Source organism: Sciurus carolinensis, chromosome 1, assembly GCF_902686445.1.
Source record: "Sciurus carolinensis chromosome 1, mSciCar1.2, whole genome shotgun sequence".
NCBI lineage: Eukaryota > Metazoa > Chordata > Mammalia > Rodentia > Sciuridae > Sciurus > Sciurus carolinensis.
This window is the reverse complement of record NC_062213.1, coordinates 106,920,545-107,064,723: the sequence shown is the minus strand read 5'-3', so window position 1 is coordinate 107,064,723 and position 144,179 is coordinate 106,920,545. Positions and strand designations below refer to the sequence as shown.

The 144,179-nt window shown below is 37.3% G+C and overlaps 4 protein-coding genes, 1 non-coding gene and 1 pseudogene across 13 annotated transcripts in view; 1 reads left to right on the top strand and 5 right to left on the bottom strand.

The window, feature by feature from the left end:
• The window catches only part of Dennd2c (DENN domain containing 2C), a 75,665-nt gene extending 16,863 nt beyond the window's left edge, over window positions 1-58,802 (bottom strand). For 2 of the 3 annotated variants that reach the window (XM_047517570.1, XM_047517588.1), the window contains exons 1-9: window positions 58,712-58,802; window positions 20,663-21,679; window positions 19,530-19,666; window positions 19,028-19,140; window positions 18,025-18,195; window positions 14,948-15,044; window positions 8,909-8,953; window positions 6,604-6,791; window positions 2,099-2,208 (exon numbers count right to left, since the gene is read on the bottom strand). In XM_047517570.1, the coding sequence (XP_047373526.1) occupies window positions 2,099-2,208; window positions 6,604-6,791; window positions 8,909-8,953; window positions 14,948-15,044; window positions 18,025-18,195; window positions 19,028-19,140; window positions 19,530-19,666; window positions 20,663-21,492 (1,691 nt within the window). In that variant the 5' untranslated portion in view covers window positions 21,493-21,679; window positions 58,712-58,802. Of the gene's footprint in view, window positions 1-2,098; window positions 2,209-6,603; window positions 6,792-8,908; window positions 8,954-14,947; window positions 15,045-18,024; window positions 18,196-19,027; window positions 19,141-19,529; window positions 19,667-20,662; window positions 21,680-55,519; window positions 55,541-58,711 lie in introns of those variants that run through there. The other variant, XM_047517579.1, reaches the window with a different exon arrangement.
• On the top strand, window positions 41,477-44,816 carry LOC124990264 (centromere protein U-like; annotated as a pseudogene).
• LOC124968223 (U6 spliceosomal RNA) lies at window positions 46,232-46,338 on the bottom strand. The gene has a single exon (XR_007105650.1). It is a non-coding gene; the product is annotated as a U6 spliceosomal RNA (small nuclear RNA).
• Window positions 58,803-61,297: 2,495 nt separating the features above from the next.
• Window positions 61,298-83,774, bottom strand: Ampd1 (adenosine monophosphate deaminase 1). Of its 5 annotated transcripts, none has more exons than XM_047530138.1 (16): window positions 83,670-83,774; window positions 81,959-81,970; window positions 77,885-78,065; window positions 76,425-76,590; window positions 73,741-73,906; window positions 69,933-70,152; window positions 68,883-69,012; window positions 67,311-67,505; window positions 66,931-67,062; window positions 66,059-66,222; window positions 64,557-64,683; window positions 64,210-64,373; window positions 63,232-63,352; window positions 62,390-62,563; window positions 62,079-62,189; window positions 61,298-61,488 (listed from the first exon to the last, which is right to left on the bottom strand). In XM_047530138.1, the coding sequence occupies exons 1-16, from the start codon at window positions 83,689-83,691 to the stop codon at window positions 61,321-61,323; spliced, it is 2,253 nt and encodes a 750-aa protein (XP_047386094.1). In that variant the 5' UTR covers window positions 83,692-83,774; the 3' UTR covers window positions 61,298-61,320. The 5 variants fall into 5 exon arrangements, with proteins under 5 accessions (XP_047386094.1, XP_047386079.1, XP_047386091.1 ...); XM_047530123.1 differs by having other exon boundaries at window positions 81,959-81,967; window positions 83,670-83,745; XM_047530135.1 differs by lacking the exon at window positions 81,959-81,970 and having other exon boundaries at window positions 83,670-83,706.
• An 11,066-nt stretch (window positions 83,775-94,840) lies between these two features.
• Window positions 94,841-105,427, bottom strand: Nras (NRAS proto-oncogene, GTPase). The gene is made up of 7 exons (XM_047521702.1): window positions 105,310-105,427; window positions 104,705-104,832; window positions 102,594-102,772; window positions 99,852-100,011; window positions 99,160-99,283; window positions 98,524-98,565; window positions 94,841-98,422 (listed from the first exon to the last, which is right to left on the bottom strand). The coding sequence occupies exons 2-5, from the start codon at window positions 104,813-104,815 to the stop codon at window positions 99,164-99,166; spliced, it is 570 nt and encodes a 189-aa protein (XP_047377658.1). The 5' UTR covers window positions 104,816-104,832; window positions 105,310-105,427; the 3' UTR covers window positions 94,841-98,422; window positions 98,524-98,565; window positions 99,160-99,163.
• A 139-nt stretch (window positions 105,428-105,566) lies between these two features.
• On the bottom strand, window positions 105,567-143,363 carry Csde1 (cold shock domain containing E1). 3 transcript variants are annotated; one of them, XM_047550095.1, is made up of 21 exons: window positions 143,230-143,363; window positions 134,049-134,435; window positions 128,342-128,487; window positions 126,573-126,771; window positions 125,621-125,730; window positions 125,128-125,220; window positions 124,417-124,514; window positions 121,330-121,411; window positions 120,886-121,014; window positions 120,648-120,773; window positions 119,797-120,009; window positions 117,545-117,685; window positions 117,293-117,457; window positions 114,963-115,070; window positions 114,142-114,314; window positions 113,469-113,581; window positions 112,080-112,199; window positions 109,572-109,750; window positions 108,481-108,644; window positions 107,357-107,489; window positions 105,567-106,885 (listed from the first exon to the last, which is right to left on the bottom strand). In XM_047550095.1, exons 3-21 carry the CDS (start codon window positions 128,477-128,479, stop codon window positions 106,838-106,840), a joined length of 2,532 nt encoding a protein of 843 aa, XP_047406051.1. In that variant the 5' UTR covers window positions 128,480-128,487; window positions 134,049-134,435; window positions 143,230-143,363; the 3' UTR covers window positions 105,567-106,837. The 3 variants fall into 3 exon arrangements, with proteins under 3 accessions (XP_047406051.1, XP_047406058.1, XP_047406069.1); XM_047550102.1 differs by lacking the exon at window positions 125,128-125,220; XM_047550113.1 differs by lacking the exon at window positions 128,342-128,487.
• Between the last annotated feature and the right edge of the window lie 816 nt (window positions 143,364-144,179).

Here is a 144,179-nt window from a genome sequence, read left to right as displayed (position 1 = left end):
AAGATTATATCATTAATACATAAAAATTAATAGGAGGGGCTGGGGCTATAGCTCAATGGCAGAACAGTTGCCTAGCATGTGTGAGGCACTGGGTTTTGATCCTTAACACCACATAAAAATAAATAAAATAATTATTAAAAATTAATAGGAAAAATACCAATTCCTCATTAGAAACATGGGTAAAAGATATACATAGATAATTAAAAAAAAAAAAAAAAAAAAGACCCGGGCTGGAGAGATAGTTCAGTTGGTAGAGTGCTTTCCTCTCAAGCACAAAGCCCTGGGTTCAATCCCCAGCACTGCTTAAAAAAAAAAAAAAAAAAAAAAAAAAAGACCCAACGATGCCCAAGAAAGAAACTCATTAATAATCAAGAGACCCACATTTAAATAATGATATGTATATATATATGTATATATATATATATATATATATTTATTTATTTATTTATTTACATATGGCCAAAAATGAAGATTGGAAAGGAATATGCAAGAATATTTATAGCAATTATTTCTGAGTAACCAGATTGACAGTGATTTCTAATTTCTTCTTTTTATTTGCTCTTCCACATTTTCCAAATATTCTGGAATAAACATCTTAACCTATGGGGGAAAGCCAGACCAATATAAAAGAAACTGCTTATGTGGTTAATAAATAGGAAGGGCTGGGGCTATGGACAACACAAGAGCACCAGAATTTATAGCTGAGAGATGGAGATCAGGCTATGAGAGGGAAGCCAAGTCTGAAAGCAGGGCAGGGCCACTTAGGTAACAGCTGAGACTATTATCCAGCAAGCGTGTGACAAGGCTCACTTAAGCATTTCAACCTAAAGAGCATTGTTAATAATTACAGTGTTCTTTTGTTTTATTTTTTAAATCTTTTTTAAAAAAATTATATTCCTTTTTTAGTTGTAGATGGACACAATACCTTTATTTTATTTGTTTATTTATTTTCATGTGGTGCTGAGGATCAAACCCCATGCCTCACATGTGCCAGGTGAGCACTCTACCACTGAGCCACAACCCCCACCCTGTTTTTGTTTTTTGATATGAGATCTCACTGTGTTGTCCAGGCCACTCTCAAACTCCAGGGTTCAAGCAATTCTGCCTCAGCTTCCCAAGTATCTGGGACTATAGTTGCACACCACCACACCTGACATAATAATTATAATTCTGAATAAGGCAGTTATATCTATTTATAAGCAGAATTCAGAGAAGATAATGATTTATTAATTAAAAATGAAATTTCTGCCAGGCATATTGCAAATGCCTGTAATCCTAGTGACAGGAGGCTGAGGTAGGGGAATTGCAAATTTGAGGCCAGTCTTGGCTGTTTAATGAGACCCTATCTCAAAAAAAAGGGATGTAGCTCAGTGATACAACACACCAGGGTTCAATCCCCAGTACTGCCAAACAACCAAACAAAAACATGCAATTCCCTCTTTAATTCTTCCCTTCTCAATTCACCCACACCTCACAAAGTGTAGCCTCCCTCAATACAAATTCCACAGGGGGAATGGTATAATCTATGCTGTGGTTTTTTTTATCCACTTGAAGGAGAAACATGATGAGGACATTGCCCTTTTTTATCTCTGTTTTTAGGACTAGAGTCCCAAACACCAAGTCTTTTTTTCATTTTCTGTGCACTTTGGGCCTTTTCTTATTGTATGTAAGGTAGAATTATTTTTTTCAGCAAAACCAACAAACTGAAGAGACTCCCAAACTTGTCTTCCCTTTGACCCTGAAATTATAGTTTTTCTTTTTTTTTTTAAACTTTTAAAAAATATTTTTAGTTGCAGAAGGACACAATACCTTTATTTTATTTATTTATTTTTATGTGGAGCTGAGGATCAAACCCAGTGCCTCACACGTGCTAGCAATCGCTCTACCACTGAGCCACAACCCCAGCCCCTTTTCCTTTTTCTTTTTCAAGTTCCACATAGGAAATGTTCTAATTCTGTTTCTTCCTTCCCTCCCACTGTATCCTAGGTCTGCCACAATGTTCACAGTGCTTTACCCCTAGTTCTACCCATTTCTCAAATATTCTGGTTCTATTGTAGCAGTCCCAACAAACAGAAACCAGATAAAGTAGCCCATTCACCTCTTTAATTCTGAGGTTGGCACCCAGTCCTTCGAATCAGGAAAACAAAATTTTGGGATAACTTTGAGCCTCTCTTCAGTGTCTTTGGATTGCTTATAGCTGTGATCACCCTGAAAAAGATAACAACATAGGTAACATTATTCTATGAAAGTAGAGACTAGAAATAAAATCTCAGCCTGGTCTCAGGAAAAGAGATGTCTGATAAGCTGAGCAAATGTCTCAGTGTGGTTTTGTGTTTAACAAAACAGGAAGGCCAAGACTGAAAATCACGGAAGATGCACTGAGAACAGTTACTAAGAATAAAGAATCCTATTTTTACACAGAAATGGTCCTTGTGGAGATCCTATAATCTAGTGTAAAGAAGATGGTTGCAAATAGTTTCTTATCTAGAGGCAGACTCTTAATTCAGGATTCACACACTAGTAGAAATCCAGTATTTTAATGAGTCATGGGACAGAAGATAAATAAAAATTCATTCTATAATATTACTAATAGCAAAAACCTAGTCACAAGAAATTCTCTGATCAATAATCAAGGATGCTTTGAGAAGGCAAATGAATGTTATTTAGAAAAATACTATTTTTAGAATCCATCCCATCTATAATCATTTCCCTTAGTATATAATCTTTGCTACATAATTACTGGTTTGCAACTTCCTGTAAAATTTTACCATGGAAGAGTCTTGTGTAAAAGTGGCATTGCATTTTAAAAGACAGTCTAAATTTAGTTAAACCAAAAGACATTTAGAAATTAGTACTACCTGTCCTCTATAAAAATAAACACATAAGTCTAATTACCACATTGCTTTCAGATAATTAATATTAAGCTCTTAAAAACAGAAAAACATCAGGGCTGGGGATGGAGCTCAGTGGTAAAGCACTTGCTTAGCATGTTCGAGACTCTGAGTTCTATCTCCAGCACCAAAAAATGAAGGAAGAAAGAAGGAACTAACAAAAATTTAGTTGTAGCATAGTCTTTAATTTTTATCGTTAAAATATAAAAATACTTTCCACAATCATTATCATCCAAGGTTTTCCACAACAGAATCCAAAAGGGGTTTGATAAGGATCAGGTCTTTCCCCCCATAACTGATGAGTGCCTAAGGCAAAAAGATGATAAGTGACTGACTTAGAGACATTCCTGAATCATTGCCAGAATTAACTGTGTCCTTATCTGGTTGAGTTTATTAATTCAGACTTAGCTTTCCCTTTCCAGTTGTAAGGCTAATTGAAACCAGGAAACAAAAATTAAGCTCCTCTTAGTGCAAACTTGATTACTCAAACTATCTAGATAACATTATTTTAGACTAGATATTATTGTACATTTTACTGAACAATGCTATAACACTGTGCTTTCAGGCTACATGGAGGAATTTAATGAGTAATTAAACTTAGATTTATTTACTGTAGGGATGTTGTTGAGGGCATTTTAAAAACGAGAACACATGCCAGAAATGATTCTTAGATTCCAGTACAGTTGTGTTTCACTAACTTTTTTAGCAAAACACATAAGTCAGGGTTATAAGTCTAAAGTCCCAAAGTGGCTCAGCAGATAAATAAGAAGTGGTGCAAGCAATAAGCTAGAAAGTGAGTAAATGTCCTTTTTAAAGGGATAACTTTTTTTTGTTTGTTTGTTTTTGTAAGAGGGATTGAATCTGGAGCACTTAACCACTGAGTCACATCCTGAGTCCTTTTTTACTTTTTATTTTGAGACAGGGTCTCACTAAGTTGCTTAGGGCCTTGCTAAGTTGCTGAAGCTGACTTTGAACTTGTGATCCTCCTGCTTCAGCCTCCTGAGCTTACAGGCACCAGCCACTGTGCCCCACTCAGGAATAACTTCTTATTAGGGGAGCTAGCTATATAATTTGCAGAGCATAGTGCAAAATGAAAATGTGGGGCTTCTATTCAAAAAGTGGGAAAAATAAAATATAAAATTTAAAAAAATAAAATATAAAACCTTTTTCTTTCTTCTGGGGTCTTATAACCTGGAATGTGGTTTTTATTTGCTATTTAATATCACTTTCCCTTGGGCTCAAGGATCCTGGGGGACAAGTATACAGACCCACAGGTGCCCAAGGCCTAGGTCTACAATCTAGTACAAGTATTCCACCAGCTGCTGTGTTTCCTCCCTGGCCGCAGCAGAACTAAGACTCTGTGTCCCAGCTATGTATCTAACTAGGTATCCCAGCTAGTTAAGCCTGGTATCTTCCCTTACCATGGGGCCACCGTTTTAACCAAAGGCAGTTGGGTAATCCAGGGGTTAGAGTCTCCACACTGGGATAAGCCTGGTACTTGGATGCTTGATACTTGCCACACCTGGAAAGGCTTGCCTCCATCAAGTCACCCACTGAAGACATGTGGCGATATCAGCTCAAGGCAGGGCAGGAAAGGCTACCCCCATGCTGTGCCTAGAGATGCTGCAGAGGAATGCTTGCCTGAGCCCACCCTTCCCCATGCCTGTGCCCAAGTCCCTGCCACGGACAGAAGATGGCAGCAATTACACTATGGGGATGGAACTGAAGTCAGACAGCACCCAGTGAACCAGGACAACTAGGGAACTCATCCCAGAAGGGCAATAGAAGGTGAGACCAAGGAACTGAAGCTTTAAGATTCTGGCACAAGTTGGAAACAGTGGCAAACACTTGTAATCAAGGCTACTCAGGAGGCTAAGGCAGGAGGATCAAAGTTTGAGGCCAGCATGGGATACTTGGTAAGAAACTATCTCAAAAGTAAAAAATATAAATGGCTGGGGATGTAGCTCAGTGATAGAAGGGCCTTGGGTTCAATCCACAGTACCTCAAAAAAAAAAAAAAAAAGTCTTTGAAACAAGTCTGTCTGCTTCAATTAATAATAAACACAAATTCAAAGATAAAATTATTAAGCACTTCAAGATGGTGACTACAGAGCATTAAATCCCACTCATAGGGCTCTCCTGAGTGAGGGGCCTTACAGTACTACACTGGCCCATGAAGCCTCGCTCTTTATTCAGTTTCAGTCAATTCCTGCCACTTTGGAATGCAGGCTTAGGGTTACTACTCTTTCCAGTTTCTCCCAAGGCAGAAATACAGATTTGTATGTAAAATTTGATTTTTGGGGGGTGGGTGAGAGGGTTCTTGAGATTGCAGCTAGGGCCTCAAGCATGAGTTATATCTCCAGCCCCTGAAATCTGATTTTTTTTTTTTTAAGGTACTAGAGATTAAACTGAGGTTCTCTCACATGCTAGGCAAATGCTCTACCACTGTCCTATGCACCCAATCCTTTTTATTTTATTTTGAAACAGTTTCTTGCTACGTTGTCCAAGATGGCCTCAAATTTGCCATTCTCCTACTTCAGCCTCCTGAGTAGCTGGGCCACTGCATCCAACTGAAATATGATTTTTAAACACCTGCAACAAAAGTTTTTTTTTTTTTTTTTTAATCGTTGTTATTATTGGGGATTGAACCCAGGGGTGCTTAACCACTAAGACACATCCCTGGCGCTTTTTAATTTGAGACATGGTCTCGCTAAGTTGCTTAGGGTGTTGCTAAGTTGCTGAAGCTGGCTTTGAACTTGTGAACCTCCTGCCTCAGCCTCTGGAGTCACTGGGATTACAAGCATGCACCATTGTGCTCAGCCACAAGTTACTGATGTTATTTTTAGAAAAATACTAAAGAAACCACAAAGAAAGAAAAGAAAAGAAAGGAAAAGAAAAAGAGAAAAGAAGAAAAGAAAGGAAGAAAAGAAAGGAAGGAAACACATATGCATGGGTCAATTTTCTCCTTGGCTCAAAAGGCTCTGTGAGAGCAGAGACTAAGAACACCCCTTCCGGTTGCACTCCCATCATCTAATCCTGGCAAACAGCAGGCACAATATTTAATTAAATGAATGAATGGTTTTTTTAAAAAGGTAGAGGGAACCAAATAATAGAGTTAATAACAGCTATCATATATTTAGTACATACTTTGTATCAGGAACTGCACTAAGCACTTTACATATATTATCTCATTAAATTCTTACTAATGATGGATAACATTTATATAGAGGCCATTGTATGTCAGACACTGTTCTAAGTGCCTTACATAAATCAGCTCATTTAAAACTTACTACAGCTCAAAGGGGTAGATATCATTATGATTATGCCTGCTTTACGAATGAAGGAACCAAGGTATGGAACGGTCAAGTAACTGCTCAAAGGCACTGTGCTAATAGATGGCAAGTAGAGTTGACTCAGAGACCAAGCTATAAAGCCTCTCATTAGGGGTAAGAAAATTGAAACTTTGTAACCTGCTAAAGATTACTAAATGGGGAAGCTAAAAATAAAAATCTAATTTGGAGAATGAGCTAACTCCCCCCCAATTCCCATGTGGTTGTAGTTTATGCCTGGTGAAAGATATCATCAAAGTGGCTTACCAGATCCTACAAGTATGACAAAAACTGGTGGAGATAACAATAAGCAAGAAGAGAGGAAACAAATACACACGGCACACAGGAACTTTCCTGAATGCTTCTTGGCCTCCTTGTGCCTACCTTGCTGGGGAACTGCTGTATGACCTGGGGAATGTAGCTTACTCCTGAGGCCTTCTTCTGTAGAGACACCACCACGAAGAGTTCAAACAGCTGCTGCTCCTGCAGTTCAATAAGATCCCGCTCCAAGGTCTGGTAGTGAGGATTCCTCTTGGAAGACTGCTGCAGTTGTGCTAAGCGTTTGTGGCGATCTGCGATGAAATCACGGAGCAAGCGTTTTCCCTTGAGGCCCTCTAGTCCCAAGGTCATGACCCATGCAAGGACCAACTTCACAGGGTCACTGCTGCATGCACACTAACACACACATACCTATTAGGACTATGACACACTCAGGGGAAAAGTGCAGACTCTCACAAGAGCCCAGGGACCCCACCCTCCACTTTCTGCCAGCAGAGAGAATGACATTTCATGTCCCAACTGATAATGCTATGTATGTCCAACAGCACACCGGAACACATGGAAAACAACAGATGCCACTGCTGGGGATGCCAGGAAATCAGGGGGGGCGGGGAACACCTAATAAAAACCCAGTCTGACAGAGCACAGCGCGGAAGGGATTAGTCTGATAAAACTGAAACCAGTTATTTTCACATTAAAGAAATGTCCTTTTCCCTTCTCTCCTTGGTACATATTACTAATGATGGGTCTGTTTTTATGTCAATAAATGGTGCTAAATTCAAGAGGAAAACAATGAAGTGGAAGAAGACATCCATATTAAAAAGCTATTCTGCAAAAGAATGAAATTTTGAAGGCATACTATTTATATGGCAAATAAATAGTACATACCACCCCAACTGGATAGAATCAATCTTTTATTCTCATTTATCTCTGAATTTTTAATAATTTGGGTGGTACACTTGCAGATAAAGAGTCTATACACTCTAGAAATTTGTTTTTGTTTCATTCTGAGCCACTGATCACAGGACTCATTCTCTGACTAGCTGTTCTTGTCTTTTTGAGATGTGATGCATACTTTCCTAAAAGAGGTTATGCTGTACAGTCCCAGAAAACCAAGGGCTGAATGTTCTTTCTGATACGTGTATGGTAACACACAATAAAGGGATGGAGGGAGAATAGAAGTTCACTGGATCAGACGAAAGGGAATGAAAGGAAGGGAGGGAGGATGGGAATAGGAAAAACAGTGGAATGAATCAGACATAACTTTCCTATGTTCATACATGAATACATGACCAGTGTAACTCCACATCATGTACAACCACAAGAATGGGAAGTTATACTCCATGTATGTATATATCAAAATACACTCTACTGTCGTGTATAGCTAAAATGAACAAATAAAAATTAAAAAATAAATTTAAAAAGATTAGGAAAAAAAGAAGTTACACTGTAGACTAAAATATCAAAAACATTTAAAAAGTACAACTAGGAATGGCTCCCTAGAATTATCCAGTATATTTAGTGTTCTAGGTAAAGCTTTCTGTACCCCAAAGGGTTGAGTTCAAGTCAAGGCCAATTTTAGGTCCTGTTTCTCATTAGCAACAGCACTAAATTAGTCATCCTTACACATCAAGGTTGAACCTGATGATGCTTTAAGTTTCATCTTCAGTCAGGTTATAGAATGAAACACCTGAAGCAATTCAGGCCAGTAGAAGGAGCATAAGACTATTAATCATAAGATTAGAGTATCAGACTTGGAACTACCCTATAACTCTGCTTTGATAATTTACATCTCCTCTTCTATGCCTCAGTCTCAGGTAGTTAAACAGGAAGTAAATAACTTGCTTTGACAGTTTGTTAGATGAATACAGAGCACCATGAAGTGCTCGAACAAACAGAGCCAGAAATGCATCCTGCATTCTGTACTCTAACATAAACAGTATAATAATTTGGAATATAAGTGCCAATGGAAACAGATAAATGTTTCCTTTCTCAATGTCAGAGGTATTAAAGTCACTTAGTAATTGTACTTGAGTTACTATGAACAAATCAGATATATAACACTAGGTATTTGTCTCAGCAGGTGACTCACAAACTCTGTTTTGGCTGCCATGAAACTACTGTAGATATGTCTGGACATGCAGCTCTCTGCTGCTCCCCTAAGAATATTCCATCCTAAGAACCATGTTGGTTTGCTTCACTCCACTACAGGAGATTGCTAATGCTGTAAAACACCTGATGGCCTACTATTTAGTCCTCCAAATTGCAACAGGTTCTAAAAATGAAGAAATAACCTACAAAATGAAACCTCATGTGGAGAAAATCACGCTTAATCACAAAGGCAGGTGGTGCCACTCCACCCATAACCAGAATCCTCACAAGAGAGGGAGCACCCCACTGACTCACTCACTCTTTGGCAGATATTCAGCATCACTTTCATTCCCACTGGTTTCACCTGAAAAGAGAGGAAGAGTCTGAATTTGCATTGTACAATAGTAGGAAGTACATAAGAATGAGAACAATATAAAACCTCCTAGAGACCTGGATTTAGGAATAAAGATGTTGAACCTTTCTTCAAACCACTTAGTTATGTCACGTTAGGGCAGGTTGTCAAAAGAGAAACAGTAAAGCTGGGTTTAGTGGTGCCCACCTGTAATCCCAGCAACTGGGGAGGCTAAGGTAGGAGGATCAGAAGTTTGAGGTCAGCCTCAGCAACTTAGTGAGACCCTGTCTCAAAATTTAAAATTTAAAAAAGGACTGGGGATGTAGCTCTGTGGCAAAGTCCCTGGGTTCAAATCTCAATACCAAAAAAAGAAAGAAAGAAAGAAAAAGAGAGAATACAGTGGAGAATATAGTAGTTCCCCCTTATCTGCAGGGGATATGTTCCAAGTTCCCCAGAGGATGTCTGAAACTGTGGATAGTATTGAATCCTATATATTGTTTTTTTTTCCTTGTACATACATATCTACGAGAAAATTTAATTTATAAATTAGGCATAGTAAGAAATTAACATAACTAATATCAAAAAGAGATCATAGCAATATACTATAATAAAAGTTGTGTAAATATGGTCTCTTCCTCTCCAAAAAATTTTATTGTACTACATTTAAACTTCCTGTGATGACCTAAGATGATACAATGTCTATGTGATGAGATGAAGTGCAGTGAATGAGGTAGGCACTGTGATGTATCATTAGGCTACCACGTAAGGATTACTTAACATAAGCACTGTGATACAAGGACAGTTGATCTGATAACCCAGAGGCTACTAATTGACTAACAGAAGGGTAGTGTACCCAGAATAGGGAGCTGGACAAACGGATGATTCACCTTGTGGGCCTGTAGGAGACGGACAGCTTGAGATTTCACCAGCTACTCAGAATGGTGCTCAATTTAAAACTCGTGGATATTTTTTTCCTAGAATTTTCCATTTAATATTTTCAAACCTCAATTGACCAATGGTAAGTGAAGCTGTAGAAAATGACCCACAGATAAGAAGGGAGTATCTTAAAAGGCTCAGAGAAGAAACTGCTCTATTACATCTTCCCATACTTTGTCTCACTCCTCTGCTCCCCTCCTATCTCTAATTCTGGGCACTGACCACCTTTCCGACCAGTTTTTCATTGTTATGGTGTTGGTAGTGTTGGTGGTTTTTTGGTGGTAGGGATTAAACCTAGGTGTGCTTTTACATTGAGCCCCATCCTCAGCTCTTTTATTTTTTATTTTGAGACAGGATCTCACTAAGTGGCTTAGGGTCTTGCTAAATTGCTGAGGCTGGCCTCAAAACTTGTGATCCTCCTGAATTACTGGATTTACAGGCTTTTGCTACCTCACTTGGTCCTTCTGACTAGTTTTAAGAAGTTTAGTTCAGAGTGGATTCTATTTTCACATTCAAATCCTTGTTTGTATATCACAGATGAAGTATTGAAGGGAGGACAATACTATGCTGCCTAAACAAACAAAAAAACTCAATCAATTATGAATTTAGAATAACAAGAAAATGTGTGAGAGTTCTGAGAGATTGCCAAGTATATTTATGAAGTAATATTCTACCTTTTCTATGATGCCTTTAACAACTTCTAGCCTATACAGATCTTTCCTTTACTCTAAATTTTTACAGTACTCATCCTGCTTTGAACTATTCTTATTTTTCCCAATCACATATTATGTATTTTGAGGATAAGGAGCTATGCTGCTTTCACAAGAAGTGTTCTTTGGTTTTTTGGTTTAGTTTTTCCTTCCTCCCTCCCTCTCTCCCCTCTCTCTCTCTCTCTCTCTCCCTCTCTCTCTTTTTCTTTCTTTCTTTTTACTAGGGATTGAACCCAGGGATGTTTAACCACTCAGTCACATTCCCCAGCCCTTTTTTATAATTAAAAAAAAAAATTTTTTTTTTTTTTAAATTTTGAGACAGGATCTCCCTAAGTTGCTTAGGGCCTTGTTAAATTTCTGAGGCTGGCTTGGAATCTGTGATCCTCCTGCCTCAGCCTCCTGAGACCCTGGGATTATAGGTGTAGTTTTGTTTAGTTTCTGTTTTTTTTTTTTCTCTTAGTGCTGGAATTGAATGCAAGATTTCATGCATGCTAAGCATGAGGTCTACCACTGAGCTACATCCCCAACAAACAAGGCAGCGTTTTGTACCACAATTCAAGGCACACAGACAACTTACCAAAGGGAGGGGGAAAAATGTTTAAAGGGGCTGGGGATGTAGCTCAGTGGTAGAGCACTTGCCTTGTATATGTGAGCCCTTGGTTTGATTCCAAAACTTGCAGGGGGTTGGGCTGGGGGAATGAAAATGTAATGTATAAAGCTGCTCCCCCACCCATCAGGTGCAGCCATTTTCCCTGCCTCCCAACCACTTGTCAGTCTGTGAACATCCTGGCTAGCTATTGGTTCATCAGTCAGCTTGCAAGTATCCTTCTCCGTTATTGGTCCCCTGTTAGCCCGGTGGAATTCAACTGTTTACTATAGCTTCCCCGCCATCTTTTCCCATTCTTCTGTCTGTCCTCCTCGCTTTTCTCTATCCTCCTGGCTTTCACACTCTAGCACGCGCCCTTTCCGTTTCCTTTCTCTTTCCCTCTCATTTTCTCTCTTACCCTGCAGGGAGACACTCTGCTTAATAAACTCCCTTATGTGATTTCCCGTGTCCGGCGTGGTTCCGTGGAAATTCCCTTACAGAAAACATTTCTAGATTAAGTTTGAAAAGCTAAAGCAAAATAAGAAAAATGCAAAGAAAGGGAAAATCTTTAAATGCATTAGGAAAAACAAAGCTTAGGAATCAGAAAAAATATGCAAGTTTGAGTATATAAAATTGTAAAACTTCTATGTAATAAAAAACTCATTAGTAAACTCAAAAGTTGAGCAATCAACTGAAAAAATGTTTATAAACAGTGCAAATATAAAGCTAAGTTGTTACAAATCAAGAAGAAAAAGAATGCACAACAGAAAAAGACATAAGGGATAGGAATGGGTAATTTATAGAAAAAGATTTATAAACAATTGATAAACAAGAAAACTGCCCAAATTTGAAATGAAAAAAAGTAAATTAAAACAACAACTAAAACACAAAATTTCAAGCATTTTATTAATCAAAAAATGAAATTTTTACTTAATCAACTTAAACAGTTTTGGTGAAGATTATGGGAAAAGAGGCATATTCAAACACTATTCACAAAAACATAAGACCTTACAATTTGTTTGTGTGACAATCTAGCAACAGCAATAAAAATTTTAGATCCATATGGTTCTTTGACCAAGTAAGTCCACTACTAGGAACTTATTTTAAGATATATTCCTACAAATATAAAAAAGTATAAGAAAAAGGATGCACATTGCAAAGTGTTTGAAAACACACATATGTTGAGTATTTATATTAAGTAAAATGTTAGAAACAACGAAAATATATACCAGTTAAATAAAATTTTTTCTTTTTTTCATGGTGCTGGATATCAAACTGAGGGCCTCACCGAGTTATAACCCCAGACCCAGTAAAATTATTTTCTATCTATACAGTAAAATACAGTACAACTATGAGGATCTCTGTGTTGATACTGAAAGAGCTCTGGAATACACTAACTTTTTGAAAAAAGGAAGTCATCACTCAGTTGGTAGAGTGCTTGCCTTGCAAGTACAAGGCCCTGGGTTCATTCCGAGCACTGCGGGGCGGGGGGTTGGGGGGAAGGCATACAAAGTCTGAACACTGTAAGACTATTTGTGCAGAAAAGGTATTTGTATCCTTAGCACCAGGTACCTCTTAGGAGCTTATAAAGTTTCTCAAAAGAAAGAAGGGAGAGGGAGATAAGGCAACACAGCTGGAAAAGATCTTATAAGAGATCATTTAAGTGGGTTCAATATACTGATGTCTGTGGGCTTGGCTGACGTCATTCCAAAGCAGAGAGCGAAGGTTAAGGGGATTATAAGCTGATAGGGAAATCTATATCAAAATCTGTAGGGATCAAAAAAGTACCAGGCTTTCCCTTTATATCTGTGACTTGGACACACAAAATTACAATGACAGAATTGAAGAAGGGCAATAAGTCATTTTGTAACACTAGAAAATTGAATGTTAAGAAATGTTTAGGTTGGAATGTATTGAGTAAACCCTAGCATGTACTGACAGAGTAGGCATATGTAATTACCTATTTCTATAGGCATTGTTCACACGCAGACAAAAGATTAAGGAGGAAAATGAAAATTTGAGAACTGTGACGATGAAGCCAGGGGATCCTCAGGTGTGAGAAAAACTCCTCCAGTCCCCTGAAGGAGCTGGAGTTGGTCACAGACGCTGGGTAAATACCTTTTTTCCCTAAACTATACAAAGGCAAAACAAACTTTTAGGGAAGGGTTATAATGTACGGATTGCTCTTTTTTATTTTTTATTTTTTGATGCTAGAAGTTGTAAATTCAGGCTACTGAATAATTTATTTCTTCTTTTCAACAATGATATAGACTAAAAAAAAAAAAAAAAGATTCGACTCTTCAAATTTTTCTTAAGCTAGGCGTGGAGGCACACATCTATAGTCCCAGCTACTTTGGGAGGTGAGACAGGAAGGTCACTTGAGCCCTGAAGTTTGAGGCCAGCCTAAAATGAATCCCCCATCTGAAAACAAAATTTGTCTTAGAGTAAATTTATTAAACTCCTAATCCATAGGGATAAAGCACACAAATACAATAAGGGAAAATGATAATGTTTTACAAGCACTCGGCCTGGCCCCTAGGTTCTTGATATTTTACATAATTTGCAATTTATAATTTATTTCTTTATTTATAAAAGAGGAACAATAATATGTACAACAGGGTTATTTAGAAAACTAAAAATGCATGGGAAGAGATTCAATACCATATCTGACAAGAATTTTTATTTTGTACATCTAGTTCTGAATTAAATAAAAAAATCTTTGATAATATTCTTATTGAGAATAATGAAATACATGGAGAAGAGGTAGTCAAACTGCTAAAAGTCAAGGTTTATAAACAAAATTTGAGAGTAACTGTTGGTAATAGAAAAGAATTAGAGTTTGTGGAGCCGTGGTTCTTGATTCAAATCTATGCTTCCTTCTCTGGCTCTGCTTCTTTGTAAAATTAAGATGGATAGTCCCCAACACCTAATGTTAAGGGTAAAGTCTGTAAAGAAACTATTACCTCATCCCATAAATGGTAACTATTATTAAAAAGCAACCAAAAGTATTTCTTCCCCAGAGAAGACTGAAACATGTTTTAATAAATGCCTTTGAAAATATAAAAACTCACATTAAAAATGATAACCAGTTGATTTTGTTTTTTTGTGGGTTTTTTTTAGAGGGTGGGGGGGCAGAACCAGGGATTGAATTCAGGGGTACTCCACCACTGAGCCATATCCCCAGCCCTATTTTGTATTTTATTTAGGGACAGGGTTTCACTGAGTTGCTTAGTGCCATGCCGTTGCTGAGGCTGGCTTTGAACTCGTGATCTTCCTGTCTCAGCCTCCTGAGCTGCTGGGATTACAGGTGTGTGCCACCACGCCCAGTTCAAAGTTCTTAATGAAGGCAACATAAGTCTTATCTAGGCATCTGCAGGATAAAACTACTGAATTTATGCAAAGACCACAAAGTGAGTTTCACATACATTCAATCTATATATACACAATGTTTTCATTTCTGTATTAGTTCTGTATTGATAAGTGACTATAAGTCAAAGGTCTACAAAATAATTATTTCAAACTGCCTGTGAAAGTTACATTGCTCTAAGGTTTTTTTTCTCATTTATTTATTCACGCAATACTTACTGCTTGGTGCAGAATTAAATAGAAGGGATTTGAAAAAACTCCCTTATTCTAAAGAAGTTTATAATTCAGTTGGATATAAAGGAAAGTAAACCAAAAATCATAATACACATCAAACACTAAATCATATAATGATTCTTCCCTCTTACAACACTGACAGCTACAGACAGCTGAAACAAATATAATTCTTACCTTTTGAAGGAGGTATATCCTTTCCAGAGTAAGGGTGTAACTTTACCCTCTTCTTCCCTCTCTTAGATTCAAATATGTCATCTATTTTCAATACAAACTTAAAAAAAAAAAAAAAAAGATTAGAAAAACACAAGTTAAAACTAACATGGGGCTGGGGTTGTGGCTCACTGGTAAAGCACTTGCCTGGCATGTGTGAGACACTGGGTTTGATCCTCAGCACCACATAAAAAAATAAAAAATACAGGTACTGTGTCCATCTACAACTAAAAAATATTTTTTAAAAAGCTAACACCTATGAGGTTTGCATATTAATTATCAGTGATTCTCATTTAGAGGAGGATCCATTTTATAAACACCTTTACATTTTCCAATTTTGAATCTAAAATGATCTTCAGTTAGATGATACACTATTCTAAAGCCAAGTCCATATATCAGTCAAGGAAGTAGAAGAGGATATCTCCTTTCCAGAAGAGCCCAGCACAGGCCTCTTGAGGAAGATTCCTTGAAATCATACCTACAGAGTTTTCGTCAAAGGTACTCTTTGCTACTGGGAGTACTAATATTACAATTTATTTTAGAAATGTGTCATAAAAATTGAGAGACTCTCAACGTTTTTAATTTGTTATATAACTGCTTCTCTCTATTTAATATGCATTAGTAAGAATTCTTTTGTGTGTGTGGTGTGCTGGAGATTGAACCCAGGGCCTTGTGCAAGCTAGGTATGTGGTCTATCACTATGCTATATCACCAGCTAATCAGAACTCCTTCTTTGCTGCTGGGAAAGGGGGTCGGGGGGGGGTGAGAAAAAGAGAGAGAGAGAGAGAGACATACTTGGGTTTTAAAAACAAAGAATGAAAGTCAATCAACAGACACTTAAACTGAGGCATTGATTAGCTCACAAACTGATTATATTCCGAACGTTTAAGTACTAATCTTGATTTAATATTTTTAATGCCTAGAATTACAATTATTAAGAACATTAGATGATAATTACAAAGTTGTTTGAGAAAAATGCTCTACTTTCCCCCTTGTCTTTGTTTCTCCAGCAATTCTGGCAATTAAAAGGCAGTGAATCAACCCAGCGCAAAGAAAAAACATATGAGAAACATGTACTTCCAATGTGCAGATTATTCCCACATTTCTGGATGAGTTGCTTCTCTTAAAAGATTTTTATAGCTGCCGTTCAAGTGAAAAATCGCCTGTTTTTAAATAATACTATTACAAAATACAAGAGAAGCCAAAATAAAAAGATATCATTACAGGTTCCAGCAAAAATGTATGGGAGTAAACATGTTTTGGGGACATACCGAGACCAAAAATGGCATAATTAATAGTGTGCATACAAAAAGTATAATCTAAAATATACTCAAATATTACAGAGGAAAGGAAGCTAGTGTTCTAGAAATATGAGATAAAGGAATAAAATTTTGGTTATAAACAAGTAACAGGCACCTATATTTGCCTTCTGGTTGCAGGAAATACTGAAGAATATTCTAAGAAATGATAGAAACCATGCTACTGTACATACGTGACACAAACAATATCTAGCAAACAGATCCGCAGGGCCCCCACAGCAGGGAAAGAAAGGAAGGGTGGGGAAGAGGCAGAGGGACTTGATCAGTGATTTTCAAACTGTGAAAGCAGTTTGCTTTCCAGGGATAGCAGGAGTCATCAGAGGGGAAATAAATGAAAACAGCTTTTCTCATGGAATGTTGTTCCTGAAGATATTCCAAAACCAAACTGCCTATGTGACATCCTAAAAGGATTTAATTCAAGGCAGGTCACAGGTAGAATACGAATAGCCTATTTTGGCCTGACAGTCAAGAATTCATCACCATTTTTTTTCTCCCCATTTCTCCAAAAACCTCAGGAAAATTCTAGTGAAGGAAGAGTTGGATCATATCAGCCATCAACAGACAAAGAATAGGCTTTGAGTACTTGAGATTTGCAGTACATAAAATGCTGAGAAATGAAATTGAAAGCAATGCAAAATTTTCTGTGGTGTCATTTAACTCTACACTACACAATCACTACCAAGATTTAGGGATCGTAACTACAGTCCCTTAGGTGTTTATATTCTTTCCCTTATGAACCATGTTCTGTTGTTTCTGGGCCACGTGGGAGGCTGCTTTGTTGTTCCAGCATGATCTACCAGGGAGAGAGCTACTGCAGGATGTCTGGCAGTTCCTTAAACTTCTGATTTTTAAAGATTCGGGAAGGCAGGAAACAGATCAGAAGAATTAAAGTAATTGCAGAACAGAGTATTTCCCAAGGAACCAATCGGCAGACACTAAGTCAAGAAACAGCTGTGACTTGTTTAAAATCAGGTAAAAAAACTGTGTGCCAAATGAATACATGCAGCTAATTCAGACTGGATTAAGGAAAGGAATAATATTTAAATGATCTGATTCTTCATTAGTGAATATTATCTGCATAGAATTTGGTCAATCCTGAAAAAACCTTAAATGATCGAATGAGGTAACATAGAGCATTTAAAAATATATGCCTGTAATCTCTTATGTGTCTCTTCTAAAAGAAAATATGTCTTGAAGTAACCTCAATTTTATATGGGTTGCAATAGCTCGAGCTGAGATGATGTATAGACTTAATTGCCTTTTCTCCTTTAAGGGAGAAGTAAGTCATTTAGTCAGTATGACTGCTGACAATTTTTAGTCCCAAGTAACCATTCAATTTCTTTTGTTTTTCTTCTATGAATGGAAATTTTTGTCCCAAATGATGGCATAGCTTCCCATTACTGAAAAATTGGTAAATTCAGGCACAAAACTGAACTAACTTTAGAAAATGAGTGAGGACAACACTGAAACCAGCTTGACAGAATGTCCTTTGGTAAGAGATTCTGGTGCTTCCTTGAAACAGGCAGCTGATTTTAACTAGAGCTAAAGTAATTGAAGGAAGCCCTCCATGTAATTTGGGTTTTCCAAATCCATAGGGAAACCCTGGTAAAAGTCACTCATGCACTTCTCTTGCATGAGCAAAGAGTCTAAAACTTATTTATTCTCATTTATGGAATGTCAAAGTAAGATATGAAGAAGGGGTATACTGGAGCCTTCACTCACCCTTGGAAGATTTCTCCTTTTCCTGTTAGCAACTTCTCCAGCTCGGAAAAGTTTCCATTCAGTTAAAGTGACAGGCAAAGTGGTATCCTTTGTGAGCTTTGATCGTAAATAAGCTTGGGAGTTCTTCAGCTCCATAGTCTTCCGGTGAAGGATTTGTGGCTTGGGAGGAAGCTGAAAAAGGAGAAGATGTACTGGTAAAGATAAGATCATCTGGGTAATGCCTATATTTTCATGTAAAGGCAAAGCTATCCCCAAAATGTATATATCTTTCCTCTAAAATAAGGACAACATAATTTCTTCCTCATTACTGGCAAAATGGTTTCTCAGGTTTCTAATGCAGTATTTCTCCTATTCCACTGTAAGCAAATTTCCAGAGAACAACAGCTTTTAGTTTTCACAGCTTTTTAGTTTTTCATGGGGTCTCAAATGCTTTCAGGCGTCACACAGTTAATTTAGGTCACAGGCCAATGTGAGATTAATAGGGAGTTGTTAGAAAGGACAGTGAGCTGAGAAGTTTGTAAATGCACTCATATTCTTGTTGGGTTTTGCTTCTTTGGGTTTTTTGTTTGTTTGATTCCTCTGGTACTAGGGTTTGAACCTAGAGATGCTCTACCACTGAGCTATATCCCCAGTCCTTTTTATTTTTTTTTAATTTCGAGACAGGGTTTGGCTAAATTGTCGAGGCTGGCCTCAAACTCGTGATCCCCCTGCCACAGCCTCTTGAGTAGCTGGGATTACAGGTGTGCGCCACCATACCAGCATATTCAATTTTTTTGAAGGGCTAAAATAGTAACAACCAAACCAAGAAGGCAAAGGGAAAAAAAAAAAAAATCTGTATACTTCGGGAAAAAACAAACAAAACAAAACAAAACAAAACAAAAAAAGACCACCACCACCACCAAAAAAATCTGTCAGTGCCTCTTAGTTCTTTGAAACCAGTTAACCATCTTAACATCTTAACTTAAATGAGAGTCTAATGTTTTCTGTGATTCTCTACTTGTACCTTGGGTACTCTGAAAGCACTTTTAGTGGGTGGTAGTTTCCATGCTGAAGGGGATCTCCACATGGGTAAAGGATGCACTGGTATATCTTCATATGGGTTTTCTTTGGTGGGATCTTGAAAAACAATGAAAAAATTTCTTAGAAGAACATAATTAAGTGGAAACACAGTGACTACAGCTAGCAAAAGAAAATACAAATAAAAGAGACGCAGTCTCAAGATCAATGGCATTTTAGTTTAAAACCACTTGTGTGGGTGTTCAACCAAACTAAAAGAATTCTCAAAATACTATACTATAAATATTTATTTCTGAACTGAACAGTTCATTACACTAGATATAAAACTCATTCAAGAATAAAACAATTTATACACTAAAGGTTTCCATATTACAAAGACAAACCCAGAATGAGGTATGTTGGATTGTAAAAGAAAATATCATCCTACAATTAAGGGCATCACCAAATACATGCTTATTAAATTTAATTGCAAAGTTGTGGACACCTACATATGATATCCTCATAGATATTATCCTCAGACTGTGTGTAATAAAGTGCTGAACCAGAATTTCTTCCAAGTTCTTCATGAATCTTCTGTGAGTTCCGATTTCGAAAGTGCTGAATATCCTCAAATTCAAAGGATTTCCTTAAGGAAGGAGATAAATTTTAAAGTCATATCTTTCAAAATTCTTATCTTCTTTAAACTGGCACAGGTAGGCAGAAATTGATAAGTAAAGAATTTGTGTGCAAAATTACAAAGGTGTTTTTTATCAGAGATCTAAGAATAATAAACTAGGCTGGTGCCCTCTGCACATGAGAAAATTGGAGGATTTTAACCAATCACATTCATGATCTTCTTTTATTAAGTTCACTCCCTAATTAAATGTGGGGCTAAGGCTAGCACGCCCTAAATGAAGTACAAGAATGTATTTGCTTCCCTACAATTCTTTTGTCTCCTCCACGCCCCCACCTTTTTTTTTTTTTTTTTTTTTTTTTTTTTGCTGTACTAGAAATCTAACCAAGGGCTTCCTGCACTACCACTGAGCTATACCTACTATCCTCCCTACAAATTCTCTCTCACTCTCTCTTTGGCAGTACTAGGAAGTTTAACGTAGGGCCTCATACATGCTAGTCAAGTGCTTTACCACTGAGCTATACCCTCAGCTTTTTAATTTTATTTTGGGACAGGGTCTTGCTAAATTGTCCAGGCTGGCCTCTAACTTATGATCCTCCTGCCTCAGCCTTCTTCTTTTTTTTTTTTTTTTTTTTTTTTGCGGTGCTAGGGATCGAACCCAGGGCCTTGTGCTTGTAAGGCAAGCACTCTACCGACTGAGCTATCTCCCCAGCCCACCTCAGCCTTCTGAGTGGCTGCGATTACAGGCATATGCCACCTAATCCTACAAATTCTTAAAGATACAAATTGGAAGGTTCCCTGATGCTCTTATGTTAGCAGATTGTCTTAGATATTATCTATATTTCTACTTTTCCCTTTTATTTTCCTTTCATGTTAATCAACACTGTATGTAGAAATGAGTGCTATAACCTAAGCTGGGAAATGAAAATTGGCTTAAAAGGAAAAAGAAGCTCAATAATTCTGTAAGGAAAATACTTACAAATTGTTTTCTATAAGCCAAAAACATACCTTTTAGATCTCCCTCTGATTTTTCCACCATATTTCTTTGGTTCAGGTTCCTGAGAAGAAGCCAAAGAAGATTCTGCACAAGAATTATTTTCACAGTATTTTTTGTCACAGTTTCTTTCTTTACATGGCGTAACACCAGATTCAGATAAATATCTGAATGTCCTACGAGGTTTTGGCAAAGGATTTATAGAAGGTCCACATTCTTGCCCCTCAGGTTCAGAGTAAATATTTTCTAAGCTCTTGGTTATTCCATATGAACTATCCAGAACTCTGAAATTCAGTTCTTTTTCTGAAGAGTCACAATGTTTTAAAGCCAAATTAAAGACTTTATCTGGGGGAAGTGCTTCTATTTTCTTCCACAATATCTGTGAGGTATAGAAATTTCCTGGAGGTAATGAAGTCTCTGGATCCAAAACAACTTCTTTCCAGTTTTCAATCTGTTTGACCCTAGAACATACCCAATTGGATTCCGATTCATTTTTAAAGTAGCGTGTGTCATCATATTCATGATTCTCATGAATTTCAGCCCCATTTTGATTGTGGCTTTTGGCATTTTCATTCAGATCTAAACCTACATTTTGAAAGGTGGTTAGACCTAACTGTTTGCTTTGGCCTTCAGGAATAGGACTTTTCTTAGGAAGAATTTGTTGGTGACAGTTATTATATCTCACTCCAAAGTCTTTGGGATGCCACTGGGCTGAATTAGCTATACCGTTAGTCCTTCCTTCCCACTGAGAAATCTTTTGTTTTATGTTTTTGCAATGGCTTCTTGACAGTGTCTGAACAGCAGAACGAGAAAAACCAACATCCATGTTCCCAGTTGGGTGCATGACAAGTGATGAATCTTACAAAGCTTCCATTACAAGTAAATGTGAAACACTGTATTCCTTATACTGTCAAAATCAAGATGATTCCAATATTTTTCTTTCATGTTGCACTTGGAAAAGTCTCTTTAAAAAGAACAATTTTGATCACTGTTCTTCACTGAAAATGGTTACAATTCTATCTTGAATATTCCTATTAAGATGAGACAAGAATGTGTTAACACAGTTTTATAATTTCCTGATTTAAACTTCATTAAAACATTGCCCACCTATCTCTAAATAATTCATTTACATAACATATGTAAAAATGTGCCTGTAATTCAGCTTCATGAAGGTATTTCAAATATGGTGACCTAACACTGAGAAAACATTACTTGTGGTATTTCTTAAGTTGGTCAATTTTAATAATTGACTGTATTTAATTTCCTGAACTTAAGCAGAATGAGGTTTTATAAGAGATTACACAGAGGTATACAATACTATTTTATAATAAATCAATCCATTATGAAACCTTCTTTTAATGAAAAAGGATGAATGGACGGACTATTATAAAAAGCATACATATACAGAGATACATCAAAGAACCAAAAAGTGTATGTACACATCCAGAGCAAGAGCCAATTAGTTTACAAACACACCAAATAACTAATTTCTTCGCCCTTCCTTACACTGATAGATAACCGGTCCGTCATACGTACTTACTTCAACTTTACCATTAGCAGCACAGGATCCCCTACACACAATGCTAAAGTGAATCCAAGGTGCCCACGAACTATCATTGTCTTAAAATATAATAACCTATTTTGTCACTGACTGAACTTCCCATCTCTGCCACCACACCCTTGAATGAAATCAGCAAAAATACTTACAGTCACTGTCATATTCCTTCCTTGTGTAAAGAGGTTTCACTCAGTCAGGCCCATAAACTGTTTCCTCAAATGTAAAACTTGGCAGAAAACTTTTCCTATCAACTGCACAAAGACCTGCTCTCAAGTTCTACTGTATACTAGTTATAAATAGCAATTGATTCAAAACTTCCTGAGGTAGGGGTCATCCTTCCTTGCGTTCTGTCTGTGTGGCCTTGATTAACAGGCAGGAAAATATCTTAGCCCAGCTCTGTTGGTACAGCTGACCAAAACTGATATAAACACAATACACACACTTTTATTCTTGGCACGGCAGCTGCACTTCAGGACCTCAATCAACTTTCACTTAAACCATTCCCAGAGTTGGTAGGAAAACCAGTCTTGCCAGCAAATAAACTCTGGGGATGGCCTATGCAAAGAAAATCATTCTTAAAAACCTGAAATTAAAGTCACGCAGGTAGGGAAAACCTTAACAAACAATACCAAACCCCACAGAACTTCTGGTAAAAGACTAATGCATAGAATGTGAAAATCCAATAAGCTGCTGTTGACTATTAAAACTCTGAAAATCCTTTTGTTGTTTCTAATGCTTACAGGAGATTCCTAAGGATTTCAGGGTATCTTAAAGACTCAGGTTTTCTTCACTATCAACAAGATATTTCTTGTCAACCTTTTCTTTATTTTTCCATGGTTAACATGCTTTAAGTGTCAATAGGTCAAACCGAGGGAGAAAAAGATGAAAACTGCCAGGGTTACAAATTTTTTTAAAAAACTTGAAAATTCCTGATAATAAATGGTTAAACCTATGGAATTCACACACGAGTATAAATACTGTGTATGGACTGATGACAGTTCAGTGGCAACAGAATAGCACAGCAGCACAGGCCACTCCTAATAACTGCAGGTATTACAGAGAAGTCCTACTTACACTTAATGTATGTACTAACACCTTGCAACTTTCAAATAATGAATGAACTATTTCAAAAATAAATAAGTGTTAATGCATATTAACTACATCTATGATTGTATTCCAACACAAAAAAACTGTCTTTATAGCTGATTTCATAGTTCTAATTTTTGCCAAATTAATTTATTCCCTTTGTAATATGACACACATATTCTCACATATAAGCTGTAATATGGTCCCATCCAAAAATAAAAATCACTTGTTAAAAGTTGCTTCAGACCTCTCACGCTCTGAGCCTCCTTGTTTCCTAGCACCTCTTCCTCTATGGCTTCCTATCCCAAAAGGTCCTTCATAGCTCATTCCTGACTCTCCCAGATTTTTGTCTTGACAGCCACACAGATAGACAGACGTTCTGCCCCTAAGCGCTGGCCTAATTTTCAAGTGCTACCTCTCTCCCAAGTTTCATCTTTTGAAGACTCCCTAAATTTAGCCAACTTACTTATACATACCTGTCCCTACAGATTGCTTTTTCAACCTTACTTCAACAGAGCTAACTGAAACAGAGGTTGAGAAAATCAACAATTTTAAGAACTGTTTTGTTTCTTTTCTTAATAGCACAAAATGAGTCAAAGACTTCTGTAGTTCTAAAACTACTGAGGTCAAGCAGGACACATTAAAAAAGAGCACAGGTAACCACAATGTATAATCTCAACAGAAGAGAAGGCAGAAGCCATTCAGTTTCTCAAGAGAACAAAAGAAGTATAAGTAAGAAAAATCAAGCGCAACAAGTTGTTTGTTTGTTTGTTTGTTTGTCTGGTAAGTTGCCCAGCAGGTCTTGAATTTGCCATCTTCCTGCCTAGTCTCCCAAGTAGCTGGGATTATAGGTGCGCACCACCACGCCCAGCTGGTGATTCTAAATTATGTGCCTTTGTTTTTATTTTCTATTCCTCTTCTGTGTATTTACTTTCATCTAAGAAATACATCAAATGTTTATCAGTTTAAAATATAATCTGTAAAAACCTATCACATTTAGTATTCTGGTTTTAGTATATTAAAAGAAACCAATCTAAATCCATTCACATCAATGAGGTTCTCTTGGAGAATATTTCATTAACTCAAGTCTTACATAGGACAAGTTTCTCCAAACCCCTCAAAATATTTTATTTGATTAGACATAAGTATCTGATATGATAATTGAGAATTTGGAACATTCTAAAAGCTGATTTGCAAAATGAAGGAGCAAAATGGTTAATTTCATAATATTTAAACTTTACCTCAAGTAAAAAGAAAAGTAATGAAAGGGACCAGAATGACTCTCACTTTGGCCAAAATGGAGTAGCTGAACTAGACTTGCCTTCCCCACATAAACAACTACAAAACTGGACAAATACATATAACCAATGTTTTCAGATACTGCCTACAGTCAGCACAGAACTGTAATCCCTGAAAGAAGGGACAAATGAGAAGGCCCTAGCTTTCTCCTTGGAAAATTCATAAAGCAGGATTGAGAGGCGAGCCCAAACAGCATACAGCAAACTTGCTGAGTTGTGGATAAAGAGATTTGAGTTTGGAGAGACCAAAAATGGAATTTTCATTTTCCGGGCAGAGTATCAGAAAGGAAGGATTAGCACAGAGAAAAAGTTCCAGAAATTTACACAGGATCCCCTTAAAACTGGGGCTGAATACTGAGGTGCTAATACATAGAATACTACTACTTAAGGCCGAACAATAAACAACAGATAGGAAAAGAACAACTATGTGAGAACTAATACCCAGAATTCACACAGTTGTGGGAAACACTGAAATTTCAACAGCAGGGGAATGACCTCAAGCATACAGATAACTCAGTAGAGATGCCAGGAAGTCATGACTGACCAGTGGGACTAAACTAGAACGCCTCATTCTGAACCACCCTAACAAGGATTCATAAGTTCTCACAAAATCCAAACTCAATAATTGTTATAGGAAGACAGCAAAATTCAAACATGTAGCAATGTAACCTTTATAAAGCCCAACATCCAATCAAAATTATTAAACATGCTAAGAAAATGAGACCCAAAACCAGCAGAAAAATCAGTCAACAGAAATACAACCAAAAATGAAAGACACGAGGGAGTCAGCAGAAAAGAACTTCAAGTTGGCTCTTATAAATATATTCATAAATTTAAAAGAAAGTACGAGCATAGTGAGTAGAAAAATGGAAGGCATTTTAAAAAGACAATAAATGAAAAATTCATTAGATGGGTTGAACAATAGCTATTTTTAGATATTTCAGAAGAAATGACTAGTGAAGTTGAATAAGTAGCAAGAGAAACTATAAAAAATAACCTCCTGAAACACAGAAAGGCTAAAACAAAAACTAAACAATAACCTCATTGAAACAACATCGAGTGATTTACCTTACATATATTTGGAGCCCCGGAAATGAAGAGGAGGGAAAGAAAACCAAATATTTCAAGTAATAATGCATGAAATTGTTCTACATTTGATGAAAACTCTAAACTTTGAGATCCAAGAGGCTCAACAAACCCCAAATTTTTGAGATAAACACAAGGAGAGCCACAGGCAAACCATAACAAAGTGCTAAAAAACAATGATAAAGAGAACATTTTTAAGAAGTAGTCAGAGGATATTCAGAAGTCTGAAGAAGTCAGACAACAAGTTTTTGAGGGTTAATATGGATAAATTAGAGGATTCCTATTTCAAAATAAAACCATTTAGAAAAGGTCTTGGGGATATAGCTCAGTGTTTGCCTAAACGTACAAAACCCTGAGTTCACTCCCTAGCAAAAAAAAAAAAAAAAAAATTATCTATGGAAAATATACATAATTTCTCACAAGGAAAAGAAGGTAAGCCAGATAACCAAACATTTTAAGGTGTGATGGAAAATCACCGAATCTAGAATTCTAAACACAGTCTTCAAAATGAAGGTAAAATACAGACACTTTTTGTCAATTTTTATCAGTTTTTTCGAATAAAAATTTTGTGAGAAGTTGTCAACAACAGACTTGCACTAGGACAGCGACAAATTGCAGGTTCAAGTGCAAATTACAAGTGGGAAGCTTCTTTTCAAAAGGCAGGAAAAGTGCCTCTAAAGCTCCCCCCACCACACCCTGCAACCTTTCTTTCAACTTATCGTGTGTATTTTATTTGATATTTAATGTTATAAAAATATTATTAGCCTGAATTTTACCATTTATCTCTATATAGCATGATGCCCATTTTTAAAATGCAACCGTAAGTGCATTTAACTTGTATGAAGAATCAATGAAAGTAAGCGATTCATATTTGGCTTGTCCTGATGGCTGCCTCCAGCTGCCAGATGAGACAAACACAAGCCACAATCAGGATAGGAAGGAGAGAGACAAAGTATCTCCAGGCTTGGAGCCAGACAAGAGAATGTTCCCAGGCCTCAGGATAATTATGGGGTTAGTGCATAGGAACCTGGGAGCCCAGCCCTAGGCTGGGTCTAATGGCTACTGAAGTCCCCTTCTGCTGGGTGCCAAATCAACATGCCAATGTTCTGGCTGGGGAAGAGTACAGGGAAGTTCAGTCAGGTGTCTGTCTCCCCATCCCATGGACTGCTGCTCCAGCTCATGATAAACAAAAGCCCCCAAAGATCTGTGAACGTTTGCCCAGGTCATGCTCACCGTCAGGAAGTCTGGATCAGGGGTGCCTGAGACATTTGCCTCTGCAAAGCCAAAGTCTCCACCTGGCTGCCCCCCAGATACACCTTGGTGCTGCCATCATGGAGCTCCACAACCACTGCCATGCTCCACCTGAGACATGAGGCACATGTGACCAACTTCAACCCTCGCACACCTAAGTCTAGCCTCAGCAATATAGTAAGGCCCTAAGCAATTTAGTGATACCCTATCTCAAAAAATTAAAAGGGCCAGGGATGCGGCTCGTGGTAAAGAGTGCCTGGGTTAAATCCCACAAAAAAACAACCAACCAACCAACCAACCAACAACCCTATATGATTATTTTAGTGGATACAAAAAAAGGATTTGAAAAAATCATATCCATTCATGATTGGAAAAAAAGAGAGGAAACCTCTACAGCAAATTAGGAATAGAAGAGAATTACCAGTCTGACAGAGGATTTTATAAGAAGCCACTGCTAATATATTCAGTGATTTCCCTTAAGATTGGGGACATCTTCTCTCACTACTTTTATTCAACACTGCCTAAGAGAACAATGCAATAAGGCAAGAAAAATTAAAGATATGTGGGTCAGAAAAGAAGTAAAACTTTGCTTTTTTGCAAACAATATGACTGCACGTGTAGAAACACCAAAGAAACCTGCAATTACAAGCTACCAGACTTCAAAAGAGAATTTAGCAAGTTCTCAGGATACATACAAGATTTACGTGTACTTCCACACTAAGAATAACTGGAAAACAAAATCTACAATAACATGTAGCCATGAAATATTTAGGAATATACACTGAGAAAAAAATTAAAGAATAATTAAATAGAGATCACACATTAATGAACTGGAAGATTTAATTTTGTTAAGATATCATTTTTTCTCAAAATTGATCTATAGATTCAACATAATGCAATGAAAATCACAGCAACCTTTGTTGATTTTCAAATTTAAATGAAAATGCAAAGGATTTTTCAAAAAGAAGAATAACATTATAGGACATATACTACCTGACTACAACACTTATAAAGCTATAGTAATCACAACAATGCATTTTAGTGATAAGATAGACAAATGGATCTGACCATAGTTATAGTCAATCGACTGCAAAGCTGGGGAAAGAATAATCTTTTCAATATGGTAGTGGAACAAATGGATATCCATATGGAAAAAATGAAATCCACCATTAGCCACAACATTTACAATAATTAACTTAACATAGATCATAATCCTGAATATTAAGAACTAAAACTACAAATCTTCTGGGAGAAAAAATAGGGAAAAAAAATCTTCATTACTTTGAAGAAGAAAAGGATTTTTGGTATAGGACACACACATACAAATTGAAACCAGGGACTGTAACCCAGGGGCACTTAACCACTAAGTCACATCCCTGGCCAAGGTCTCACTAAGTTGCTTAGGGCCTTGCTAACTTGTTGAGGCTTGTTGTTGTGGTCCTCCTACCTCAGCCTCCTGCATCACTGTGCCACCGTGCCCAGCTATAAAAAACATATTTGAGCAAAAAGGAAAAATAATCGATAAATTGTACTTCATCAAAATTAAAACCCATTTTACATCTAAAGATGTTGGTTTAAAAATGGAATGGAAAATCAAAGATTGGGATTAAATATTTTAAATATATATGTAAAATATATACCTATATATGTATACACACAGCCATATATATGTAGATATATATCTGACAAGGACTTATCTAGAAATATATTAATATATCCAGAATATATTAATATTAAATCTAGATTATATTATTACAACTGCATAAGTCAAACACAATTAAAATATGAGTAAAGTGTGAAAAGATACTTTACAAAAGAATTATGAATAGCCAATAAGCACAATAAAGCACATGAAAAGACGAACACCACACCCACCAGGATGGTTAAGAGAAGACAGAAAAATAACGATAAGTGTTAATCAGCAGGTGGATAAATGAGAACCATCATTCACTGCTGATAGGAATGTCCAATGGGGCAGTCACTACCATGGGGCCCAGGCTTTCAAGTTTCTTTTGGGGATAATAAAACTATTTTAAAAATAGATGATAATAATGGTTGGAGAGCTTCTGAATACACTACACCTACAGTCAAAGCCTAGTTTGCCAAAATATGAGAAGTTATAAAACAAAACAAATAGTCAGATTAAAACCTGTTCCTATCCAAGTCCAAAAGACACTTGTTAGTCTGTTGTATGCCACTGTAAAATTTTATCAATAAGAAAAACAAAGCAGAGAAGACTAATTTTACATATTCCATAAACATTTCTTTGTGTAGCATAAACAAAGTGATTTGACATTAGGATAAAATGTAAATTCGTCTAAGTCCACTTTTACATATAATTCTAATGTCATTAAAAAATTATCTTAAAAAAAAGGATGCACACCATTATTAGTCACCAAGGAAATGAACTTTAAAACATGAGATATCACTACATACTCACTACAATGGCTAAAACTTGAAGGAATGATAATAAAAAGTTTTGAAGCACCTGGAATTCAAATATCACTGGGTGCAATATAGGACCCAACCACTTTAAAAAATAGTTTGTCAGGGTGTTTTTGTTTTTGTTTTGTTTTGTAGTACTAGGGATGAAATCCAGGTCCTCACACATGGTAGACAAGTGCTACCCCATTAAGCTATATTCCCCAACCTTTTATTATTTTTTTTCTTTGATACAGGGTTTCACTAAATTGTCCAGGTGGGCCTGAACTTGTGATCCTCCTGCCTCAGCCTCCCAAGTAGCTGGGATTACAGGCTTGCAATATTACATCCGTCCAGTAGTTTCTTTTAAAAGTAAACATGACTGCCATATGACATAGCAATTTCATTATTATATATGAAAGGAAAACATATGTTCTCATAATCCTTTACATGAATATTAATAGCTTTATTCATAATATTTGTAAACTAGAAATAACCCAAAGGTCATCAACAGATGTATGCATAAACAAACCATGATATATTTATACAATGGACTATTACTCAGCAATAAAAAGGAATAAATTAATGATATGCATGATAACATGGATATGTCTTAAAAACATGCAATAAGAAAAGAGTATATACTGCATGGTCCAGCTTATATGAAACTCTAGATGAGATAAAATCACATTTAATAAAAGAAAGTTGATAGTTGCTCAGGGGCAGCAGGGTGAGAACTAACTGCTAAAGAGTATGAGGTAACTTTCTAAGGTGATGAAATACAAGTTGTAGAGGTGGCAATTATGTAAGTGAACACAATTGTCAAAATTCATTGATGATACTCTTCAAATGGGTGCACTTTATTTATGAAATTATATTCCAAAAGTGCTAATTTTCAAAAGAGAAAAAAACTGATGAAAGATAAGTATTGTCTGAAATTTTTATGTATTTTTACTTTTAATTTGAGAAAAATAATCCCTAATTTTTTTTTTTTCAGTATTGGTGCTCTACCACTGAGCTACATCCCCAGCCTTCATCAAAATTTTTGTTTTGAGACAGGGTCTCACTAAATTGCCTGGGCTGGCCAGGAACTTGGAAACCACCTGCCTCAGCCTCCTGAGTTACTGGGGTTACTGTTAGGCATTGCCAAGTGTGGGGCTTTCATTCTGATTTTAAAAAATATTTAAAAACATGACATTTATTTCATTCTTTTTTTTTTTTTTTTTTTTTGGTGCTGGGGATCAAACCCAGGGCCTTGTGCTTACAAGGCAAGCACTCTACTGACTGAGCTATCTCCCCAGTCCCTACTTCATTTTAATTTGTACACTATTTTCAGTTATAAGGCAGTCTCAGTTAAAATGCCTCCTTTCCTCCTCTTAACAACTTCAGTATATATTATTATGCACATATTTATAGGTGAACATACTTAAGCTCTAGAGATAAAGGTAAAACCCAGGTTAAAAATCCCAACGTTGTTCTTCTACTTCACAGCTACTATTAAAAATGACCATAATTATGGTTTGTTTTTCCTCTGCCAGTGCCAGAGCCATTGAGTTCTCTGTTTCCTATGCAAAAAAAAAAAGGCAATAGGATTTAATTTCCTGAATTCGAGTGCTCTAAGGGAAAATACTGCCAGTATCATATTTAAAAACAAATGGCCACTTTTGTTGAAGTTACTGTACCTCAAAGTAATCAGTACTGATCTTCTGTATCCTTAATAAAATGGGAATCACTGAAGTGAAGTGAAGTGTTAATAAATATGTTACTGTAATATGCAAAATCCAAATACAGTGAATTTCACTTTGGAGACAATTTGACTAACTTTCATAAAACAATCTTAGGTTTAATTTTCACATAAGGCTCTGCTTGGGGGGTGGGCAAAGGAAGCTCTTTACTAACAATTTCAAAACAACTTTGGGAAGAAGTGAATGTATGCTGGATAAAGAATGCTAATTACTCCAAACAAAAGTCATTGTATTCAAGTTAAGATTCTGTAGAACCAGTTATTATCTTTCTCTGAACATATTATGATGAGGAAATCTAAAAGACTTCTAAGATAAATTGTCACACAACCATATTATTTCATTTTCTTTTCTTTTCTTTCTTTTTCCTTTTTTCCCCTTTGGTGCAGGGGGTTAAACCTAGGGCTTCTCTCATGCCCAAGCTCTACCACTGAGCTACATCCCACCACAACTATATTCTTACACATCTAAATAATCAGAGATTTCTTTCTTAGTAATGCATTCAGCCCTGAAGGAATCCTATGCTGTTCATTGCAGTTTTACCTTGAGATTTCAGTTCTTTTTTTGTCCTGGGAAAAGAGGGGAATTGGTGCAAATGCCTATTTTTAAAACGACAGTTTCAGGTTTAGTGCCAAAAAGACAATTCATTTGAGAAACAAATATTAGTTGCCAAAAGGACTCCAACTTACTTAGCTATTAGAAGGAACATAGTCCAATGGAAACAGAATCATTATTAGTGTCATAAGGATGACTGATTTCAGGAAAGAGATAACTTTCTCCAGAAAAACTCACCCTTCCAAAAAATTCTCCATTGATTGAAAAAGCGGAGGGCAGTATAATATAGTAGACAGAAACAGAATTTTTCCACAGTATGAAAGGTGCTTCAACCAACATTACAATCCTCCCCTCAACCATATAAAGTAGATATTAACCTCTTTTTCCCACATTTTTCACCTGAAAATTGGAGATAAACGACTTTCCCAAATAGTTCAAGGTCCCAACAGTTAGTGGAGCTGAGATTCAGATCTGAATATGACTACTGCATTTGCTTTTTCCACTCAATATGCTACATGGTTCCCTAAAGAGTAGTGGCCTAAAAAATCAGAAGAAACAGAGTTTAGTCATAACCTTGAAACTTATTAGCTGTGTGACCCAAAAAAGTCATCTTATCTTTCTGAGTTTCAGTTTTCTTGTCTGTAAATTTTGATTATTCACTTATTTCTTGTTACTTCCTTTAACATTTCTTGTGGTATGGCTCTTCTGGCAAATGTTCGCCATTTTCATTTATATAAAATAACCTTATTTCACCTTCATTTTTGGAGAATAATCTTGCTGGATAAAGAATTGAGTTAACAGTATTTTTCTTTAATTATTTTAAGCTGTCATTCTTTGACTTATAGTTTGTACTGTTTCTAAAGAGAAGTGAGCAGTCTTTCTTGGAGTGGTAACCCAGTGTGTACTATGGCTTTTTTTCTCCAGCAGATTTTTTTTTTTAAATATTTTTAGTTGTAGATGGACACAATACCTTTATTTTGTTTAGGTTTTTTGTTCGTTTGTTTGTTTTTTAATGTGGTGCTGAGAATCAAATTCAGTATCTCATGCATGCTAGGCAAGCACTCTACCACTGAGTCACAATCCCAGTCCTCTCCAGAAGCTTTTAAAATTCTCTATCTCTGTTTGTCAGCAATTTAACTATGAGAATCCTAACTGTGGTTTTCTTTATATTTATCCTGCTTGAGGTTTGTAGAGCTTTTGGGATTTCAGGTTGATGTTTTTCATTTAATTCAATTTTCTTTTCCTACACCATTCTCTCTCATCTTCTGAGACTACAATTACATACTGTTAGACCACTTCATATTGTCCCATAGATTACCACTGTTCTGTTCATTTCTCCCTCCTTTTTTTTCTTTCTGTGCTTCTGTATGGATAAATTCTATTGATTTGTTTTTGAGTTTACTAGTTCGTTCTTCTATAGAGAGAAATTCAATCTACTTCTGAGCCTAAGAATTTTTATTTCAGTTATTATATTTTTTAGCTTTAAATTTTCTATTTGGTCTTTTTACAAATTTTTCCATTTGTTTTCTAAAATACTTCATTTCTTCATCATATTAATGGTGATATTTAACATATCTGTAATCATCTTAAAGTCCTGGTTGTTAGAACAACTAGGTTAACTTCATGTTTCCTTATAATGACTCTATTTTCTCTCTCTCTCTCTCTCTCTCTTTTTTTTTTTGTGGTTCACATTTTCCTGTTTATTCTTTTGTCTTGTAATTTTATTTTATTTGGTGCTAGGGATTGAATCCAAGGCCCTGCACATGTGAAGCACACACTACCACAGAGCTACATTCCCAGTCTTAGTGTCTTGTAATTTTAAACTATATTCTTGACACTGTCCAAAAAAGACCAGTAGAGGATAAGCTACACTTTTCATTTGTTTGTTTGTTTTACTTATTTCTAAGACTACAAGACTTTCCCCTGGCAATTTAGCTTTCTCCTTAGTCAAGTAGAGTTAAGTTTGGGTGACAGAACTTATACAAGGAATCTGCCTGCAATTAGACCAACCTCTAACCTCTTGAGTGGCTGCTTTTAAATCTTGTCAATGTTTGAGCAGAAAAGAACTTGCCTACAGTTTCAGATATTTCTGATTGACCTTATTCAACTCTAAGCATCACTGCACAAATACATGGGTCTATGGAATTTGTGTTCTCCTGCAATGCTGCTTTCTTAGCAAAAATTGAGAGGAGGGGGACACAGAAGATAATTCTTGGGCCAGTTGGTTTTATACTTGGAATTCTTCCAGAATCCAATCTACATTCCAATTCCCACAGTTGACACTGTTAACTAAGGCTTTATTGAATACCTCAACTCTATGGTCTCACCGACTATGTCAGGGCTATTTGTATCCAGACTATGTACATGTCCTCAGGTATAAAAGTTATTATGCTCTCTGCTCATTTTACTTTGGAATTGTGCCCACTGCTATTCACTAGCTCCAGAGAAATATATGATTTTTATTTTGCTTATGTTTTTGTTACTATGGGAACAAAAGTCTTTCAAGTCCTTCTATATTCTAACTGAAAGTTTTAAAATGTTTTCAATGAAATAAAATAGTGTAGAAAAAATGAGTCTGCTGCATGTAAGTAAGAGTTAAGTGTAAGTTCATAAATACTGGTTTAAGGTGTGTGTGTGTGCGTTGGATTGCAAACGTGTTTATTTTGAAGAGGTGTGTAAGAAAAATCTGGGAAGTCTCTGTTTCAGAAACATTAAAGTTCACTTCAGGGCTAAGCAAGGTTAGTAGATATTAAGACACCAATCCTTAAAGAAGATCACAGTCTACTGCTAGATCCAATACATGCACTCAAATTGTTTGGAAACCTAAAGTAACCTTTACATATCAACATAGAACAAAATAAGTTCTTAGGAAAGTACACAAAAACATATATTGGGTTTGGGGATGTAGCTCAATAGGAGATCGCTTGCCCAGAACTTAGGAGGTCCTGGGTTTAGTTTCAGCACCACAAAAAGAAAGAACAAACAAAGAAAAATCCCATAAATTATCACAATATGCAATGCTATTAAGAGAAGAGTATAATGCATCCAGATATTTTAATAACAAACACTCTTTGGTTTTTTATTAAAGCTAGTTTTGGGGGTCTAGGTACTATAATTCAATTAATAATTGCTATTATTAGGTTAAGAATACAAAGAAAGATGCTGAGAAGAAAATATGCTCCTTTTATGTTTGGTTTCCTTACTAAAAAAATGTTTAAAGTCTTTTTTTTAGAAAGTGGGAAAGAAACAAGAAGATTCTTTGAATGTAGGAAATCTGTTCCTAGAGGAACAGAATAAATCACTAAACTCGGCAATTAATGAGACAAACCACAGAAACAGGTACACTATAAAACTTAGGTGGAGACAGAGGTGTTGGGTTTATAAGGGAGGTATTATGATATATAGTACAGACTTTGGAGTTAGACACCTGAATTTCAATCCTCTGGAACTCACTTAGCAATATGGCTTTGTACTCAACCTCTCCAAAGCCTTAATAGCCTCATTTATAATAATGGAATATGATATACCAGTGGAGTTATTGGGAGGATATATGAAATAATATATAAACTGTTTTTTACCGAGTGTTTATTCATGTTATGACATTATTATCAGGTTATTTAAATATTACATATATACAAAATATATTTCCTCATCACAGTTAGTCCTCTGCATTTGTAAGGTTTGTATTTGTGGATTTAACTAAATGCTGATTGAAAAGCATCTGTGCTGAACATGCATGGACTGTTTCCTTGTCATGATTCCCTAAACAACACAGTAGAACAACTATTTGCACAGCACTTATACTGTATTATGTACTATAAGTTATCTAGAGATAATTCAAAGCATATACAAGGATGTCCATATGTTATATGCAAATACTATACTATTTCAAATAAGGGAGTTGAGCACTACAGATTTTAGTATTCACAAGGGGCCCTGGAACCAATCCCATGGACATGAAGAGACTAGTATTAAGTTTTTCCTACACAAATTTATCTTAATCATTTGGCACTACTATTTAGGATGTAAGTCAATACTAACATACTGGTAAAAAAAGCAAATATACAAACAAATATTAATGAAAAAACTGGGAAAAGTCAACCACACAGACTGTTAAATCTTTTAAAAATGTCATGGGGGCAGTGGAGATGTAGCTCAGCAGTACAGCACTTGCCTAGCATGTGCAAGATCCTGGGTTTGAACTCTAACATCACAAAAAACAAAAACTAAAAAGACCAAACATCTGTGTTTTTATAGTACATACACAAAATACGGTCATAGTTTTACTACCTTTTAAAATAGTTTCTGGTTTAAAAGGTAAATCAAATATGCAAATATTTCATGGTATACAAGACATAAGATAAAGTCCATATTCCTTAAGGTGACATAAAAGTCTTTCATCTTCTGATTCCAGCTTGACTCCTGCCTCTTGCCTTGTTTACCTCCTACATATATCCCAACACTACCAAATGATTTGCGACTCCTAGCAGTCCAGAGGTAGAACTCTGAAATCACACAGAGTTCAAATACCAGCAGATTTGATGTTTGGGTATATTTTCTTAGTCAAATTACTTAATTCTTCTAAGACTACTTCCTTATCTGTAGAATGATAATAATGATTATAGTACAGATAATACTTATTGAGCACTTAATTTTAGGCAGGAATAGTTCTCACTTTATCAATATTAACTCATATAATTCTTACAACAACTCTATGAGCTAGATTCTACTGAAAACCAATGAGGAAATGAGACATAAAGAGATTAAGTCTTAGCATCCTCTGTCACATCAGAAACAGAGGTTTATTTTATAAGGTTGTGAGATTTAAATATGGGATGTAAATACAGTATTTAAGGAAGTTTCTAGAATATAAAAACTACTCAATAAATGACAAGCAACTATTAATTTCTCTCTGAATGTACCATAAGACCAACTGAAACTTTTTCTGTTAAACCTTCCTTAGCTCTTTCCCTTGAGTTAACCACTCCTTCTGCATAATTCTATTATAACTGTTAGTATATTGCAATCCCCTTCCAATTTTGAATTTCCCTTACAACAAACATTTCTGTACACCTTTACCGTGACCTCAAGAATCTTAAGGCTGAAAAGAAAGGTGTGCAAGGTGGGTGGGGGGAATCCCGTGAAAATCAAAGGGAGATCAGTCAAGGAAAGGGACCAAGGGATGGGAGGGGTGGAGGGAGGGGGGAAATGATGGGGAGTAATACTGGCCAAATTATATTGTTATATTGTGTGCATGTACAAATATGTGACAATAAATCCCTCATTAGGTACAACTATAATGCACCAATAAAAAATGTAGAAAGAAGCTGGGTGTGGTGGCACATGCCTGTAATCCCAGAAACTGAGGAGGCTGAGACAGGAGAATCAAGAGTTCAAAGCCAGCCAATGCAGTAAGACCCTGTCTCTACATAAAAAATATATATAACAAAGGGCAAGAGATGTGGCTCAGTGGTTAAACACCCCCAGGTTCAATCCCTGGTACCAAAAAAGAAAAGGTGGAAAGAGAAATAAAAGAATCTTAAGACTCTGGAGTCTTTCTTGCTGGGGATACTTAGAAAAAGAGGAAACTCAGGGATGAGACTGAAAGAAAGGTAACATGAATTGTCAGAATCGAGTGCATTCTTCAACGTTATCTGAGAAGAATGAAGTAAAGCTAAACTCCAGAATGTCACTCCTGTACTTGTTATAGCACAGCATGCAAAGTTATGTCTCAGGGAAAAAATGAACATCATAAAATCTGCTTTTAAAAAGTATGGGAGGGAAGCCAGACCCAGTGGCACATGCCTCTAATCCCAGCAGCTCAGGAGGCTGAGGTAGGAGAATCCACGTTCAAAGCCAGTCTCAGCAACTTAGCAAGGTCCTAAGCAACTTAGTGAGACCCTATATCTAAATTAAAAAATATAAAAAGGGCTGGGGATGTGGCTCAGTGGCACCCTTGGGTTAAATCCCCAGTAATAAAAAAAAAAAAAGAATGGGAATTTCAACTGTTTACATATTTGCTTCTCTGAATTTTCTATTGTTTATTTGTATTAAAATATTAACATGTTATTTAATTTGTAAAGTCTATGGAAAAATTTTTAGTAAAGGCTATAGGAAAAAATTTTTGCAAGAAATACGTCATTGAATTTAGCTAAAAATATTTTAGGGCAAATGAGAAAGGACTAAACCAATTTCGACCTTTATCATTTTGTTGACTGTTCCTTGAATAACAAATCTTCAAAGCAAGCACACACAGGATATCAGCCTTTTATCTCATTCCTATCAGAGGAAACAGTCTTATTAAGTAACTAAAAATGGTTCCCAAAATAGCAAAGAAAAATTTAAAAATCCTAATAATACTCATAATACACAATATAAATTTCTCAAGCAGTTATTGTGCCTAATTGTAAAGCAAGAAACATGAAAGATTCTTCAAAAAAATAAATCTTTCACGGATCTATCAATCCTATTGTGACATGTGTCATGGGAATTTTTTAAAAGACAGAATGAAAAATGATAGTTTATATCATGCAAATTGTATTTAGAAGTTGGAGGTACATGCCAAGGACTTAGAATAATGCTAACTCTGTGACTGTGTTACATAGCTGGCTATCCATATTACTCATAAAACTTTCCAAGTGACCACAATTAACTCTGCTGGGTGTGGTGGCACATGCCTGAATCCCAGTGGCTCAGGAGGCTAAGGCAGGAGGATCAAGAGTTCAAAGTCGGCCTTCAGCAATTTAGCAAGACCTTAAGCAATTTAGCAAGACCCTGTCTCAAAATAAAGTTTTTAAAAAGAGCTGGGGATGTGGCACAGGAGTTAAGTGCCCCTGGATTCAATTTCCGGTTCCAAAAAAACCCAACTTTCAAACCGAATACTTTTTATCTTCACGGGTGACATACTAATCCAGGCGACTATCATCCCTCCTTTTCCGTCTTCAATTTTTACTCAGTTTTCACCTTCCCTGTCCATCCTGTCTAACCTAAGTCTCCTTGTCAGGTGTGGCGGCGCACACCTGTAATCCCGACGGCTTGGGAGGCTGAGGCAGGAGAATCGTGAGCTCATAAGCCAGTCTCAGCAATTTATCCAGGTCCTAAGCAACTCAGAGAGACCCTGTCTCAAAATAAAAAATAAAAAGGGCTGAGGACTTGGCTCAATGGTAAAGCACCGTTGGGTTCAATCCCCAGGATAATAAATAAATAAATAAAACAATAAACTAAAAATAAATAAAACAATAAAAATAATGAATAAAACAATAAACTTTCCCCGTATGATTTTTTTGAGTCCTCACTGTCTCCACAGGACTTTTTATTATCTGAAATTCTATCACTGTATTTGTTTACTTTTCTGTCCCCTCCCCATGTCTATTTTACCTATTGTATCTCCAGCACCCAGAAGAGTATGGACCATGTAGTAATCCCTCAGTAAATATTTGTTGAGCAAATAATGACATTCTGAATCATAGGAATGTTTAAAAAGAGTTTTATGAAAATTCTGTGATGTCTATTACTTTAAGTGCCTCTAAAATTGTTTCATTTATAGAACTGGAAAACATCTGAAATATTTTAGGCATAAATTAATAATGCTAACATAACTTATTTAAATGATAATTAGCACAATAATAATGGTTTCGTAAATTTACTGTTTGCCAGGCATCATATGCATGATCTCATTTGATCCTCTCAACAATCCTTACAGGAAGTATCTCCATTTTCTAGAAGAGGAAACTGAGGCTAACTAAGCAAGGTTAGACGACTCTCAAAGGTCACATACACATGATAATTGGGAAAGTCGGAATTTTTTTTCTTTTTTTTCCCACCAAGAATTCCCCACCAAGACCTTAATCTTGGACTTGTCAGAATATCAAGTTCTACTGTTGAAGCCACCCAGCCTATGGTACTTTGTTTATGGTATACTTAGAAAACCAACACAAGGAGCCACAATAAGTAAAATACAGAGAAGCAGTGAAAGAACTTGACTGAAGGGCTGGAGATGTAGCTCAGTGGCAGAGTGCTTGCCTAGCAGGCACGAGACCCTGGTTCAGTCTCCGGCACCACAAGAAAAAAAAACTTCACTAACTGAATCAAAATACTCATTTGTCAGTTATATTCACCTTAAATTAAGCAAGTTTTTGTCACATTTGACTAGTAAATTTCTATCTTCTCTAAAGTCTAACAACTATACTTGGCTACCAGGTTCTTTACTGGTTTTTTGAGATCCCATACAAAATTAAATAAAAAGGGTTGGGAAGGTAGCTCAATGGTAAGGCATTGCTGGGTTCAATCCTCAGTATTGGGGGACGCATAATCTATAAATCTACCCACTTGGACACATACAGATTGCTCTATGTTGCAATAGCTAAAACTGAACCAACAGGTGAGGATGATGTCACTGGTAACCCGTTTTTGTTGGGAAATGCCCACTTCCCTTGAGATTCACTTCTTATGTGAGTCTGACTCAGGGTGAAAGCACTAAGTATTTAGTAAAGCTTAATTCATTTTTAGATGCAAATGAATTTAAAGAGCAATTCTAATTTTTTTTTTCTTCACACCCTAATGTACCATCATGTGCACCCTTAGGAAATCATTGGTTAAGCATAAGATATTCCAATACCTGGCGGATTAGCCAGGCACAGTGGCACACACCTTTAAGCCCAGCAGCTCAGGAGACTGAGGTAGGAGGATTGCAAATTCAAGACCAGTCTCGCCAAATTAGCAAGGCCTTAAGCAACTTGGTGAGAACTTGTCTCAAAATAAAAAAAAAAAAAATAGGGTCTGGGGCTGTAGCTCAGTGGTAGAGTGCTTTCTTAGCACATGTGAGGCACTGGGTTTGATCCTCAGCACCTCATAAAAAAATAAACAAATAAAATAAAGGTATTGTGTTCATCTTCAACTACAAAAAAATTTTCTTAAAAACTTAAAAGATAAAAAATAAAAAAAATCCAAAACAAAACCAGGAGGAATAGAAGAGGTGTGTTTGTATAATAATGATATTTTAAATGATAATAAGTATTCTTTGTTGTATCTTAAATGTGCCAAGCATTATGCTAAGTATCTACTTTCATTACTGCATGTAATTCTCATGACAACCTTGACAGGTAGTTATTATGACCTTAAATAGTAGACAGTTTTATTATATTGTGAACAAGGAAGCTAAGGCTAAACTGGGTAAGAAACCTAGTTCAGCTTGACCAGTATGTATTACTTGTTCATGGGTAGACATAACAATACTATCAGCTAATATAACAGGATGTTGAATGCAACTTTTCCTGTCTTCTCTGAGTTTCAGTAGGGTCCTCAAAGGTCCAAAATCAAAACAATAGGCATCAAATACTCCACATCTAAGAGCTGTGAAGGGTTCAAAGTGGCGTGGCCAAAAACTGGCTTTGCTGACATCAGTTAATTACCTTTCTCAGGCTATAAGACAAGAATTGCTATTAGGTAATTGTGGGGATTATAAGGGACAAATAGAGAGGACTTATTTAAAGAAACTAGGTAAGGGGTGTATGTTTCCTTGCCTCCTAAGGGGAAAGGGGGAGATAATTCCTGCTCACCTGAAGCCAAGGGACAACCTCAAGGTAACCATCCAGAGTGCTTAATGGGAATCCTCAAAAGTATGGAAGTTTGAAGGACAAAGGAACTGTATCACATGCTTACGTGGGGGCAGAATCAACTGGCTCATAACTAGATCTTAAAAATAACTTAGGTAAAACAGTCAAATGAAAAGTCTGAATAGAAGGGGAAATTTTTAAAACTGTCACAACGTGGAAAATTACATATAAAACTAACTTTAATAACACAAGCTTAAAACTTTATTACATTAAAGCAATGATAGAAGAAAAATGTGATCAAATTATTATTTTTAAAAAAACTTCCTCTAAGGTAAGTAATAACTGTCCCAAACTAAAACTTTTCAGTTATATAAAATACTTCAAAATACTTTTCACCTAATCTAGTTTCTAAATCACAAATTCATACTCGACTAGATTTTTCTTAGAAAGACGATGGAAAATAAAAGCAGAAAAATTCTTACTTCCTAAAATGTTCAAAGGTTGGGAAAATCTTCCCAGAAATTAGAAAGGAGCTTTAAACTTTTAAAAAGTTCCAAAAGTTATAAAGTAATACTACTTTTATTTTTAGAAATTTTGAAAATAGAGAAAGTGGGAAAAAATTCCTGTCTACCACCTCATAATCATTGGTATATTTTGGTATATTTCTTTCATGTCTTGTCTTTTTTCATAAGCATATTTTTTATATAGTCACGATTATAGTGTATTTATAATTACAGTCTACTTTTTTCATTTAGAGGTATATAAAAAGATACAATTTTCAAGGATTTCAAACTATGGGCACAACAGCTCTCATAAAAACATAAATTCATATTTAGTATAAAATGTAACTTTCTCATTCTACAACTAAAAAAATCTAGATGAATTTTTCAAAGTTTCAAATCTCATCCCCAAATTATACATTCTTTATGTATTTTATCTCACTTAACAATATAAAAACAACAAAACTAAAACTGCATTCATACGGTTATTGAACACAAATCTCAGTTCACACAGTACCATTAGAACACAGGGAGTACTAGGTCTGTGACATATTAGCCCTCAGATCCAAAAATATCATTCATATCTTTTTCATCTTAGTCATAACTTTGATTTAAAAGCAATCAAAGTTATGACTAAGATGAAAATGTTACTAACAACTCTTCCCTTCCTCTCCCTAAATCACACCAGATGCTGAGGAAGAGGGTAGGAGAGCCTGTGTGGAGGAGGGCTGCCCCTATGGGCTGTCAAGGCCCAGATAGGGCAGGGTGTTGCCCAGAGAGGCAGCCCAGAATGGGGTGTTAGAGCGTGCACAGGGGAGGAAGATCTGGTTAACAGATGCCTCAGTGCAGGTTATCAGAGCAAAAGCAGGGTAAGGAGAGCATCCTTCTACAAGGCACACCCTGACAGAGTACTGACAATACTGTGTACCAGTCTGTGATTATTAAAAAGGGTAAGGTTGAGATCCATGTGCAGATATGGAAAGATATGTAAAATAGAAGTGGGGGGAAAGCCAGGCATAGAGGTGCATGTCTGTAATTCCAGCATCTAGGAGGCTGAGGCAGAAGGATAGCAAGTTTGGGGCCAGCCTGGATAATTTAATGAGACCCTGTCTCAAAAAATAAAAGAAGCTGGGTATGTAGCTCAGGGTAAGGCACACTTAGGTTCAATCCCAGAACCAATTTAAAAAAAAAAAAGCAAGAGGAAAAACTATTTCTTTAATATGATTCCCTTTTCTACAGACTTTTTAAAAAAATATATACATGCATATATATTTTTATTCTCCCCCACACACACTCACTGCCATAATATGAACTTGGGATTTTACACACAGACTTCTATCCCCTGTCCAGTCCCCTCTTCTCAAAGAGGTTGGTGTGGGATAGAGTTCTCATTTTCCTCAAAGCAGAGAAAAGGAGCACATAGGAAATAGTCATCTTGTGATCATTTGGACCGTCTCAATTCAGTATATGGTCAGTTATACCAGCAAGAGTTTTTTTATCTGTACACTGTTATTTTTTATATTATTTTTATTAATTTTTTAAATTTAAGTGATAATGGAATTGGGTTATTTTAGAAGTTTTTTAATGTCTTAATTTTACACCATATTTTAAAAACACTGTATTTCATTCTCTTTATAACAACAGGATTCAATGTTTTTATAAGATTGAATTTTATGAACCCACTTACTGAATTATGGTAAGTGGCTACATAAGAAATTGTCAACAATGGTACCGTGATCTATTGTTAAGGGACCAAGTTTTCTACCCCCATTTTATAACTTTTTATAATGGTTGAAATTTTTTACCAGGGTTATGTATTTTTTTGTTGTTTTTCAATGTTAAAAAATGACCTATCCAGGAGAACAGCCAGATGACTCTGCAGTGGCGGGTCAGCGCGCCACCCCCCCCCCTCCCCCCCGCAGCCCGATGCAGGGTATTCAAAGAACACCTTAGGAAGAACACGTCCCATGAAAGACAAAGCTGATCACAAGCACAGGCCTACTGATATATTTGACTTTCCTGATAATTCTGACATCTCAAGTATTGGCAACCGTGGTGAAAATGAGAAAGATGAAGAACCTTATGAAACCTTTGATCCTCCGTTACACAGCACTGCTATACAGATGCTGATGAAGCAGAAATCTGCAAACACTGTGGATTATCCGTGCCTTCAACTCCTCAAGGAAAAGAAGGAAAGAAAAGCTCAAACACTTCTGAAAATGAAGCAAGAGAAAATCAATCTGTAAAAAAATAGTGTAAAAAAGTCAAGAGACTCAAGTCCATTAGTGAGTCTGAAAGCAGTGAAGAAGATGATGTACGAAGAAGAAAAGTTAAGTCAGCAGAGAGAGTAAGTACACAGCCACATGCCCCTGTTCCAATCGTGGTCTCTTCAGGATGTGCAGAGAAGCCAGCTGAATCAGTCCCTCAAAGGCTAGGACCCCTCAGAGACCAGTCTGCTGTTGAAAAAGAGTCACGCAACACAGAGTCAACTGAAAACTTTAAAAAAAGGGAAAATATCTCCTGGAAAAAGGAAGAAATCAAGAAGAGAAGTCATAGACTCAGGTATTTCTGAAAATATGCATATTTGGTGTCGAGAAGGGAGGAAGACCAGTGACATCATGGAGTTGCATATTTGAGAAAACCCTTGTGGAATATAGACAAAGAGTAGAATCTAAAATCTGTAAGGAAGCCATCAACAAATTTTATTTTAATATTAAAGAAGAACTCATCAGAATGCTTAAAGAAGACCGGATGTTGAAAAATCTGAAAAGAAAGAATGCTAAGATGACTTCTGATACTGAAAGGAAAAGGCAGCATCTGATTGAAGTTCAGGATGAACTTCTTCAGTTAGAACCACAGCTAAAACAACTACAAACAAAATACAGTGAACTTAAGGAGAGAAAGTCGTCCCTTAGGAACACAGTGTATTTCTTATCAAATTTAAAACAGCTTTATCACGATTATTCAGTTGTTCAAGAGAAAGAACCAAACATAAAGGAAATGTATGATTCATCCAGTCTTCCAGCTCTGTTATTTAAAGAAAGAACACTTTTGGGAGCTGAAAACCATCTGCAAAATATCAACCATCAATTAGAAAAGCTTCTTGGCCAGGAATGAGAAGACCAGTTTACAAAAATCACCTACATAACACATCTCATGCTACTATCTTTTACCCTCTCAAACTCTTCAACTTTTTAAAAGTATGACTTAATCACCAGAATAAATGAAACAAGTTTGTCTTCTGAAAAAGAAAAAAATGACCTATCCACATGGAGAAATAATAGGACTTTTAAATTGCATTTATGTTTTTCTATAGTAAATAGAAACTTAATAAATAATTTTTAAATGAATATACATAAAAGATAACTTACTTTTTAAAAGATTTATCAAATACATTCTGAATACCCACTTCATACACAGCACAGTGAGAGTAAAAACAGCAATAATAGCAGTGCCAGTGCCTGTCATTTCAATCACGGTAATTCAATTAATTTTTACAGCACCTCTTCAGGGTAGTATGTCATTTAGGATTGTTTGGGTACATATAATTGAAAATGAAAATAGCAAGTGGATTAATCAATACAGGTTCCTGTATTTCTGCTATGATATCCTCAATACATGACCACTGTATTCAAGACTCTTCATTGTCCATACTAGCTACTGAACGCCAGTTATTACACCCACATTCTGGAAGCAGAAAGGAAAAAGACAGCATTATTTATTCAGCCTTCCTGTAAGTCCCCTATAACACTGTGTTTATGGCTCACTGAACAGAGCTTAGTCATATACGCTAAATGAAAGCAAGGCTAGAAAATATCATCTTTTATCCTGTAATGTGCTCAGCTACAAAACTGGGCTGTTAGAAGAATGGATATCAGAGTAGCCCTCTCCCCACAAAAAGTCTCTGCCCCAGACAGGTATGTTCATTCTCATTTGCAGACAGAGAGCAGAGGTGCAGATTCACACGGTTAAGTGGCAGAGACAAAACTGGAAAGCAGTCTATGTACTTTTCACTACACATTTTGTATCCCATTAGAAAACCATCTGCATGAAAATAAAATACAAAGCGACTCACAGTATATTTACATACATGTTTAAAAGGTAGTTTATTATTAAATGAGATTATTGATAGATGAGAAGGCACCTACCAAAGGGGCACTGGCAAATTGAACACTAGCAACAAATATTTATAAAACACCTCAGATGTACCAAAGGCATCTTAAAGCCTAAAAAAATTTTAATGTAACTTACATAAAGCATATAAAATCCACTAATCTTACATATATAATTCAAAGACCGTGTATATATATATGTACTTGTGTGTGTGTGTGTGTGTATACATACTTGTTTTTTGAAGTTTTTAATTTTTTTATTTTTACAGACTGCATTTTGATTCATTGTACACAATGGGGTACAACTTTTTGTTTCCGACTTTTTGTTTCTATGGTTGTACGCAAAGTAGATTCACACCATTCATGTAACCATACATGTACATAGGGGGTAATGATGTCTGTCTCATTCTACCATCTTTCAAAAATATGAAACGCTTCACAAATTTGCATGTCATCCTTGTGCAGGGACCATGCTCACCTTCTCTGTATCATTCCCATTTTAGTGTATGTGCTGCTGAAGGGAGCACCACATACTTGTTTAACCATCATGCAGCACCCCAAAAGGTTCCTCCATGTCCCTTTCAAATCAATAAACACACCCCCAGAGGGAATCGCCATTCTTTTATACAAAAATTAGTTTTTCCTGTTCTTGAATTTCATTTAAACAAAATAATACAGTATATATGTGTGTGTATACTGTTTATTTTGTATAAAATAATGTCTATATGATTGATTCATTTTACTGTATAATAATAGCTTTAGTTTTTAAAAAAATTTTTTTTAGTTGTAGACAGACACAATACCTTTGTTTTATTTATTTGTTTTTATGTGATGCTGAGGATCGAACCCAGTGCCTCACATGTGCTAGGCAAGTACTCCACCACTGAGCCACAATCCCGGCCCAACAGCTTTACTTTTTATTGCTGTATAGTATTCCATTTTATAGAAATACAAATATTTAGCCTGGTGTGATGGTGCATGCCTGTAATCCCAGCAGCTTAGAGACTGAGGCAGGAGAATTGTGAGTTCAAAGCCAGCCTCAGAAACTTAGTGAGGCCCTAGTAATTCAGTGAGACTCTGTCTCTAAATAAAATATAGAAAAGGGCTAGGGATGTGGTTCAGTGGTTAAGCACCCCTAGTACCAAAAAAAAAAAAAAAAAAAAAAAAAAAAGAAATACCAATATTTATTTATTCATTCTCTTGTTCATATATTCATTGACTGTTTCTAGATTTTGGCTATTATGAAGAAAGCTGTTATAAATATTTACCTGGGGTATTCCCTAGGAATAGAATTGCTGGGGTACAGGTTAGTTATATTTTTAACTTTAGTAGACACCGTCAAAGAGTTTTTCCAGAACGGTTGTAGTAATTTACACCTTCACCAGCAATTTATCAATTCTAGTTACTCCTCAGTCTCACTACCACTTGGAATTGTTAGTCTTTTTAATATTAGCCATTCTGGTATGTAGTGGAATTTCATTGTTCTTTCCATGTAAACTTTTCAAACTCATTTATTTCATATCATACATACATACCTGCTTTATTATTATATAATCATAATTTATTTCTTTAAATGACTTTTTTTTTTCATTACTTGAAATGAACCCAGAGGCACTCTACCACTGAGCTACATAACCAGCCCTTTTTCTTATTCTGAGATAGGTGTCAGTAAACTGCCTAAGCTGGCCTCGAACTTGTAATACTCCAACCTCAGCCTCCCATGTATCTGGGATTATAGGAGTGTGCCACCAGCCCAGTTTTAAAAACGGTGTTTATACATCATTATGCTCTATCGAAATTAAGCTTCAAAAATACTGCTAATCCAGAACAGGTCAGTTCTCAGGCATTCTGGATCAGAGGGTAATTTAAGTCATAAAGGTAGACAAAAAATGGGAGAAATACCAAAAAGTGTGTAGAACAATGGAAGCCAAAGGAAGAAACACAAGAAGAAAAGAGTGAGAGGCAGGGGCTGGGAGGTTAGCTCAGTGGTAAAGTACTTGCTTAGTATGCATGGGTTCAATCCCCAGAACAATAACAACAAAAACAACAGAGGAACATATGTAGTTTTTTTTAAAACAGCAAAAATATAATGAAGTATACAACAAATGCAGGAAGAAAGTTGTCTCATGTTAGAAAGAGAAGCCAGGGTTCCATGGGAATCCAAGAAGGATGGCGGTTCTTGTAGAAATAGAAGAAAGGTCTTCCAAGCAGCTGGATTTACAGGCATGTGCTACCCACCTGGCCCTTGCCTACATGATTCTTGAGCCAAAGAGAGTAAAATTAGTGATTATCCTCACCTGGGGAAATGCCTTGATTCTCAGAGTGCACACACAAGATTAATAGAGCCAAGTAACCCAGTGATATCAGGGCAAAATGGAAGTCTGGGGCACTGGGGAAAGGAGAGGGATGTTTTGTGGGGAGAAACTCAATTTGAGGAAAGAAATAAACACAAGGAAAGAAGAAACACATAACATTAAAAGGGTAAGAGACAGAGTGAGCAATCACAATTTTTTGAAGAGGTGGGAAGGACAGAAAATCAAAATTTTTCTAAGGACAGTAAGAGCAGAATACGTTGGTATAGTTTTATAGAGCACATACACACACATACACATACACATTTCTAAGGGTCTGGAACACCTATTGAATAAAATCCTCCTTCTCTTACACTACAGATTAGTGTTTCCTGAACATGGTAAGAAATACATTTGGAACCTACAGAATGGGAGAAAAATCTTTGCTAGCTACTCTTCCAAAAGAGGATTAATATCTAGAATATATACAAAGAACTAAAAAAAAGTACACTAAAAAAAATCAAATAATCCAATTAATGGGCAAATGAATTAAACAGACACTTGCCAAAAGAAGAAATACAAATGGCCAACAAATACATGAAAAAAATGTTCAACATCATAAACAATTAGGGAAATACAAATCAAACTACACAAAGATTTCATCACATACCAGTCAGAATGGCAGTTATCAAGATTACAAATAATTATAAATTCTGGAGAGGATGTGAAGGAAAAGGAACATTTTTACACTGTTGGTAGGACTGTAAATTAGTTCAACCATTACAGTAATCAGTATGGAGGTTCCTCAAGACTAGGCATAGAACCACCCTATGACCCAGTCATACCACTCCTTGGTATTTATCCTGAAGAATTAAAGTCATCTTACTACAGTGATACATGCATATCCATGTTTATAGCAGCACAAGTCACAATAGCCAAACTTTGGAACTAGCCTTGGTGTCCATGAATGGATGAATGAAAAAAGAAAATGTGGTATATATACACAATGGAGTTTTACTCAGCCATAAATAAAAGTGAAATTATGTAATTTGCAGGAAAATGGATGGAACTAGAAACCATTATGTTAGGTCAAACCTCAGGGGGTTAAGGGTTGTATATCTTCTTTCCTATGTGGAAGCTAGAGAGGAAAAAGGAAAAGAAAGGTGGGGGTGGATCTCATAAAAATCAATAGGAGATAGGTAGAAGAAAGGGACCAGGGAGTGGGAGACTGGGAGGGAGGAAGAAATGCTGAGAATACTGGCCAAATTATATCATTATGTTGTGTACATATGCAAATATGTAACAACAAATTCCATCATTGTGTTCAACTACAATGCACCAATAAAAAATGGGACGGGGGGAGAAATACATTTGGAATCAGAACACACAAACACAAAACTGAAACAGAAGTTTCACAAAACAATAATTACCCTTATCACATATGACAAAGTACAACATTTAAGATTAAATATTATTTTATCATGACTTAAATATATTTCAAATTCAAAGATTAATAATATAAAATTAAAATAACAAAAGATTCAACTTCATTAAATAGGGAGCCTTTCCTGTTCATAAATTAATTCCAGTCTGGAACACACAAGGACAATGCCATGGGCTTATCAGGTTCACTTGGGAGTCTGTTTTATTATTTTGCTTTTAATTGGGTCAGGGTTGAAAATCCTAGATGGAACAATAAGCTGTTGTGAATGGTAAAAATGGCAATGCACTCTACTTAGCAATGGAAATTCTTTAGCTGTAATACAAAAATGATAATAGGCAATGTCACATAATCATTCTTGAGAATGCACGAAGAACTAAGCTGCAAGAATTCATTTTCCTCTTGGAATATATACTAAATTCAATTACTGATGTGATGAGAGAGGCAGGACTAGAGAATCTTCTGGACAAATCTTCAAAGTTTCACACTTCTTTTCAGGAAAACAAAATAAAAAGTCTGGTAACAGAAATGAGATGTAATGATATCTCCACATTTTATTTTCTTCAAACTTTTTTTACTAATAATGCTGTCTTGGTGATGTAGAAACAACTTTTGAAAGTTAGACTGGCTAGATACTGATATAGTGACAAGTCTGTCCTGCCATAATAATGTCCAAATGGTAAACTTCAACATATAGCTTCAGTTAGTTCACCATATTGTCAAAAACATCACTTAAATGTGCAAATTTTGTTATTCAAAAACAATCAGTCTTTCAACAAGAAAAATTCTGGATTCTTACTATCTGCTTAGCTCCCTATCCTTAAACAACTATCAAACTTTGATCCAACATGGTAAATAGGTATGATTAGCTCTGAATAAAATATTCAATATGTCCATGAGATTCAGAGGGTTTTCGGTGCATACTAAAACTTTGCAGTATATAAAACAACAATTTCAAACAGCACTCTAAGCCCTTAAAACAAATGGGATAGAAAAAAACCAGAATGACTTGTTGGGCAGTGTGTTCACCCATAGCCAGCCTATTCTTGCGGGAGAAAGCTCCAAGCAGACCAGTGGTCCTGCTGCCCTGGACTTTCAGGAGAAAGCAAGATGAGGTCTATACTGTCAGCTGATTGCTTCAACTATCCACTGTACCTCTGACCCTCTCACTCTAACTTCTTGCATACCCCTGGGCAGTAGGTGCTTTGAGGAGACAGTCTTTAAAGTGTAAGTATGGCTTTGGGGAAAAAAAGTCAAACTGTTATCAGCAGCTTCAAAGCTTAAAATATCTGTCATAAATTTTCTGATCATATTTGCTATTTATTACTTGTATTTATTTAAAATTTTTTTCTGCAGGGGCTGGGGATGTAGCTCCCTGGTAGAGAACTTGCCAAGCATGTGCAAGGCCCATTCCATCCCCCGCACTGCAAAAAAAAAAAACCTTCCCCCTGCAACCCCTGTTAATTTATGAAGATCAACAATTTACTTTTAAAATTCTGTGAATATACCGGTACACATAGTTGAACTTGTAGTTAACAACATGTAGTTAACATAAGAAAATCCTCCTTATTAATTATTCTCACCAACTAAAAGTATAAGGCAGTTTATGATTTCAGTGATCCCAACAATTTAGATCGTAAAATCTGCACCAGATTGTAATTGCCACACAAGCATTACTGAAATGTCCCATGATGGTACAAAATAAAGGTATGTCATCATTAAGAAGTACTTCTGTTTTGCAGTGCTGAGGATCAAACCCAGGGCCTCACACACAACAGGCAAGTGCTCTACCATTGAACTACACTCCAGATCCATAAGGCCAATTTTTAATTTTCACCTGATTTATCATAAAAAATCATAAGCACAACATTCATGCATTCTTAATGAATACTTCTCTACAAGAGAGATGCATAGCCATTCTTTTCTGCCAGTGATACGCAACTAAGCAGGGCAATAAGGAATCTTTTTGTTGTTATTGTTGTGGTGGTGCTGAGGATGGAACCCATGGCCTTGTGCATGCCAGGCAGGCACTCTACCAACTGAGCTATCTCCCCAGCCCTAAGGTAACCTTATATTTTTGTTTTTCTTTGAAAATATCTGAAGGGTCTTATTTTAAAAGTATAGGTTTTTGGGGTATAGCTCAACTGTAGAGTACATGAGGTCCTGGGTTTGATCCCTAATATACCAATGCCTCCCTCCCCAAAATTTGAAAAGAAAAAGTCCAGTATGCTATGTTTTCAATAATCCTTATCATTTTAAAGATTTTTAGTTTTATTTACAACATTATTACAATACATGGAGGCTGTCAGTTTAGTCAGGTTTTGCCATTTGCTAAAACCCTATTATAAATAATCTTCATTAAAAACCTTATACTTGTTCTTATCAATTTTCTCAACATTGTTTTACTTCCAGGTTCAGCTACTGAACATACCTCTGTATTTTTTTTTTTTGGTGGTGCTGGGGATTGAACCCAGGGCCTTGTGCATGAGAGGCAAGCAACTGAGCTATATCCCCAGCCCCCTCTGTATTTTTTTTAATGCATGCATTTTTATTTTAATAAAACAATATATTTTAAAGGCAAATTGATCAAATTTACTTTTAAAATTACAATTCGTATCAAACTTTTGAAAATGCATTAAAAATTGAAAAATGTCTTTAAAGTTCCAAAATAGAACTTGTTTGAACACATCACCATTTTTACTAACAGTAGAAATTCTCCCATTCGCTTCTTGAACTTGAACTATGTTAATATAAATTGTGTAATGATAACAATGGAATTATAGTTGTGATCAAATTAACCATCACTCTAATACTCAGAGTATTTTGTTCCATGTTACCTTTATAGTTCAAATAGGAACCAGGGAAAAGGAGATTTTCAGTAAATACTGTTGTGGAACAGGCTGTGTCACTTCCTCCCAGCAGGCCCCATTATTACAGCCTAAATAGACCCTTATTTAATCAGAACATCAAAAAGTACAGATAAATATTTAAATACAAAATTAAGCATCAGATTGCTAAGTAACCAATTCAAACATGTCCCACACAGCTTGGTTTTTTTTTTTTTTGTTTTGTTTTGTTTTTGTTTTATTCCAATAGGGAAAAAAGAAAAGAGGAAGAAAAAGCAATCCCTTTTAAGGTGCAGCAAAACATGCACACATATTCACCAAACTGCCCAAGATCTGAATGTTCACACATGAAAAATCCATAAATATATCATTTCTAAGAATTCAAACTTCTGAGGAAATTAATAGTCTCCATCCCTCCAGGTCATCCATTGTAAACATTTATTGTTGCTTTGAAAATTAGGAAAAGTCAAAAAATTTAACTTCTAAAAAACAAAGCATAAATAATAATATTTAAGTAATACAAATATGGTCTAAACTGGCTGCTAACCAGGAGTCTAAGATATATAAGGAAAAAAATTTTGAATTTCTTCCTTACAAACCAGGTGACTACCTGGGATGGCCAAATGTAAAAAAATAAATCCTTTAAATGTCATTCTCTTGTCTCACCATCATTTACTTAATCCTGCAGTCTTATGAACAACTATAATGTCTATGGAGTAAAGAAAAATTTCATGTTTTTGTTCCCTCAGAATAAAAATTATTCATTCTGTCAGAGAAGCAAGAGACAAAAGATTCTATCATGTTCAGCCCTCTGGGAACCAGTGCAGGACACTCCTTCAGGGTTTGCTCTTCTATTTCACCTAGGATTTCAATGTTCCCACTTTCACTGAAGTAAAAAGATCACTGTCATATTGATTTAATAAATAGTACTGAATATTGAAAAAATCTCCAATTTTTGATTCTGAAATTGTACAAGTTAATTTCTTTGTTATCTCAAGTTCCAAACTAATAAAGGGAGTATTTTCTACTTATTCTATATGAGAAATGGAGAACGAATGAGAAATTTTCAGCTGTCTTAAGAAATGTACTCTAATTTAGAAATAGCAGATAAAATTTTGACGAAGCATGATTTTTTTTTAAAAGGGAATTTGCAAATTCAAGTATTTCAAAGAACTTTCCTTAGGACTGGGTCAGTAGCCTATGGCCTGCCTGTGGATTAACTGGTTACCTATTTTTCTAAGGCCTTTGAGTTAAAAGTGTTTTTTTTAATTTTTAAAAGGTTAGAGGAAAAAAATAAAAGTATAACCTTTGTGATATTAATATGACATAAAATTTAGGTTTCAGTGTCCATGAAGTTTTATTAAAACACAGACCATGCTTATTCATGGCTATCTGTTCTTGTTTTGTTTTGTATTGGTTAGGTTTTGGTAGTTGTGGAAAAGGTTGACCCACAAAGTCTAAAATAAGTCCTTTGTCGAGGCCACACGCTTATTCTAATGATACTACAATTGCGGAAAATATTCTGAAACATCGCTTCTGAAAATGCCTTCAAAATAGTAACGTTCTTTTTGGTCACCTCAGTGGTAGCAAACCTTCATTTTTTTGAAGATGAATATGACTTCTGGAAATGGCTAAGCCATTTGCAGGCAAGACTCAGTAAGTCTGGTTATCAAGATGGACCAACAGCAACATTCACTAACCTAAATTTACGGGAGACAAAGTTTTTTTTTTTTTTTAAAGCTCTCTCTCTGATTCTAAGGGCTAACAATCAAGTGATCAATAATCAAGCTTTCATAGCTTTGCTTCAAGGGATGTATACACTCCATGAGGACAGAAAGTACAGACAAAGAAAAATAATTTTGTAATCAAGCTAGAAGATCTACTTTCCTATGAGACCGTGAATTTGCTGTTAAGTTTTTCCAAAGCAAGGACTCCAGTAATAATTCATACAATACACTTCTGGAATAAATGAGTGTATCTCCAATGTAATTTTAAAAGAATAGGACTTACACAGGTGCAAAAGTTGTTAAACTTGCAGTGAAAACCCATTTCATTGCTTTATAACAAGTTTTAAGACAAAATTAGCATAAATAAATTAGCATAAATAAATTACTTCCATTTACACAAAGCAAATCACTGATCCTTGGTACTCTTCCAATTCTGTGTGCTCTTCCTGAGTAACTTCATCTGCTCCTCCTGCTTCAATAACACTTGTGAAAATAACTGTGAAACCTCTTAGCTTTGCTTCTAGCCTCTAGATCCTACCTTGACATCTCCACCTGAATATTCCACAGACATTTCAAACCTGACATGTTCAAAACTGAAAAAAAATAATCTTTTCCCCACATTAAAATATAACAAGATCTTTTATCCATATACCACCCCCTTCCTCAGATCCTCTATCTATACATGTTCTAAGTTTAGAAACAAAGTCACTTCTCTGTTCCTTCAGAGTCAATTGATTTTTAAGCCCTGCTGACTCCACACCTTCATCTGCCCTGTTCTCTCTACCATTATTAGTTTCCTACTTCAGGCCCTTGATTGTTCTTATCTGAACTATTTCAATGGCAATAGTCTCCTAACTTATCTCCCTACCTTTTGTCTCTTTTCCTCTAATTCAGCATCTGCACTTATCATCACCATGTTACCTTTTCTTATCACTTAAAATCCTTCTCTGGTCCTCCATTGTCTTTAGAATCAAGTCCAAAGTCCCTTAGTATGATGCATAGGCTCTTCAATACCTGGCACCCACAGACTTTTTCCCCTTCTTTTTCTAAATCATTATGTTTTATTTACCTAAACCGGATGTTGTTTTATAATGTATCCCCTACCTCAAAGTGTTGAAAGTGCCAATAACACTATATTCTATAATAAAAGATTTTGCCCAACTGGACTCATCACTCACTTATTCCCCTTATTATTCAAAATGAGGGGAACTGAACTTACTACCATACTTACTACCAATTGCAGTGATCCTCATGTGATCAGCAACCAAGCTGGCAATTTTCTTTCCTACTTATTTCCAACTGCTGTCCCCTTTAGCTCAAGCACTTGACTCTGTACACAACCACCTGACTCTATACACTGCGACTTTAGTGATAACAAATTACAACACTTTCCTCAAACATACCATGCACTTTCACATATATTCCTGGTTTTCATTCATATCTTCTATTTCCTTCTCCACACTCCTATTCATCCTTCAAAGCCAAATTCAAACACAAAATATTTTCTGGAATCTTCTTCCTTATCACAAGTAGAATAATTTTACATCATCAGTGTTCCCAGTTAAACTCCATCTGTACCTCTGGTATGACACTGCAACTGTGATAAACTGGACTTGTTCACATGTCTGGTTATAAGCTTCTAGCAGACAGGGAAGAATTTTCTCTTCTTGAATCTAATATTTAACTCATGGTTTGAGAATAGATATTTTAAACTTCTTACTAAAAAATAAATACTTCATACTGCTAAGATAATGCCATAATTGTAGTCACTGAGTGGGAATTTAGGAACAAAAAGAATCCAATATCACTCACCAGCCCCCCAAAAAGATTTTACATACGAAGTATAATTATACTGTAGCTTGGACCTATTTACATCTTGCAATACCAGTTTCTTCCCTTCTCTCTTTGTTTTTAATTGTGTATGTGTGTGTGTTGCTGGAGATTGAACTCAGGTCCTCATTCATGTTAGGCAAGCACTCCACCACTGAGCCAAGTCCCCAGTCCCTCCCTCCTTTGTGAAGAAGTTCTTCATAGAACTCTCTTTTAACTACCCATTGGATTTCATCTGTATCTCATTCACAATATTTGAAACTTGGCATAGTGCAGAGGTTAAGATCAGGGTTTTTGGAGCCTGACTGGTGTGATCCCAGCTCTGCTACTTAGGCTGTCTGATCCCAGTCAAGTTACTCAACCTCCTCTATATGACTCCCAAGGAGGAGATCATAATAATAGCATCCCTCATGGTGCTCTCTAATACATGTAAATAAGCTAATACATGCAAAACATAAAGAACACTGCCGGGCACAGAATAGGTCCCAATAACTATGAGTTGATGTTCTTTCTTTTTTTCTTTAGTTGTTGATGGACCTTTTTAAAAATTTATTTATTTGTATGTGGTGTTGAGAATCGAACCCAGTACCTAACACATGCTGGGGAGCACTCTACCATTGAACCACAACCCCAGCCTCGAGTTGATGTTCTTATAATTTGTCTTTTCAGTATTTATTTTAGCCTACATGGTAGAGTGTAATCTCCTATATGGAAGGAATTATATCATATGTGAATACAACGTTGTGTGCCTTGGGATAGGTGCTCAATAAAGAATATGAATATAAGGCTTCAGACCTGTAATATCAACAAATTATAAATTCACAGCAAAACTTATTACAGAGGGCATAGTTAAAATTAGTGTATTAATTGAGGCAGGAGGATCCCAAGTTGAAAGCCAGCCTCAGCAACTTAGTTCAGCAAGGCCCTAAGCAACTTGGCAAGATTCTGTTTCAAAATAAAAAATAAAAAGGGTTGGGGATGTGGCTCACTGGTTAAGTGTCCCTGGGTTCAAACCCCAGTATAAAAATTTTTTTTCCACTGAATTGTTGACATATGTTCAATAAAACTTACAAAGCAACACAAAATTATGTTCACTAATAACATTCCTTCTACTCCTCCATTTAATTTTAGACAGTGGTCTAAAATTCTTGCTTCATAAGACTCACTACAGATCATTAAAATATTTGAGTTTTAGAAAACTGCCTGTTTTTTGGAAACTGTCTATTAACCAGAAAAAAATTAATATTCCTTTATTTCTGCATTTAAAAAATCTATTGCCATCAGGGTGTAGGGGCAGGGGGTGTATAGTTCAGTGGTAGAGCACTTGCCTAGTATGTGCAAGGGCTGGAGTTCAATTCCCAGTATGGTGCAAAAATAAATAAATAAATAGATAAATAAATAAATGTTGCCAAATTTGAAACACACACACACACACACACACACACACACACACACACACACAAATCAAATGAAAGACTGAGAGATACAATTACTACATTTCCTGGTTTCTGCCTGGGAAATTACTCATGAACACACCTATTAAGTATTCCCAGTAGAGGACTGCAGGTTAATAACTACTATGCTCTTTCCTACTTCCCATCTCACCCCTAAAATTCTGGATGCATACAGCCATAGTAAAGAACACAAATGTCTATAATAAAGGCTGCACACAAAAAATACAGCTATATATTAACTTTATTTTAGATAACATAAATCTTCCCAAAAGCAGTCCATCAATTTACAAAAACAAATGAGTCTTAACTTGAAACAATTTTCCCATTTCACTTTACCAGATATCAAACTACAACTATTTAAGGCAAAGAAGCAAATTATTTGATTGCTACCAAAATTCATGGTGATTCAGCCACACTACAAATAGATAATATGTGCGATTCTTGAAAATTCATGAATCAGTTAAAAACAGACCACACTTCCAACAATGACAATTTTGTGGAACAAGAGCTTAAACAACTTATTTACACAGTAAACACATTTAGCACTTTATCTAAAACACTGCAGGTGAATCACTGGCTTTAGGGTAAAGGTTTACATAGTGCCTGCTATATGCCAGGCACTCAGATGCTTTATGGACTATGCATGCTTCAGGTGCACAGTCAAGTAATAATGCCTCACTCATCTCATTTGACCCTCAGAATACCCACAGGCATGTTTCCGAGTTTTACAGTTAGGGAAACGGAGGCCAGAAAAGATAATTTTGGGGAGGTACGACATCTGGTTTGTAAGTCGGGTTCCAGACTCAAGTCTTTTGACTCATAATCTAATCATCTGCTATACGAAGTTACTCAAATGCTGTTGGGTGTTCCACTGCGAGATTTCAAAATTAAAATCCTACTTGACGACTTTCACTATTGTACTTGTCAGATTCTATTAAGAATCAAAACATTTTTAAAAATTCAAAGTCCGTCGTCTTTGCACGTCGAAGTTCAAGCTCGCCGGGTAAGTATGAAGAAAGCCGGCGCTTCCTCCGACTACTGGGCGCTCCCTATCCCCTCGAGACCGTCTAGTGCCACTCAGACGAGGGGTCCTGATCGACCGAGGTGGATGACGAGAAATGCCCAAGCTCGGGTCAGCTACAACCCACGCGGCCAGGAGTCCGCCCGATCTCCCTTGGGACCGGGGAGGTGCCGGGACCGCGGGCGTACACTGCCAGTCTGGCTCCCGAACACCGCAGCCCGCGCCGCGAAGCCCGGAGTGGCCGAAGCCCCGGTGGCCCCAGACTCCACCCCGGATCAAGACGCGCATACCTGCTTGGGCCTCGAAGCTGCCTCCGCGGCGGGCCTGCGAGGTTCCGGTTCTCCGCGGAGGAGCTGGTCTTCGCGTCCCACTCGGGTCTACTCTGTCCCGCCCCCGCAGGCTCGCCTTGGCCGGGTCTGGCCCGGAGCCCCGCCCCTCCCGCCAAAGCCCTCTTCCTATTGGCTTCCGTTTCCACCCCTCGCGCTCGGCCCGCCCACGGCACCGCCCGGGACCCCCTGAGGGGAAGCGCCCAGCCTAGAGTCCGCACACTAGCCAAAACCTTGCCCAGCACCTTGGTCGCCGCGACGCTAGGGCTCCAGCAGGCAGGCGATCGGCGCCACGGCCGTCCGGCCGAGGCCTCCAGCTAAAGTTCCCTCGCCCACGCCGTGCCGGCTGTCGGCCAGGCCCCAAGCGACGGACCTGAACTCTACGTGATGCTTGACTCAACTACCAGCGAGATAAAGCCTGGTTTAAGAGTGGCTGCTCACTCAAGGAAACTAGAATTGTGCCACAATGCTTAGCAGGTTTGCAGACTCCAGTGAAACAGTAGCACCGTTTTTTTCTGGCCGAACTCAAAAAGCAAATATTTATCAGGCAATTGCAATACAGTGCCAACTTGAAACGTAGAGAGACGCAAATGGCGCTCGGAGCACCTGAGACTTGAATCTCAGATCAGAGGTGCTTTCGATACTCCGTCCCAGAGCCTGAGATCAGCGGCCACGCCCTGTTGAGAAACACATGCAGAAGCCTTGCCTGCAACATTCTCTTGTTCAGGTATGTGCATGGCACTGTGCCTGCTGCAAGCGTAGCCCAGTTTCACTTACGCTGCCAGACAAGGATGAGTGGAGCGTTTCCCAGGCACTCGCTCACCGCCCCACCCCACCTCGCCCCGCCCCATTCCACCCAGTCCTCCCCACCCCACCCCACCCAACCAGAGCTTCTTGAGTCTAGTGACCAAACTCTTCCCACATTTGTTCACATAGAGGTACCAAAATAGAAGACTGCCAGAAAGAGAGGTGTTTGGTTACACATCACAGACGACTGTCAAGCCAATTTAGCAAAACAATAAAGGCAGCATACCCCAAACTTTCCTTGAGTTGTGAAGCTATGAGCTGTGGACAATAAAACAGGAATAACATTTTAGAAGGGGAGAGGAAAGTGACAGTAGTTTTTTTTAAAAGTCTTGTCCCAATGAGGAAAGAAATGTGAATATTGTTTGTAATAAATTTTGAACACTGATCTTTATGAACTTCCCCAACCTTATCTAATATATTTAGAAAGTTTCCTAGATAGTCGTCCAAGATGAAATTTTGAACTTAAAATAGTGTCGTTTTGAAACTTATTTTTTGAACTTTGCATTTGGGAAGATCAGGCAAAATGAAGCAGATTGAATTTCAAGTACCAGATATGAAGCCAAATGTGGGTCGTATGGATGTAATAAATTAATTCACATGCATGTGTTCTACTGCCCTCTGATGGATAAGTTGAAGGTATTCTTGTAAGTCTGAGAATTAAGTGTTAAATTTAGCAGTTTGTGTTATTTTGATGACTAGGAGGGCACTTAAAATGAAATCAGGTTCTTTAAGGAACTTACAAATATTTAGTAAACAGACCTTCAACTTCAGAAACCAGGAAGAAGAGTCTTAAACCAGGGCCAGTACAAACACGCTGTCAGGATCACACCTATGCTTTTGGCTACCTGTACAGAATGTGGAAGTAATGCAGGAATTTACTTTTAATTTTGTTCCACTTGAAACATCATTACTTTCTGAAATGTTTCACACAACTCTTTATCATAGTTGCAGCCTCACACTCCATAACTCAGTGCTGTGAACCATTTGAGGACAGAAATGAAACCTTATTATTTATAACTTTGGTGTCCAAAATAGAACCTGCTAATTCAGATGTTGGACCAATAATTGCTTATTGAATAAGTTGAATGAAATATCAGCCCAGCCACTAGATGGCAACAAGGTTGTATGTGTAGAACACATGTGTTATGTATCTGGCTATCCAGAATTCCACCTGACCTTGAGTAACATGCATGTTTCTGAAAGGTTAAATGTATCCCTTACCTTGGTAAGTAAGGATCCTCTTGTAAGATAAATTATCCCTGAGTATAATAACTCGTAAGTGCTAAGTTTCAATATTAGGGCATACCTACTCTGGCTTTGTCTAAGAAAGCCACTATTTACTTGAATGCTATCAAAAGACTCTTTAAGGGTCCTAAAAGCCTTAACCAATCTTAAGTCTATAAAAACAGTCTGTATTCTCCCAATAACAAGTCATTTGGTTTTGTTGTTGTTGTTGTTTTGTTTTGGTCTAGCTTTAATAACTGTTTTGCCTGAAAGTCATGGAAACTGTAGAGTAAGACAGATCTAGGTCCCCACTGCTACACCTAACTAGGTACATCCTTGTGCAGGTTATTAACCTTATAACCTCAGTTTACTAACCTTCCCCAAATGGAGATAATATCTGCTTTTTGAAGTTGTGAAGAAGATTAAATGAAATAAAACCAGTGGAACATCTGATAGTCTTTGGTGTACAGTAGGGACTCAATAACTGGTACTATTATTATTCAAACTCTACAACAAAAATCTCACTCATATTAATATTTGGTTTATTTATTTTCTTCTGTTGATTTAAGACCCTCAGCAATTAAATTGAGCTCATAACACCAGGTTTCGTAACGATAGGCCATGCGGATTTGGGCTACATTTGTCTTCCGGATATCATTTCCGATAGGGCCATCTTCAAGGTAATTATTGCCCAGAAACTTTGCTTTCTCCTATAAAAGAAAAGAAAGCAGAATGTTGTCTCTTCCCTTCCCCATCGCCTCGGGTATAAACAATAATAGCATCTTCCACAAAAATTCCTTCCTTATGTTGACCACAGGCAAAAGAAAAAAAAAAGTAAACCATTAAAAGCACTCACCTAGTGCTTCAGTGTGCATGATCTACTAAGAAGTCAAGTGTATTTTGTTTCACTTACCCAATATGGCCAGAGAGATAGAATCATCTTTTCTAGTTCCCATTCCCGTTCCTAACAAATGTATATGGTTTGTGGGGGAAAAAAATTGGGGGGGGGGGGCCGATACAAGGGATTTAACCCAGGGGTTCTTTACACTGAACCACATCCCCAGCCCTTTTTATTTTATTTATTTATTTTTTATTTTGAAACAATGTCTTGTTAATTTGCTTAGGGTCTTGCTAAGTTGCTGAGACTGGCCTCTCCTGCCTCATCCTCCCAAGTCACTGGGATTACAGGCACACACCACCGCTCCTGGCTTGGAAAAATTTTGCTACATGTGTTTCTCTAATTTTTCAACAATCAAGTTACACTTTACTCAGAAGGGCAGCAAGTCAAAGACAGTTATACCTCATGAGAAAGTCCGCACTGCAGAACACTGTTCCTTGCTACTTCACACATATCACAGGTGCTCAGCTTGAAGACTTGGGCAGCAATGGCATATTCTTCCATCAGGGGCTCCTGTAGTTTATTTAAATGAAGGAGAGAGAGAGAGAGAGAGAGAGAGAGAGAGAGAGAGAGAGAGAGAGATTAATAAAAGAAATAATATGTATCTTCCACAAAGAGAGTAACAAAGGACCTTGATTTAACTTTCAAATTCTGGGTGGAAAATAACCATACAGGAAAATGTTCCTGTGTTGCTCAACATTCCACGCGTGTACCTTGGTGAAGTGGAATTGCATCGGGTCATCCGTAGATAGTGAGATCATTAGCCCTTTCTGGAGGAAATCTAAAAAAGGATTTTTTGCATACTCGAGAAATAGGCTGTTGTTACTTAGTGGTGACATGGCAATGGGAATCTGGGCTAAGAAAAATAAGTACTGTAACACAGGACTCTGAAAAAAAAGATAAAAAACAAATTTAAGGTAAGTGAAAAAGGGATAGAAACTAGAATCTTTAAAATCCCCTTTTTCTACATGGATCTTTAGTTTTCCACAAAATTTTCACCTGCTTTTTAAACTCCTAGTAAAGATTCTAGTTTTTCAATGTAAATACTATTCAAAATAAATATATTTTGGATTGTACATTTTCAGAAGCATTGAGTCAAATCAAATTGTTTACTTGAGCTTTACTTGCTTAAGTAAGATGGTCTTAAGCAACTAAAGCTCAAAAGACTTCGCCCTGGGACCTACTTTTCCCCAGCCACACGAAAGAAAGTTCTGACTCTTACAAGAGACATTTTAAAGCATGCTATGACAAGAAATCTGGCAAAAAGTAGCTCAGGGTAAGCCAAACCACCCCTGAATTATTCCTTGTCAGAGTTCTAAGCCAGAAGTCAGAAGATCTGCATTAACTCGTCTCTGATGGCAGCTAGGTAGATAATCTTGTGAGTCCCTTTTCTTCTATGTATAGAATGAACCACACTCAATAATCTCAAAAATCTTTTATGCTCTTTTGAATTTGATTCCAGTATTGGTAATGACTTATGACAGTACAGTAGGGAGAAAAAAGACACCTCCATTTCCATGAAAAAAATTAATAGTAAGAAGAGTCTCCAACTCACCTTTTTTAAATTCAGGCCATGAGAGATATTATCTGCTATCATGAATGCTGTCAGGAGGTGGGTGATAGCTCCAGCTTCCCCACAGTGAGGTCGGAACACAAATGTATTCATGCCTCGTTCCCTATGGAAATAAAACTGCTAGAGGAGTTGCAGGTTCCAGACAGAGTGATTCACAAGAAAATTCAGTAGAAACACTCTGGATGGGAGCAGCCATCCAAAGGATTCAGCAAAACTGGCAATCCCAAATCATCATCTTAATTTTTCCTAAATACAAACTTTTTAAAAAGAGGTAGCCAAGGATACAGAGGTAAAGGAGTAACTAATAGTGGAACTGAAACATCTTCAGTCTCAACAGAAGATATACCAGCACCACCATCTCAGCATTTCATGTACTTACACTTTAGGAGAAGTGGTTCCAAAGAACTGCATTAGGGACTGGGACTATAACTCAGTGATAGAGCACATGCTTAGCACATGTAAAGTCCTGGGTTCAATCCCCAACACCATACACAGTCCATTATAATCCTCCTCTGTTCCTTATCCAGAGATAATAGGAAGAGTAAAAATATAAGGAGTTTTATAATAAATTGTACAATGTTAAGTATAAATTCCTAAACTTCTAATGAAAAGGAACTGTGAAAGTTACTGAAGTCACCAAAAATGTTTATTTTTGTCCCTAAATAAATTTTAAAAAAATGGAATAACCAGTTAAGGAAAAGAAACTGATTTGGGTCAATGGGAAGCATTCCAGGAATCCATGGAGGACCTTTGAGAGCTGATGATGAGGAAAGAGCTGTGTCAAATAGACTCTTCCTTCAGCCCAGTTTTATTTGTCTCTCCCCACCCCACTTTCTCTCTCTCTTTTTCTTTTGTGAGTGTTGGGGATCAAACCCAGGGAGGGCTTCACTGCAAGCCAGGCAAGCACTCTACCACTGAGCCAAAGCCCCCAACCCCAAGACAAGGTTCTCTGGTACTTACTTTCTCAGACTGTTGAGCACCATGATGTTTGCGTACATGTAATAAGAATAATAAGTGTAGGATGGGTTCTTTTCCATTGTCCACTCCTGGGGTTTGGGACTCTTGGAGGAAAACATGTGACCACTATGTTTGGACTCATCATCCACACTGTCAAAACCAGTGATCTGTCAGGAAAAGTAAGCCGTGCAACAGGTTCAGTCCAACTGCAGGGTCCCTGTCCTCCAATAAACTTTCAGTTCCAAAGGCAAGGACCAAACATAAAGAGATAAGTAGCAAGAATTATTTATGGCCAGGCAGGGGGACTGGTTCATGAGCAGCTGTATGAAGGCCTGAAAGATCATGCTTACGTGCTTGAGGAAGACACTGAGGTTTGGGTGAGCCTGGGGATTGATGGTGGCCTCAAACACCGGCATGAAAATATTCTCCAGCATCTTTCCGAAGTGTGGAAGGAAATTCTTGGATCGGAACACATCACTGGAGGCAAGAATAAAAAGAAATTGGAAGCAAAGGAAGATTTTTTTAGAACTGATAGCCCCAGGGACTGGGGCTATAACTCTGTTGGTAGAATGCTTACCTCACATGCACAAGGCCCTGGGTTCAATCCCCAGCATCACAAACAAACGAAAACCTGATAGCCCGGTATGAGGGAACCAGAGAATCAAATGCCATGTACAGAAAAAAGAATTGGAATGTTCATCCTACATCCACTCCCATATATTTTTATTTTTTACCCAGAAGGAGGGGTTCAGTTTGGGCTAGGCAGAGGAGGTATTTCTAGACTATGTTTCATCTCTTTACAAACCCTCTGTGTTAAGAAAACTAACCCTGCACAGTTACATCCTGATAAAGAATGAGCAATGTTTCAGTTATTTATATATGTGTATAGTGTACAAGTTGGTGAGCATGAAATGGTTATCAAGAATATCTTTGATCTGTAGTAACAACAATCTATAGCACTTTATATATGCCAGCTACTGTTCTAAGAAGTAGCTAGAAATATCAACTAATGTAATCCTCATGAAAATGTACTTCTTCTGAGAGACGATGAAACAAAGGCATAAAGAAATCTTGTAACTTGCCCAAGGTCACACAGCTAGCAAGTGGTAGGACCAGCATTCAAGCACAGCCAGTCTGGATCCAGAGTCCTAATCACCACACTCTACTGCCTCTCTGCCTTAATGGCATTAGATGGAAAGTACTACACCAGTCAAAAAGTTACTTTTTTTGGCCTAAGAGACAGAATGAAACTCTTGCATTGCCACAGGGCACACAGAGCACCTAGGCAGGTTGCCAGAAAACATATAAACACATAAGTTAGATAAATCATCAATGATACTGAACCTACTGAAAGAGAAACTATCCCTGAAGGCAGTGAGTGATAGTGTGTGGTATGAAAGGGAGCCGACTTGTTCCACAGTACCAATGGCAAATGCTCTTTGATCATGGAGAACTTGAGCATGTACACATGTGGGTGAGACAATCAGCAGAATGTGGTAAATTCTGATACAAGACAGTTACATCCCAGTACAGATGAATGTGGGAAAGAATGAACTGGACACAAAGAAGACCAGGAGAAAGAAAGTATATACTAAGATGGACATGGTTCTTATTTTAGCTTAGTGATAAAAAAGGAATATTGAACTTGAAATGTTCTTCTTAATTCCTGTTTGTGATTAATAATACTGTATCCAGAGTGGACAAAATTGAGCATGCAGGGCCCTGTACTGAGGGGCTGCTTCAACAAAGCTGATTTCTGTCTAGATGGGCTGCATGCTTCTTGTTTAAGCAGAGAAGCTGAGGCAGATGAAGTGGGAACAGGTTTTAGGGGTTCCCATGGGCGGGTACATACTAGATCCTGGGGACCTGGATCATCCATGTCATGTTGGGGCAGTAGATGCGGTTGCTGACGAACCAGGAGGAAAGTTTGCTCCATTCATCAGGACTGCGGCCATAGATGGACAGGCGAGGCTCAGCATGCTGGTACTTGGCCTCCACCAGGTCTGCACCTACCTCCTGCAAAGCCAAGAGAGGAGTTCAAAGCCACAAGATTCCCACCAGCCCCTCAGGGGTCTAAGCCTGGGGGATCTAGGGAGTGGAGATTGTTCCTAAGAAGAACGGAGGAAATGTAAAAAATAAATAAATAAATAAACCTAGAAGGAAAAATATTTTGGAAAATATTTTGGTTAAGATCTAAGGGCTCTCAGAATTGAGGAGGATTATTCACTGAGGATAAAAGATTCATAGAACCTGAAGGAGACCTGAGAGGAAAAAAGTCAGACGGAAGATGATGACATATCTGAGGCGCCTGCAAAAGAAATGCAGCTTTTTGTCTTTCCTCTCCCCACAAAATACACTCCTCCCAACACTACGTGCTCCCTAATACACAGGCATCATGAAGATAAGTGTAGATTCCCACCCAGTTCTTCCTGAATTCACAGCCAAAGCCTGGAAAGGCCAGGTCCTTAATCCCCAAACCACACCCTTAACTTCTCTAGCCTAGGAATAGAGGTCTATGAAAATTATTAGAGTGAGCAGTTCAGAAGAAATACTTGCATTCATTTGAGTAGGGCTTGGCTCCAGAGATGGCACCATGCCTTCCTTTCCTTCTGTCCCTTCTTCCCTCTCTCCCTTCTCAAGAACCATGCCAGGTCCCATAGATTCAGTTGGTTCATCCGCAACACCCTTCCCCCACCTCAAAAGATCCAGTTGGTTCTTCCTCACCTTGATGATAGTGGCAAAATATTCCCCATTAATGTAATTGTCTGTCTTCAGGTAGAGGTCCCGCAACTCACTTGCTCCCACAGGATTGTATTTGTCATTGAATTTATCAAAACGCTGGAATGTCTGGCGCCCCTGAATCAAGAAACAGGAGTGGAACTGTATGATTATCAGCTACCTGGACACAGAGTGCTAGGGAATGGTCAAGTGGAACAGGGAACTGTTAGTAGGGGAAGGGGTTGGGCTCTGAGAATGAAATCTGAGACAAATGAGAGTGAGTGAACCTCAAAATTGGCATAATTAAGAGAACAGTGAGAAGCAAAGGCATAGGAGAAACATATGTGGGGTTTTGAGATATGTGGGATATGTGGATGTTCACCTACAGCATGAACATCCAGAGAATCGACAGTCAGGTCGTATGGATGCATTTTTAATTTAGTAAAAAGTTCCTTTAGTGTCAGATTCTTCTCTTTGGTGCTATAAACCACTCTGTCAGCATCAATGTGGTAAGATTTCTTAATAAAGCGCAGCAGATGTTTCTGGTTCATGCAGGCAGCTGCATGGATGTGGGTGTCCACCTGTGTGCATATTCAGAGAAAGAAAAACCAGCAATCAGCCTTAGTTATACTATTACTTTGTTAGAAGCAATGGTGCCTGCAAATTCCACTGTGGCAGAAGAGTGAGTAAATATTGAGGGTGTGAATTGACAGCTGGTGGAGGTGACCCAACAATAAAGAAGCCATTTACACCCTTCATGTGCCTGAGCAAGAAGATATAAGATCTGACTAGATGCAATCATAATGCATGCTTCTCCTATGCACGTGTACATCCAATATACTTCCTACATTTGACCCACACAGATTTCTTGGGGACCATTCTCCACCCCAGAAATACAGTTAGAAGTAATGTAGCTACTGTAGCTTTCATTCCCAAAGAAGATAAGTTTGAAATAATGAGGTATGGCACAGTGATGACATTTATGAGGTAGCTATTTTTTATAAGTATGATTTTATAAGATGAAATGTTTGGTGTTTGTTTTGTTTGTTTGGTATTGGGAACTGAACCCAGAGTGCTTTACCACATCCCCAACTCTGTTTTTTTTTTTTTTTTTTTTTTTTTTCTGTTTTGAGACAGGGTCTCACTAAGTTGCTGAGGCTGGCTTAGAATTTGGCAATCCTCCTGCCTCAGTTCACAAATTGCTGGGATCATAGGTGTGGGCCACTTCACCCAGTTTATAAAATGATGTTTAGACAGATTATTTGCTTAAAATTAGAGAGCTGAGCTACGATTTGGGCCTAAATCTTTGCTCAGCTATTTCCTATTCCTACTTTCTGCCAATCATTTAAATAGTCAGAACACAAATTGGAAGCGTTTCTAATTGATTGATTTCCACAGTCATTTGCTCATTAGGTATTCACAATCTTCACAGAAGCCATCTTGAGCAGATATATTTCCCAGTTTTACAAATGAGGACACTGAAACTCAGAAACTATTATTTATAATTACTTACCCCAAAGTTTTAACTCAGGAAGCAGGAGAAAAATAACTAGAAGGAAGATCTTCCAAACCCTAGAATCATGATTCTTGAGGTTCTGTTTTTCTTATTTTTGTTTTTGATGATAATTATAAACATTTTGTATGTGTGGTGCTGTGGATTGAACTGAGGGCCCTGCCCATGTTGAGTAGAATACTTCTCTAGAGTGTACAAAGTCCTGAGTTTGACCCCCAGCACCACACATACACACACTCACACACAATTATAATTTTTTATGTTAAGAATTTGGTATCTCTGGGGCAAGAATAGTCTAGATAGAGTCTATCTGCTTTCACTAAAATCCAAAAAACCTGCAGAAATTTTTGATTAATCAGAAAATAGTATTCTTCTTGCCCTTCTCAAGAAATTATTGGATTAAAGTTTTTGCTAGGAATTACCTCTGAGCATTTAAAACCTTTACCTTCCTGCAGTTATAAAAGTCTCGGTGGGGGTTGTTTTTCAACTCCTTAAGCTCGTCCATCTCATTGAGCATCTGATGAACTTGGAACTTGGAAGAGAGGAACTTCAGGCGACGGTGAGAATAGGTCTTACTGTGAAAAATAAAAATTACATAATTCTAAAACAGTCCAAGCATTAAAGGAAAAGAAAACAATCACAATTTCAAAACCATCAGTCTTTATCACTCATAGAAAACAGTTTTTAGAACAAATGTTTTAGGTTCCTTTACAGTTAAACTCACTTAAAAGCACTGAACTCCAAGTGGGGTGTGGTGGTGCATGCCTATAATCCCAGTTACTTGGAAAGGTGAGGCAGGAGGATCACAAGTTCAAAGCCAGCCTGGACAACTTCAGGAGACCCTGACTCAAAATTAAGTTTTAAAAAGGGCTGGGGATGTAGCTCAGTGGGTATTTACCAAGCATGTGCAAGATCCTGGGTTCAATTTCCAGTACTGTCAAGAAAAAAAAAGTTTTGAGCTCCAATTTTTCATCAAAATTGGACATAATCACAAGGGAGGTCCTGGAAAGGCATCTTACATATCAGAGGTGACAGTGTTGTCCAAAGTTAAGGGCCTTAGCAGTGCATGGTGGCAGACACTTGTAATGCCAGCCTCAGCAATTTAGTGAGAGCCTGTCTCAAAATAAAAAAATAAAAAGGGCTGGGATGTAGTTTAGGATTGACCCCAGGGTATGTAACCCCTGGGTTTGATCCCCAGTGCCATGAAAAACAAAATGTTGAGAGTCCTGACTTTGCAGTCAGCAGATTTGGGCTCGGATCCTCTTTCAGCCATCTGCATGACTTTGGACAAGTTACTTAACTCTACAAAGTTTCAACTCATAAAACTGTAATTACAAAGTTACAGTTTTATAGAGTAGTTGTGAAAAATAAAAGAAATAAGGTACCCAAAGGGTTTAATATAGTTATTTAAACAGAGTGAGCATTTGATAAAAATTTATTCTTACTATTAATAATAGTAGTACTGATTGTTGGTCAGGTCTCACTAAAAACTTACACAGGTCCTCGGGCAATTAAAGCAAGTAGAAAGTTCATATCATCTAAGAAGTCGTTCAGATCTGGGTAAGGATATGGCTTGGGTTCGTCTTTGCTGGCTGCTGCCTCATTAGGATAAATGTAAACCACACCGTCTTTCATTTTGAGGTGGTAGCCCAGGTTTGCTGGAAGGTCATCTGTTCGAAAGGGGTCTTCTCCTTTCTTTGGAGGAGGGGTAAAGACTTTTTCAATGAAACAGAGCAATATATCAGCACATAGGATGAATGACCATGTAAAAGTAACCAAAATATGAAAAACTGCAAAATCTCATAATGTTTGGCATCCCATTCTTTATAAGTTATAATTATCCAACTGTATTTAATTTATCCAGTAAAGAAAGTTTATTTTCACATTGTTTTCAAAGATGACTAACTTCATAGTATAAAATAACTCTGATAATAATGTTTTATCTAGTATAAGAATAATTTTCAAATTATTTAGAAGCTTATATAAAGTAGTTGAATTACAACTTAAATAATTTTAATTTTTTACCAAAGTTAGTGATTATAGGCTTCCTTTTTAGAGCATTTTACTAAAACTGTTAAATAATTGCAAAGAACTGGGCACAATGAAACATGCCTGTAGTCCCAGCTGCTTAGGAAGTTGAAGCAGTAGGATTACTTGAGCCCACGAGTTCAAGACCAGCCTGGGCAATACAGTGAGTGAGACCCCATCTCAAATAAATAAATAAATAAATAAAATAATTGCATAAAAGCAAAGGTAAAACTATAACTGAAAAAGAGTTTGAATGGTTACCCTTGAACCCAGGGGCACTCTACCACTGAGCTACATCCCCAGCCCTTTTTAAGTTTTATTTTGAGACAGGGTCTTGCTAAGTTGCTGAGGTTGGCCTCTAACTTGTGATCCTCCTGCTTCAGCCTCCTGATTCCCTGCAATTACAGACATGTGCTACCATGTTTGACTTAGAATGTATTTTTTATTTAATAATTTTTTTTTATGAACAGCTTTAGATAAGCAGAAAAATTGAGCGGAAAGTACCATTTACATATATCCCTAACCCTCATCCACATGTACAGCCTCCCCCACTATCAGCATCCTAAATCAGAAAGGTATAATTATTGTAATTGACAAGCCTACATTGACTCATCATAATGACTGAAAGTTCACAGTTTTCATTATGATTTACTCTTAGTTTTGCACATCCTATGAATTTTGATGTACAATATGTATCAACCCTTATAGTGTCATACAGAGTAATTTCCTAAAGTTGTTTTAACATAAAGAGAGAAATAAAATCAATTCTTACTATAGGAATTATAATTTTAATTATGTTTACTACTTTTAAAGCACATATAATTTCTGCTAAAGGAACTTAGAAAAGATTAAGTGAGTAAATGTTGCCTTCTTTCTGCTGCTGACATTCTCAGCCTAAGGAAGGCCCAGAACACATTCCACACTGGCATAACTTTTAAGCACTCATTCCTTTATTTTCAACAAATATGGTTATTCATTCCTGAGTACTGCTGTGCCCAAACAAGGTATCACAAAATCTTCTTTTTGCAAGTAATGCCTAATGTAGTCTGAGTGAGAAAAACAATAAAGCCTAGCATGTTTAGCCAGGTGCAGTGGCCCCATGCCTATAATCCCACTGCCTTGGAAGGCTGAGGCAAGGTTGAGGTCAGCTTTAGCAATTTAGCAAGACCCTGGCAGCTTAGTAGGACCTTGTCTCAAAATAAAATATAAGGGCTGGGGATATAGCTCAGGGGTAAAGCACCAGGTTCAACCTCTAATTAATAAAAAAAAAAAAAAAATAGAAGAAGAAGAAGAAGAAGAGGAGGAGGAGGAGGAGGAGGAGGAGGAGGAGGAGGAAGAAGAAGAAGAAGAAGAAGAAGAAGAAGAAGAAGAGGAAGAAGAAAGAGGAGGTGGGGGGGAGAAAGAGGGGGAGGAGAAGAAGAGGTTGTTGAAGTTGTTGAAATTTGCATATCTCCTATTCAAAACTGGGAGATAAGGAACACAAAAGAAGGAAAACAATATGTGGCCGTATTAAATAACAATTTTTTAGTTCTTATACTTAAGCATATTAGAGAAATTACATGGCAAGACATGTAATTCTAAGTGTCAATATTGTAGGGGATGGGTAAACCAATATTATGAGTCACCAAAGTGGACAAATGTTAATGTGATTACAGTGATGAGCTCATAGAACTTGAGATCTTTAATAATATGACACTTTGAAAGGTCAAAAAGTCTAAAATATTTGCCTCTCTAGAAATCTCATTTCTAGAGTATAATCCTAAAGACGTGAGACAGTGTCTCAAAGATGACGTTGTAGCCTTGTTGGAAATAAGTTTTTGAAAAGCAGAAATATAAATGCCTAAAAGTAGAAATGGGTTAAATCAAGTATGGTATAGTTAGTAGCACAATAGAAATCTAACATTATTAAAACCCTACTATTAAAAATATGTATTTAACTTACATAAAAGTTAGAAAGTGGGGGGCTGGGGTTGTGGCTCACTGGCAGGGTGCTTGCCTAGCATGTGTGAGGCACTGGGTTCAATTCTCAGCACCACATAGAAATAAAATAAAGGCCCATTGACAACTAAAAAATATTAAAAAAAAAAAAGTTAGAAAGTGGGGCTGGGGATATAGCTCAATTGGTAGAGTGCTAGCCTCACAAGCACAAGGCCCTGGGTTAAAAAAAAAAAAAAAAAAAAAAAACTTAGAAAGTTAAAACTGAGATATGCAAATAGAATACTATATAAAGTCAGAACACATGGTTCACTTTTATCCAGAGGTCAGAGGCAGGCAAGAAATGACAGTATTTGGACTGTGTCTTAAATGATTAGGTTGGAGCTACACCCTGGGACACAAGGTGAATAAGCAAGAAGGGCAGTCTGGGGACAGGGAACAGCCTAGCTGTCCAGGAGCAAGAAAATCTTGAGCTACATGAAGATCAGGAAATATTTCCAACTATAACAAAGAGTACAAAAGGTAGAGTAGGGATGGAAGTCTAGAAATAGGTTGAGCATGCAAGTCCAAAAATAAATAAAACGCAGTTAGGAGGCCAGATGGCCATAGGCCTGGAATGCCAGGCTCCAGACCGGATTTACTTTGTAGGTAACAGGAGCAGCTGAGGTTTCTGTCAGGAAGAAGATGTGTTCACATCTGTGTTTGTTTTGTTTTTTTGTTTGTTTGTTTGTTTTTGTTTTTTTGCAGTACTGGGCTTGAATCTAGGGGTGCTCTACCACTGAGCTACACCCCCAGCCCTTTTTATTTTTTATTTTGTGACCTAGGGTGTCAAAGTGAGGATGAATTGAAAGAAGGTGAGATTAAAATGTAGTAGAGTAATTCAGAAGCTATCACAATAAACAAAGAGAAATATAAACCTAAGTTAGGGTGTGGGGAATGTGAAGAGAGAACAGGTTTAGAGAGATGACATACAGACTGAATCAAGTGATTTTGGACATGCAGGCAGCAGCAGAATGGAGCCAGACGGGACTATGATATTAGAATGGGTTGCTTACAATCTAATCCTTTAAATGTAATATTTAGTAGTTAAATCTAAGAGTATATTCTTATTCGAGATATATATATATCTTTGGTACCGAGGATTGAACCCAGGGGTGCTGAACCACTGAGCAACATCCCCACCCCTTTTTATATTTTATTTAGAAACAGGATCTTGCTGAGTTTGTTTAGAGCTTCTCTAAATTGCTGAGATTGCTCATCTCAGCCTCCCAAGCTACTGGGATTACAGGCATGCGCCACTGTGCCCGCTTTCTTGTTCATTTTATAAGAGAATAAGTTACCTGGATAGAAGCTTTCATTGGCCACCCAAGCTTCACCATCAATGTTCCGCAAGTACTTGGAAGGGGTTTTGGGGAACCTCTGAAATGACCTCTGCATGTATTTCTCCCTTATACACAATGCCCGATACAGACCCTTACAAACCACTTCAAAATCTTCAACTGTTACCTGCCAAGAAAATGACAGAGCATCAGAGTCCTGTAAAAACCTAAATTGTGGGTGGAGCTTATCTCTGGCACTTCCCAGCTCACTTGTGTATTTGAGCCCATGCTGAGCCTCACCTGCCTTCCGGCTGTTTTCGAACAGACTTAGATTCAGGGTCTACTCCAAGGGCAGGGCTTGGAGTTTTTCTAACTCTTTCATCTCCACCAAAATTTATCAGTGCTGAGTCTTTCCCTTATAGTCTTATATTCGCTTTTGTTTGTTTTGGGTTGTGCTGGAAATCGAATCCTGGACCTTGCCCATGCTAGGACTTAAAATCAGTATACCACGATGGCACAGCCCTATCGACACTAGGCAAACGCTCTACCACTGAGCTGCAACCCCAGACCCCCTGATTTGGTTTTTGATTTTTGCTGTATCATAGTGATTATCCAACAAATATGATTAAAAAAGAACCCATTCTAACATGGTATATACTTTTTCCTTCCATGGTATATACTTTTTCCTTCAGATTGACTTCTGAAGACAATCTCTCAACGGAAAGACAATGCAATTCTAATTGTGAGAATTTGAACCCCTTGTTCAGTGAGCAAAATATTTTGGGATAAATTAAGTGTTTTAAGTCCCTCAGACCCTATCACTCAAGCATTGTCTTCTACAACTATAGAACATCATACTGTGAAAGTCATTTCTGTGGATAGTTTGAAAGAGAATCTTACCTCTAGCTGAAAATAGAGAGCTTCCAGAGTAAAGCTTTATTAGAGGCATTGGAAATTTACTAAGCTGTTCTATTTCTCTTCCCCACCCTTAACCTGTGGCTGGGCCAGGCCTGCCCAAGAAGTATAATTGGAAATCACTGAATGATCATAACTGGAATCCAGAGAATTTGTCTCTGGGATCAACAAAATCTTGTTCCCTATGGTTTGAGATATAGATATGGATCTTAATAAGTTCAATTATTTCTAAAGACATGCTGAAGAATATGGCACAGTTGCTAGGTCTGGGGGTCTGCTTCTAATGGCATGCTTGTTCCATTGCCACCAAAGAGCCCACCAAACTATCAGCTCCTCCAAGACAGAGCTGGTTCTTATTCACCTTGTCTTCACTTAGCACACAATGCCTAGCACTGAAAGGCTGCTGAATGAGGACTGATTACATTGACTCAATTAAAATAAATAAATAAACTGAATCAATTGTTTATCAGGGATTAAAGATTTTAGGTCTTTAACCCTGATTGCCCCTTTGCCTCTCTGCATTCCAAGGATAAGATTGGTTTGGATACAGCCCACAGCCAAGGGGTGTTGTTCAGGAGCTTAGCTATACTCATCTGCCAAGTAGAACAACATACTTTGTTCTACAAGACTCCAAGCCGAGGTTTCAGCTGCCCTCTAGCTTTCAAGGGAGGAGCAGTTACTCCCTGATACCTGTGTACCTGATCCTTCCATCTTTGTTTATATCCTCCCATTTTTTTTTTTTTTAATTTCTGCTTTCATGAGTATCAAGTTTGTCTTATAATTTTTATAATCTTTTGAATCCTGGAGTTCTCAAACTGAGTTTCACACATTCTTATCACTATTAAATGTTCTACTTCGGTTATTTTGTGTCTCAAATCCTGTCATTTGCAGATCATCTTATATTATACAAAAATAAATAAATAAAAATAAACAAGAATGGTTTGCATTTCATTGCTGTGGCACTTTTTAGGATCTTAGGACTTAACCTGTCTGGGTCAGTTACATGAGAAGGAGGCTCAGGACTGGTCATTAAAGCTATATTTGGAGCACAGACCAATGGCTAAATAACAGTTTTACTAGTATGACACGTATACTGCAAGTCTGTGCAGCAGAGATTTATTAATTGACCAACTGTTCTGGATAGGACAAGCAGGTCAAGTTGTTAGGAACATGCGCTTACTATTCTTGTGACATACTAGAGTCTGTTGCAAGTGTAATCTACTGCGTAAGCATTTGCGGTGAAATTGGAGAATTTACTTGGTCAAAAAAACCCAGTCCCATGAGAATGTTCTAACCTCTTTCTCATCTTTCTTTTTTTGTCTCATTGCTCCTTCTTTTCCAATACCTTTCTTTCTCCTGATCTGTTTTCTTTGACTAGCTTATGCTGCCCGCAGCCCTTCCCTCTGTAATAGGTCTCCCTTGGGTCTGTCTTTCCCCTAGAAGTCCCTGTGCCTCCCCAAGTTTCCCTTTCCTGTTTTATGGAGCCATCAAGACTGGACCACCTCTCCTTGCTGCTTTCTTTGGTCCTGCTGCCAAAATCTGTCCACTGTATTCTGGGGCACATATACTGCCCATGCAAGCAAAGGAGACAGAGGAGAAACCACGTGGGATGATAAAAGTAATACAGAAATATAAGACATACCATATTAGCACTGAAATGCAACAATGAAATAGAACAAAGGACAGATGAGACAACACCTTCTTGAACAGGAAGCTGGAGAAGGTGAGAAACTAAATGCCAAGCTGAGTGGCTTCCCAGTAGCCTTGTCTGAGTGGCAAGGACAACTCACCCCAGAGGCATAGTCACCCGTGATCTGCACTCTCTGGAAATCAGGCACAGTCTCATAGGTTGGAGATGAAGAAATGCATTCATCAATGTGGGACAGTTTGGTGGAAGACGTTTCACTTAGTGGAATTGACAAATTAACTGTCTTCCGTCCTTGAAAACGTTTTTTCCTGGGTTTGAAATTTAAAAATAAGAGGACTTAACTTTGTCTTCATCAGGATTTTCATTGTAATAGATGAATGTTTCACTATACCATTTCATTTTGAGGACAAAAAGTGAAAATTAGAAATTGGATTAGGTGTCAGAAATAGAATACAAATACAGTGGGAGAAGATGTCACTGAAGACACATGACAGGGGTTCCTTTTGGTGAGCATAACTCAGAACAGTGGCCCTTAGGGAACATGCTAGAAGGCCTTCACATGACACCATTCCCCCCAGGCAGTCTGCTCCTAGCAGAAGAGGAAGTCTAGGTACTGCAATGAGCACAGGCTATCAGTTACTACCTGTGTCACTTTGCTCATGTTTCTGAAATTCAGTGAGCTTCCATCTTCCTCTCTGAAAGAAGTGGTGCAATAATAGCTACCTTAGAGAATTTCTGTGAGATTTAATGTATATAAAATGCCTAGCACAGTACCTGGAACTTGTAAGATGCATGATTAATATTATATTATTTCCTCAGATCAGCAAATATTTACTGAGTTTCTAATTTGACACAAGCCCTATGTTAGGTTCTGTGGGTGATGGTGGAGGAGGTGAATTGTTGTTTTTTCCTTAAAGACATAAACCAAGAGAAAGACAACAGGATAGGGCTGGTGGGATGAGGGGAGGGCGGAATAGAGGGAGTTCCAGCTAAGTGGTTAGTGTAAGTTTGAGGACTAAAATGTGTGAATCCTAGCATAGTTCAAATAAAAGAAAATAAGATTTTGTCAAGAGGGATCTCTGAAGACTACTCGGGGGAGGCAATAAGTATGCCTTACGAAAACAGGATGGGCAGGGCAGAGGGCAGGAATGGAAAGTGGCATCCCTAAGACCAAGAAACTGTCAGACTGGCGGGAGGGAGGCAAGACTCATGTCAGGGAACCCAACACTGAAGTTGGCTAGGGGCAGAGTTAGAAGATGTAGCCTCAGGAGTTTCAGTTTATGTGATAATTGCATATAGGCCAAGTGCGTTCAGGACAGCTGTTGGCCCACTTTGGTTTGGAACAATTGCATAGATAGCTTGAGTCCTCTTGCTGGAGGCTTCCACTCAGGGAGATGTGGTTGGGGGTTGGGAGCTCACTGCTTTCTTCTTTCTTTGTCATTGGTTCTCACCCTTACAGTGGGTAGGGGGGAGAAGAATTTCTAATTCTAGCAGTCTTCTTTCTCTGCATTGAGCCATCATTCAGACTGAACCATACCTGCCCCATCATCGCTCCCCCCCCACCTGTGCCAAGGTACTAAGCAGTCGCCTCGCACCACTTACCTCCTGCCTTCTGTGGAGGTGGACAGAGTCTCCAAGTGGAATATGTGGGCTTGCATCTCGTGAAAAGAGACAGGACAAATCTCATCCACGTCAAAGGGAGAGATCTCATGACGGCCTCCCTCATCTTTGACTTCAGAGGCGAACACTTTTTCAGCAAAACTACGCATCGCATCATCGATTTCTAAAAGAGGTTTTTATAAATGAGTGTTCAAGTCCTTTTCTCAAAAAATCCAAGAGTCTCCGCTAGGTGTGAGGCACAGGTTAAGGACTGTACTGGGTGCTTGGCTCCCCTGCTCTCTAATGTGGGTTCCTGAAACACGGCAGAGTTTGGGGCACACTCCTCCATTAGTGACTCTCTCTCTCTGTAGCTTAGAAATCTGCTCTCAGAAACATGGGACAGATTCTCACAGCACATTTCTGGAGGGTCCTAAAGATGGGACTGTGCTCTTATAGCATCAACACTTAATGAAAAAAATCACCTGTTTCTGGTAGGGCTACATTTAATTTCATAGTAAGTAAGCAGCAGTTCTTCCCATTGGGCCAGAGATCTTACAGATGGTTTTGAAGATGTGGATATATGGTTGTTGGTCCTTGGAGGGTTTTTCCTAAGAAGAACCAATGATCCCATGATCACTGGGAAATCAGTTAGTTCTAAGAAATAAATGTCATCTTCTTTTTGGTACTAGAGATTAAATTCAGGACCTCACTCATGCTAGGCAAGTGCTCCATCAGTGAGCTACATTCCCAGCTGGCCTTTACTCTTCTTGAGACAGAGATTTTGTTTCTCTCACATGTCAAATCTCGACCCACCCCCAAATTCTAACAATTTGGGTGATATGCTACTATGTGGGAGAGGGGAGTCACCAAAATTCATTACCATATGTTGGAAATTCCCTTTATTGTGGTTGTGGTCTTCCATAAGGAATGACCTTTGGGAAGTCGATTTATTTTACATGCCTTATTTGTCCCAATCTTAAAATCAGGGGAGAGGGTGACTCTTAGCCTGGCAGTGGATGACTCCAAAATCTTCAGAATATAAGAGAACCAGTGTCGTCATTCAGTGTCGTCATCAAGTATCCACTTATCCTGTTAAGTTCTGCCATGTTCTCCAGATACCCAGCGGTTTACATCTGACTAGTCATCACTTCTAATGCTTATAAAAGCTTCTTGGTATTTCCAGAAAGAACTGGTAAGGAGTCATAAGAATGGCAAACCATTAACTACTTGAGGCAATAGTGGAAGACAGATACATTACCCATCTGATGATAAAAGAAAGCTCTCTCCATGCCATCAATGTCTACGCAGGCCTCCAAAAGGCAACATTTCCAATTCTGACGTAAGTAGGTGTAATGAATTCAATGCTCTGCTTTGCACTTACCAACTCCTCCGCCTTCCTCTGTTTCAGTTTCCTTGTCTGTCAAGTGGGGACACTAATACCTACTGAACTTCACTTGCAAAGCTGTTGTGACACCAAGTGAGTTAATGAATGTGGAAGTGCTTTAAGCACCTGATTAAATTGAATGATGTAATTTGGTTACATCGGTCAAACACACATTTGGTATTTGGGGTTAGCTTTGGACCATTAAGGAAATGACAAATGATATGACTTAGTTTAGAATGAAGCATTCATTAGAAATGATAGGAACTCACCCATAACTTCACCACCACTACCAGTCAGGTTAGCCAGTTTTAAAATCCTGGCTTGTTACAGCGGCGTTAACAGAGAAGCCCACTAGGTTGGCTGAACTTCATGCATCTGTTTGCCTCGTTAAACTCAAACACTTCCTGAAACTGAAATGCGTCTTGGGAAGCTCTTAGTAGTTCTTTGGCAAGCATCATGATCCACGAAGGAACAAATGGTGCCCTAAGTAGGTATATTTGATGGCTAAAAATGCCTCCCCAACTCACTGCCAATTGATCCCTAGAAATAGCATCATTCTTCCCTGAGCATCAAAAGCAGGCATGTGCACCTCACGGATGAGTGGCAAGCAGGAGTTAGAAGAGGCTTCATGCACCATGAAGGGCAAACGGAAACAGACGGAAACAGACCATCTGGTTATGATGATGGAGATGAGGATGAAGATGAGGATGAAGATGAGGATGACAATGCAGCTGGCTTATCATTGGAGTCTGTGGAGCTGTTGCTAAAGACCTCAGAAGAATGGTATGGAAACCAGTGCCTTGAGACCAGATCCCATTTGCTGATGTCTGACTTTTCCCAAACAAGCATTCATTATCTGGGACTACACATAGCCATTCATTTCATATCTTTTTTTTTTTTTTTTTTTTAATATCAGGGAGTAAACCCAGGGGCACTTAAAAACTGAGTTACATTCCTAGCCCTTCTTATTTTCTAATTTTGAGACAGAATTTCATTAAGTTGTTTGACAGAATTTCATTAAGTTGTTTAGGCCCTCACTAAGTTGCTGAGGCTGGCCTCCAACCCATAATCCTCCTGCCTCAGCCTCCCAAGTTGTCAGGATTGTAGACATGCACCACACACCTGACAGTTTCAGATCTTTAAATATTATTGTTCTTACTATGATTGTGGCTCCCTGAACTACAGGCAGTTGAAAAGTAGAAATTCTATTCTGGAGTAGTTTACATGATGTCCCAAAATTATATGGTCGATATTTCCTTCTACTGAATCAACCAGTTGTTTTGACTTCACTCAACCACAGCTGAAATTTGATCCCTGACTCAAGAGCTCTGCCCTTCGAAAATACTTCTAGAAGTGGTAGCAATTTCAAGAAGGAAAGAATGAAACTGGTATTTCAAAAGATAAGTAGATAAGATTTAATGACAACCTGAATTCAGGAAGTAAAGGAGAAATAATCACCTCAGGTTTGTATGGATAATTACCAAGTTCTTTTTAAGCATGTTGTTAGACATAATAAAACATCCAAGTGGTAATGTCTTTTTATTTTTTTTTTGGTACTGGAGATTGAACCCAGCGGTGCTTAAACACTGAGCCACAACCGCAGGCCTTTTAAGTGTTTATTTTGAGACAGAATTTCATTAAGTTGCTTAGGCCCTCACTAAGTTGCTGAAGCTGGTCTTGACTTTGCAATCCTCCTGCCTCAGCCTCCCTAGTCTTTGGGATTATAGGCCTGCACCACCACGCCCAGACTGAGTGGCAATGTCTTGACATATACATCTGGATAGGGAACGGATAAGAGAATAGAAAAGAAGTAGTCGAATGGTGAAGCAGAAAGAACACTGGATTAGGAATAAGAAAAAGTGTCCTCAACAACTGGGTGGCCTTGGGCAAACCAAAAGATCACTGGGAGCCTCAATGGTCATCATCATAAAAGGAGAATGTCAATAACAATGATGTCCACTTCAGACAGTTGTCAAGATTCAACAAGGAACACTTAAAAAAAAAAAAAAAAAACTACACCGTACCATCCAGAAATTGGAGATCATTATTATTAACACAGGAAGTGCAAGACTCTTGAGAAAAGGAATATCATGCTTGCTCTTCACCCAGCAGATTCAGAAAAGCATGCATATTTCTCAGCAGTGTCTTATGTGTAGGGAAGATGAGGTGGCAGCTCTTTCATCTGCCATATCTCATCTCACACAGGAATCCAGAGGCAGACCAATCATCATTCAGCAAAAGGACAAGAGTCACTGGAGATGGAGGGCAACATACGATTGAGGTTACAGTTTTATCTAAAATGAGTTTTAATTTTATATAATAACAAAAATTCACAATAAATTTTTCTGCATTGGAGTTGACTCAGTAGGGCCGTTTGGCTGATTTGTGTCTTATTTACTTATTCTTGATTCTTTTAATTGGTTGTGTCTTTATTTAAAAATATCGAATAAGTACTCCATGAAATTTACTTTGAAAAATACTGAGTTTTTGTTTTGTTTTTGGAATCCAGAGAAGCCAGGAGTCCATTTGGGACTCTTTCGGATATCTATGGTCATTATTTATCTTTGTTGACTTTCAAGTGTATCATTCAGTAAATGCTGCTGAAAAATAACCATGTTTCTGAATTTAAAAAGAGTATCACTTCTTTAATTGATACTCTAGAAGCAAGAGGAGATACAGTCCAAGATACTCACGTTTTCCTTCTGCTGTATGAAGTAAAATAAAACAAGATACATTATATGAACAACAGTCAGAAATCATCATAGCGATTAACCAGTGCTTTGGAATACACTGGCTGGCAGAAGAAAGAAGTGATAGGAGTTATTCCAGCTCAATCTTTTAGCCTATCTGAAGTTTGCTGTCATTGGAAACCCTGGGAATATGTTCATCATATAGCTCTTCATTTCCTTTTCTTTTCTAATCTCTCTCTCCTCGTTTTTTTTTGTTTGTTTGTTTGTGGTTTTTTTTTTTTTTTTTTTTTTTTTTTTTTTTGGTACTGGGGATAGAACCAAGGGACTGGCACATGCTAGCCAAGTGCTCTGTGCTCTGCTACTGAGCTCTTCCCCAACTCTTTTTATTTTTATTTTGAGAAAGGGTCTTGCTTCCTGAGTTGCTGGGATTATAGGTATGCACCACCATGCCTGACTTCTAATATATCTTTAAATTTATGTATATAATTTTCTTTGTGTGGTGCTGTGCATTAAACCCAGGTCCTCATGCATTTAATGTTTTACCACTGAGTCACATCTCCAGCCCAAAAAGGTGCTTCTTGTAAAATTTGAATAAAAAAAATTCTCATAGGCTGGTAGGAGGTAAACTAAAACAATTCTTTTGGGAAACAATTTAGTAACACCTACCAAACAGTCATTTCTGAGAAGCAATCCAGTGGAAATATTCCTTTAACATGGAAAAAAAAACTTTAGGTGCAATTATTGTCAGAGCACATTTATACTTACAAAAAAAAATGTAAAGAATCTAAGAGACTAGGTAAGAAAATTAGAATATTATACAGCCATGTAAAGTGGTGTTAAGGAAGAATTTGAAATACCATAGTAAAACGGTTAAGTTATAATGGTAAGTAAAAACATTATCCTGCCGAACAAAGGATTAAAAAAATTAAATACATGGGTTGGGGTTGTTACTCAGTGGTAAAGCACTTGCCTAGCATGTGTAAGGCACTGGGTTTGATCCTCAGCACCACATAAAAATAAATAAATAAAATAAAGGTATAAAAAATACAAGAACATTATAAAAAATTACATACATAATATAAAGACTACTGTGTTTTTAGAAAAGTTTCTTTAATTTTGCATGGGAAATAAATTGAAAAGAAAAACACTAAAATGTTAAAGAGTATATATTTTTGGGTGATGGGATATTTTCCTTATTACTACTTTCTACTTTTTGTAAATGAGTGTTTATTACTTTCACTTCTCAATATAACTTTCTCTTTGTTTCATATGAAACATGCATTGCTTTTATAATGAAAACACTGATAACATTATTCGTTTTAAAATTACTCTGTGTACAAACCTGGATTTTGAACCATCAGAATACCCAGACTGGGTTAAAAATTCTGTCATGCTCATGATTTTTAGCTGGAAACATTGTATAGGACCCTTCTCAGAACTGGGTCTGTACAGATTTTGTTTAGACTAGCAGAATAGATATCACATATCTCACAGTTTTCTAAGGGATCATCAAAGATGCCATTTTAGAAAATTATCCTCCTCCCTAAACTAAAAACAAACAAAGCTTGAAAATGTCTTGCCTCTTTCTAAAATGTATTATTAAAGCTATTAGGAATCCTAAATAAAGGATTATCAAAGCAGACATGATAGTTAAAGGAAGGGTTGCAGATGAAAAAAAAAAAAATGACTTCTCCAAACACTTTTGCACACCTACCTGAAAGTTTGAACAGAGGCATGGTTGTTGCTGGGATCCTTGATTCTAGGATAGCACAGCAGAAAGGAAGAGACTGTGGGGATGACTGACTGACACTATAAAACACCCTGACACTCTTTATTATTTTGCTTGGCCCCCTGTAATCTGACCCTTCTCTGCTAAAAGAAGAGAGATGAGCTTTGGACCTATTTATAACTTTAGGCAATTGACAGTGTAAAACAGGTGAAGCCTTCAGTTTTTATTTTGGGATTTTAGAGAAGATATCTGCAGGGGCCCTGGAATTGCATTTCAATACCTTCTGCATCTTCCTGAAGATTGGATTTTCACCAAGTGTATTTTTTTTCCCTATAAAACTCATTCTTTTATTTTTTGGACTGTAGTTTTCTTAGATGATGTGACTATGGATGATTATTTTCTATTGAAACACATGAAATCTGTCAGGTTTCTGAAAAGTCAAGATCCTCAGGATTTCCCACAAAGAGAATAGTTTTCTGTGGTTGGTGAATATGCTCTAATATTATTCATCAAGTTCTTAAAACTAACACACTCAAGCATGTGCACATTTCTACTAACTGTGGGGACTCAGCTTTTGAAAACTAACCAGGACTGTCCTGGGCAGTGGCGTATGGTAAACAAGAAATAGGCTCCTACTGATTTTCTAATGGATAATACCCAATAGGATAATTTCAGGTGATAATGGCTGCTATAAAGAAAGCAAAACAAGATGATTTCTAAGGATCAGAGATAAGTTTCACCTTTCAGTAACTGAGGGCAGGAGTACCTCTCTTCTCAGAACTGCTTGGTAACAACTGGGTGTGTGGTGCACACCTGTAATCCCTGCTCTCAGGAGGCTGAGGCAGGAGAATTTCAAGTTCAAAGCCAGCCTCAGCAATTTTGCGAGACACTAAGCAACTTAGCGAGTGGCAAACAAAACAGAACAGTTTATTAGTATAGATTTTAGATACCTCACGTGAGTCTCTGCAGCATCATCAATAACTCTATCTGTATGAGTGGCATACTGTACTTTTAAGAAAATTATGCCCTTCAAAAATAATTTGAGAAATTCTTGAAACAACTTTCATGTAACCACAGAGTACTAGAGAGAGAACAAGTTCCTTGGAGTTCTAGAATGAGCGTAGCTACTTCATGTTTTTAACCCATTTGTACCCTCCAAAACATGTACACCCATCCATTTCAGGACCCAAGCCTTTCCTTTTAATGAAATTAACTCAGGATGTTGGGCTGAGTACAGAGTTTGAGAAGGTACATGCGAAGAGATAGGGAAGAAAGGCAGAAATTAGACCATGCTTAGGATTTTGAATTTAATCATTATAACATAACATCAGAGACCCACTGAAGTTTCTTAGGTTTTCTTTTCCCCCAGTGCTGGGGATCAAACCCAGGAGTTCTACCACTGTGCTCCATCCACAGCTGCCCCACTGAAGTTTTAAAAATGGAATAACAATAATAATACAGTTGACTCTCCATATCCATGAGTTCTGCACCCACAGAGTCAACAAACCACAAACGGAATTTTTTTTTTTTTTTTTTTTTTTTTTTATTGTTCCTGGCCTGGTGTGGTGGAACATGCCTGTAATCCCAGTGACTAGGGAGGCTAAGACAGAAGGATTGCAAGTTTGGGGCCAACCTCAGCAATTTAGCGAGGCCCTCAGCAACTTAGCAAGACCCTACCTCAAAATAAAAAATAATAAAGGGCTGTGGATGTAGCACAGTGGTTAGGTATCCCTGGATTCAATCCCCAGTAGCCCCCCCACAAAAAAAAATTGTGTGCATACTGAACATGTACAGACTTTCTTGTCATTATTCACTAAACAATATAGAATAACAACTATTTACATAGTATTTACATTATTTACATTGAATTAAGTATTATAAATAATCTAAAGATTAAAGTATGGGAAGACATGCCTGGGTTATATAAGGGACTTGAGCATCTGCATTTTGGAATTTGCAGGGGTACCCAGAATCAACCCCTGCAGGTATCAAAGGACAACTGCATTAATTTAAAAAACATAAAAACAAAAAAACACTTTAAACCAGGAGCAGTGACACACCCCTGTAATCCCAGAAGTGTGGGAGGCCCAGGCAGGAGGATCATTAGTTCAAAACCAGCCTCAGCAAAAGCAAGGTGCTAAGCAACTCAGTGAGACCCTGTCTCTAAATAAAATATAAAATAGGGCTGAGGATGTGGCTCAGCGGTTGAGTGTCCCTAAGTTCAATCCCTGGTACCCCCGCCAAAAAAAACCCCCACATTTTATCCATACATCTTGTAGCAAGTACCTTTCATTTATTTAATCTTCACCATTGGCAGATACTTTTATTATCTTTCTTTTATTTTTTGCAAGGATGGGGATTGAACCTAGGACCTCACACAATACTAAGCACATGGTCTCTACTACTGAACTACGTCCCCAGCCCCTATTTATTTTTTCAAATGAGGAATCTGAAGTTCAAAAATATTAAGTGACTGGCCATACTCATGCAATTAATTAGGGGCATTCAGGATTTGAACCTAAATTCATTTTGCTAAAGCCTGTGTTCTTTACTTCTGCATTGTAATGCCTCTAATGTGATCCATGTGGCACCCCTTTGGCCATAATGTGTTAGGAAGAGAGCAGGCTGCAGGAAGGAAGACCATTTAAGGGATTTTTTTTGGTACTGGGGATTGAACTCAGGGACACTTTACCAGTGAGCCACATCCCCAGTCCTATTTTGTATTTTATTTAGAGACAGGGTCTCCCTGAGTTGCTTAGCACTTCACCATTGCTGAGGCTGGCTTTGAGCTGGTGATCCTCCTGTCTCAGCCTCCTGAGCCCCTGGGATTACAGGCATGCGCCATCGTGCCTGGCCAGGGGACCATTTTGAAAAGTTTATTTATTTATTTATTTTTCGGTACTGGGGATTAAACCCAGGGACGCTTTACCAGTGAGTTACATCCCTACTCCTTCTTATTTTTTTATTTTGAGACAGGGTCACACTAAGTTGCTGAGGGTCTAACCAAGCTGCTGAGGATGACTTTGAGCTTTTGATTCCCCTGCCTCAGCCCAAATCGCTGGGATTATAGGCATGTGCCATTAACCCAAAATTTATTTTGAAAATCTGATGAAAGAAGATAAGGATTTAAACTGAGGCTATTGCTTGTAGATTTGGAGTGGAAGTGATAGACACCATATATTTTGAAATAAAAAATTACATAAGGCATGTAATGGAAAAGGCGTTTTGAGGTGAAATTCCAAATTTCCTTGCAGGTGATCTGTAGGAGAGTGGTGCCAGTCACTGCGACAGAGAAGCCTTATAGGACAAAGGCCCAAACCAATAAATTTTGCTTTAACTCATAAAAGTGGAAAATTTTGGCAGGCAACTATACATTGCTCTGAAGCTCTGGGATGAACCCTGAACTTGAGATAGATTTGAGAGTTACTAGCAATGATGCTGATTAAAACACTGATAATCAATTACATCCCTTTGAGAGAATGAAGAGAGAGAAAATAATTAAGGGCCACAGGTATATTCTTAAGGATAATCAATATTTAAGGGTTGGTTATAGAAGCAAAAGTCCTTTAAAAAAAAAAAAAGATAAAATGTCCTGGAAGGAAGGAGAAAACAGGGAAATATTGGATCATGGCAACTATGGGGGAAAAAAATCTGAAACGGATGGGTTAAATGTCATGAAACTTCATGAGATGACAGAAAACAATGTATAGACTTTGACAAAGAAAGATTGGTGATCACCGTTGGCTCAGTTCAGATCCTCCAAGAAGAAGATGCCCAGACATGACATGCTAGAGGTTTATTGCCTGTGAAGGATAAAAGGAAAGAGAGTAAAGAGGAGGCTGGGAGGGCCACAGTACAGGTCTGACACTCCTGAGAGGAGAGAAGGAGGGAAGGAAGACTGAGTAAAAAGTGCCTCAGATTGTAGTCTGAGAACCCTAGACAGGCCAATGAAGAATTCTCCAGCAAAGATTAAAGGAGTCTTGCATAGAGACTTGGCCCAACCCTAATATCCCTCCATGTTCATCATTGGTTATGGGGTGGGGAGGGCAGGTACTGAGCAGGGGCTCAGGATCACAGATCAAAAGGAAGGTGGGGCAACTGGAAGCTGTCAGCCAGCCATGCTCCTCAAAACAGTTTAAGAGCATCTTCTCCCACCTTTGTGACCACCACTGCTAAAGAAATTTTGGAGATGTTCTGTGAGTGGAGGTTGGATGGTTGTAAGCTGAAGAGTAAAAGAGGGTGGGCAAGTGCAGACTCTTCTTTGATAATGATGTTTTCAGAGAATGGAAGGAGAGAAAGAGTGACAGCTGGAGAAGTAAGATCAAGGGAGCATATGTATAGGATTGGGGGGGGGCAGAGATAAGTAGATGGAGGAAATAAACATGTCAAGAGTGTAGAATTGGTGGAGAGAACATGTTTCCAGTCCTGGAGGATACAGGAGGAGGAGGGGCAAGACCCAGGTGAAGAACGGGGAGACCTCTTTCCTGGAGTCTGGAGTAGAGGAGGGAGAAGGAGACAGAGGCACCTGGAGGCATGGAGGTAGTAAACTGGAGGTGTTCAAGCCCTGTGTTATTTTTTAAATTTCTGATTCATTGAGTAAATATACTAATGAATATAAAGTTGTTAGCATGCAGAGATGCCCAGAAAAATGTTGATAGTTTTAAATAACAGGGGAAAGTGCAGAATGAAGTTTAAGTCCTTACTATCAAACTAAGAATGAGAAGATCTCAAGAGACTGGCCATCTCTTTTTGTGAATTCCACCTGCTGCAGGTTCAAAAAAGTGATTGATTTTAGTACAAAGATTTGCTAAAACTGTATATGTTCTATAGAGTTTTTAAAAATTGTTTTTGTTTTTGATACTGGGGATTGAATCCAGAAGTGCTTTACCTCTGATCTATATCCTCAGTCCTTTTTAAATTTTTATTTCAAGACAGGATCTTGCTAAATTGCTGAGAATCTTGCAAAGTTGCTGAGGCTGCCTTGAACTTATGATCCTCCTGCCTTGGCCTCCCTGGTCCTGAGATTACAGGTGTGTGACACCATGCTCTGCTCACTTAGTGTTTTTAAATGATTCAGTTTGTCTGCTTTATTTTACCATAAAATTAGAAGTAAATTTGATTATTAAAAAAGATTTTTTGGTTAAAAGTGTTTAGCATATAGAGAAACAGTTGCCTTTATATATGGTTGGTAGAAGATTTTAGCTTTTCTGGAAGGAAATTTGGCAATGTATTGTCAAAAACCTTAAAGAATGTACATATTCATTGATCTAATAATTTCATTGTATTATCTTTATCTTTTTTTTTTTTTTTTTTTTTTTTTTGTACTTGGGTTTGAACAAGGGGCGCTCTATCACTGAGCTCCACCCCTGGAACTCTATTTACACAGGGTCTTGCTAAATTGCTTTGGACCTTGCTAGGTTGCTGAACCTGGCCTTAAACTTGCCTCAGCTTCCAGAGTATTATAGGCCTGAGTCACGATATCCAGTATACTGTTTAATTTTAGTTTATTAGCATTTTTGAGTATTCCTTCTATTTTTTTTTTTTTTTTGGTGGGGGGACTCCAAATAGTCACCCTGTATTAAAGCAAACAAGACAGATCCCAGTCCTACCCTCATCTGTAGTCTTTAAAATAAAATGCCCAGAAATTCCCTTCAATGGGACAGGTCTATATCTGTTTATCCATTTTCTTTAATTAAGCCTGCTTTTTTTCCTTCAAGCACCAGTATATAATATAAACTTGTTTCCTTTAATTTTATTTTTGCTCTAACTTTGTTGTTGTTATTTGCTTATTTGTTTTTGTAGTGCTAGGAATGAAACCCAGGTCCTCCCATATGCTAGACAGGCCTTCTACTACTGAGCTATACTCCAGCCCTGCTTTAGTTTTTAGCAAAAGTATTATTTTCTATGTCTTTACAAAGTTGTCGGTGTGCAATATTTCAGCTACATTATGGACTAACTACATTGGCTGAGTTAATTCGGGAACCTAACCATCATTTAGAACATTATTCCAGTGGAAAACATTCTGAGATCCAAATAATACATTGATGAACATCCTTTCTAAATAGATTTCTTGTTGTTCATCAAGTTAGAGATAACTGTATGTAACCTGAAGCAGATAACACTCTACAGGTGTGAAGTGTGCACGCATTACTACTACCTCATTTCTGTTCAAAAAGTTCTTCTGTCTCTTCTGCTGCAGTAGGTCTTCCTCCCTGCTGTCAAAACTGCTGGGGTTCCCACGTCTTCCCAGCTGCTTTTTCCCTACCTGCCTTGATTCCCACAGTGACTCATGGTTCAGACATTAACACACCAAAGGGCACTTTGCGACTCAGTGTTATGGCTATGATTTATACCCTAAAAGTTCATGTGTTGCAAGCTTGGCCCCCAGTGTAATGGTATTGAGATAGTGGAAACTTTGAGAGGTAAGGCCTAGTGGGAAGTATGTAGGTCATGGGAATACCATCCCTAGTGGGATTAATGCCCGTCTTGAGTGAGTTGGTTAGTTCTCAAGCAACTGAATTAGTTACTTCAAAAGCAGGTTGTTATAATGAGAGGTCATTCCACAGATTTGGCCTCTTCTGCCATGCAAGGCCAACCACCATGTTTAGACACAGCATAAGGCCTCCACCAGAATGTCTGATCTTGGACTTTTCATATTCCAAAACTATGCGTCACAATAAACCTCTTTTCCTTATAAAGTACCCAGTCTCAGATATTTTGTTGTAGCAACAGAAAACAGACTAAGAGAGTTACCATCAGTTAAGTTTTCAGACCACATTGCTTTTGTGGGAGCAGTTCTGAGTTCATTACCCCTTTTGTCAGCAGTAACTATGAACCTTCTCTGTCATTCTGTTAGAGGTAAAGACAATGCCCTTATATCTAAGGCATGTGTCTTGGTTGGAGCATAACTAAACCTGTGTTACAGTGAGAAATTTTATGGTATTTTACTACGTGTAGTCTCATTTTCCTGTTAGTAATAACTTCCCATACATGTCTAAAAATAAAGAAGTCAAATTTATAAGACTCATCTTTTTTCCAGAGACAAACTGACTTTACTTCCTGTCTCTTGAATGGAACAGAAATTCAGCAATTTGCTTTTAACAAAATGATATGAACTTCCACAGGGTACTGCCTTCTGCTAGAGGAGTGAGGGAGCATTCTAGGGGACCCATGTGATAACACCAGTGAAAGGTCCTGTTCTAAATTGGTTTGTTTTACACATAGTAACTCTTAATTTTCAAAATAATCTTTTGAGGAACTACTTTTACATTCATTTTCAGTTGAAATTTAGGTACAGAGAGGTTGACTTGCCCAAGGTCAGACAGCTCCTAGATGATGGCGTTGGGATTGAAGTCATTATTCTGGCTCAAGTGGAAGCTCTTCAACATTGTGTGGTATCTGGTCTCATTATTGTTTGGTTGTGCAATGAGCATGACAGATCTAGAGAATACTAGGTCCTGGACTAGACATGAGGATGTAACCTACCAATTCCCAGACTGATAAATGTTGGTAGGAGTTGATTTGTGAAATTAAGTGGTATTTATAATTTTACTTGTAAAATCCTCAAATTAAATCTTGAATGGAAGCCTAAAATGAAAGGCAGATGAAAGTAGAACTGCTCCTCTTGAAGTGAGGTGATAAGGGAAGAGCAGGGCCTCACTCAACTAGTATCTTTCAAACCTCCTTCATGATGGTCTAAGAGCTTTGAGCAGCACGTTTTTTGTTTTGTTTTTATTTATTGGTACTGGGATGCTTTACCATCAAACTATATCCTCAGTCCCCACCCCAACCTCCCCCCGCCTTTTTTTTTTTACTTTGAAACTGAGTCTTGCTAAGTTGTTGAGGATGGGGGCCTCAGAATTGTGGTCCTCCTGCCTCAGCCTCCCAAGTCCTGGCATTACTGGTGTGTGCCACTGTGCCCAGCTGAACAGAATGGTTTGAAAACTAGTAAGTCAAAAAAAGCAGATTCTACAATCAGGAAAGATACCTAGGTTAACTTTTAGGAAAACATCCATCCATTTTTAGGGTGTTTGGATTCCTCATCAGTAAAATGAAGATTATTCCTGTTTTACATGGTTGTGGATGATCAGAGGAGATGAGGGATGTAAGAGCACTTGAAATCTTGAAACAATAGATAAACATTAGTTTCTCTTTCTATAGAGCCTTGATTTAAAAAGTGGCAATGAGATATGAATCAATATTTGGTGCATCTTGGATAGTCTTAAGTGTTCTCAGGAAAATCAGGGAAGGGAGGGTAGGGCTGGGGGCAGTATCTAAAGCATTGTAGCTCGGCAATTTATGTTCTTTGCCTTTGAAACAATCACCAAACTGCAAAAAAGAAATTTTGTTTTAGAGATTTATTCCCAGGAAGGGGTTAACAAGGAACCAGTATCTATCTGATTCACTGCTTTCTACCCAGAGCAGCACAGGCCTAGGCAACATAATGGGTGATCAATAAAAACTACTAAATGAAAGTCACGGAGAAAATGTACAGCTAGGCATGGTGGCTTATGCCTGCAATCCCAGCAGCTTGGGAGGCTGAGGCAGGAGCATCAGAAGTTTGGGGCCATCCTCAGCAACTTGGTGAGCCCCTAAGTGACTTAATGAGACCTTGTTTCAAAGTTAAGAAAAAAAAGAGCTGGAGATGTAGCTCAGTGGTAAAATGCCCCAGTTCAATCCCCAGTACCAAAAACAAACAAACCAAAAAACAACCAAAAAAAAACACAGAACAGAACCAATGTGACAAAAAACATTTTGATAGGGTTTGGTGGCTACAACCCACAGGGGTATCAGATTTGCTAGAGTTGCATTTTGGACTTCAATATTAAATGTCAAACACCTCAAAATTTAGTCAAAACAAGAATCAATGTATAAGATCTCTTGATTTAACTTTCAAGATGTCTCTCTTAAACTGTATACTACTGATTTAATGACACATATTAGACATGTTTGTCTCAGTAGTAAATGTGGAGAACTGATTTATACAAATGTTTAAAATAAACATTAAATAGTATACATAATTCATGCATCTCAAGCTCCTATAATATCAATAGAACCAATTTTATCACTTCCATGGGAGCCATTCTGGGAGATTGCTTTTCCTAACCTGGATAATATTTCAGGCTTATGCATTTAAAAACTCTAGTAGGTGACTGCAAGATTCCAACCTCATCCTCCCCCATCAGACATGTGGCTGCCTCTATCTTTAGAAACATTTAATAGCATTTTAACTTCCAATATTGTGCTACCCATTTTTACTTTTTACGATTCCTATAAATGACAATCAGAATTTGTACTAAGAGACTAAGTTCAGTGTCTTCGGTTGAAAAACAACCCCCCCCCAACCAGTGGTTTATGAATGATTTTGGTGCAAATGTGAAGTAAATTATGTGTAGAATATAGTCACCAAAGAATGATCAATTTGCTAGTTTCTGAATCTGAACCATTTTAAGCTCCTTTCAGCACTAGAAAGAGCATTTGTTATTTTTGTGTTCCATCAATTCCAGTTTTCTTTTATTAAGGCAAAGAACCACATTTCAGTGGGGTATGGGAAGGTACAACTATAATCTGCACTTGTGAGGCAGAAGCAGGAAGATGACAAGTTCAAGGCCAGCCTGGGCAACTTAGACCCTATCTCAAAACGAAAACTTTAAAAAGTGCTGGGGATGTAGCTCAATGGTAGAGTACTTGCCTAGCATGAGAAGTTCAATCTTCAGCAACACACACACACACACACACAAACCAACAAAAACTACATTTGATTGTGCAGTTATTTTAAGCATTGCAAAATATTCTCAGGCAGTTTGCAAAATGATCACTAGCAAAGCCTCTTGGCCCCCTTTTCATGTATTTACGGATATCAAATAACTCATGCAACTATGTTGGCCTTTCAATGACCTTGAATATTGCTTATTAGGAGAAATGAAAGCTAACTAGCAGTGATGCATAGGAGGTCCCCTCAGAGTCCAAATAAAAAATTTCAGGTACTTTTTCATTGTTTGCTAAAGTATTGCTACTCTTTCTAGTACTCCAATCTAGAAAACAATATTTTGTCACTTAAATTTGGTTTTCTCAAGTTCAATTCAAATATTTCATGAACCCTCTCCATATCTGTTTTAAGGGAAAAAAATGAAAAAAATTAAGTCTTTGGAAGAATAAACCAAATTTTCATAATCACCATATTCCAGTGTAGGTGGAAAGTTTAGGTTTGAAATCATTCTATTTCCTTAATTAAGACTGGAAAATTTGAGATATCCTACATGACCCCACTCCCCAATTTTGTAAATGAAGAAACTGTGAGAGCAGTAAAATTATAGTTGGAGCCCAGGTTCTGTAGTTCCTAGACCAATGCCCTTCCAACTATGCCAAGATTGCTGGATGAAGCAGTAATGCAAAGATACATGAAAGATTTCTAAAGGTAGTTTTAAGTGCTTCATATTTTTGTATGAGAATCTGACAAACAGCTATGAATCATCTCCAAGTTAATAGTTTAAAACAAGCCTTGACTTATTTTATATGGTAGTCTTCATTGTGGGACACGTCCCCAGATCCACAGTGGATGCCTAAAACTGCAGATAGTACCATACAAGCACTATTATTTCTACCTTATATATATTTTCCTATACATACACACCTATGGTAGTTTGATTTACAAATTAGGCACAGTAAGGGATTACAATAAAACTGAACAGGTATTAATAATACATAAACATCACTATTCTTGCACTTTGGGGTCAACAGCAGGTAAGATAAGGGTTACCTGAATTAACTACTGTGATACCTTTACAGATTATCTGATAACAGAGAGAGCTACTGACTGACTATAGAGCAGGTAGTGTATATCGTGTGGAAACCCTGGACAAAGGGATGATTCACATCCTGGCTTGGATGGAGTCAGGTAGTGTGAGATTTCATTATGTACTCAGAAGGGAGTATAATTTAAAACTTATGAATTGTTTCTGGAATTTTCCATTTAATATTTTTGGACTCTGGAGTAACTTAAAAACACAAACCTCAGTTAAGGAGGACTACTATACTGAAATAAAATGAAGAATTCAACTCTTCTAATACTATCCAAATGTCACACCCAAAAGTCTAAAATTAATATTGGCTTTCTATAAAGGCACTTCAGTGGGATAAAAGAAATAATGACTATGCCAAGAACTTCCACTTTTTATTTTTTAAACATTATTTAACAAGAAAAATATTCAACCAAATTTTAAAAAATTAGGATGGATTAATTTACAATAAAATAATCAACTTAAAGTAGCCCTTTTATTTAGGGCCAAAGAGGCCAATAGTTCCCATTTAAACAGCAGAATTGCACAATTGATACTGTTACCTATGTTTGATGGCACAGAAATATAAAAGTCACACAACTTTCACTGATACCCACCCTACCCTCCAGAGTGGAGTTCAAATTACTTGCTTGTCAGGTCAGTACTCAGACTTAAAAATCAGTAATATTTTGATATATATCTACAACTAATCTGATGAGAACACTTTAAAAACAGTTCTTATAGAAAAAAAAAACCCTTAAAATAATTTCATGGCACATTAGACTGCTTACAGAAACAGTAAAGATGAAAAAAAAAATACAAGAATTATAGTCCCTTGTTTACAGAAACAACCCAAATAAAAATATTTTCCCTAATTAGTTATCCTTGCTTCTTATAACTTATTAGCAGAGACAAATTATAAGAAGCAGAATGCACCAGTTTTTGGTTCTAGGTTGTAGCTGCCAGCTTCAGAGTGCATCACTATGAATACAAAGCAAAATGTGATTATGATCACAAATTCTGGAATGGGAAAAAAATAATCAAAATCTCTCTAAAAGTTTTCCTTTATCCTTGCTTTCAAGTCACAACAAAATTCACAGCAGTTTAAAGGATGATGAGAGATTAAACAGGGGGCCCACCCAAAAAAAAAAAAAGAGAGAGAGAGAGAGAGAGAGATTAATTTTACCTATTACATTCCTAAAGAAAAACGAAGTATAATGTATTACTAAGTTAACATTCCATAGTAAGCTACTGGAGCAAATACAGCATTTAACAGATTCATTTACAGATTAGGCATGGTAGCTTTAGGCAGAACATCTTATTTTCACACTGTCCAATGTGCAACCTTTAAAAAACAAAACAAAACCATAATGGAATATGTAATTTATGACAGCTGGCCAGGCACTTAAATCGGGGAAAGTGACCTTGAGACTTTGAGGTAAAACAATTATTTTCAGCAATCACATATTCTAAAAACTGTATTTTATACCACACTAACTGAACTTATTCAGCTTTTAACTCTTAAGTTTGTCATTCTGTTGTGCCAAAATTCACACCGAGGTGCAACTTCTTAAAAAGCTATTAAAGAACATTTTCAAGTCTGAATTTTGGCCCCATTTCTCTACTTCTGTGCTTAGAACATATCTGACCAAACTATAGATACATACACACAAGGACTAAGGCCACAAGAGCCCAAAAGGAGTAACTTATCTTTCTCCCTAATTTGACATTAAATTTAAAAGACTTTTTAGATTCACACTGCCAGTCACATAGACACAAAAGAGTACAAATGAGGTGATAAGCCCCAATATAACTTCAGGAAAATGACAGAGCAAGAGGAGCAGACACAAAACAGCAGAGTTTCCATTTATAAATGACAAGCCTACTGTGAATGCTCCCAGCATTAGCACTAAGGAGCACAACTCCAAGTTTATTATACTCTGGGCATAGTGTGTTTTTCTTCTGACTCTTCTGAACTCATTTATGGGTATTGAGGAGTTTGCTTAATAAATGAAAATTCATATTAGAAAACAAAAACCTCAGAAAATGTTCAGACATTAGAACAGTAAGTGGCCATTCTGGAATTAGTCCTTTATCAAAAGTTATCCAAATCTATTTTTCTTTATAATTCCTAGGGCTGGCAATGTAGCTCAGGAGTAGAGTGCATGGTTAGCATGTATAAGGCCCTGGGTTTGATCCCCATGCCACCAAAAATAGAAAATTATCAAGGTATTATCTACAAATGGAAATACCATTCCTCCATATCCTCCTAATAATTAATTACATTTCTATTCATTTCTCAGATAGCAATTTCATTCCAAAGGCTACTTCATGTTTTGAACAAACTCATCAGCTTTTGCTGTTTATTATGAAGACTAATTTATCAACATCTATTTAAAATCCTTCAGAGAACATTATAAGTTTAAAAACATTTGATTTGAGGCACCCTCGTTCTCAAAAAGATGAAAAAAATATTGGCTTAGTTTCAAAGTTGTTAAAAAAAAAAAAAAAAAAAGAGGGGGAGGTTAAAATATAAAGACTCCTAAGCTGATCCTCCTTAAAATATCAAACTTTTCTAGTCAAGGTAGAGGACTCATGCTTATTAATCTCTTCTTTCCTTGCAGGATTAACAGCAGGCATCCAACAAAACTACTAGCTGGAGTTACTGGTCCAGGGAGCAAATGTGGAAGAATTTTTCTCTGCATGATGCTACCTGGCTTGTTCAAGTTTTGAAACTATGACCCTGGTCCATTAGCACCATGCTTTACTCAACTGAAATAATTAATCAAGCCTCTGTTGCTGTGGGGTAAGGGGCAGAGAGTAGGGTGAGAAGGGGATTGAGGGCAATTATATACATCACTGAGAGACTATGATATGCAGTGAAAATGTAATCTGTTAATATACTATATTTGAGGTTTGAAAATCACTGATTACAGCTATAACATCACACCAAATTTTTATAATATTTGAATAACTGCAAATGTAGAGCTTTCTGGTATGACCCAAATTTGAATATAAATGGAAGTTCATTGAACATGAGATTATCCGTAAGCTAAAAGAAACAAATTATATACATTTATAGGTAGTCACCTACCAAAAAAGACTAGATAAAAATTAAGTGAAATTATTCGTAATTGCTTCCAGTTTCATTTTTCCCCAGGGGAAAGCTCCAAATAGGCCTCTGGAAAATCATCTTCACATAAGAAATGGCATCTGCTAACGTATAGGTATATCTTTCCTTCAAAGGTAGATGGGTCAAAGATATTCATTTTCATGTATAATGGTTTTTGAGACATCTATTCCAGTGAAGTATTATAAAGAAAGTCTACAAATCACTTCTAGGAAAAAGGCACTTTGTTGTGAAAGGTGGATTTAATTTCATGAAAGTTGAGAAGACTACGATAGACTCCAAAGTCAGCATTCACTTTTGTATTTATGAATATAGTGCAGATGCCAGTTTATAGACTATAGCTGATAACATTACAAATAAACCAATCTGCAAAATTAATTATATTCTTGGCAAAAATGTAATTTATGACATTTCTCCAAAAGCTAACATAGGTCTAAGTTCAACAGTAAAATGAAAAAAAAAGAAAAAGAAAAAAAATCACCAGCAGTTGCTACTTTAGAGCTCGAGAAACTGTTTTCAACAGAATTTCATATCTAGTTTGGTTCTGTTTCAGAGCATGAATTGACTTTCAGATGAAAAACTTGGGTGGTGGAGATGTGTTTGTTTCTATAGGGGAGAACCCAGGGCGGGAAACTATTGGGGAATAACAAGAGATGCATTTCTCTGGTCAGACAACCAAGTGAGGAGGTAGTTATTCTGAGAAGTTCTCAAGCAAAGACTGTTGTGTTCATCTACTGAGAACTGGGGAAGTAGCAGGAGTTTCTCTGAGATGAAGAGAGTAACAGGCATACTTCTCCTCCAGGGAAGTCAGGACCAGGGTATCAGTGCAGCTGAAATAAAGATGGAATGTGGGTAAGTGGCACACACAGTAGGAGAAAAACAAGTTTAGGAACTCAATGTGAATAAAAATACATTTCCAAACTTGTCCTACCTTGAAAGTGGCTCTTTTTTGATGATAGAACTTCGTAAATATCTATTAAAAAAAGAACAATACCATGTCATTATCATTGGGTTTCTACACAGTGATCCTTCGAATTCCTGGCTTGGAGGAGAACAAGGTATGCATACTTTTCATAAATAGTATCTTCTAATTTCTAGTATTATCAAAAACATAAAGCTATCTGTATAATCATTAAATATTTAAAAAATAAGTTAGACTTCAGTTCTCTCAGGGTACCATCAGGAAAATATTTGATAGTTACAATTACACAGAAATTCTCAGTTAAATTAACAACAGAATCTGCCAGGTACTATGTTAATTCTCAGTTAAATTAACAACAGAATCAGTCATGCCTGTAGTCCCAGAGACTTGGGAGGTTAAGGTAGGAGGATTGCAAATTCAAAGCCAGCCTCAGCAACTTAGGCCTTAAAAAACTTAGCAAGATCCAAAAAGGGCTGGGGATATAGCTCAGTGGTAAAAGCACCCCTGGGTTAAATTTCTAGTACCAAAACCAGAAACAAACAAACAAAAAAACACCAACCAACAGAATCAGTGACACTAACACTCCTCCAAATTGCCTGATGCTAAATAATATTTGTAATTATGTCAAGAGATCAACACACTCACCTTGTTACATCACCACACATGGCAAACCCATACAACCTTGAGTCCCATCATCACTGCTGTTGAGTTTTTTCATTCGGTACTGGCGTATTTCTCTTACCAGTGTGTAGAAAGCATCTTCAACACCCTATGGAAATAAAGAAAGAAAATGTAAGAACAGCTCAACTAACACAATCCAAGTTGTAAGCTTTCTCATTTATATTATTTTTTTTAGGAGAGATGTAAAATCCTAATTATCAAATTCACAGGTGATAAAATAGGGTGATTTAGGAAGAGGACACCAAATTTAGCACATTCACAGGCTGATACATAAATGGCATATTTTGTAAAAACATATTCCAGCAAAGGAAAAAGGATAATGTTGAGACACACAGAGAACTACCAGATTAATGATTCCATTCAGGAGGGCTTAAGCCCTAACAGTGGCTGATGCTGATGACAAAAGGACTTATGTTTATAAACATAAAGACTTATGTTAAATATTTATGTTTATAAATATTTAAAATCAAGGGTCTTCACTAGAAATATCTGTGCCTGTTAATGCAGGAATAAAAATGCCATACTAGAACATTAATAAGTTCATTTTGGGTTTAAACTAAAAATTAACAAATAAACAAAAGGACACAATTAGAAATCTACAAGGAATATGGATTACATCTTAAATCCTTGCACAGATGCTCAAAGCCCTACTATACCTGTCTGGTCTTGGCTGAGGTTTCAATGAACGGTATCCCGTAACTCTTGGCCAGTTCATGGGCTTGTTTTGTGTCAACTGTTCTTGTTGGCAAATCACACTTGTTTCCTACCAGCACCATAGGTACATCATCTGAGTCTTTTACTCGCTTAATCTGCTCCCTGAAACAGGGAATATGTTACGACAACGTAAGAAAAACAAACTTTCAAGAAGGAATAGACTGGTAAGCAAAAGAAAAACTGGCAAGTTCTATATGGTTCTATTCGCTTCTAATATTGAATTTCACATTTTTTTTGCCACTTAAAGAAGACACCAAGGACTTGGTGCAGTAGCCATAGGGAAGCTATGAATTCCAGTTCACATTTTAGTATAGCCAGAGGGAAGCTAAAGCTGTAAATTTTGGTTCACATTAAATATAAAAAACAAAGCTCACTACCACTAAATTTTTTGAAGTTCCCTTCTGACAGGATTTAATGAAATATTAAATCAACCCACCCTTCAAGATAGGTGGTACCCAAATCTTTTTCTTAAAATTATAGTTCCAAGTTTAAGACATAAAACAGAAAGCACCAAACTGATCCTAATAAAAGGGTTGAGGGACTTGAGGATCTGGAATTCCAAAGTTAGCACTCTCTTCAATGACATGCTCAGACCTACCACGCAGCACAGTTTGGAAGTTATTGCTCTAGATTGTCTCAACCAACACTGTCCAATAGAACTTTCTGTGCTGATGGAAATGGTCTATTTACACTGTCTGACATGGTAGCCACCAGTCAGGTGTAGTTACTGAGCACTTTACATTATTTTCTAATGCGACCGAGGAGCTAATTTTCAAATCTTACTTCATTTTAATTTAAATGTAAACTGCAACATTTTGCTGTGGCTACCATACTGCACCACTGCTTGAAACTCTAGCTTGGATGACACATACAGTCATGTACCTAACCTGCATTCCACTGGCTTTCTGCAGAACTTTTGTTTAGGTGTGATGGAAGCAGCTTATGTTAAGGGATATTACAGGACAACTGAAAGTACCTGCAACATGTCATTGTCAGGTTACTATTCTTCTTTACATTAAACCACCCTCTTTGAGCATCAGAGAAATTTTTTTTCTGTTGTCAGTATAATTATTCTTCTGAGCAACTGATTTGTTTTTAGCAGATCCTGTATCTTTTAGCTGTTTCCTTTTCACAATAGTTCTCAAATTTGTAGTCTACCTCTTCCAGGTTACTGGGCTTCAAATAGTTACAGAATAAGCTCATCCCTAACTCTTTATTTTCTCATTGCCTCACGTAAGCCCATGTTTCATTAGTTTATCTTGCTATACTATGTGCATTTTTACAAAATGCTTTAAATATTCTTTTGTCTAGGGTAGGACACACATAGAAAAATGTAAGGTAGAAGAAAATTCTAAGGTAGAAGAAAAGATTTCCAGAAATTCAATGATTGTTTATTAGATACTTGACAAGTGTTGGGCACTTTATTGAATGCAGTCATCCCTTGATATCCATGGGAAAGTGGTTCCACAGTGTATATCAAAATGTGATGATGCTCGTCTCTTTTATGAAATGGTATAGTATTTGCGTATAATCTATGTACATTCTCCTATATACTTAAGTCATCTCTAAACTACTGATAATACCCAAAACAATATAAATGCTAATTTAAATAGTTGCTTATATTGTTTAGGGAATGATGATATGAAAACAAGTCCATACATGTTCTGTACAGAAGCAATTTCTTCCAAGGTTGGTTCAATCTGAGGATGTGGAACATTCAAATACAGAGGGCAGAAGGTACTGATAGTACTTCCAGAGAAAGGCAAAATTGGAAGTAAAAAAGGTCTAGGAAAAAAAGCATTGAACTGAGTTGTGGATCAGTTTGCTTCTGAGAGCAAGTATCTTCACAAGTTGGATAAAAAGCCAGGACTCAAGGCAGATCACTTGCAAAGTGCTTGCCAAGTACTGTTCTGAGTGATTTACAAACTTTTTGTTTAATCTTCACAACTTTAAGAGATAGATACCATTATCTCTTTATTATAGATAAGAAAATAAGACATGCAGATTCAGTAGTATGTCCTAAGTTACCTAGCTAAAAAATGTCACTCGATTTCAGCCTATACAGAGTCTATATTCATAACCATTATATTTTCTGCCTAAAAAACACAGAGGTAAGAAAAAGGAGCCTTGGATTTTTCATCCTGGATCTACTAATAACAGCGCAACTCCAAAACCCCAACAGATAACTTCCTGAACTCTTTCTAATTTTGTAAAATAAGAATGTTATAGAATTTTTTATGATCCAATTTAGCTTTCAAACTTTAAGGTTCTGTACAGAAACTCCATTTTTATGTTCCTTTGCTGCCTTCTATTTTTATCTACTTCCTATTTATTTCTTCCTACCATCTTTTTTATTTTTTACTGAAAAAATACTTCTCAGGTGTTTTACTCTCTGAAATTCCTTTATGATCTCTCATTAGAATACCTCTATTGAGCTGTCTCATTTATGTATTATCAAAAAGTAGCAAGTCTCATTTATGTATTATCAAACACTACTATAACAGTATACTATATAAGAATTCCAGTATTTCAGTAACAACCCCAGATTCTTAATGTCAAACAACCTAAAACCAACTTTTCCCACTATTCAAATGCTGTATCTTCCCTAAGTAAGGTATCCTCATTTTCCCACTATCAGAACACACTTAGGATCATCCTTTCAGAAAAAATAATGTTCCTAGTACCTGTAGAGATTAATATCTGCAAATGATTTGCTATTATTGATGGCAAATACACAAAGGAAGCCTTCGCCTGTCCTCATATACTGGTCTCTCATGGCACTGTACTCCTCTTGTCCAGCTGTATCCAGTATGTCCAATAGACAGGTTTCACCATCTATTACCACCTGTTTTCGATAAGAATCCTGGGAGTATGGAGGGTGGGGGGGCGCAGGGAGAGAGGGAAATTAAATTTTTATTAAAAACCACAGGGTATGGAATGTTATTATAAAGGATAAATACGTAATAATTCAAGTCAATTTCTGTTTATCTGGATAGTCCCTCAAACTGTTAAAATATAATCACAAATATAAGGTATTTAATGTAACTTTAGGAAAAAGCCCCAAATCTTATGCCTGCAGAAAAGAAAATGGGGCCAGTTTGTTTCTGGAAAAATAGAACCACATTTATATACATATATCTGTGTGTATATATACATATACATGCACACATATACGTAATATATAAATAAATTCAAATGACAGCTCTATTGCAGTTAGGAAATAGTTCATAGGTGTATTTTACTACACTATGAACCAGATGATTTTACTTGAGCTGTTTTACTTTTAAGATTCTAAACATAATTCCACCAATTATAACCTAGCACTGGATACTGAATCATTTGTGTTGTGACAAAATACACAAATACCTTTGGTTTCAGGGAAGATTATAATACTCCAAATGTTTTTTTCAATCATAACAGATTAAACCTTTGGGAAATATTCCTGAATCAAATTCCTAGTTTCCAAACAAGGTGCAATTAATTTCTCAGGAAGAAAGACATATAATAATATAAGAAAATACTTCTAGCTGGGTGTTGTAGTGCACATCTGTGATCTCAGCTACCAGGGAGGTTGAGACAGGAGGATTGCAAATTTAAGGTCAGCCTCAGAAACTTAGCGAGACCCTGTCTCAAAATGAAAGTGCTGGGGTATAGCTCAGTGGTAGAGAACTTGCCTAGCATGCACCAGGTCCTGGGTTCAGTCCCCAGTACTGCAAAAAACAAAATGAGAAAAACTTCTGATTTGGCTTCACGGCAGTATTTTCTGTGGTACTGGGAATGTTCTACATTGTTATCTGAGTGGTGGTTACATGAATGCATAAATAAATAAAACCTGAGCTGCAGACATGAGAGTTATGTATTTTACTTATCTAAATTACCTCTCAATGAATAAAACTCTGCAAAATTATTTCAACCAATTTTTAATAGTGGATATATCAAAATTAGTTTGCATTAACATTCAGTAGCTAGCTGGCAAGAAGACCAGGGGGGTTAGACATTTCTAAACTGAACAACTACAAAACCTTTTATTTAAAGAGTCTTAGATATCACTTACTGAAGTCAATCTGTAACATGAACTCCCATGTACTGCTTTACCACTTGCAAATAATTTAAACATTTATTTGCTTTTTCACAACATTCCTCATGGTAGATAGGACAAGTTTATGGTAATTTAAAACATGGAGAAAATGAGGCCAAGAGGTTTGCTCAATATCACATAACTAAAAAAACCTTCAAACAGGGACTGCAATCGTAGGCACAGCGACTGAAAATCTCAAGTTGTTTCTACTCCAACTCAAAATCTGAGTTGGAGCCTCTCCTAGCAAAGAAATGGGAACTGAAGAACATCCACATCTGTGAATTCTCATCTCCATCCTCTTTCTACAAAATCAAACAATCTATTTACCTATGGTCTGCATTTCTATTTAACTCCCTCCACACACTGTGAGACAAGGTCTTGCTATGTAGCTCACACTGGCTGAGAGCTTGTGATCCTCTTGTCTCAAACTCCCAAGTGGTTGGGGCGGGCTGCCTGGCTTTATTTAACACAGTTGTCATATACAAAGGAACTGAATGAATTTAATACTGAGAACTGCTGTAAACCAAATTTTTAAAGAAAACATTTAGCAGCTAATAAAAATTAACCATAAACAAAAAGTTTTACTTTATTGCATCACTGAATGCAATATCTAAAATAACCTTTTGTTCTTATTTACTTTCAAAGTACAAAGGAAATGGGTTCGAAAAACTGATCATGAGAGCGAGGGTGACTTCGTAGATTACCACTGAGCCTCACCTCTATGGTGGGATCATATTCATCCACAAAATGGTTCTGGATTAGCTGAATTGTCAGTGCACTTTTACCCACACCACCTGCTCCAACCACCACCAGTTTGTACTCGGTCATTTCACACCAGCAAGAACCTGTGGGAAAGTGACAATTGAGGTTAAGTGGCAAGCCAGATCTACAGTACTTCAAAGCTTTCCACAATCAACAGTAACTAAAACTAAAACCAGAGTTTCTAAGTGTATTAGTTCCATACGTGTGACCTTCCACTTAACTTCTTAAAGTAATTCAGGTACCCCTCCCCCCAAACAGTTGCAGGTTAGTGTAGGCTTCGGATTTCTGGCTTCTTGCTACCCCCACCAGAGTGCTTGGGTTCCGCCCTTAGCCTAAGGTAAAGGAAACCCCCCTTTCTACTGCTCCTGCACTTCTCTGCCCTAGGGCGGCCTCTGGGCCGCGACCCCTTCCCATTACCTCTCCGTTTCCACAAAACGCTCCACGTAGGGCCCCAAACCAGGAACCCCCGCCCAAGGCCTTTGTCTCGGGTTCCTAGGTTCCTGACATGAAGAGGACGCCTGTATGCTCCAAGCCCAACGCCACGCACGTCAGAGACTTACCTCAAGCTCTGCTGCCCCCGCTTCGGAAGGATTTAGGGCCTCCACCAGGAAAAATGCTGGAGACCCCGGAACCGCCATGAACAGCCCCCACCAGGGAGCGGCACTTCCGGCCCCGCCCGCTACGCAATCAGTAGGCGCCCCGGGCACCCAAGCCCCGCCCCAGCCACGTGGGTCTGCGACCCAGGAGTCACGCGGCAGGCCGCACCCAGACCCGCCCCTCCCACACAGGACGTATCAATAATGAAAGCGCTAGGTGCTAGTGTCTCAAAAATCAGTAAAACTTTATTCGCTTCCATTCTTTCGCCATTAACAGAAAACTGGAGAAAGCAAAAATGTTTTGTGTTTACAAAGATAAACGGCCTCTTTACCCAGAGATCAAAACCTCAAACGACAACGGGGAAGATAAAAGCGCCCTCCCCCACAACCCCTGAGCGGACCCTTGTCATCTGACAAAGCCTTCAGTTCACTGGCCAGGGACCCTGAATATGGCCAATTCAAGATGAGGGCCAAGAAATCAGACCAATCCATTCCCGTGATATAAAGTTGAACAGAAGCTACACCAAGGGTCAAGTGCCTGTATTCTACAGGACACAGGAACCAGGCGGCTACTTATAAAAAAAACAAGATTCATTTCAGGCACAACTTTTTTATTTTTTTTTTTTTCTCGTTTTGTTTTTAAATCAGTAAAAGAAACTGGGTCCTAGAAGCTGCAGTGATCTAAGCAGCAGCAAGTTTGTGCATTCGTCCTTTTTTTTGTTTGTTTTTTGTTTAAATACGTTTAAATTATCACACTGCTGGCACACTTCATTTGCATGAAATTCTGCACCATATATATACTAATTGTAGTAAAGTTATTTGCCCCCCATCCCAGAAAAAAAAAAACCTACTCTGGAAGATAATTTTCACTGAAATCTAACCAAACTTTGTTAAGTGGATTGTGACAAGATTATAAATGATATGAAAAATAACATTTTAACATTTGGCCATCAACTTAAAATGGTTTGCCTATATAAATTTTTGTAATTTTTAAAAGGTAATATATCCTACCCTCATATGGTCCTCAGAATTAAAGCATAATGAACAGGAAAGAAAAGGAAAAGAATGCAACTGAGTGCTAAGGCAGAACATCTTGCCAGAAGTAATGAAGGTAGAGTATATATACTAAATATCAAGTGCAGAATTTCATAGGGCCAACAAGATAACAGTCTGTATTTTTCACTTACACAGGCGAAGTGGATTTTGCAATTACCAGTTGCGTTAAATGCACCAAATAAAGCTCCTAAAATTGATACTATAAGGCGCCACCTTAAGTTTTCCAGGCTGCAACTGTGCATAATTTTAAAATGGTTTCTTAAATTTATTTATTTTTTTAAACATAACACGAGGAAGGTGTTAAAACTGGTGTAATAGCTCAATAGAATAAGTATTCCAGATTTTGGGAGGGATGAAGAGGGAGATATTCAGAACCCTTCACCAGAATCCCCCCAACTTGATCATAGTGGGTTAATGATGTGCTTTATGGATGTGGTTAGTCAATGACACCAGCTTGACGAATCTTTCTTTCTGCACCAAATCCCTGTGAAAAAATAAAAACTGCAGTTAATAACTTGGGTGCATCAAAATAAGTACATGCACAATTCCAAAATGAACTACATAAGCATTAGTTTTAATCATTTTAACCATTACCAGTTCTTTACTAGAGGAAAACAATATTTTTAAGCGCTCCTGATCCATTATCTAAGCTATGTAGAAAGTATTAAGAAAAACAAGAACTGCGCTTCTTACTCAAAGCTATCTATTAGATGCTGAACCAACATGCAGGGAATTCAAACTAGTTATAAGCAATAGTGAAGCTCCTTGCTTCATTAACTTCCCTAACCTATGTTGAAATAAGACTTCAAATAGTATGTTGGTCTGTCAGTTGTCCTCCCTCAAGCTTAAAATACTTACTGTCTGGTTCTTTCAGATTCTGACTCCTATTTAGAATAAAGGAGCCTATAGTTTTTCATTCTAAAAAAAAAAAATGTGGCCTAAATCTGAATCATACCATTGAGTTATCTGGTCCCCTTGGCTGACGAAGAACCATTAGGCGAGGAGCACTAGCATCATCCAGGGTGATATTCTTCAAGCGATTGACCAACCGATCTGGTCGAGGAGCTGCAACGGCCTTGGGGCCCTCGCTGTAACAACGTCAAAGAGTGAGAACAATAAACACTTGGTAGGAAGAAAGTACTTGAAGAAGAGTGTTTCCTACTTAATTGCTTAAATGACTCACTTTTAATGAGGGGGACTCTTGCCTCATCTAGAACGCTGGCAATACAAGACAGACAAGTTTGTGTGTGTGCATGTCTCCCCCGCCCCGCCATTCAAGGTTCTAACTACATATGATCTGGAAGGATCATTTGGGTGATAGTCAACACTAGACTTGTTAGTTCCATAGATGTATAAAACAAAGTAGTTGATGTAGAAAACCTTAGAAAAATGAGATATGAACAAAGAGTTCTAGAGAATCCAATCTCCTACAATGGTAAAAATATTAAGCTTTAAAAAAAAGAAAAAAGCAGTTGGCGCAGTGGTGCAAGCCTGTAATCCCAGTGGCTCAGGAGGCTGAGGCAGGAGGATCTCGAGTTCAAAGCTAGCCTCAGCAATGGTGAGGAGCTAAGCAACTCAGTAAGAGCCCGTCTCTAAATAAAATACAAAATAGGGCTGAGGATGTGGCCCAGTGGTCAAGTGCCCCGGACTTCAATCCCTGGTACCCACCTGCCCCCCAAAAGAACAGGAGAGTCAGGATAAGATATACAAATTAGAATTTCAAGCAGCATATATACTAGAAATGACTTGATGGAAGAAAATGAGCAAATAAGCAGAATTCTTTAAGAACAAGGACTGCATAAATTTTTTATATTTAACATCTACCATATGTAATGCTAGATAGCATAGTACTTGAGTGTTTCAAACGGTCAGGTTTATGAATGTGAAGTCCAGACAATAAAAACTAGAGGTAAGGAAGAAAATATTAGAGACATAAAACATGAATACATAACCAAAAATGGAAAAAAGGAAGGGAATAACAAAGGAATGGAAAAGTAAAAAAATGTGATAAAAGGATAGACAACAGAAATTATGAGAACCCAGGGTGATTTTTAATCCAACTACAATCAAAAAACTCACCAGACTCGCCAAACATTACAGGCACTGCACTTGCCAGTACGCTGATTAAGAATCACTGAGAACTCCACCTCATCTCCTGCCTGTAGCTCAATGCCATCCTGAACTTCTTTCACATGGAAAAAGAGCTTCTTGCTATCTCCTACTTCGTAGTTAATGAAGCCAAACTGGTGGAGGGGGGGAAAAAAACCACAATCACTGCCATTCATTATATCATAAGCTTGCCTAAAACAAAGGTTGCCTGTTATGAACTCATTTTTTGAATTAAGTAAAATCACTAGGGAGCCCTTACTTAAACCTACAACTCATTTTGATCCCTTCTTGATTTATGGATATTAGCCATAAAAAAATGTTATATTCAATGTACTGATATTGAAAAACATTTCCTCTAAGAACTCATAAGGGATCTCCCAAAGGAAATCATTAATAGGACTAGTTTTGTTTCTCGAACTAAGCTTATTTATCTTTTGGTACTGAGGACTGAACTCAGAGGTAATTAACAACTCACTGAGCCACATTCACAGTTCTTTTAATTTTTTGAGATAGGGTCTTACTAAATTAGTTAGGGCCTCACTAAATTGCTGAGGCTGGCCTCAAACTTGTGATCCTCCTGCCTCATCTTCACAAGTTGCTAGGATTATAGGTGTGCACTACCACACCCAGCTCCCCTAAGCTTATTTCATAAACATTCCTAAACATGATTTATTTGGGTGGTCTGCAAAAGAAGCTCTGAACATTAAGTGTATAAAATCTCATAATTCTGGGGAATAAGACGGATCAAATTTATGTGTATGTATGAATATAGATAATGAACCCTATTATTATTTATAAAATGCCATTAAGAAATAAATTTAAAAAACTCTTAACAGCTCCTTTTACTCTAGAACTCTCCAATGTACTTTCCCCATTATAAAATATAAGTTATGAATAATCACTCTTATTTTCTCTTTACTAATATAGTCACTTTCTTTTTGTTTTCCCATTTTTATAAACTACCCCAAGTTATTAAAAAGACAAAATCAAAATACAAACCAAATGAATATCAAGGTTTTGGTTCAGAGGATCAAATTCAGATTCTGAGATGCTGTACTTACCTGATCTTTCACACACTCTACTGTGGCCCTGCGCAGGGGCGTGATGTTATAGGCCATAGTCTGTGCATTTTGGCCCAGGACACACAATTGGAACTTGACACTCTCCCCTTTCTGCAGGCAATCCCCTTTGTTGGCCATTCCAACTATGCCAAATGGATATACCTCACCTTTCATATCCCCTGTAGAGAGAAACAGGCACAAAATCTAAAAGTTAATATTTTACAATAGTCCTCTGCATCTCTTCTAAATATAGCTGCTAAAAAATGTGTCATGAGAAAGCTTAAAAGGAACCCTAAATGTCAAATACTAACATGGAAACATGAGAACTTGATCACTCATTAGTACTTTACTAGCTAACAAACACTCTTAAACTGCACTTACTACTTAAAAAAATAACAAACTTCATTATCAGCTGAAGTTTAAGTATTCTCTTCCACTGTACAATATGAACCAAATACACAAAATATTTCTGCCCCATACCCAATCAGGAAGTAAACCAGCAAGGCATAGGCAAATAATATAGAACAGAAAACCTTTGACATTCCACCTCCTTTTTTTGTTCAGGTTCAGGCCATATTCATTTTTTTAGAATGAAAAACTATAGGCTCCTTTATTCAAATTGGAGTCAGAATCTAAAAGGACAGACTAAGTAGACATCCTGTGTCTATCACAACTATTCAACAGTGACGTTGAAGTGATAAAGCAATCAAAGACAATATGTAAACAAATGGATGCTGTTGTTTTCTAAGAAAACTACAAAAATAGGTCATTTCCTCCCCCCCTTGAGCTCTGTCCTACAACAGTAAAAAATTTTCTGGAGGTCAGCGTAGGATACAGATAATAATTGAACCAATGAGTTTGAGTGCTTATCAATTCAGCATTCAGATAAACCCATGAACTAATACAGGAGAAGAGAAAAACAGGCAAGAAACAGAAGCCTCAGAACTGGAAATAGTTTTTATCAGGCAAACATCCACAGTCCGTAAGTATTCATTATAAATTCACAGCTAATCTTCATAAAAAATTTTGAAGTTGAACACCCTCATTTTAAAGATGAAGAAACTGAATAAGGGAAGATTTAAGTGATTCACCTAAGGTTACACAATTAGGACATGGTGTTCAGACCAAGGTCTGCCGAATTCAAAAGTTTTATATTGAATTTTAGTTGTGTTCCTAAATAAAAGAGCTGTCCTTACAAGCAAATGGGAAAATGTGATCTGTCTAGTCCAGTCCTAGAAAACTCTAGGCTTAGAGATGCTCTATAATATCCTTGCTTTGGACTCTATCCCACAACCTAGTTAGTAACTAATAAATTGGACTGGGGAGATGGGAATGCAAAAGAAATTAAAAGCAGCTTGTGTGTGTGTGTGTGTGTGTGTGTGTGTGTGTGTGTGTGCGCGCGCGGAGAGCAATTCAATATTATTTCCTGAGTTAAAATTAGTAGCCCATATTCTCATGGTCTTTTTAGGGTGTTGTGTCATTGTAGCATTAGTTTAAAAGACTTGCTATAAAGTCAACTCATATTTGGGGCAGGAGGTGTACGTGAAGAGAGGGAGAAAGAGAGAGGTTTTATGTAAAATAAAATTTCTTCAGGACTTCATATGATATAGTAACAGGTTACCAAGGGGTCATTTCTTTCTCCAAAGGACGTGCTCTTCCTCACTTTAATGATTCTGGACTTATAGATGATAAAAGGATTTATTTTGTGAGGGAATCATCATTTTTTGTTAAAATATTAAACCCATCCATCCACTCTGTTATGTATGTCTGCTATATACTAGTCATCCAGTTTCCTCCCATTTCTATTACATTATTTAATGCATGCATGTCATGCAAAGTTGGTCTTTCTGGTGGTGACGGAAGCTAGTATCAGAATTCAATGAGTTCTTGCAGACAGGGAGAAAAAATGTAAAGGCAGAAAATGGAGAGAACCTTGGCCTAGAGATAAAAAGCAGAATTTTCACGGAACCCTGGCTATTAAGGGACAGATGGATTAAACTTTTGTAGGAAATAAAAATACTCATAAAATTTGAACACCAAGTGACTACAGTGACTGATCACCACTCAACATTGAATGATCTATTTAGTGTGAGATTTTGTTCTCAGTCTCAATATAACTCAGTTATTTAATCATACACTGACCATGTACTAATATAGCAATCATCTGTTCATACTTTAAATCCAGGCTGACCTCATTTCCAAGAGTATAAAATAAAAAACAAGCATGGGGTGAGGGAACCAAGAAGAGACCCTTCTCCTGAGTTGAGTTTTAAATGTTCACCAGGACCTGGAAATTAAGGTAGAATGATTCTAGGTTTGAGGCTAGCTTGACAATTTATCAAGACCCTGTCTCACAATTTAAAAATAATTTAAAAAGGAGGTATAGCTCAGTAGTAGAGCACCCTGGGTCCAATACTCAGCACACACATATCAAAAAATTAAAAAATAAGTGTTCACCAGAAGGTATGGAAAATTTCATATCATACCATCTGATAGGTATGTACTTACCCTCATCCACAATCTCAATCATTCCTTGGTACTCAATCTGTGTTGGATCAACACCTCTGAGGGGGCGAATGACTTTACCAGAATAGATGGTGGGATCAGCTTCCTCAGTAATGCCATTCACTACAAAATAAAAATAAATGCTTGTACATATTTCACTTAATTTTAATTCCACTCAAAAATGGGGGGGGAGGCAAAACTCAGCACAAATGTTAACACAGGGTAGGCTATTTCTCTGCTATTCTTCAAGTGGTACAGCAAACCTAAAGTCAAGTTCTATTTCTAGAACAGTTGCTTGACCTTAACTACTTCTAAACTGACCTTTGCCAAATAAACTCAATTTAAGGAATTAACAAGTACTCATATTTAAAATGTTTTGCTCTCTACCCCCTTTTCCAGGTGACTAATATCACCTTTTTAGTGAGGTCTTTCCTAGTCTCTAATATGGGAAACTACTTATATACTTCCTGATTTGTTTTATCTTTAAATATGTTTTATTACCTTTCAAAACATACTACATACAATGTTTAACTTCTTGTGTGCCCACAGTTTCCACCAAAAAATAAGCTCAATGAAGGCTGGGATTTGTCTGATTTTTCATTTCTGTATTCCCAGTGTCTAAAACACATCATATACTTAACATATTTATGGCACTGAAATGGTCTTACTATTTTTCTGGGTCTCACCAAAAAAAAGTGTTGTCTGGGGAGTTTAGATGAAAAACCAAAACTTAGTTCCAGGCCTTTATAGTCAGAGATCCTAAACAGTAGTGATTTTCTTAATTTCTAATTTCTAATTTTTACATTTAGACTTTTTCTTCAAAAACAAATCTTCTAGCCTGGCTTGGCAGCACACACCTATAATCCCAGTGGTTTGGGAGGCTGAGGCAGGAGGATCAAGAGTTCAAAGTCAGTCTCAGCAAAAGTGAGACACTAAGCAACTCAGTGAGACCCTGTCTCTAAGTAAAATACAAAATAAGGCAGAGGATGTGGCTCAATGGTCAAGTGCCCCAGAGTTCAATCCCTGGTACCCACCGCAAAAAACAAAAACAAACAAGTCTATAAGATTGTCTCTTTCTCTGGCCTTGTGGGTTTTTAAAAAGAGAGATTTAATACAAAATTGACTAAAATATCTATAGAACAGCTCTTCTCAAGCTTTGGTGTATATGAGAGTAACTCGAAAAACTTAGAACAGATTTCCCAAACCCAGAATTTCAGCAGGTCAGAGAACTTGTGTTTCTAATAAGGAGCCAAATTATACTACTGATCCTGGGACCACATGTGAGAATGACTGAGGTAGAACAACTAACTAGGTCATGTATTCCTCTCCACCCTACCCCTTTTCTTCCACCCAAAGCATATGCTGAAAAGAGTACATGTCACAATTCAATACCTGAGTGAGTTTTGTTTACTTTTTCAGCACTGACTTTGTTGCCTTTGCCTTTGGACAAGCTGTATTCGACCATGTCCCCCAGCTCCAGGCTATCGACATCACCAGAGAACTCACTAAGGGGAAAGGAAAAAAGATTTAAATAAGCCATCATCAGAAACATCAACAGTAGCAAGCAGACTTTCTTTTATGAAACATTCATGCCATGCTTACTTATGTTGAACACTTTTAGATACTATGGGTGCTATTAACCCACCTCAAGATAATGAGACTGAGATACCAAGAATTCATTTGATAAAAGTCATGTAAGTGCTTAAGCGGCAGAGCCTGGATTCAAATCTGAATTCTCTGGTGCTGGTTCTAAGAGCCCACACTCTTTTAAACACTATGCTATACTAAATGTCAAAAGTATAACTCTCTGGAACCAATACAAAATATTTTTTCATTGCAGCAGAAAGGCTCTTAAACACTGTTTAAAGGCGGCATAGGTCTATGTCTTTTGGTCACACGTGTTTTCTATGTAGATGTTAGTATATATCTTGTCAGTATTGTGCCAAAATGAAATCTGGGACTCAAAAAATATAACAACAAAAAACAACAGCCAATATTAAATGTTTTATAACTAAAGCAAAACAATGAACAATAAGCTGTAAGTTCCTAAAAAGACATTGCTTACCTGTAATGGAAAAAGATTTCCTTATCATGATTGGCTGTTTCAATAAACCCAAAATTATCTTTCAGAGTTGCCACATAACCCAAGAGCCTCTTGTTGGAATTACGACCTAAAAGTCGTACACAAGTTGCAATCTGCTGTCCAGGCCTCTGTTTGTCACTAATACTAAATTCAACCTGTGAAAAATGAGCATGATCATTAATACTGTTTGACGCCAAGTTTCTTAACTCTGAAAATGAGACCTAAAACTCCTCTAGATATTCTTTGTAGTTAAATCAGATGAAATCGGTTTTCACTAAGGATTAAGTTTTACTGACCTTCAGTTATGCATTTCTTAAGTCTTGTATTCTCTAAAGGACTGCTATTCAAAACTCTGGTATGAGTAAAACATAAAATGGCACTGTAACATCTTTGATATTTTATTTTGGTAATATTTTAAATGGATTTATGTATACCTTCCCTAATGCTTAACTAGGGAATTCTCAAAAAGATTGAACGAAGAACTTTCTAGACTGGGTTTTAATTGAATGAGCTGCTTTTACGTATGAAGATAATCATGGGGCTGGGGTTGTAGTTCAGTGGTACAGTGCTTCCCTAGCATGTGTGAGGCACTGGGAATCAAGTCTTGGCACTGCATATAAATAAAAATAATAAAGGTTCACTGACAACTAAAAAGATATTTTTAAAAACGATAATCATTTAACCTTTTAAGTGCAAAAAATACTTTGGCAAAATTTGACAAAATTTTTAAAAAACCATCCTTCAGGATCTCTGACCAAGATGACAACCTTAAACCTTCTCTCAAATAAGCAGGATTATCTTGCCTTATCTCCTATTTGAGGAGAAGTAGATCCTTCCACATCCTTGGCTTGAAAAGCAATGGTCAGTTTCACCCCACAATCATCGTAAGCAATAATGCCATCCTCTGCCTCCTAAAAAGAGATAGAATCAGAATACAATGAAAACAGTCCCAGAACAATAAAAAAACAATACAAGGTGGGTATGTGTGACAACCTTAATCCCAGCTAGTTGGTAGGCTGAGGCAAGAAGATCCCAAGTTTAAGGCCAGCCTCATCAACTCAGCAAGACCTTGACCCAAAATAAAAAGGGCTCTGGATGTAGCTCAGTGGTAGAAGGTCTTTGGGTTTAATTCCCAGTCCAGGAAACCAACCAAGTAACAACATAACTACAATCATCAGAGATCCTTAAGCTAAAGAACTGACAGAGATCACAGGAACTTCTAATAGTAGTTTTTTTTTTTTTCCCCTTTGGTACTGAGGATTTAACCCAGGGGTGCTTTATCACTGAGCTACATCCCCATTCCTTTTTTTAAAATTTTGAGACAGGGTCTTGCTAAGTTACTGAGGCTGTCCTTAAACTTGTGATCCTCCTGCCTCAGTCTCTAAAGTCACTGAGGCTAGTTCTAGTGTTTTCTAACAATAACAGATTATTCATGTGAATAAAAAGGTGGTCTTGCCTTAATCCAAGACTGGATCAACCTGCTGCCATTGGGTATTTCAGTCTTGAGAATCTAATTTTTGTTGCTGAAGAGGGAAAATTTTTGAAAACATTGAACACGCTTATTCGCTACCACTCACAGTCAACCAGAAAACAAAATGAGCATGTTATTTCCAACAAGTGAAAATTCTGTACAGCATGAAGCTTTAGTATCAGATAAAGAGGAATTTTTATTATAGCCTAAAGAAGTTAAAGTATCCTTTGTTATCTAATAGTACATCACACTGTTCTGGATACATTGTCAACTGGTGTATTTATCAATGCATGAGAATTTCATTTGATATAGAATCTAGCACAGTTCACAGCATTTGATATAAAGATGATTTAAGTTATGATATACCAATATTTCCACAATAAAAATTTAAAAATTTCAGATGTCATAATCACACAGGAATTACACTGTATCAGCAATTACACAAATTATACCATTTTTATGGTTTCAACATCATTTCTCTGGGACTAATGTCCACATCACTAATCTTGCTGTCCTTCATAAGCTTCATACCTCATCACCAACTATTACATACTCAAAACCAATTAATTTCTAACTTCTACCATTCATATTCCTCCTATAACTGCTTACTTTTAAAACAATTTTTAAATTACTGAATAGTTACAATATTGACTAATGCCATCATCTGCCTCATGCCCACGCCTGATATCACTTTCTAACAAACCTTTTTCTTGAAATGCAGCACTGCTATTCTTAAGTGGCAACCAATACCCTCTCAATTTGTCCTGATTTTTCACCCCATTTATGCTATCTTCCCTCATACAAAACACAAACCATCTTCCTGTGAAACATCTTACTCACTGATTTAAGAAACCCTGAAATTTTATCATCTATACCTCTTCAATATTGAGAAATTCTCTTTTCTATCTCCACCTATTAAATGTCAATACCTTAGTGCAATCATCCTACATTCTGCCAGTTAAAATTCATTTTTTGCCAAAGCGCTCTTATACAAAGTTAATAGTAATATTTTACATTCTGTATGAACTACTTATTCTGACTAAAGCCACTCAATTTGTTATTTACTTGTGAATAGAAGCTAACTTAGATTATTTTTCAATAATTGGGAGTTCAAATGTGTGAACTGAAATCTACATTTGAGTTTTAAATTGCTTAAAAGCAAGTACTAATATTTTTGATGACTAGTTCCCAACTGGGGGTGATTTTGCCTCTCAAAGGGTATCTGGAAATTTCTAGAGAAATTTTTTGCTGTCACAATACATCATACTCCCCAGAGCAAAATGTTATCCATCCCCAAATGTTAATAATGGTGATGCTAAGAAACCTTGCTTTGATTATATCACTATTAATATTCACCAGAATTCTTGCTAGGCATGGTGTCATTATGCCTACAATCCCAGTGACTTGGGAGAGGCAGAAGGACTGCAAGTTCAGGGCTAGCTTCAGTTGTCTCACAATAAGAAAACAAAAAGAACTGAGGAAGCCACTTGGTGGTAAAGTGCCCCAGGTTCAATCCCCAGTATCTTTCCCCTCTGCAAAAATACACAGATGTATCAGTGGTACACAGCCCTGGGATCTCACGCCCAAAGAAATAATACTATGTGCCTGTAAACAGAAGAGGAATAAAGAGCTATAAAACCATTCTGATTATGTAAAACTTACCTTCTCTTTGCCTTTATTTGGGCTAGTGGTTTTAGGATTGGAAAAAGTGGCTTCTTTCTCTACAGTGCCCAGGAAACGATGATCTGAATGGGAATGGAATGAAACCGTGCCCTTGGGAAGTTTTTTAATCCTAATAGCATGATTTCTTTGGGCAGAGAGCATATCCTACAAATGATAAAACAAAATTAACTTTAAACTGACAAAGGAAGCATTAGAAACCCCACCCCAATACCTTTCTCAAACACTACTCACAGGAACCACAGTAAACTCTACTTCATCTGCAATATGGAGCTGGTTCCCATCCAGAATTTCACTGAAGTGGAAGAACATACGAGCATCACGATCCACGCACTTGATGAAACCAAAACCATCTCTCATGGCAGCAATCACACCCTGAAACCGAAGTAATAGTTTCACTGGCTGTGAAGCTTTTCAAGTAAGGTAAATATTCAAGTTTGCAAGCACCATTAAGTTAAATTCACTAGAAATTTTTACTATTAATAACCTGAATATTGTATCTCCATTTTTATTATTTTCTCTTTAATATAAACTCACTGCTCTTTTTATTTTTCATATTAAGATAGGGTCTCACCAAATTGCTTAGGCTGGCCATGAACTTATATTCTTTCCTACTTAGTATCCCAAGATGCTGGGATTACAAGAGCATACCACTACACCCAGCAAACTCATTGTTTCAACCAGTAATTTAAAATCAGCAATTCTGAGACCTCCAAATGCTACTTCTTAGCAAATATTTATTTATTTAGGTGCCAGGGATTACACCCAGGGGTGCTTTATCACTAAGTTAACATTCCCAGCCCCTTTTATTTTGACACAGGGTTTAAGTTGTGAAGGCTGACTTCAAACTTGCCACTCTTCTGTCTCAGCTTCCAAGCCTGGGATTACAGGCATAAGCCACTGTGCTCAGCTCCTTGGCAACTATTTATCAGAAAGAGCAATATATCCTATTTGAATATAAATACACATAAACCACTTCATAAAAGCCTAAACCCAGTAACAATATAACCTCTGGAAATTTCAAACTTTAGCAACTGACACTTCGAAAGTTGACCACAAAGGGAACTCTTTATAGACTCTACCTCAAAACTTTTTTGTGTATGTTTAGGCAAAGCAAGGATTTTAAGACTTAGGTCTGAAAAATAAAATGCAAGAAATTTTTTCTGCATGTTTCTCCTTCTTACTAAATTATCAGCTTTCTGAGAGCACAGTATTGACTTGAAACATGGTAGTAATCAAATGTCTACCAAAACAATGAACATGAATTATCATCAAATTGCCAATGAATTACACTCCATGTTTACTATTGCATAGGTAATTGTTCTGTAAAAGGATGTGACCTAAACAATATTCTGACATTTAATTCTCACCAAGTCCTGATGATAACCAAGCCAAATATTCCATACTGTAAAGCAAAACATCCTGCCTGAGAAGTTTTCCTAAAGATCTCATGTTTAAAAAAATAATAAAAAATAAACCTCACATTCAGGCCAGGCACAATGGTGCATGTCTGTAATCCCAGGGACTTGGGAAGCTGAGGCAGGATACTAAGTTCCAGGCCAGCCTCAGCAACTTAGTGAGACCCTATCTCAAAATAAAAAAAAACAGAAATGGCTGGGGATATATGGCTCAGTGTTAAGCCCCTCTAGGTTCAATCCCTGGTATAAAAAGAAAAACAAAAAAAAGGTGTGGGGGGTGGGGGTGCTGGGAATGTAGCAGCCCTGGGTTCAATCCCCAGTACTAGTATCAATAGAAAAAAATAAATCACACACCCAGAGCTCCAAATGGAAGTTAAAAATAAATTCCAAGTGTATATAAGATCAGTCCTCCAAAAATCAAAGGTTAAAAATGTGTCAAGAAAGTTAAAAACTTTGCTGACAACACACTACAGACAGTATGATTTCAACAAACATAAATCACGTCTGAGAAAGCTCACAAAAACCAAGTCTGTAAAGCATTCGGGAAACAATTCTGGTATATGCCACTTCTGGATATTTACTTATTAAAAAGAATCTGTAATGCTCTGCCAAAAAAAAAAAAAAAAAAAAAAAAAACACACACAAAAAAAGAAAACAAAAAAAAAAAACAAAAACAAAAACAAAAGAAAAAAGGCCTAGTTGACTTTGATAATCTAATATTTAGTAAGTATCTTGGGAAACAGTTTGGAAAAAAATCAACTTTCTACAACTATGGGCTTAAATCTTTTTGCTCTTCATTTTTAAGGGTCAGAGAATTAATGACTCTCAATATACCTTAGCAATAATCCTGTCCAGATTTCTATTCCAGAACTTTTTCACATATACATTCAGGATAACTGGTAGAGATAAACACAGACTAACTCAAATATCTGATCCTTAATTATCTTAAGAAGGTGAATTCCCAATGTGGTTATTAACTTATAAGGAATTTTAATTTAGTAGTACCAACTTGAAGGTAACATTGGCCCCTCCATGTTAGATACTGCTCCAATAATACTCAACACTTACCATTTCTCTGGCTTCATTAGTGAACTGAAATGTATTTGATAGAACTTCTATGTTAGTTGCTCGTTCTAATTTGTCACGTCGGTCTGTTGAAATATTAAACCTAACATGGTCACCTTCCAATAGGGTCACCTTGGATTTTGTATCTTTGTCTCCAAAGGGAAGTTCTTTAGGAATCACAAAGTCAACTTTGATTCGTCCTGGCAATGGGTCATTCTGATGAGAAGGAAAAACGATTTTAGCTGGAGATTTCTCATCCTTCCTAGTTCTAAGTCAAACAAGAAGAACACATAGCAAACCCATGTTATTTATAATATAGTTCCCTGAAGGGAAAAAAGGTGTTGACAATATAAGTCCTATTTGAAAGCTTATGGTCACATGGCATAACCATAATATCATAACACTGAAGACCCTGCACTCTGATACCAAGAGATTTTATTTTACTTAAGTATTTTTAGTCTTCTATATTTCACATTTCCTTAACAATGACATTATTTGTCCCCCATTAAAAAACAAATGGGAGGGAGTGACTGAAGAGTAGGATATAAATGCACATGCAAACTGCAGTCCAATCCAGAAAGAATTTTTCCCAATTAACCAGCATTTCTTCTTACCCAATGAAAAAACAAACAAAACCAAACAAACATATTCATGGATATATCAACCAGAAATTTCTCATATGGTTTAATTACACACACACACAAACACACACGAATGTATGTATGAAAAGATACTTGTGTTATACCCTCACATAATTATATTTATCAAATTGAAATTTTCAGTATATGACACCCTATTATATTATTCAATTATTAATGGGGCAAAAGAGGATTCTCCTGAAAAAGACAACTTGCCTGGTTTTTACTGGGTACTTTTGGGATAACTTTGGTTACAGTTCCTTCAAAATGTTCAATGCTGATATCTTCAAAAATGACTGTTCCTTGAGGCAAAAGTCTGACATCTGTTGCAACTTCTTTACCCTAAATCAGAAGTTGGGGAGGGAGGGAAATCACATAATTTTAAGTGTTTCCTAAAGATATAATCCACTATTAATCTTAAAAGACCAAAGATCAAGTCAGGCAACTATCTTACATTTCTGTCCTTGATTGTGAATTCCACATCATCTCCAGGCTGTAAGGTTTCTAGGTCACCTTTAAATTCACTATAGTGAAAGAATATCTCTTTTACAACATCACCTCTTTCAATAAAGCCAAACGCCTCCTAAAGTAAAAATAAATAAAACCCAAGAACATTATCATCATTGTACAAATGTGTTATTACAACTTAAAACTCAGTAAGCCTCTTTACAATATAGTTAAAACGACATATATTGATAAAGTCAAATACCAGCAATGAAAGACTGTTCTGAAGGATATAACTGAATTAGCAACCAAAGAATTTTAAGAGATTAATTTTAGGTTATCAGTTAAGATATTCTTTGAAGCAGAAGACAGGGGGGAAACGCTTGGATTTGAAGTATAAGAATTAAGGCCATCAAAGAAAAAACTCAAAATTTTCAAATTTGTTGACACTTACCTTCATGGCACAAACTACTCCCTGACAGCGGGCTTGTTTCTTTTTCAACAGCATAATGTTACGAGCACTTACAGCACCAGTACTAGAAAGGAACAATGGGGAATCAAAGAGGGGTTAAAAATGCATTGGTTTGGTTAGATATGAGTCTAGAAAAAACAAATTAGTTTTACGTGCTTCAAAAACTCTATCATCAGTAAGAACAAATGTTATGACATCTGATTCTTTTTATATGGTTTCATATAGGCTCAGGACTTTTGTGTAAACTCCCTATACTTTTCTATATTTAGCATATATGTGGATTATTTTTCTCTAAAAGATTTGTGCTTTTACTTTGGTGCATAATGTTCTACTCTGCTTTACTATACCAACAAAAGATCTGAAACAAAGACAAACTGAATTTCAACAGTGGGAAACACTAAACTTTTAAAATTACTGAATGAACATTTAAATAACATATTATGTGCTGCCAAGTAAGATACTGGTGATGGAGAGTAATAAGAGTAGTCTGTTATTAATGAGTAGTAAATATAATAGCTGTTCATTCATTTTCTTCAGTTCTGGATGAAGACTAAACTCAGGAGTGCTCTAATTCTGAGCTTTTAAACTCTAGTCCTTTTTAAATTTTATTTTGATATGGTCTTGCTAAGTTGCCCAGGCAACCATCATCGTTATTATTATTATTATCCCCCAGAGGATTGAACCCAGTGGCTCTCTACTACTAAGTTATATCACCAGCCTTTTTTACTTTTTGAGACAGAATCTAAGTTGCCAAGGCTGGCCTCAAACCTGTGATCCTCCTGCCTCAGCTTCTCCAGTAGCTGGAATTATAGCTGTGCACCATGATGCCCAGGATGAATTATTTTTGACTAAAGAGTCATAAGAGAAAGTTGAATAAATGCATTGATTTTAGAATTTGCTGTGGCTTTAAAAATGATATCAATGGGCTGCATTATGTACCTAGTGGTGGAGAACTTGCCTCATCGGCACAAAGCCCTCAGTTCTATCTCCAGTATTGTGGATTGGGGGAAGGAATTCTTGCTGGGCACAGTGGCACATGTATACCTGTAAACCCAGACTCAGGAAGTTGAGGCAGGAGGATTGCAAGTTCAAGGTTAGTTTAGGCAACTTAGTAAGACCATCTTCAAAAAGAAAAGGGGTTAGGGATGTGACTTAGTGGTAAAGCGCCCCTGGGTTCTATCCCTAGTACTCGGTGGGGTTGGTCTGGGGGGCATTCTCCCCTACTGGAGAACTTAAACTAGAGACACCCCAGGTTACTATATACTGCACCCATCATTGAACATCAGCAATGTAAATTCAATTTTGTTTTAAAGATAACACAGACTGTTGGGTGTGGTGGCCCATGCCTGTAATCCTAGCAGCTCAGGAGGCTAAGGCAGGAGGATTCCAAGTTTGAGGTCAGCCTTGGCAATTCAGCAAGACCCTGTCTCAAAAAATAAAAAGGGGTGGGGATATGATTCACTGCCCCTGGGTTCAATTCCCAGTACAAAAACAAAAACAAAAACAAAAACAAAAAAAAAAAAAAAGAAAAAGAAAAAACAGACCATAAGATATAGCGGTATTGTTGGTATAGTTGTTTTATGAGAAGAACAATAGCCGGGTGCGGCACATGTCTATAATCCCAGTGGCTTTGGAGGCTGAGGAAGGACTTGCAAGTTCAAAGGCAGCCTCACCAACTTAGTGAGGCCCTAAGCAACTCAGTGAGACCCTGTCTCTAAATAAAATACAAAAAAGGGCTGCTGGGGATGTGGCTCACTGGTTAAGTGCCCCTGAGTTCAAGCTGATACCAAACAATAGATCAAGTAATTTTTTTTCATTGACAAATTATTCATGGTAACCCAAATATCCTTTAAGAAATTTGATCACCAAAGACACCAGAAAACTCTGTGACTTACTGCAAACTTAAATGTTTGTTATTTAAAAGTTGCATATTCAGGCTACTAATTTTGCAAAAACACATACTTCATTTTACAGATGAAAAGTTTATCAGGAAAGTCTATGGTGAGGATAAAGAACTATGCATAAAGTATACAGCACAAATGCTTGGCATATACAAAAACTTAATAAAGGTCAAATATAGCTCCTTCAGTGTCTCCTTCCTCACACTTATCTCCTGATTTCCTATTTCAGATTAAACTGTGGCCCTCAGACAAGAACTAATACTATCTGGACCCACAACTCAATCTGATTCCTTCCAGCCTTGCAAGAGAAAGAATTCAAGGCAAATGATTCTGCACACACTTTTGAACTTTTCCTTCCATAAGTTGTTGAAAAGCACATTCCTTGCACTTTTTCCAATTTCTTAACTTCCTTCCCTGCTTACATCTCTTATTTTTCATCCTAAATAAAAAATAATTATCTCTGGGCTTTCTTAACTACATTTTCCTTAACTTCCATACTAATGAATTCTATAGTTATATTTCCTGCTCATTACTAGTTTCTAAGTCTCAGTGCTATACATACAACTGTATATTTGATATCCACCCAGATATACCACAAACACTTTAAATTCTAACTGCCAAAATGAGTTTATTTCTTCTCCCACCCTGAGTACTTTCTCCTCTCTCTCTCCTTGCAATCATCAGCTCAGTAGGTCAGGCCACAAAAAGCATTTGGGACTCCTCATAATTCCAATCACATCTCTTTTATCTCATCAATTCATTTTGATAATTTTATCTTCCCAATGTGATTTCCCCCCCCCTCAATGTGATTTTACTTCTCGATTCCACCATCTCTGGCCTATCTGTATTATTCCTCATCTTCCTTGTTAAGTGTGACATAGCTAAGTCTAGTCTAGAGCATTTCTATTCTCTAGAAATCTACCATCTCTACCACTTCCAAAGACTTAAATCAATCATACCCCTTGAAAAACTGACCATGTTTTCATCATTTTCCTTTTCAGACACCACGCACAGTGCCTGCCATAGAATACTCAGTCAGTTGATAAATAAAAAATTTAAAAGGTCCAAACTACCTACATTTTAAGTTAGGTTTTTAACTCACTTCAAATTTCATAGTGTAAAACCAACAAAGAATCACATAGGTGGGAAAATTCTGAAAAGAACTTACTGTTTATTGTTATCAATTACAAAATTTATTTTATCTCCGGTTTCCAGCTGAACATTCCCTTCAACATCTTCAGGGGTGTATGTCAGATAAAACACTTCCTGTGAAGTGATAAATTATTATTACTATCTTGGCAGGGCACATATTCACTCACTGTATACAACTTAGACACTTCTTATACTGGCATTTTCAAGCCAAATTTCTTAAAAATTATGCTTTATGACAAGTTGTTTTATTCATATAAACACATATTTTTCCCCTCCATGGTGCTGATGACTTCTGCGAGTGCACAGCTGAGCAGCAATCCAACTTCAAAAAGTTTACACACGTGGAAGCATTTGCCCAGAGACTAGTTACATTTCAAAAAGACAATTTTTATGTAAGGCATTCCAAACAAAAAAGCTGGAGTTAGTGTTTTAAAGGAACCAGAAAAAGTACCCCTCCATACCACCCCCCAAAAAAAAGCGATTAAAAGGAGCATTTTACCTTAAGAGTCTAACTAAGGTCACACTTGGGCAAGCTAAGACACTTGGAAGTTCTATGGATTTTTTCTTTTTAAAGTTTTTTTTATTATGCTGCACTTGAAACCTCTTAGAAATCAAATTTAAAACTGATTTTAGCAACTAGCTTACGTTTTCTACTTTGAATTTTAAAGTACGCTTATAGATCACATGGTGGATCAGGCAAAGGTTTAAGAAAAATACACAAGTTTACCCCATTACGTTCGTAGCATACACTCCCTGTTGGACTCTGACCCGGGGCAGCTGGAGATTTACTCTCTAAGTTGTGAGGAACAGCGCACACAACCTACCAGTCAAAAAAAAAAAAATTTCCATTGCTAATCATTTCAGGAGCAGCACTGTGCAATATAAACTGAATTTTAATATCCTCTATACTATACACAAGGATGCATTTTAATATGATCCACAAGAGGATGTCATGCTGCCAAATTTCAAACTTACAGTATATAAGTTGACTGTAAGTATAGACTTAGGGTTATATATAAAACCCAAATAGAGTCTTGACCATATTTTTATGTTAGGTCAAGATATGCCAGTGCTTCTGATATCATTTTAAAATAGTAATCTTTATATACTATAGCTCTCTTTCGTGCAAACTGAGGAGATGGGGAGAATCTTCCTTTTCTAATGTGAAAGATATGCAAATGCAGGGCCCTAAGAAAATACAAAGCATCAAAGTCACTAACTTGTCCATTCATTCGTTCTTCAGGGTGGATTTCTGGTTTAATCTTCACCAATTTAATAGCAATGGGTTTCCCAGTCCGCCGGTCAGATGATACTTCGAATTCAACATCATCTAAAATAAAGAATGTGTTATGTTTGTTGGACTAATGTTTGCAAAATGGCATCTCACCTCTGAATTCTACTTAAAGGTAGCATTTGAGCTGCCTTAAATCAGTGGTTCTCAAAGTGTGGTCCCTGGACCAGCAGCATCAACATTACCTGGGAGTTCAGTGCAAATGCAAATTCTTGGGCCTCACTCCAGACCTATGCAAAAACAAACTCTGGGATCAAGTACAACAATCTGTTTTAACAAGCCTTCCAGGTAATTCTGATACACACTAATGTTTCAGAACCACTGCCTTAGACTAAGCCACATATTAAGCCATAGTTTTTATGGCATTTACACATATTACAAATGAGGCAATACATAATCGTAACCTTTGACAAGGTTTCTTTTAACCTCTGTACTTCAGATTCCTTATTGCAAAAGGAGAGTAATTTCTGAAAAGTAAGATTGTTGTGAGAATTAACCAAAACAATGTATCTAGAGCATTTGATATACCAAATACTCATGTTACCCATTATTCTGATTTTTTTTCCTCAGACATGAGGGGAAAAAAAAAAAAAAGGGTACAGAACCTTTTAACTTCAGTCCTTTATATCCTCTAAGCATTTAACATAAAAATACTCAAAGGTATCTTTCAGTCAACTAGCCTTTTACCCAAGACACAACCACAACAAATTAGGATTATGGTACATACATCAGTAATTGGTACAAATATAAGGCCAAAACTTTCATTCCTTTTTTTTTTTGGGGGGGGGGGGGTGGCGGGGCTTAAAAAAACTCATTTTTTGAAAAGCACTCTCATGAATAAGTTGACACTCAACAGAAATGTAAAAGAACTGGCAGATTACCTCCTACTTTTAAGTCCTGCAGGTTGCCATTATATTGTGAACAGTGGAAGAAAAGTCTAGCTTGACGTTCTGAACACTGAATAAATCCATAAGAGGTTAACAGTTTTTCAATAACCCCAGTTTCACGCAGTGCTGCTGAAGTACCATTGGGGTACCCATTGTGTCCATTGTTGTGGAGAAGGTTTGGATCAAAGCTCATCTGTTTTGAAAAGAAAAAGAACTCAGTAAATACAGATTTGTATCCATAGCATACTAAATAACTAAATCTTCAATATAGAAAAAAAAAATAAAAGTAAAATACACAAAGGAAGGACGGGGCTTTTATTACTGAAATAATTAAGCTAAGACATTTCAGAGGCAACATGTTAGGGAATTATCCTCATTTATGGGAGAATTTTCACAAAATACAAAATACAATTTCTGAATTTGATATTAAAGTAAAGCAACTACATTAGTAAAAGTTGCCTTTATGTTAATTTTAAGTTACTACAACAATTTCAGAACAAAGGTTCCAAAACTACCAGGACTCTTGTTTACACATTTTCACACTTAAATAGACATCTTAGTACATCTTGGTAAGACATGCATTTTGAAGGCATAAAGTTAGTAGAGATTAACACAATAAAACAAACTTTCTATGCAATACTTTATCTGAACTAGAATATTTTGGAGTAATCATGCTTAGGACCTTTAAAAAGACAAACCAAAATAGCAAGTTAGAAAACGAAAACTCCAAGATGGCAAAATTTCTTTTATTCTAATATTGTTCAATCATTTCACAGGTAAATTTAAAGAAATCTTTTCACCTGCCAGAAACCTTTCACCTTTCAGACACTGATAAAATCTCTAATGGCATTTTGTTTTTGTGATTAGATAAAGTGAAAGAAAACATTCTTTAGTGAAAAAGGAGCTACTTAAATGCAACGCAATAGAATCTATTCATGTCAAATATTATCACCTTGTATATTTCATTGGTTATTTCATTTTACTTTTAGTAAACCTGTATAAATGGATTGTAAATTTAAATGAGGCATAAAACAACAAAATCTCTAACAAGTCTAGATGTATAATTTACTACAGGAGCAATATCTTTTAAGTCTTTATAATTACTTTTAAATACCTGCATTAATAATTTGATTTATAAGCATGTTAAGTGAAATGTTGGGCATTATTAATAAAAAGAAAACATTTTCACCAAGAAAAAAAGGATGATTAAAATTCTAGAAAAATCTAAGTCTAAGCAATTAAATAGTATTTGGATTGGTCAAAATAAATCAAAGCCACTATACTTGTAAGCAGTTAAGTTCCAATTCTTCCATGCTAGCCACTATTCTCTTTGACATGTATTAACTCAATTTTCACAAAAGTCCATGAGAAAGTAATATTACATTATCCCCACTTTACCAGTGAGGAAACAGATGCAGGGAACTTAAATGACTTGCCAAAATCAAATGGTAAATATTTCAAACCAAGAAGGTCTACCTCCACAGTATGGGTTCTATACCAGGCTTCTTGAACTTGTCAATCTTGTTAAAATACAAAAACAGATTTGATAGGGGTTTGAGGTACTCCATTTCTAACAAGATCCAAGGTAATACCACTGCTTCTGAATCCTGGACACACTATGAGCAGTTATCTTTCAAGATTTCAAGTGAAGAACATATTTAGGGAAGTTAGTGTAAGGCCACTTCAATCATATTGAGTGGCCCTCCTGAGTCATGCTCTTAACACAAAGTGGACAAGCTGCAACTGCTTCTTTCCTGACTTACAGATCTCTGATACATGGGGGTCCTCTTTTGTTTTTTAGTCCCAGATGAGGTAGAAGATGAAGATAAAGGTAAAGAAAGTAAAGGAGGAGCTGTAGGAGGGGGATGAGGATCTGATGACATAGTAAATACGTTCTCCATCTCAAATGCTGTAATAACATAAGATAATGTTTGTAACTATGATTAATAACAATATAACACATTTGACATTCAACCTTTTACACTTATTAGGCAGTTCAGCAAAATATAGTAAACTTATTCATATTTCTATTATGTAGTAAACAGCATTAATAGAAGGTCAAATTAAAATATTTTCAAAGGCATTAAAACAATCCCTGTCTCATATTATCTACAATTTTAAATGTCTTTAAGAACTCTGTTGCCCAGCATGGTGGCACACGTCTGTAATCCCAGGGACTCAGAAGGCTGAGGGCAGCCAGCCTTAGCAATTTAGTAAGGCCCTAAGCAACCTATTTCAAAATTAAAGATGAAAAGTGCTGGGGATATGGTTCAGTGGTTAAGTATCCGTGGGTTCAATACCCATTATAAAAAGAAAATCCAAACCATTCTCTGGTCAGGCACAAGGCACACACCTATAATCTTTGTGACTTGGGAGGCTGAGACAGGAGGATTCCAAGTTCAAGACCAACCTCAGCAACTTAGCGAGACCCTGTCTCAAAATAAAAAATAAAAAGGACTGGGGATGTGGTTCAGAGGCTAGGCACCTTTAAGATTTAGTCCCTAGAAAAAACAAGAAAAACACCCAAATCAAAACTTTCTGGTGTTTGCTGGATTGCAACTACTCAGTCCAACTTAACTTCCAGTAACTTTTATTATTATGATTATTTGCAGTACTGGGGACTGAACCGAGGAGTGTGCTCTACCACTGTGCCACATTCCCCAGCCCTAGTTATTCTGAGGAAAAAACTAGAGGACTCCATAACAGGTAGGCAATCAAGTCCTCATTCATTTGCTCTTGGCACATTACAGTTTCAATATGCCCAATGGAGTGGACATACAAATTTAGTTCCCAAGTTTAAGTAGACTGTCCATTCAAATGGAAAAATAGTTGAAAAATATTTCTGCAAAAGGACCTCAAATAAAACGTTAAGGCAATCACAGGCAAAGAGCATGGGAGCTGACACCTCTATTTCTTATACTAGTTATTCAACCTCCTCATAACAGAAGAAATGACTATTCTGGCATTGGGACTAAGCCCAGGGGCCCTTTATCACTGAGGTACATCCCCAGACCTTTTATTTTAAGATAGTGTCTTACTAAGTTGCCCATGTGGGTCTTGAACTTGTGATCCTATTGCCTAAGCTTCAGCAGCTAGGATTATAGGCATGCATCACCATGTCAGGGATAAGAAGAATGACTTTCTAAATAATATATGATAAGAGTGCCAAAAAGTTAAGATCAAGACTATGCTATGGACATATATTATATGCAATAAATCATATCACATGTAGATTGTCCCTGAGATATTAATTCATGATGGAATAGTTTTTTAAAACTAAATATTTAAAAAAACAAGCATCTGGAACATAGCATATCTGGTGAAAATGAAATGTTTCTGCATTTTTTTAAAAATATTTTTTTAGTTGTCAATGGACCTTTATTTTATTCATATGCAGTGCTGAGAATTGAACCCAGTGCATTATGCGTGCTAGGCAAGTGCTCTACCACTGAGCTACAACCCCAGTCCCTGTTTCTGCACTCTTCACAGGCAAACTTCTTTCAGAATACTGCTTATTTCTTCTTTATGCTCTTTATTTGTAACATTATGTTTTACAATGCAAACAAAGTACAGTTATACAACCTACGAATATAGACATTATATGTTTTAACTAACAAGCAATATAACAGTAATTCAAGAATCATTACTCTCCATGGACTGAGATTGTGACTTTCATGCAGTGCTTCCTTCATGTTTAGACTAGCTGTTACATACAAATACGAAAATACTGGTAAAATCCGTAATATCAAAATCAGAAAGCTGGTAAAAACACAAAACACGTTTTCAGGTCTCTATTCCTGCAGATAAGGAATCCTGTTTTTCTCAACAGGGAAAAAAATCAACCAGAGTAAGAAGAGATCAGGGCTAGCATTTCCTTCTAAAGACTTGCTTCTCAATAAGGTATGAGAATCTAGGATGTAATCTTACCTCTCAATGTATACCTAAACAAAGCTGAAAAAGTTTCCCCCTTCTCCTAGAGTCTTTGCTAACTTGAACTGTCTTTCCCTTGCCTTGTCCATTTTGGAGGCTTTTATTTTTTCTTTCAAAGGGAAAGATTATAGAACTCAAACAACTTTAGAAATAACATTAACTTCTTTCAAAGAATACCTAGTAATTTGGCTGAACTACATTTTTATGGCGTCATAAATTATTTCTTCACCAGTACCACCCCAAAAGCCTTTTAGGAAGTACTATTACACAAAATCAAAGTTATTACAAAAACATACATCAAAGTAGAAGGTCAATGGACAAGGTAGATAGCTCCGCAACAGATCCTTATTTATAAAACGTTAAGATAAAGGCACTCAACTGGGTACGGTGATGCACACCTGTAATCCCAGCAACATGGGAGGCTGAGGCAGAATTGTAAATTTGAGGTCAGCCTCAGCAACTGAGCAAGACCCTATCTCAAAAAAATAAATAAATAAATAAATAAAACAAATAAATAAATAAAAAGCGGTTGTGTATGTAGCTCAGTAGTAAACTTCCCATGGTTTTGATACCTAATACAAAAAAAAAAGGATAAAGGCACTCAAAATAGGGGTTGGTGCCAGCTGCAGTGGCACACACCAGTAACCCAGTGACTCTGGAGGCTGAGGCAGGAGGATTCTAAGTTTGGGCCCTATGCAACTTGGTGAGACCCTGTCTCAAAATAAAATATAAAAAGGGGCTTGGAATGTAGCTCAGTGGTAAACACCCCTGGGTTCAATTCCCATTACCCAAACATACACACATACATACATAAAGGGCTAGAAATTCAGCTCATTTGTACAGTGTCCCTGGGTTTAATCCTCAGTGCCTATTTTTTTTTTTTTTTTTTAATTCACTGACTCCTGGGTTTTTGCTAAGAATACAGAACAAACTCCATAGTTCTGTTGACTTTGAAAAATCAGGACATTTACAAGGACATTCCCTTTCAACTGGAACATTTCACAAATGTACAATCAGAGCATGTTTTACTGCCAATACCTTCCACCTCAATTGCAGTGATGAGTGCACATGATGTACTTATTTATGTATTAAACATGTTCATGTAGCAAACTAATGTTCAGAATACAAAGATCAGGCTAAACAAAAAGTATTTCTAATATGGTAGCCTTAGTGTTTAGTCTCTTACTCTTTTGAACTACAAATATAAAACTGTACAGTTTCAATTTGCATCATCTTCCTCATCTAATCCAACAGATTCAACAGCAGTCTTTTTTTGGGGTAGGTGGGTGTCCTTGGGATTGAACCCAGGGTGCCTTTAACGACTGAGCCACATTCCTAGCACTTTTTAATATTTTATTTAGAGAGATAGTCTTGCTAAGCTGCTTAGGACCTCATTAAATTGCTGAGGCTGGCTTTGAACTTGGGATCCTCCTGCTTCAGCCTCCAGAGAAGCTGGGATTACAGGCATGCACCATCGTGCACAACATGTCTTCAAAAAGTTATTTTTAAAAAATCAGATGAAACAGAAACAAACAAAAACTCTATGGTATAACAATTATCTTAAAATTGCATGTCTGTTTATGGAAATAATTTCAATTAATTGCTACTACTGGATGTTTTCAGTTGTTAAGAGTAATCCTGGTCCACAAGAAGATCTTTAATACTATCACACAACCTTTCGACGTAAAGGCCTGAGCACCTTTTGAAAATAAACTTTTATGAGAACAATCTATTTTCATTTCTCATTTGTTGACCCCTGCAGCATTTGCACCACCAACTTCTCCTTGAAATTATATTCTTTGGTGTTTCTCTCTACTATTTTTAATGTTCTCTTCATGGTACTCCGTCCTTTACTACCTTTAAACTGATGACTCTTTTCTGAATTCCAAACCTTTATTCCCTTCACTTCAGAAAATCTATAAACTTAAGAAAAAAAAAATGCTATTCACAATCCTACCCTTTAAAGATAATCACTCTTTAACATTTCAGCCTTGCACATTTTCTTCAACTTCAGATTACAATCCAATGCAAACAACAGATTTCTACAATATATTTCTCTTTTTTTTTTCTTTCTTTTGTGATACTTATGACTGAATTTATTTTGAGATAGGGCCTTGCTAAGTTGCTCAGGCTGGCCTTGAACTTGCCATTCTCTTACCTCAGCTTCTCAAGCCACTAAGATCACACGTATGTGCCACCATGCCTGGTTTCACAATACATATCTAATATCAACAATGTCCCAACTAAACATCCCTATTCCTGTGAACAACAAGGGTTTCTAAATTGGCCAACTGGATAGACTAAGTCCATTCCCTGTAGGCTTATCTTCACATTTAAATGGTATCAAGTCTTTACTTTTACCATTAGAACATCTAACACTTGTTTCTCCATCTACACACCAGCATCCCTCAAGTGAACACACGATTTTCGTAATAAAGTTATCTCACTTTTGAAAAACAAAATCCATTATGCTCTTGTGAGAGCTCTCCTACAGAACAATGTCAAATACACCGACTCCAAGAATTCTTTCTATTCTTCCAGTTACTCTCTCCATGCCATAAAACTGAGTTTTCTACTCTGTTCATTACTGGACTACTCAATATATACCATGTGCTTTCAGATCTCCCTGAATCTATAATCTTGGATTATAGGCATGTTCAACATGCCCAACCCAAATATTATATCTTAATTTCTTTTCTAAAGATACTCAGAAAATAAGTTTTACATTCTCAATTATCTAATATGAAAATAGTAACATTAGATTAATTTATTGTCTCATTAGAAAAGGACAGTATTTACAACTAGAACTGAGATTTTGTAGAAAAGATTATATCGATACATGCTCATCTCTTTTGACTTACTGGTCTCACAGAAAACTACTCCTTGAAATTATATTCTTTGGTGTAGAGAAGTTCCACATGTAATACTTCAGAAGTTTCCCTGGACAAGATGGTGCACACCTGTAATCCCAGTGCCTTGGGAGGCTGAGGCAAGAGGATCACAGGTTCAAAGCCAGCCTCAACAACTAAGCTGGGCTGTAAGCAATCTAGTGAGACCCTTTCTCAAAAAAAAAAAAAAAAAAAAAAAAAAAAAAAAAAGGCACTGGGGATGTGGTTCAGTGGTTAAGTACCTTTGGGTTCAATCCATGTTCCCCACTCCACCCGCCAAAAAAAAGTTTCAAGTAGAAACGTACACTGTAGTCTTTAGGGGTCTTTGGGACCTAGGTGACATTTGGTAATGTAAAAATTATTTTCCGAGTATCTTTAGAAAAGAAATTAAGATTTTATATTTGGGTTGGGAATGTTGACACATGCCTATAATCTGAGTGATTTGGAAGGCTGAGGCAGGAGGATCTCAAGTTCAAGTCTGACTGCACAACTCAGCACAACTCCGTGTCAAAAGAAAAAAAAAAAGAAAAAAAGGATGAGGATATAGCTCAGTGGTAGAATGCCCCTGGGTTCAATCCATAATATCATAAAAAAGACGTACGCATTTTTTGAACAATAATTACAGAACTGATTCTTAAAGCTACAAACCTACCTCGCAGTGATAATCAAATATTGCACTTTCAGTAGTATTTGCTGATTCTTCTTTTTCAGCACACGTTTCAAAGGATGAAAGTTGCTAGTATTAAAAAAAAGAGCGAGAGAAAATGATCTACCAAGCTAATAAAGAATACAACTGCTGCTGCACCGGGCAATCTCACAGTACAGCACTGAAGAAAACAAAGACTACTAGCAGCGTTGGGAAGTGCTCTTTCAAAGCTGTTGAGTAGGCACAAACTTCTTGTTTCAGATCAAGTGTTGTGTCTTCAACTTAAGTGTACTCTTCTTTGGTCTTGTTGGTTGTTACGAGGTTTGTTCCTTGCCTGATCTGAACTTGAAGCAGCAGTTTCAGGTGGTAAAGTCTGTTCTGTTACACTTCATACTAGAGGCAAAAAAAGACGACTTTAGGTATAATATACACAAAAGAATCAGGAACAGAGGGTGGGAAGCAAGGCAAACTCACTGACATAGAACCAATGGTCAAGCAAATAATTTAGGAAACTTCGAAGCACTATTATGTATGGTAATCGAGAAACTGTTCAAATAATGATTACTTCCTTCTTTGGCATCACACCCCAGACCTCAAGTTATTCCACAATCTGTCCTTAACCTCCCTCCCTCACAAAAGCTGGAAGTTCCATAACATAATATTCAATTTAGTACAGAACATTTTAAAAGCATCTAGCACTGTATTAGGTTTTCTGGAAAATAGAAAAGAACTTCCTCCCATTAGAGCCTACAATCTTGCTAAGAACCACCAGAATATAGGACAAAAATACCCCAAATTAACTTGGTAGTTAATATTTGGGTACCCACATCACATACTATAATAGAAATATTGTTTGTTCTCAACTGTGTGAACATCAAAACAATATGGTGAACATAAAGGCGGCATAAAATTTGAACTAAACTTGGAAAAATAAACAGAATTCTAGGAGAAAATTAACAGCTGAGTATTCCAGGCATAAAAAATCACATAAGCCAATCCAGAATATGCCACTAAATCCTAAGTTCCTTGAGAGCAGGGACCATGTATTATATGATTTTCTAAGGCTGGCATTAAGTAACAAGTTTTTTTGGTGAAAGACTACAGCAACAAGTGTGGCTTGTTTCAGAGGAAATCAATAGGCTAGCTGGGTTAGAACAGTGGGCTGGGTCAAAGTGAAACACGTATGTAGCGTGACAGGTGTACTGAAGTTAAAATATAAAACATTTCAACTTGATGTTAACAGGAAACGGTCTTCTTCTTTTTTTTTTTTTTTAATTTCAAACTATTCATTTATTTATATGTGGTGCTGAGAATTGAATCCAGTGCCTCACACATGCCAGGCAAGTGCTCTACCATGAGCCACAACCCCAGCCCAATCTTAGTTCTTTGTAAAAGTGGTAGTAAGTCTTCAAATCCAACTGCAGACAATTTAGTGAAGGAAGAAAATCTCATCTGAGTAGCTGGTGTAAGTAGATGAGAAATGTCCACAAAAAGAAATATAATTTTAAGTTTAAAAAAAAAAAAAAAAGAAGGAATGTTTTTTGGTATGGGGGAATTAAACCCAGGGGCACTTAACCACTGAGCACTGAGCCATATCCCCAGCTCTTTTTATTTTGAGACAGGATCTTGCTAAATTCCTGAGGCTGGTCGTGAACTTGCAATCCTCCTGCCTCAGTCTCCAAAACTGCTGGGAGCATGGACATGTACCACCAAAAAAGTATTTGGGGAAAACCATTTTTTAACATTGCCAGGCTGGTCTAAAACTCCCAAGTTCAAGTGATCCTTCAGCTGCTTTAGCCTTCCAAATAGCTGGAATTTACAGGCCTGGGCCACCAAGCCCAGCAACTAAAATGATTTACATATAGAAGAAAAAAAAAGGTGGAAATGCCAAGAGATGAATATATCATACTCATTGAAAAACGAGAAATACTAATGGCTGTTAGGGAGCTGGGTATGATGGTTCACACCAAGATGTCTTATTATACTCTTTCCCTTTTCCTTTGATACAGGGTCTGAGTCGCTTAGGGACACACTGAGTTGCTGAGGCTGACCTGTAACTTGGGATCCTCCTACCTTAGTCTCCCAAGTTGCTCGGGTAACAGGCGTGTGCCACCATGATCAGCTTCCATTTTTACTTTGTCTTCCAGTTCTTCTCCCAGACAGATCTATTCTTTCATCCAATTCTTAAATGTAACTCTTGAAATGTTCCTGAACTTTATCATTCTTTACTCATATGGGTCTTCCCATAAAGAACATAATTTTGCCATCTTCAAGATAACAACGCCTTTCTTGCCCATTCCAACAGACTCATTACCTTAACTCCCACTAAGGGAGTCAGCAGAAAGCAGTGCATGCATCAATTTTTTGGTACCAAATAATTTGTACACTTTATTTCAAGTTTATGTACCTTGTTCTAATTATTATTAATTAATTAATTAATTTATTTTTTTGCAGGGTTGGGAACTGAACCTAGGGGCTTGCAAGTGCTTTATTACTCAGCAACATCCCCAGCTCTCACATTTCAAATTTCTGAGAGGCAAACCGAAGATTATTTCTCTATCACTGCTCTTTTTAGCACCTAACCCACTGTTAAACAGAAACTAATAAAGTAAAAGGGCAACTAAACCATAATAGGACAAAGAACACCACAATTCAATGTAAATAGTTCTATTAATGTTAACTGTATGAAGTCTTAATTATCAGATCAAGAAATAATCTCAGCCAGATGTGATAGCACATGCCTAGGATTCCAGTTACTGAGGAGGCTGAGGCAAGAGGAAGGCAAGTTCCAGGTTAACTCTCAGCAAATTAGCTAGAACCTGTCTCTAAAAAACAACAGAAAAACATAAGGCTGGAGACATAGCAAAGTGATGCAGTACCCTGGATTCAATCCCCCAATACCAAAAAGAGAAAAATAATCTCTTCTTTTAAAAATGTAGGCTTGGTATAACAGTTTTACCCTAATATCTCAATTCTATTAAGGGAACCAAAGAACTGTTTAAGACAAGATTGGGTGTACCACAGGAAAAAACGTCAAGAGAAACGATTTGTCAGGCATAGTAGCACAAACCTATAAACCCAGCAATTCAGGAGACGACTGCAGGAGGAACACAATTTGAGGCCAGCCTATAATTTGGCGAAACCCTCGGTAACCTAGTGAGACTGTCTCAGATAAAAAGATAAATAAAATAAAAAGGGCTGGGTGGCGTGGTGCATGCCTGTAATCCCCAGTGACTTAGGCTGAGGAAGGAGGATCACAAGTTCAAGGCTGGCCCCAGCAATTTAGGAAGACCCTCAGCTACTTAATTAAACTGTCTGAAAATTAAAAACAAAAAAAGTGCTGGGGATGTAGTTCAGTGGTAAAGCACAACTAGATTCAACTAATACAAAAGGGAAAAAAATTCATCTTAAAACTTGAACTGGATTAACCCAATCTAGAGTGCTGTATATTAAACTATTGAGCCTGTCATCTAGTAACACAAATAAGAAACCTTATTTGATTGGTGTAGGGCCAATCTTGAGTGGTAATGAGCTATCAAAACTCAAATTTACCAACAACCACAAATAATGAGTGGCAAAATTAACATCTTTACAACCGTAAGATTTCTTTATGGGGAGGGCACAATATCAGGAACTGAACCCAGTGATGTCTATCTTGGAGCTACATCCCCTGCTCTTTTTGAGACAGGGTTTCACTGAATTGCTTAGGTTGGCCTAGAATCTGTAATTCTCCTATCTCAGTCTCTGCAGTAGCCAGGATTATAGGCATGTGCCATCACACTAGACACAGTTATGAGATTTCTATAGTTAACTAAATGTTCTTCAATCAAATTACACTGAAGAAGTTCAACTTCAAGGTATTGGAAAAGTCCTTTAAATAAAACTGGTACCCACTCATATCAAATTATTAACTATTATCAATGGTACTGACAGCTTTTTTTGCCTTAATACTCAACATAAATGGATTGCCCTTCATCCCCTCCAAAGTTAAGACATTTAAGACTAGGGACATGGTGGCCAAGTAGCCTGTAATTCCAGTTACCTGGGAGGCTGAGGCAGAAGATTTCAAGTTTGAAGTTAGTCGGGGAAACAGTGAGACCCCATCTCAAACCACTACCAAACAAAAATCAGAAAGCATACAAAAATAGAAGGAAACAGTTTAAGAGTCTCCCTGATTGCTAAGCAATCAACTCCTTTTCCTTTGGTCAATATGGAAATATCATTATTATCAATGTCATATTATTGAGGAGTTAAAGCTAATTTCTTAATCTTAGTCCAAATCGTTATTTTCTATAGCACCTGGCTTAAAATTATCACCACCTGCTTTTTATTTACTAGCTTCCTTAGCTGGTTTATCTCAAAGGCCTAGCAGAAGCCAGAGATATAGCAGGCACTAACACATGATGAGTGAATACATTCATGTGTTAGGAAATCCATCTAAAACATATAACACAGGCATGGTGGTACACACCAGTAATTCCAGTGACTCCAGAGGCTGAGGCAGGAGAAGCTTAAGTTTGGGGCCAATCTCGGCACCTTGGGGAGAACCTGTCTCAAAATAATAAGTAAAATCTGCTGGAGATGTAGCTCAGTGGTAAAGTATCCCTGAATGCAATCCTCAATACCAGGAGGTCAGGGGGAAGTATTAACACTATTATATATAACATTTTGACAAATTATTCTAAAGGCACGACAATACTCACTTGGGGGGAATGTTAATGAAAGGTCAAACCGGAATACAAATCTCTCTACCTATCCCATTTCCTTGAGTATCTTCGTCCCGTGTAGAAAAGCAAAGGTCCAAATAGGTCAAGTTCTCCCTTGTCTGACATTTCACAAAGCACCATACTTAAATAATTTTTCAGATGGAGACAGTGACATATGCCTCTAATCCTAGCAACTCAGGAGGCTGAGGCAGAAGGATCACAAGTTCAAGGCCAGACTAGGCAGGTAGTTCAGCGGTAGGGTACCCCTGGATTCAGTTAGACACACACACACGCACTCGTTTAATTCGTGAATGGGTTGGTTATGACTAACACTCTTGCCTTCATAGTTCATATTTGATGCATTAACCTGTCTTAAGCTCAAGCATACCACTTAATAGGCTTTAATTCACTTAATCTAAGGTAAACAAAATTTAGCCAATTAACCACTTTAAAACAATCTAAGTCATCACCCACTGAGTGAAAATATAAGAATCAAATCAATGCAACTATCCTTATGTATACATTTAGTAGGAACAACTGTGAAGAGATATAAGATTTAAAATTATGTATCTATCACTTAACTACTGTTATATTCAGTATGTCTGAAGTAGGACAAACACCAATGGGATTTTTGAAGCTTAAGAAATGTTCCAGACCATTGGAAAACAGTGGTGGTACAGGCCTGTAATCCCAGTGACTCAGAAGGCTGAGGCACAGGAGGATTCAAAGTTTGAGACCAACCTTAGCAAGGTCCTAAGGCCTTAGGGAGACCCTATCTTAAAAAGGGTTGGGGATGTGGCTCTGTGGTTAAGCACCCCTGGGTTCAATCCCAGGTACAAAAAAACAAAACAAACCAACGTGTGTCCAACAAAAATTTAGTGCAAGCTACACTTGTAACTTTTAAATTTTCTGGTAGCTGTATTAAAATTAAAAAACAGGTGAAATTAATTTTAAGTGGGACACAGTAGTATACATCTGTAATTTCAGGAACTTGTAAGACTGAGGAAGAAGGATCACAATTAAGAGGCCAGCTTAGCAATTTAAGGAGATCCTCTTTAAAAAAAAGTGGGGATGTATGTGTGCTGGAGATGTAGCTCAGTGGCAGTGTGCCTCTGGATTCAATCCTCAGAACAAAAAATAATAATAAATAACTAATTAAATGTTTCATTAAACCAATTATATCCAAAGTGCTAATCACTGTCCACATGTAATCTAAGAAATAGATTCTTTCATTTCTTGATGTTATTTTAAACTACAGCATGACAAGTCAATTTTTTTTCAGATGTTGATAGAACTTTATTTTATTCATTTATTTATATGTGGTGCTGAGAACCCAGTGCCTCACACATGCTAGGTAAGTGCTCTACCACTGAGCCACAACTCCAGCCCCCACAAGTTACATTTTAAGTGACAGATATGAGATAACCTGGGGTTTAAAAAAACAAAAACAAAACATGCAGCATTAGCAAAAGTAAGGCTACTAGGCAAAGATTTTTCACCAGTAAAAGGAGGCAGTATTGACCACAGGAGCTAGCAGTTACTAAATTGGGGAAGAAGTGTAAGTAACTAACTGGTTATGTACCGGCTGTGGCTGAAAATAAAAGGATAGTGTGTAGGTGCAAAGTGAAAAAAGTGCTTCATCAATTTATTTTCAACTTCCCGTTAATGTTATATCTCGGCATAAAAGGTCATATTAGATATTTTTTAAATTTTTGTATTGTTTTGCTTTTAGCCAGGGATTCACATGCAAGTAGAAAACATTTTAATTATTAAGACAAAGGAATTTCTTAAATCCTGATCGGACAAAAAGGAATTTAACATTAATGATGGGATTTAAAAAAAAAAAAAAAACAAAACAAAACAACTCCCATAAGTTGCATCACTTGAGACAGTCTAGTTATGAATAAGTTTTCCTAGTTGTAATTTTTTTTTTTTTTTGGAGGGAGGGTTTACTGGTGATTAAAGTCAGGGGCACTTGACCACTGAGTCACATCCCTAGCCCTGTTTTGTATTTTATTTAGAGACAGTCTCACTGAGCTGCTCAGTGCCTTGCTTTTGCTGAGGCTGGCATTGAACTCTTGAATCTCCTGCCTTAGCCTCTAGAGCTGCTGATATTACAGGCCTGTGCCACCATGCCCAGCAGCTGTGGTAGTTCTTTAAATGTTTTTAACAACTCCTTAAGACAGTTTGAGTTAAAGATCTCAAAGTGGTTCTCCATTTGTTTTCTGAAGACAAAGCCAGAAGGTACATCAATTCTGTGTTTATTTGGTAAGAGCAAGGTTTTCAAGAATTTCATTTGTCAATACCATCCTAAAACTCCAACTCCTCAAAAATTCATCCAAAAGAAGTCAGGAGGCTGAGGCAGGAGAATCACCAAGCAGCTCAGCAATTTCGGGAGACTTCTATCAAAATAAAAAACAAAAAGGGCCGAGGATGTAGCTCTGTGGTAATCTCCCCTGGGTTCAATAACCATTACCCAAACAAAAAAAACCTGTCCAAAAGGAATTTCCATGTTTCAACTACCTTGTTGAAAATATGGCCTTCACAGCAATGTAAATATACTCAATGAAACTGAACTGCACACTTAAAAGTGATTAAAACAGTCAATGTAATGTATATCAACCACAAACAGAAAAAAGATGATTTTGAGAGGTGTGTCTTTAGATGGGAGGAGTGGGAAATGGGTAGGAAAAAAACCAGAAACACACATTAGCTTTCACACACTCAATTTCATTCGCTAGGAAATTACCAGAATTTTCAACCACATTCTTTAAAGGTCACACTTAGTAAGTCAGACCTTTATTTACAAAAGAAGAAACCTATCTTCTGAGTCTCAAATACTTTACTTTTCAACTCAGCTGCTATAAATACTCATCTCCATGGTAAACATCCAGAGCAGCTGCAAAACCAAACTACTACCATCTCTTTCATTTCGGTTCTAGAACTAAAAGGTTAATTATCAATATTTTATAACTCTAGTATATGCCTACACTAGTCTATAAATCCTCTTCTTATCCACACCAGCATATTAAATCACTCTTCAATATAGTACTGTAAATGTACCTTCTTGTAATTCGAAAAGAAAATCAGCATTTTGGAGAGCAGCTTGTATTAGTGGGCTATAATTTGGAACCTACATTTTTTAAAAGTAGGTTGGTAGCTCTGACTGCAAACTGCCAGTTCACATCAGCCTAATAAAAATTTAAGTCTCTCCAAAGAAAGATTTAACTATCACAGAAACTTTGGTCATCCTCCCTCCCTCTCTGCCTGTCTCCAAGCTGTTTAAAGGGCCATTACATTCTTTCACACATTTCAGGTGCAAAACAAAGAAATTAACTCGCCCCAAAACGTTTAGATTCTTTTTTGCAGCGTGAAGTCTGTTTTAGGGAGCGTTACCTGTCTCACTTGTTAGTCAAGTCAGACAGTGGTCATCTGGGTGTTTCTAAATGAAAACTCTAAAGAGAGAGAACCGCAGAACCAATATTTCGTATGGATAAAACATCGGATGGCAAAAACCTCGCATGGGTCTCCAGCTGCGGCTCTGAAAAACCAACTCTCCATAGAATGACGAAGCCAAGCGGTTCATTGCACAATGTGGGCCAGCGCTTGCACCATAAGAACAAGAGGAGATGGTACTGAAAACACCACCGAACTTAAGAGCCCACGCCATATCCCCAAAGATAGAGGGGTGAGAGCCGCAAGCCTAAAAGAGCAGGGACTGGTTCTCTTTTTCAAGAAACCAAAGGGGAGCTGAACAGGAGAAGGCTGGGTGTTGAGACCCATCTCTAGGTGACTGAGGTAGGAATGTCAATTCAGTCGCGCTACAGTGTCAGCTGTGAGGGAAGGAGATTTCCCTAAGCACTTCCCCTAGATGGAGCGGGGTCTCAGTCCACACACACACACAAAGAAGGCGCCACTGCCGCACTGCGCTCTGGTACTCGTAGTCAGATGCCCCAACAGGTGACAGAAGGAAAACCACAGGATCCACAGACAGAGTAGGCCCCTCTCCACTGCCTCTGCTCTTCCACCCTCACACAAAGGACCGCGCCACCACCCCCACGCCCCGCCCGCCGGGACTTGTAGTTCCCGTTTCCCCGGCCAAGCCGCAGAGGGAAGTGGGCAGACTACAGCTCCCAACAGCCTCCGCGCCCGAGCCCCGCACCCTCTGCCTCCATCTTGGCTGCGGTCGGAGCCTCCATTTTCGCTCCCTCCCCCCACTTTAGTCACCACCACCACTACCCCGACGCGCGCCCCTCAGGCCTCAACTCCTCGCTACGGCTCTGTGGCCTGACAAGAAGTCTAGACGGTTGGACGAGGGAAGAACTGAAAAGCCCCGGGTAGGAACTCAGGGGGAAATCTCTACTCGGAACTCTAGAGGTGCCCACCTTGACTCAGAAGTCTCTCCCGTTAGTCTTCGTCTCCTCATCCGCCCTTAACCTGGCTTCCTGCTACCCCTAATTGGACCCTGAGGTCGTACTCACCCCAACAGCTCAGCGCCCCCTCTCCAGCGCCGCCATAAGCAGCACGGCCCGGTACGTAGGAATAAATCTCGCTTCTCTCGCGAGAGTTGCAGGCTCCGAGCGCGTGCACGGGAAGGCGGTGGGGGGGGGGGTCGTACTCCTAGTACGCTTGCGCACAAGGGCTGAGTGACGCCAACCAGCGCGCTGAGTTTAGCCACAACCAAGATGGTAGCTACGTTCTCCTACATTCCCTCCTGGTGTACTGCGGGAAGCAGTCTCGGTGTTTACTGACTCTGCTGGGACGCTAGGGGTAAGGGTGGAGTGGCAGGTGACTTTAGGCGTCTCCGGTCTTTGCAAGCCTGAATATGTTTTAGGCAGCGAGACTGGCTTAAACCTTGAGGGCAAACAAATTTGAGGGTATATCCTGGAATGTCAAAAAAAAGAATTTCTCTAACCAACGATTATCCAGAAGTCCTCAAACACGAGTTTCTCTTCACTCACTGGGGAAGCAAGCATTCCTTGTCTCCTATATCAGAGTACAACTTATTTAGTATAGAGTCAGAATTAATAGCAAAGTAATTTGGGAGTTTGAGACCTTTGTCTTCCGGGGACTACATTGCTTGCAACAGATAGGAATGAACAAGGCTACATAATCGCTTAAAAACAAAACAAAGAAATCCCCAAAATTCCTTCAACTGACCTTCCTAGCTACCATAAGTTTTTCGTAGTATACCAGGTAATCAAAAAGACTAAATCTGTAATTGAAAAGTTTAAATCAGGGCAAAGGAATTATCCAGAGAAAGAGGGAAGGGCGATGGTTAATTCTGGTCACAGAAAAGTTCAATAGTTTATCAAACAATGAAGAATCCTTCTCTGATAAGAGGAATGCATTTACAGATTCACTGACTCTGTCGCTGGATTGGACAGTATTAAATACTGAGAGTCACTCTCCTGAAGAACTTTTCTACTCG

Excerpts from the sequence above, each read along its gene's own strand:
- Ampd1 (XM_047530138.1), bottom strand. The coding sequence starts at position 83,691 with ATGCCTCTGTTCAAACTTTCAG. Across the intron at positions 70,153-73,740 it reads CAATGAAAGCTTCTATCCAG|TCTTTACCCCTCCTCCAAAG; the intron begins GTAACTTATTCT and ends TCATTGAAAAAG. Across the intron at positions 62,564-63,231 it reads ATGGCCTGAATTTAAAAAAG|AGTCCTGTGTTACAGTACTT; the intron begins GTGAGTTGGAGA and ends CTTTTTTTTCAG.
- Csde1 (XM_047550095.1), bottom strand. The coding sequence starts at position 128,479 with ATGGAGAACGTATTTACTATGTCATCAGATCCTCATCCCCCTCCTACA. Across the intron at positions 115,071-117,292 it reads CAAATAAAGGCAAAGAGAAG|GAGGCAGAGGATGGCATTAT; the intron begins GTAAGTTTTACA and ends ATCTCTTTTTAG. Across the intron at positions 108,645-109,571 it reads TAGAGTGTGTGAAAGATCAG|TTTGGCTTCATTAACTACGA; the intron begins GTAAGTACAGCA and ends CCCCTCCACCAG.
- Nras (XM_047521702.1), bottom strand. The coding sequence starts at position 104,815 with ATGACCGAGTACAAACTGGTGGTGGTTGGAGCAGGTGGTGTGGGTAAA. Across the intron at positions 100,012-102,593 it reads GCAGATATTAATCTCTACAG|GGAGCAGATTAAGCGAGTAA; the intron begins GTACTAGGAACA and ends TCCCTGTTTCAG. Across the intron at positions 99,284-99,851 it reads CCTCAGCCAAGACCAGACAG|GGTGTTGAAGATGCTTTCTA; the intron begins GTATAGTAGGGC and ends TTATTTCCATAG.